This window comes from Medicago truncatula, chromosome 7, assembly GCF_003473485.1.
Source record: "Medicago truncatula cultivar Jemalong A17 chromosome 7, MtrunA17r5.0-ANR, whole genome shotgun sequence".
Taxonomy (NCBI): domain Eukaryota; kingdom Viridiplantae; phylum Streptophyta; class Magnoliopsida; order Fabales; family Fabaceae; genus Medicago; species Medicago truncatula.
Window position 1 is genome coordinate 53,240,352 of NC_053048.1, and position 121,896 is coordinate 53,362,247.

At 33.0% G+C, this 121,896-nt stretch overlaps 13 protein-coding genes and 1 non-coding gene across 21 annotated transcripts; 11 read left to right on the forward strand and 3 right to left on the reverse strand.

Moving 5' to 3' along the window:
- The first annotated feature begins 5,721 nt into the window (after positions 1–5,721).
- Positions 5,722–12,858, forward strand: LOC11431299 (kinesin-like protein KIN-14G). Its single transcript, XM_013595017.3, has 18 exons — positions 5,722–6,124; positions 6,556–6,722; positions 6,805–6,948; positions 7,264–7,491; positions 7,588–7,659; positions 7,903–7,971; positions 8,068–8,145; positions 8,262–8,405; positions 8,493–8,670; positions 8,775–8,957; positions 9,045–9,151; positions 9,486–9,664; positions 9,768–9,929; positions 10,023–10,276; positions 10,367–10,530; positions 10,718–10,897; positions 11,238–11,716; positions 12,119–12,858. The coding sequence occupies exons 1-18, from the start codon at positions 6,007–6,009 to the stop codon at positions 12,228–12,230; spliced, it is 3,018 nt and encodes a 1,005-aa protein (XP_013450471.2). The 5' UTR covers positions 5,722–6,006; the 3' UTR covers positions 12,231–12,858.
- A 1,900-nt stretch (positions 12,859–14,758) lies between these two features.
- Positions 14,759–18,364, forward strand: LOC11430539 (probable protein phosphatase 2C 5). 2 transcript variants are annotated; one of them, XM_024771221.2, is made up of 8 exons: positions 14,759–14,960; positions 15,157–15,412; positions 15,992–16,163; positions 16,241–16,458; positions 16,544–16,651; positions 16,761–16,886; positions 16,981–17,213; positions 17,413–18,364. In XM_024771221.2, exons 2-8 carry the CDS (start codon positions 15,203–15,205, stop codon positions 17,630–17,632), a joined length of 1,287 nt encoding a protein of 428 aa, XP_024626989.1. In that variant the 5' UTR covers positions 14,759–14,960; positions 15,157–15,202; the 3' UTR covers positions 17,633–18,364. The 2 variants fall into 2 exon arrangements, with proteins under 2 accessions (XP_024626989.1, XP_003626183.1); XM_003626135.4 differs by having other exon boundaries at positions 15,180–15,412.
- Positions 18,365–25,753: 7,389 nt separating this feature from the next.
- Positions 25,754–34,252, reverse strand: LOC11423151 (topless-related protein 3). The gene is made up of 26 exons (XM_003626138.4): positions 34,092–34,252; positions 33,860–33,966; positions 32,791–32,970; positions 32,568–32,681; positions 32,152–32,310; positions 31,593–31,773; positions 31,366–31,495; positions 30,939–31,054; positions 30,706–30,838; positions 30,507–30,616; positions 30,354–30,420; positions 30,210–30,283; positions 30,043–30,138; positions 29,871–29,963; positions 29,536–29,663; positions 29,195–29,429; positions 28,942–29,109; positions 28,773–28,856; positions 28,036–28,188; positions 27,830–27,940; positions 27,536–27,715; positions 27,322–27,450; positions 27,137–27,232; positions 26,645–26,827; positions 26,377–26,552; positions 25,754–26,208 (listed from the first exon to the last, which is right to left on the reverse strand). Exons 2-26 carry the CDS (start codon positions 33,937–33,939, stop codon positions 25,995–25,997), a joined length of 3,390 nt encoding a protein of 1,129 aa, XP_003626186.1. The 5' UTR covers positions 33,940–33,966; positions 34,092–34,252; the 3' UTR covers positions 25,754–25,994.
- A 14,313-nt stretch (positions 34,253–48,565) lies between these two features.
- Positions 48,566–52,452, reverse strand: LOC11429766 (probable protein phosphatase 2C 34). The gene is made up of 6 exons (XM_003626140.4): positions 52,265–52,452; positions 50,997–51,285; positions 50,358–50,690; positions 49,630–49,750; positions 49,322–49,545; positions 48,566–48,867 (listed from the first exon to the last, which is right to left on the reverse strand). Exons 2-6 carry the CDS (start codon positions 51,237–51,239, stop codon positions 48,655–48,657), a joined length of 1,134 nt encoding a protein of 377 aa, XP_003626188.1. The 5' UTR covers positions 51,240–51,285; positions 52,265–52,452; the 3' UTR covers positions 48,566–48,654.
- A 17,608-nt stretch (positions 52,453–70,060) lies between these two features.
- LOC11429767 (CST complex subunit TEN1) lies at positions 70,061–74,434 on the reverse strand. 3 transcript variants are annotated; one of them, XM_003626143.4, is made up of 4 exons: positions 74,303–74,434; positions 73,349–73,489; positions 70,750–70,903; positions 70,061–70,570 (listed from the first exon to the last, which is right to left on the reverse strand). In XM_003626143.4, exons 2-4 carry the CDS (start codon positions 73,450–73,452, stop codon positions 70,451–70,453), a joined length of 378 nt encoding a protein of 125 aa, XP_003626191.1. In that variant the 5' UTR covers positions 73,453–73,489; positions 74,303–74,434; the 3' UTR covers positions 70,061–70,450. The 3 variants fall into 3 exon arrangements, with proteins under 3 accessions (XP_003626191.1, XP_024625685.1, XP_024625686.1); XM_024769917.2 differs by having other exon boundaries at positions 73,349–73,510; positions 74,303–74,421; XM_024769918.2 differs by having other exon boundaries at positions 70,498–70,631.
- A 5,878-nt stretch (positions 74,435–80,312) lies between these two features.
- Positions 80,313–82,650, forward strand: LOC11432808 (F-box protein PP2-B15). The gene is made up of 3 exons (XM_003626145.4): positions 80,313–80,753; positions 80,841–80,959; positions 81,983–82,650. Exons 1-3 carry the CDS (start codon positions 80,478–80,480, stop codon positions 82,443–82,445), a joined length of 858 nt encoding a protein of 285 aa, XP_003626193.1. The 5' UTR covers positions 80,313–80,477; the 3' UTR covers positions 82,446–82,650.
- Positions 82,651–84,811: 2,161 nt separating this feature from the next.
- LOC11434168 (F-box protein PP2-B13) lies at positions 84,812–89,271 on the forward strand. The gene is made up of 3 exons (XM_003626146.4): positions 84,812–85,134; positions 86,080–86,198; positions 88,711–89,271. The coding sequence occupies exons 1-3, from the start codon at positions 84,883–84,885 to the stop codon at positions 89,123–89,125; spliced, it is 786 nt and encodes a 261-aa protein (XP_003626194.2). The 5' UTR covers positions 84,812–84,882; the 3' UTR covers positions 89,126–89,271.
- Positions 89,272–94,060: 4,789 nt separating this feature from the next.
- Positions 94,061–94,154, forward strand: LOC112416875 (small nucleolar RNA snoR69Y). Its single transcript, XR_003007387.1, has one exon. It is a non-coding gene; the product is annotated as a small nucleolar RNA snoR69Y (small nucleolar RNA).
- Positions 94,155–97,681: 3,527 nt separating this feature from the next.
- On the forward strand, positions 97,682–102,677 carry LOC11434617 (F-box/LRR-repeat protein 3). Of its 4 annotated transcripts, XM_039827480.1 has the most exons (8): positions 97,684–98,583; positions 99,434–99,559; positions 99,690–99,794; positions 99,900–100,044; positions 100,141–100,296; positions 100,402–100,531; positions 100,650–100,944; positions 101,988–102,677. In XM_039827480.1, the coding sequence occupies exons 1-8, from the start codon at positions 97,843–97,845 to the stop codon at positions 102,231–102,233; spliced, it is 1,944 nt and encodes a 647-aa protein (XP_039683414.1). In that variant the 5' UTR covers positions 97,684–97,842; the 3' UTR covers positions 102,234–102,677. The 4 variants fall into 4 exon arrangements, with proteins under 4 accessions (XP_024625225.1, XP_039683413.1, XP_039683414.1 ...); XM_024769457.2 differs by having other exon boundaries at positions 97,682–98,583; positions 99,900–100,296; positions 101,911–102,033; XM_039827479.1 differs by having other exon boundaries at positions 97,683–98,583; positions 99,903–100,296.
- An 844-nt stretch (positions 102,678–103,521) lies between these two features.
- Positions 103,522–105,553, forward strand: LOC11424461 (putative pectinesterase/pectinesterase inhibitor 22). The gene is made up of 2 exons (XM_003626150.4): positions 103,522–104,577; positions 104,735–105,553. The coding sequence occupies exons 1-2, from the start codon at positions 103,614–103,616 to the stop codon at positions 105,403–105,405; spliced, it is 1,635 nt and encodes a 544-aa protein (XP_003626198.1). The 5' UTR covers positions 103,522–103,613; the 3' UTR covers positions 105,406–105,553.
- Positions 105,554–106,908: 1,355 nt separating this feature from the next.
- LOC11431300 (probable pectinesterase/pectinesterase inhibitor 21) lies at positions 106,909–109,056 on the forward strand. Its single transcript, XM_024771110.1, has 3 exons — positions 106,909–107,595; positions 107,641–107,962; positions 108,329–109,056. The coding sequence occupies exons 1-3, from the start codon at positions 106,909–106,911 to the stop codon at positions 109,054–109,056; spliced, it is 1,737 nt and encodes a 578-aa protein (XP_024626878.1).
- A 1,679-nt stretch (positions 109,057–110,735) lies between these two features.
- Positions 110,736–112,801, forward strand: LOC11431301 (NF-kappa-B-activating protein). 2 transcript variants are annotated; one of them, XM_003626152.4, is made up of 7 exons: positions 110,736–111,049; positions 111,301–111,379; positions 111,455–111,517; positions 112,010–112,054; positions 112,162–112,218; positions 112,307–112,409; positions 112,491–112,781. In XM_003626152.4, the coding sequence occupies exons 1-6, from the start codon at positions 110,838–110,840 to the stop codon at positions 112,397–112,399; spliced, it is 549 nt and encodes a 182-aa protein (XP_003626200.1). In that variant the 5' UTR covers positions 110,736–110,837; the 3' UTR covers positions 112,400–112,409; positions 112,491–112,781. The 2 variants fall into 2 exon arrangements, with proteins under 2 accessions (XP_003626200.1, XP_024625625.1); XM_024769857.2 differs by having other exon boundaries at positions 110,738–111,049; positions 112,307–112,801.
- Positions 112,802–115,215: 2,414 nt separating this feature from the next.
- LOC25499666 (epoxide hydrolase A) lies at positions 115,216–117,374 on the forward strand. The gene is made up of 4 exons (XM_024769856.2): positions 115,216–115,324; positions 115,416–115,887; positions 116,231–116,475; positions 116,849–117,374. Exons 2-4 carry the CDS (start codon positions 115,420–115,422, stop codon positions 117,093–117,095), a joined length of 960 nt encoding a protein of 319 aa, XP_024625624.1. The 5' UTR covers positions 115,216–115,324; positions 115,416–115,419; the 3' UTR covers positions 117,096–117,374.
- Positions 117,375–119,012: 1,638 nt separating this feature from the next.
- On the forward strand, positions 119,013–121,658 carry LOC11430540 (epoxide hydrolase A). Its single transcript, XM_003626154.4, has 3 exons — positions 119,013–119,591; positions 120,708–120,952; positions 121,280–121,658. Exons 1-3 carry the CDS (start codon positions 119,124–119,126, stop codon positions 121,524–121,526), a joined length of 960 nt encoding a protein of 319 aa, XP_003626202.2. The 5' UTR covers positions 119,013–119,123; the 3' UTR covers positions 121,527–121,658.
- Positions 121,659–121,896: the final 238 nt, after the last annotated feature.

Here is a 121,896-nt window from a genome sequence, read left to right on the forward strand (position 1 = left end):
TGATTCAAAGGTTGTGGTGAATATTTTGATTCAACCAGATTATGCAAAGACTTTTTCGGTTATACTAAAAAGTGAATGTTTGTCATCGTGAAGATAATTCATGTACAAAAGCATCGATTCATTTGAGATTTGATAGTAGTGAGAATTTGGTTATCGCGAATATTTGTTCGAGTCATTAGAATTTCTTTTCTTGTTCATGTTATGGGAGTTGGCCCTCTCCTCATTTGATCTTTATGTAATAGTTTCTCCTTTGGACTTAAGTCCTCTTTTATTAAAAATAATACTCATATTTATATGAAAGGAGATGAATATATATATACACACACATACTATTATATAAGAGTATATCTCGGTCCTCGTGAGCTTAGCTCAGTTGGTATGAACAATGCATAAAATATGCAATGTCCGGGTTCAAACCCCAACCACTACAAAAAAAAAAAAAGAGCATATGTTAGGCCGATTTGCAAAGTAAAGAGACTTATTTAACTCGAAAAATTTTGAGGGATCAAATTATACATGATTTTTTTTTTTTGATATCTTACATGCATGATTTAAATTAGATAGATCAAGACTGTAGTTTGGTAAAAAAAAATCAATTAAATTTAAGTAGATAAATAAAATTGCATCGGGGACTATTGATTAGTTTAAGAAAAATGCTAACGGATGTTATGAGGATACTTGTTAAAAAGTAAAAAAAAATTAAAAATTGACAATGATATATTCAACATTTTAAAATTTTTAAAATTGATTATTTGTTTTATATAGTAAAATTTAGAGTAAAATACACTTCCATCCCTTGAAAGATGTTTGAATTATACTACCCTCCCCTCTTATGTTAACACATATACACTCCCCTCCCTTGGAAAAGTAAAATTTATACTTCTCTCTCCCTATAAGATGCTTGAATTACAACTCTCTCCCTTAATAGTTAAATATGCACTACACTTTAATCTATTTTAACATAAATAAATATTTTTATGATATATACTAACTTTGTACCACTATTTAAGAAAAATAAAATCATTTATTTATAATTTAAATGTCAATGATAATTAAATTTAAATATTTTACTATTAATTTTATAATTTAGAGTATAAAATTAACTTTTTTTTAAAAAAAAAACTTTTAAATAACCATATTTTGTTGTCTTTAGTAATTTTTCACATATTTGAATTATATTTTCGGTTTTTTCATATTTTATAATAGGGTTTAAAACTATATGTTAATAAAATTGTGAATAAAAAATAGATAAAAATATGTATTCAAAATTTTATTATATTAAAATGGAACCGCAATACAATTTTTTTTTTCATGTGTTAGATTACATTTTTTTTGGTAGATTATTAAAAATAAAAAAAATATTGAGGATGTGAAGTGTAGATTTTAACATAAGAGAGAAGATGAGTGTAATTCAAGCATTTTTAGGGGACGAGAGTGTAATTTACTCAAAAATTTATCATTTATTTCTATTTTGACTTCTTAGCAAATGTTCTTATGAGTTATGACTCTCTTTAGCATGATCCTTAGTTTATTTAGGCGAGCATCCACAATGGAGATCCTCAACTTTGAGGTCTTAAATGAGTTCCACATGAAAACATCACTTTTTAATAATTTTTTAATAATAATATTTAATAGGTACCCAACCACTCCAATGGAGATCCTCTAACAAAAGGTCTAATAGGGTCCCACAAATATTATTTAATAGCTATGAAAATTATTATTTTAATAAAAAGTGATGTGGATCCATTTAAGAATGAGGTCTTAAATTAGACCTTGGATCTTTTAAGACCCCTAATTTTTTTTCTTCCACAATAGAGATATCTATTAGATACGAGGTCTTAAATGATTAAAACTTCACCATTGTGGATGCTCTAAGGTAACATCTGAACAGCACGGTGCTTATCCCTTCGCATTGGCTCCATTCGACCTTTTCTCATTAGAACTTGAGACAGCGTTACACAACAAATAACTAAATTGAATGTGGAACTCTTCCTATCCAAATAATTGATAAAAATGATCAAGTAAAAATACACCAACATAATCTTCTCTAGTTCACGAGTATCTCACATAATGATCAAATAAAACACCGCATGAGTAGTTTTAATTAATCAACATTAAAATTTTGAATTGATATTTCCCAAAGATGAATTAACGAGTCTTGTTATAAGTTTCATGCTTTACAAATAATGCACCAAATATTAAGTGATAGTAACCCCTTAGCTAAGGGATCTGCATGACATGTTGGGTATTAGAGGCTTTTGAAGCTTCGAAATTAATTCGTTAAGAGCTGGATAGAAAAACAAAAGGTCCATGCATCGTGACCAAAAATAAAATCATAGCTGATAAAAAGTATTACTTGTGCACTACATCCTTTTCACGACAGAGAAGTTGTGGGCATGCTTGGGGGGCTTTATATATAGTAGTATATAAATGTTGAAGCACAATATAAGAAAAATAAAATCACAGAAAGTGGAGAGTGCCGAAAGAACCCATACACCACCCCTATATATATTAGATTCATTTTGACATGTCAATATGATAAGCATTCACGAATGATCCATACAATTAGATTATGTGGGAAACCAACTTTAATGATTATAAAGTTGTTATTCTAACTATTTATACATTGTTAAGGGAAAATTGTGGGGGAATATGGAAACGATCCATGTGAACAGAAGAATTTTAATCTTTAAAGGTTCATTTAATTTATATTATGGTGCTATAATCATGCATTTGGAGGGGTACTTAATTTGATGTTAGATTTTGTTTACTATGTCCAAATTCTTTGAAGCCTAATGATGATACATGTCCAAGACTTTACATTTACATGTAAAAGGAGCTGGAGTGTTTGTTTGCCAATTAGTGGTATACGTAGTTAGTATGTATTATCCTGTAATAATCACAACAAGGACTAATTAAATTAAGATGTCTAATGATGCTTGAAATATAATAATTTAACCTTGATATCCTATTCAATTAAGATACAAGGATAATCTATTTTACCATGTTAGTCAAGATCGTAGTATTACATGAAATCTATACTGTGACTAGTGATCTCAAAAAAAGTAAAAAATTGTCTGATAAGATGGAATTGGCTTTTGCTCAATTGGCAGAGTAATTAGTGATGGCAAACAGATTAAAGAAAACAAATAAGAAGGCTCGATCATAATATTTACAGCCTAACTTTTTTATTCATCGCAAGTAAATTAAAGAAATGATGATTTTTTGTGTTTTACGACAACAAACTAAAGAAAAACATGTCAATTCGAGGAATTCTCATTTTTTTTTTTTTAAGTTAAGAAAGTGAAAATTATTATTAATTAAATTGATATTAATGACTAACTTTATAACAGTCTCGAGCAAATTTTAACTTTGTCCCTTGTGAAATTATAATTTTAAAGTTTTACAACCAAACTAACATCCAAAATATTTTAATTAAAATCTAAGCTTTCATTAAAATATATAATTAAATTATTTATGATTTTTTAATAAAATAAATTAAAAAATATTAAAGAGAAAAATAAATTATTTACAGCTAGTGAAAAAGGGAAAATAATAATTCCAAGACCCAATTACGAAATATGTTATTTTGACCGAAAATACATTAATTATTGAATTCAAACTTATTTATAATTTTCTTTCAAAACTTTTCTTTTTATGAAAAAAAAAAACTCAAGAATACACACACTTCATACAAAATCAAGAAAACCACAACTTCATTAGAATTTACAATTAAATTTACTTTTATGTTTTAATCTATCAACGTTAGAATTTCAGACTTATATATTTCTTCAAGTTTTATATATTGAGTACTAATACCCAGCGGCGAAGCTCGCAAAAAATTTATGCAGGGATCAACTATAAAGAAGATTTTTTTTTTTTAAAACAAACATATTAAATTTAAGGATAAAATATATTTTTAGTCCTATAAATTATAATTTAGGGTTAAAAAAATTATTCAATTTTTGTCTTTGTTTTTTAAGTTTTTTTAGTCTTGAATTTAATCTCTAACAAAAAATTAAGGACTAAAATTAACAAATCTTAGGAACATAAAAATCACTAATCCGCAGACTACAATTAATAAGGATGTTTTAGTAAATGATAGTACTAGTTTTACCATCAAAATCAACACAATTAATCATTTCCTTAATAATTGTGCATAAACCTTAAACGACTATTATTTAAAGACGGAGGGAGTATTTAGAAACGTTGGCAAAATACGTTTCAAGAACCGAATTTCATCAATAATTGTTTGTTTAATAATAGATTAATAATGTCTTTTCAAATGTAAATAAATAGGTTATTTGCAAGAAACTCATTGTACATTTAATTTGTCTATGACTATTGTCTTGATCATTTTTATTGTTGAAAAAGGTTTCTTTATCGTTGTTATTGAGACGGAAAGTATCAAACCAAACAAACAAAGCTATAAAGTGTGTGGTGCTGGTGGGCTGAGAGTGTGTGGGCCTACAATTGTATTACTTTATTTGTTAAATAAATCAAATATTGTTATTATTTATTATTTATCTCTTTTGGGTGTTAATCTTTCGGTTCCTATACGACATTATCAAATAATTTGAAGTTCGACCGGAAGTTAAATAAAGAAAGAAAAAATTATTTCACTTAAAATTAAATTTGGGGTAGCTAAATATATATTATTAGAAGTAGCTAAATATAAAAATATACCTACTCGCTCAGAAAAATATTTTTTTTGGGGTAGCAAGGGCTACCCCTCCCTTGCACTACCATCCGCCCCCGCTAATACCTCAAAAAAAAAAAAAACTGAGTAAGTTATAACAAACCTCTTATACGCAGGTGACATTAGAAGGAAAACAAGAATCCATAATTAAAAGTTAAAACTATATTTGTTGTTGTTGAGAACTAATATATGTTTTTATCATAGAAAAATACAAGTAGTATATTTGTTTTCAGCAGTAAATTATCTGTGAAAATAGAAAAAAAATGAAAATTGTTATTTCTATAAATAGTCGTTGGTTTGTCATTCAAAAAGAAAATAGCATTAATTAATAATTTCAAGGAAAATATCATTTATGGAGTATTTGACAAAATTATTCAATGTATTTAAAAAATGAGTTTAATTAATGAGATTAATTGAGTCAAACCAACAAATTAATGAGATTTAAAAAATTCTTTTAAAATTCTATCAAATCACATCACATCTATATATTTGTGGTAGATTTAAAAAAAAAAAAAACTAAACACATCATTTGCATGCAATTGCGAAGATCAATTACTTCGAGTAACTTAAATTTAAGATTCACGATTGATTTTTTCCAACAAATATTGTTTCATATGCACAAGTTATAGTGATAGAACCGTAGATGAAATGATTAAGAGACTCTTGAGAATTTGTGGTTAATTTAATTTATGTATAAAAAGTTTTACATTGGTATATGTGAATGAAATCTTTAATCAATATAAATAATTTTACAAATGTATCTAGTCACATCATATTTTTTGGAAAATTATTAAGAACTAACAATAATATAATAAAAGTATTTTATTTTTATAAAAAAATTGACATAATAATTGGTTGTATCTGCAAAAGTTTTGTATATTAATAATTCAAAGAAATTAAATCCTAAAAGAATATTAATTAAATATTTTTGATTAAAACTAACTAAATATAAACCATGATTAAGTGATGACATAGCGAGAGGGTCGGAAGCAGGTTCGGGTGAAACACCAATATAGAACACGACATTGAACCAAAGGAAAGCGAGGGAAAGAAAAGAACCATATCATTTTTCAAAGCCTTTCTCTTTCTCTTTCATTCTTCTTCTTCTTCTTCTTCAAGCTATTCTTCCTTCATTCTCCTCTCTCTCTCTCTATATATCATTTTCTCTTTTAAATTCCTTCAGTATTCAGCTATACATCTTTTTTTCATTGTTATAGCTAAGAATTCTATGCCACCCATTTTGTAATATATTATAATATAGAATATATAATTTGGGTCTTTTGTTCATTCTTAAGGCCTAATTAATCATGTCAACCGATCAAGTTTCACCATTCTCTGTTGTTTCTGTCGTTGAAGATGTTCTTCAACAACAAGGTCTCCGCTCTAGCGATTTCAAATTTGCTTCCAGGAAAGCCGAAGAAGCTTGTATATATCCTTTTTCTCTTCTTCTTCTTCTTCTTTTATTTTTCCTTCAAGATTTTTATTTTTATTTTCATTATATTTATGATCATTTATGTGATTAATTCAACTTTTTGTGAAATTTATATTTTTATTGGGATTTCTCTAAGGCTTTCTTTGAATAAACAACTTAATTATATTTATGCTTTTATTGCATATTAAATGTTTATATCATATAAGTGCTTATGTAAAAGCTATTTCTATAACAAAATATAAAATAAAGTCGAAACCTTTTCATATGATTCATAATATTTTCATAGGCTATCTCACAAGTAATTATATTAGTAGATAAGTTCAAATAAGCCAATTCAAAGAGATCCTAAATCAAATGGTTCGCACCATGCAGCGGCCTTAGAAGACCTTAAAATAACTGAGATAGAATCTGTCTCTTATTGCAGCTCTGAGAAGGTATGAAGCAGCTGGTTGGTTGCGAAAAACGGTTGGAGTAGTTGGAGGGAAAGACTTGCCAGCTGAACCTTCTGAAGAAGATTTTAGAATCGGTTTGCGCAGTGGAATTGTCCTCTGTAATGCTCTCAACAAAATTCAACCTGGAGCAGTACTCAAGGTATATTGTTTCTCATTTCACAAAAATATGATTCTACATATATATGATCTATGCCAATAATTGAATTTGTATATATCTTTAGGTGGTTGAAGGCCCTTGTGATTCTGTTATTATTCCTGATGGAGCAGCATTATCTGCTTTTCAATACTTTGAAAATGTAAGGAACTTTCTTGTAGCTGTTGAAGAAATGGGACTTCCTACCTTTGAAGCTTCTGATTTGGAACAGGTTTTTATTATAACCAAAAATATTTTGCATATTAGTACTTTTATTTCATAGGATGGACTCAGTTGATTAAAATCAATATACACTGTTGGTGTTAATTTTTTTTACACAATCGTAATAGTCAGATCATAAAAAACGTTTGACTTTAATCATTATGACTTCTAAAGTCATGTGTATGATTGCTTGTGATTTTGTTGACAATATTAGACTTTTACACTGACATTATATCAAATTTAACCGCATATTATTAATAATTTATTACGACCAATTGTCATTTTGTTTTAGCATTTTTCTTTTTTCCCCTTGCTGTGTATATAGGGAGGAAAATCTTCAAGGGTAGTGAACTGTGTTTTGGCACTGAAATCCTACGCTGAAGGGAAACTTGTAGGAAGAAGTGGGTCAGGGTCATTGAAATACGGTCAAAAACCACCTACATCTGGGAAACCAATTTTGAGGAAAAACTCAGAACCATTCATGAAGTCTCTATGGAGTATGACAGTAGGTGACAAAGATGGATACACGAGTGATCCAGATCGACATGAAGGGGTTAGAGAGAACTTTATCGTCTACAAATATTTTACTATTTTTTTTGTCTAAATGGTAAAAATAATCTGTCTAAGCTTCATGAATTTGTATGTGCAGGGTTCATTTTCTTCCTTAAACTCGCTAGTTCGCCAATATTTGTCTGACAAGAAGCCGGAGGAAATTCCCATTGTAAGGCCTATTTCTTCTTTAATCGGTTCAGACGAAATCACTTATCATTTTGTAAATTCTTTTGAGTGATTTTTTCCTTGCTCTCCAAGTAACATTGCCACATCTAGCTATTGTGTATAACAAAGTAACATAAAGCAGTTGAAAACTAGTGTTGTTTGTGGCTTTGTACTTATTTTAGGCTTTTCATATTTCTTTGGTCTTGTATCTCCTATATTAAGTATATAACATCTTTTGCTGCATTAGGCAGTGGAGTCTCTTCTTAACAAAGTCATGGAAGAGTTTGAACGTCGCACGCAAATTCAACAAGAAACGGCATGCATCTCTCTCTCTCTCTCTCTCTCTCTCTCTCTCAATTCTGTTGAATCTTATAGCTTTCTGAATCTAATGATAAAATTTTAATAATTTCAGTTCAAAACAACTCAAGAAGATAAGGCATTGTCTGAAACAGACCAATCAATTTCAAAAGTTGATTCTGTTGATGAAGAGGTAAAATTCACATTCCAGAAAATATTTATCTTTCAAGCGCAGATGAAAATGTTTAGATTGGTCATTATCACAATCTCAACTGGTTAACCTTTATTTTTGTCTGAAAAATTATAAAGATGGAAGAAAATGAAGATGTAGAACAATTGGAAGACAAACAAGAGGAATGCTATGATGAGAAATACAACAGTGATGCTGAAGAATCAAGCAGCCTGAATTTGAAGCAACAAAGTTTAGTCCAAGAGCAGCATAGAAGTATCCAGGTAACTTGTAATACTATATATGGAACTCCATATTTGAAAATTGAATTGGTCTGCTAAAGTGACAAGTTCAATATTAATATTCTTTAGGAAGTGAAAAACATTGTGCATCAAACGAAATCGGGAATGCAGTTTCTGCAAAAGGAATACCAGAAGGATATGATCAATCTAAGTAAGCACTTGCATAGTCTAGCTGCTTCTGCTTCTGGATATCATAAAGTTCTTGAAGAAAACCGCAAGTTATACAATCAAGTGCAGGATCTGAAAGGTAAACTCTCACGTTGAAGACTCAGTCATCTAGGTATACTTATGCTCTTAAGTTGTCTATGTTTTGAATGAGAGTGATTGGACAAACTTTTTGCTTGTTGGCAGGAAATATTAGGGTGTATTGTCGAGTTCGACCGTTCTTGGGTGGCCAACCGAGTCAAAATAGCGTTGTCAGCAGCGTCGAGGAAGGAAGTATGTCACTCATGATACCTCCCAATTCCAAACTTGGCAAAGAGGGAAAGAAGATGTTTAACTTCAATAAAGTGTTTGGTTCTTCTTCAACACAAGGTTGGTTTTATTATATACATTTTCACTGAAATTGTTTTGTTAATAGGTATGTTTCCATCGTCACTGTTGTTTGTGGTATTCTTGCAGGGGAAGTTTTCTCTGATACGCAGCCTTTGATTCGTTCTGTTCTTGATGGTTACAATGTTTGTATATTTGCATATGGCCAGACAGGATCAGGAAAAACATACACTATGGTAAGAGGTTCAGAATTTAACAGTGTTTGATATTTGAAGGTCTCAACAATGTCACACCACAAAGAGTCACGTGGAACTTGCCCCGTGGACTTTTGTTAGACAAATGTCATTATAGTTAAAAAGCGAGGACTAAAATTGGTAAGAAAAAATATGCGGGGAACGAAAATTTGAAGGAAATTTTTACAGGGTCTAAAAACGAAAAACTGGTATATTTGTACAGAGGAAAAACATATTTAGCCCTAGATTAATTATGTAATCAACACCTTGTTGATTCTCTGTGTTGGGTTGTGAAAACAAAAATAACTCCATTGATACTTGATATGCATTGACGCAGGCAGGACCAGATAATCTTGATGAGGAAACCATAGGTGTTAACTATCGCGCATTGAGAGATCTTTTCTTTCTCTCAGATCAGAGGAAAGACACCATTACCTATGAAATATCTGTTCAGATGCTTGAGATTTACAATGAGCAAGTTAGAGACCTACTAGCTCCAGAGGGTTCTAACAAAAGATATCCTTCTTTGATCTATCAATCTATACTATAATATATGTGGTTTCCATGCTCAATTATTGATTCATTTTTCTCCTTGATGTAATCCTTAACACATACACACATTAGAAATTCGCAACAGTTCAAATAATGGCATCAACGTGCCAGATGCAAGCCTTGTTCCAGTTTCAACCACTTCCGATGTCATAACTTTGATGAACTTGGGACATAAAAATCGAGCTGTTGGTTCTACTGCCATGAACGACCGTAGCAGTCGTTCTCACAGGTAATAGCAATGACATTATTAGGTTTGTTGGTAAGTACTAGTTTCCCTTGGCCAACACACATGACCCTTATAATGGTTGGTATATAATTGCAGCTGTTTGACAGTTCATGTTCATGGAAAAAACTTGGTATCAGGAAGCATTATTCGAGGTTGTATGCATCTTGTTGACCTTGCAGGAAGTGAAAGGGCTGATAAAACTGAGGCCACAGGAGATAGACTTAAGGAGGCTCAACATATCAATAAGTCACTTTCCGCATTAGGAGATGTAATCGCTTCCCTTGCTCACAAGAATGCACATGTTCCATATAGGAATAGTAAACTTACTCAGCTACTTCAGGATGCACTTGGTATGATTTTCATATCAATACTTCTTTGACTACATGAGAATTTGAATCTTTTGTTAGTTATTAAGGAACTTCTTTCTTTATATATATTAGGAGGGCAGGCCAAGACTCTCATGTTTGTTCATATTAGTCCGGAACCTGATGCTCTCGGAGAAACACTTAGTACACTCAAGTTCGCCGAACGAGTCTCCACTGTTGAACTTGGAACCGCGCGGGTGAATAAAGATAACACGGAAGTGAAAGAGCTTAAAGAACAGGTTCTTACATTGTTTTTTGTTCTCTACTAGTTTAATAACTATACTATACTTGACATTTCTAATCTTATTTGACTATTTTAAAATGTTACCAAGTGAAAATACAGTAGAGTATGATTGGAACTCTTTAGATCTTTAAATTGTGAAATTTTTGTGTTGAGTTTTTATTTGGTCCTATTTGCCTTGTCAGATTGCTATGCTGAAGGCAGCCTTAGCTAGGAAGGATGGAGAAGCAGAACACATTCAACAACCTTCCAATAGTGGACATGTAACACCAAAGTTGAAATCCCATGCATCGTCACCTCCACAACGTAATTGGCCATCTTCTGGAGGCCGTAAGGTGCCAAAAGATGATTCCAGTAGCATAATGGTAACATGCTATTCTTAATTCCATGAAATTACTTCAGTGACATATCAAAAGCATGAAATTATGTGATCATATGAGTTAAGCGATGAAAAATTATAGTAATGACTAGATTGTATTTTGGCCCCTTGAGTTATTTTTAGGTTTCACTTTGGTCCATTATGTTTTTTTCATTCCATTTTGTTCTCGTAAGTTACAAATGCTAGACACTTTGGTCTATTAGATTTTTTTCTTTTCATTTTGGTTCCGTAATTTGCAAACCTTAGATACTTTGGTCATCTCTGTCAGATTTCCTTTTCATACATGGTAACTGATGATTGCAAGTGTTGTGAATAATTGCATGCAGAGCCAAAAAAAGAGTGCACCAAAGCTGAAAAGAAGAAGCCTAGATATTCATGACATGTACAGGCATTCACAATCACCACCATGGCCACATGTTAACAGTCACCGTGTGGCAAATGGAAAAGACGATGATAAGGAATCCGTTTCAGGCGAATGGAATGATAAGATTATGAATAGAAATGATAGCTTAACTAGTGATGATAGCTTAGTGGGACAATGGGAAGCAGAAAGTAAACAGTTCTCTCCATTGCTAAGTCCAAGTTCTCTTTCAGAACATTCAAAGTTGTGTTTGGAACCTGAGTTTGAGATGACAACTATGACCACTGATGAATCTGATGAACTTGAAATTGCAACAAGTGATTCTTCAGAATCAGACATGAATTGGTTAATACAAGCACCTAAACCAACCGCAATTTCAAATGGATTAGGCTCTAATGCAAAGAAATCTATTAATCAAAGACCAACAAAGATTCCAGAAATCAGGTAATTATTTCATATTTTCATGTTAACTCCACAAGGGTTTAAGAACTTCGCACCGACTTGTAATTTTTTTTACCGAGTCATCTAATCATATCTCACTATGATGTCACCTTGTTGTATTCCCTCGGTCTACAATATAAGCAAAAAGTCAAATGTATAAAATACATTTGATTTTTTGTTTATTTTAAAAAAGACTAGATGGAGTATAACTTTTTAATACCTCATCAAACATCTATTTGTCAACATATATATGATGTTGAGACGAGATTGGATGATTGTGTAAAAAGTTTAACAATGTAAATGTATAAATTTTAAGCTCATTGCACAATGAAATTTTATGCTGCATACATATATGTATGTGCTTTTCAAAGGTATTAACAATGTTCCCTGTATGCATGAAAATAGGAGTATGATCCCATCATTAATACCTTCTCCAGCAAAGAAACAACCAACACAAGTTGTTCAAGCAAGAAAGCATCCTATTGATGCAAAAAGGAGGGCTGGAAATGCCAAGTGAGAGATATTGTTCAAAGTGGCAAAAGGATTTGTTGTCTTCCTGAGCTTTTAATACAATTTTTTATGGTTTTAATACTACACCTGAACATTAATTTGCTTGGTTGAAGATTTATGACATCAAAATATTTTATGTCATGAATTTTTCAAAAGGACAAATGGATGTAAAGTGTGATGCCGGAAGGACAAAATCAAGAGTTGGATAATGGTTTTAGAGTTGTATGTATAATAGTATAATTTTGTGGATTAAGATTGACAAAGAGATTTTTGTGCAATTTGGCTAGTGTGGGGACAATAAACCCAATTGAGTGGTTTCATCATCATGTATTTATTTATTTAACTAGGTGTCAATGTGGCCAAGAATACACAATTGAATTCTCAATTGTATGAGTCTATGAGGGTAGTTGAGTGATATTGCTTGCAGTTTTTTTATATGTAGTGATAATTCTCTGTATTGGACCTTGTTGGCCGTCCAGACTCCAGGCGTGCATAGGTTGGACCTCTGTTAGTTGTCCCTATGTGCTCACCATTTTTCTATTTTTTGTTTGTTTTGGATATTCTATTGTAAAGGTTAAAAGCAGAATCAAATTATATCATACACACTTTGAGGTTGTGTGGGAGAAATATTATTATTCTCATGTTCCTTTGATTGAATCAATCCACATGGATTTTCAATCTATATTTTATGCAATTGTTTTGTTTTTCTTACACAATATTTATGCAATTGTTGAGAACTATGTTACTTTACCAAAGAATAAACAAATTCAATAACAATCAGTTTAACTAAATATATATCTCATATCAATCATGATAACATTTTTTTTTTTACTAAGAAAAACTCGTTAATTTCCAGCCGGCAGTGGGGGCGGCGATGAGAGAGTAAGGGGAGATGAAGATGAATGAGGGAGGAGAGATTTCATTTTTTTAAATTAAACAAATACTTATTTTTTAATTTTAAATCTGAACCCTTAATTATTTTTTTTGACACAAATGTTAATCTTGAAAAGAAGAAAAAAATTAAATTTTAAAAAAAAATATAGTCGATTACCCCCTGCCACGTGGCAGTTAACGGCCATGTCAACATATTGGAGGGAGGAAACTAGCGGAGGGGGTATTTGATTGACGTTTGATAATTTCAGGATTTTCTTGAAGTTTTGCAAAATTCAAGGGATTTTTGACGAAAACTGCAATTTCAGAAGGATAATTGATTATTTACTCCATCTAAAATTAATCGAGAAAATAAACTTCAAGCTTAACAAGCTGAAAAGGTTTTTTTGGGAACACTAACAAATTTTAAAACTACCTTTTTTTTTGGCGGTGTCAGGGTTTGAACCCCCGACCTTACATATTTATGCATTGTCCATACCAACTGAGTTAAGCTCACGAAGACAAACTACCTTTTTTTTTACTCAAATTGAAAACTACCTTAAAAAAATAGAAAATTAGTACTCCATCCGTTTTAAAATATTAGCAAATTTTACTTTTTAAGTTCATTCAATTAATGATGTATGTGGTTTATAATATGGACCACATACATCATTAATTAAATGAACCTAAAAAATAAAATTTGCTTATATTTTAAAATATTTTGAAACGGAGGGGAGGGAGTATGAAATATCTCTAATGTCACAAAAGAATGGTATATGAAATAAAAACAATCGCTCGATTGAGTCTAGAGAAATGAGTATAAAGAAAATTCAAATCCTAAACGTGAAAGGTACCATGTTTAGTGTTTGATAGTCTCAAATAAAATTAGAGAAAACTTATTATATTAAAAGAAAAACACTCATTCATACATGCTTAATTTTTGGTAAAAACAGGGCCATTCCCGTGTAATAGGATGCTCGGCTCCCTTTTTAAAATAGGTTCCTACCTAGTAAAATAAAATGTAATTTTTTTGCGTAGCTAAATTTCATTAAAAAAAAAAATCAGAATTAGAAGAACTTCTAAACATGAAAGAAATTAAAAAAAAATTAAGTGAAAGAGGTAAAATTTATCTAACGATATCATTTGGATTTGTCATTCTTCTGTTGTGGAAAATGGTAAAACGAATGGTTTATGCGAATAAAAAAATGATTGTTGTGATTCTTTCAATGAAATAGCTTTCCAAATTGACTGATTAAGTGATTCTACAAATTAGGGGTAGTTTGATAGGATTCGATTTATGTACAAAAAAGAGAACTAGAGTCTAGAAAAAAACTCAAACGTATACTAAAGAAAGAAAATGATATAACATATATATTTTTTATTTAAGTAGGGGTGGGTATTAGATTTAATTTTTCGTTAGAGGTCCGTAGCATTTGGAGGCCCGGCCTAGTTGAGCACCTTGCACACCCTCAAGGTGGGGCATGGGTAGAAACATGCTTCATTTGATAAAGTGATCAAAATAAAATGAAAATGCGAAATATTTTGATTCTTATTTTTTTTTTTTTAAATTGAAAATGGAATTTTTTTTTATTGTTTCTTTTACAAATTTAAAAAATAAACAAAAAAACATGTTAAATATTTTGATGTTTATTTGCAAAGTAACATTACCAAGATTCTGTTTACCCAAAAACCAAAAAGACAACCTTTTTGTTATTGTTTTCTTTCCTCTCATAGTCTTTTTGTACCAATCAAATTACATAAAAAGCTTTGTTCACTTCTTCCCTGTAATTATCACTGAATCCCATTCTCAATCTCATCCTCCGTTTCTAGGGTTTATCGTCTTCTCGATCTACTGCATTTTCCACATGTCAGTACATAATTACTTCATACTTTACCTCTTAATTACATTTCCTGCTACTAATTTTACTTCACCAGATTATAATGCACCTTATTAATCAAGCTTCCACGATCAGTTGTAGATCTAAATTTTGAAAATTAATTCATTATTATTGTTATGTAGAATGAATTTTTTAATTTATGTTGGAATTTGTTTGGTTGATTAGGTATGTTTTTTTTCTTCTTCTAGAGAATGTTGAATTGTGAAGTAAGATGAGTAAACGTGAATTGTCAAGGATGAAGCCATCACCAGTTCCATTGGCCACTTTGATTGGTCGTGAGATTCGAAATGAGAAAGTTGAAAAACCTTTTGTCAAGTTTGGACAAGCTGGATTGGCCAAGAAAGGAGAAGATTACTTTTTAATCAAAACAGATTGCCACAGGGTTCCCGGGGATCCATCAACGGCGTTTTCCGTCTTTGCGGTATTACTTTATTCTTTGGTTTGTTTGTTCCTTGAGTTACTTTGTTTTAGTGTTTAGTTTAATGTGTGAAGAGAGAAATATTTGAGTTTTAAGAAATTGAATGTAGCGTGTTAGTTGAGAGTTGAGTCTGAGTTGGAAGTTGTTTCTGCATAGTGGAGATACATTTGTCTTTCTTCGGTTTTAGCATCTGTTTAGATTTGCTTATTTACCGGCATAAACACTTGTGAGACTGTTTGAGGCATTTTATGGAAACAGCTTGCGACATGTCCATAAGCTGTTTTCAGCTTAATACGACAAACTCTCCAAGATAGATTATGAAAACAGCTCTTAGTTTATATGAAATAGTTCGACTTTAATTTATCTTTTGTTATGGAAATAGCTTATACATAAACACTTATAATATAGGCCCTAAATGCTATAAGCACGTTATCAAGTTGTTTATCCAAACAGGACTTAGTAGATGTCAAACAAGGATTGAAGCATATTATTTTTCTTTTCTTCACATTTATAAGTAGCAAGTGGGGCATCAATTAATTCCTGCAATGGTTATGATGTTGATAAGGAATTCTTAATTGGCAGATTTTTGACGGGCACAACGGTATATCAGCTGCTATTTATACAAAAGAAAACTTGCTTAATAATGTTTTGAGTGCGATACCGCAAGATATCAGCAGGGATGCATGGCTACAGGCCCTTCCTCGCGCTCTAGTTGTTGGTTTTGTGAAGACTGACACAGAGTTTCAGAAGAAGGGTACATACAAAACCTTGTTTGCTTGCTTCATGGATCTTCTGTGATCACTGTTTCTGACATCTTAATTTCAAACGTAGGGGAAACTTCTGGAACAACAGCTACATTTGTTATAGTTGATGGATGGACCGTCACTGTTGCATCTGTTGGGGATTCCCGTTGCATATTAGATACTCAGGGAGGTGTAGTTTCTCTCCTGACAGTTGATCATAGACTGGAAGAGAATGTAGAAGAGAGGGAGCGTGTTACTGCGAGTGGTGGTGAAGTAGGACGACTCAATATATTTGGGGGCAATGAGGTATGATGTAACCACTTTTGTCCTTCTAGTAACTAGTAACGGTTACTTAAACTCAACTGATTTTGGTTGGCAAATATGTCTGTAGGTAGGTCCTCTTCGCTGCTGGCCCGGTGGATTGTGCCTATCTAGATCAATTGGAGACACAGATGTGGGGGAATATATCGTACCAATACCACATGTTAAGCAAGTGAAAGTGAGCCGGTTTCATTATTACGTTCATTTCTTTGGTGTCTCTTATATGTGGAAGCATTCATGTCCAAGTTAGATTTCTCACAATCATTATTTGTCTGTTGTTTCCTCAGCTTTCAAGTGCTGGTGGAAGGCTTATTATAGCCTCTGATGGTATTTGGGACACTTTATCTAATGATATAGCCGCCATGTCATGTCGGGGTCTACCTGCAGAGCTTGCTGCAAAGCTGGTGGTTAAGGTAATGATTAATTATGGCATTCTTCTCACATTTTCTGGAATGGATGTCTGGTTATCTTATTTAGTAAATCCTTTTTTCTTTTCTTTTCTCCCAGGAAGCTCTAAGATCTAGAGGCCTGAAGGATGATACAACCTGCCTTGTCGTAGATATTATTCCTTCTGACCACCCTGTATTACTACCTACTCCAAAAAAGAAGCATAATATGCTAACCACGCTTTTCTTTGGAAAGAAATCTGAGAACTCCACAAACAAAGCTACTAGCAAGCTTTCTGCAGTTGGTGTTGTGGAAGAACTATTTGAAGAGGGTTCTGCAATGCTTATAGAAAGGTATGTCATGGAGCCCAACTAAATTCATATTTTCATTTTATATCTTGAAGTGTAATGGGAAATTGTCTTTTATTTATTTATTTACTGAATATCAATTTATCTCAACCAACTAGTGATTGGAATGAAATTATCCTTTTTTCCTATTTGGGTGTATATGTTTGTGCAATTCATAAGTCTTCCATTTTTCTTAAAACTACAGGCTTGGTAAGGATTTTCCATTTGATAAGAATTCTGAGATTTTCCGCTGTGCTATTTGCCAAGTGGATCAACCCCCTGGTAATGGTCTATCAGTGAACTCTGGACCTTTCTTTTCTCCAGCATCTAAACCATGGGAAGGCCCATTTCTCTGCACAAACTGCCGGAACAAAAAAGATGCCATGGAAGGAAAGAGGCCAAGCAGACCTACCGTTACAGCATAGTAATTATCTAATATTATGGTTTCATAGTAAATATTTGTATAATTTTATCCGACAGTGAGCATGCTTGATTTTGCATTTTCGTTGGTGATTGTCTTAGATGTGCAAGAAATGAGGTTAAGTAAGATAGGTCTAGTAAGTGTTTTGGAAGTTGTTACAAATTTGATTCTGGCTTGTGCTCAGCTGTTGGACTGACTGATAGGACAAACATGGTGTCTAGTAGATAGGTGGTTTGTGCCAAGCTAACAGTTTGTATTTGTAAGTAAACTGAAGCTATGGTTACATCTCCCATTTGAGACCTTCAATGGTACAGTCCCTTTTGAGACTAGAGGAATTCTCTAATGTTTCCGAAGATCAGGATTCTGTGATCTCTGTTGACCCCCCACCCCCAACACAAAATTGTCCATGAATGCGAAAATTGTTGATCAAGATAGTTCTTTTGTTACTCATTGTCGTCAAGAAGGTTAGTGAACACATAGATGCCGCCTGCCAGAGCAGTGACACCAAAATGATAAAAAAATAGAGGGCTCCCAGATTTTCCTTTGTGCCATTCTTCTTCAACCTTTGTTCCGGATGTTTACGATCGCAAAGTGTAGAGCATCTCTTATATGAACTATTGGATGCGGTTGTGTAACAAAATTTTATATCAACTATATCTATTACACTTTAAAAGTGTAAAAATTTATAACCAAAATACAATTCTATTGATTAGTATTAAAAAAGTCTTGCCTATAATTCCTCTTTATTAGATCCAATTAGTCGATATATAGCGAGTTACTGCTATTTTACTGTTACGTTGCTATTCATTTTTTTTTTAAGACCAAGGAGGTATCTTGTGTGCAACTGCGGAGATAATCCGTTGAGGTGATTGATGTTCATTTAAGGCGTTGATAATTTTCATATGGATTGGCTATAGATCAAACTTTGGACCAAATGTACCCAAACATCTACCACGTATGTCTTACCATGTTGTTGGTGCATACTCATTTTGCACCTTTTCTTGAATAAACAATTATTAAATTAATATTATTTTGTTGTCTTTTTTCCTAGTTTCTTAGTGGTATCTCTTATGGTTCGCATACATTACATTACATTACATGTCTTTCATGTTCAAATAAAAACTCCAACCAGGGTTTTCCCTTTATATCTTTGTATTTTCAAGGTGTTGAGTGTTCTCTTTATTGAAATTTGCAGATTAAGATTTATGATGGATGATTATTCACTGAAATGCGTGTAACAGTGTCAATGTAACAGCGGTTTATGTTATACAAAACAATAGTAGGATAAAGTCTATCCCTTATTCATATAAGAACAAAAATACACACAATTGAGATACAAAACCAAACTAAATAACATGGTAAGACAACCTTAGCACAACAAAAGTGATGCCCAAATTGACTGGAACGCAACACGCTCACATTATTTTTCACATTTTCTCTCGATAAAAAGACAATATAACTATACCAGAAAAAAAGAAATACTTCACCCATAGATGTTAAAGACAGAAATAAAATTCATCTCTGATTCCGCGATAGAAGTTAGAGGTGAATTTCATTTTTTAGTAACTCATAACATAACAGAGTTGTTTCGTTGCGAAATATAACATTGACACGATGAACATGCATGCAATTTAGTTAATTAGGAGGCTTCCATTGCAACTCAATCCCATAGTTCCATTTTTTAAAAGGTTCATCAGGCTTGAAATCCACCAAACAAGTGTAAGCAGTACAACTCCCAACCCTGAGTCTGATCTTATGAGAATTCATGACTGAATCTTTTAAGTAATGACAACAAAGGGTGTTCATACACCCATTTCCCTCCTCCACTTTTTCCTCAAACTGTCTACAAATGCTGTTTGAAGAACAGTTTAGAGGAGATTGAAGGATATTATCAGAGCAATTTAGAAGCATGACAGTGTTGAGGGTAGAAATATTGAAGGGTAAGCTTTCATCAAGTACTAAGCCTCCACCAATGAGATCAGAAGAATAACAAGTATGTTTAAATATATTGGGTGGTTTGATTACAAGCTTGTTAGCACTTGTATCAATTTTAAGGATCTTATAGTATGTCCCTGTTGCTGACAAGAACTCTAAGCTATCATTATTGCAGTAAATTTTGTACCTTTTGTCACCACAGTCATCATTAGTGCTAAGTGGGTATGGAACTTCAAAGTCACCACAATTTGAACAAGGAGATGCATTGATCACTGAACCAAGACCGGTGATTAGTAGAAAGAGTAGAAGGATTACCATCTTTAAACTATTCCAAATACAAGGATACATGGAATCTGTCTCTTGATTAGGCAATGAGGTTTAATTGCACAGACCCAAGAATGTGGCCTATTTATAATATACCGAATGACAATTTTCTATTTTAGTTTTTAAAATAAGGTTTTATAAATGTGACTATGACATTTACTTTTGCAACAAACGTAGTTAAGTAGAAATATTTTTGCAAGGTCAAGACCAAATGTACATGCACACATACAAAAAGACATTTTTTTTCTTAATAATTAAAAAGAAAATGAACTTACATTTTAGGATATGTGTCTCTGCGTGTGTCTATGTCTAAACATTAGTATATATTTGGTCTTGTGACCATAAAAGACTTGCTTAATTAATTATTGTAGTGATAAAAAAGAAGAAGTAATGTAGACAAAATTTAGTGAGAGTTTGGATCCGAGGTTGAAGAGTGCAGACTCATTCCAATGCATGTGACCGTTGGAAGCTACAATTATCAACTTCAACATCATTGTGTGTCTATGTTTGTTGTTTGTTGATGTGATTCCAAATACATTATTAGTCCTCAACTACATCGTTTTATTTTGGTCAATCAACTTATAAATATTTGAATGCTTTGGTCCTAAAGTGTTTTTCGCTTTGTTCTGTCTTTAAATTACAAACATTAACATTTTGGTCATTTCTATCGATCATGCGCCTAATCATCAAAACATAATGTAATTTAAAGGATCAAGTATTTGTGGTTATTTTTGGATTGATATTAGTGGTTAATACGTGTGTAATTTGTGTTGAATATGTAATGAACTTGATTAATCAAGTATTTACATGTCGCTAACCAACATTTTAGTGGGTTGTAAAAAATAATAGTTTCGTAAGAAGAAAAAGATGACCTATTAACAATAATGGGACTGCTCTTTAAGTTTTTAAGCGCTTAACAATTGTTCACATACACCTAAAACATCGTATCTTTTGTTAAATACCGTTTACCGTTCAAAGTGTTTTTTTAGATGCACATGAACAATTGTTAGTTGCCTAAACAACAATCCCTTAGCAATAATCAAATATTTGCATGTCAATAACTATATCAATTATTACATAAACAGTAACATACGATGTCTATACGCGTGTTGTCCAAATATTGGCATATCATTTTTCTTAATTCTTGTAGTGGCTACCCAAAACAAAATATAATGACAGTCTATTTTCATCACACGCACTTGATACGGTCATCAATCTGTTTGGTTACTGTAATTTATTTAAAAATGTACTAGTCAGTATAATTATATACTGATTGAACCTTGCAAAGATGACAGTTGTCCAACAAGTTATACATAAATTTGGTAATTGAACTTTTGTACTGTAATCACCTGCTTAGTTGAATTGTTAAACATATAATACTGTCAATCATGATTGCTAGTTTTTTTTTTTTTAGCAAAATGACACACTAGACCCACTATATAAGGGGTGCCACTTGCTTCTTTGAGTTGCTCTCCTTTCCAGAAGTGGTATCCTATAATAACCTTTCTTTTATATATTCATGGCCACCATCATAACAGTAAAGTACTAAATGATAAACTCCTCAAATTTCTAAAGCTTTAGTGTTTTGGCTCACAAAGTTAATGTGGACATAACTAAGAGCTTGGTGCATAACCAACAACGTCAAATAGACCACCTGTCAATCTGTAATCCACTTAACAATCTACAACATGGCATAAAAATCAAGTTTAATGGTGGTTCACTGAAAATTATTTTACAGAGTTAGCCAATCAAATTTCATTCTTCTACTACATCACTATGTCAATTAAAGAACAAATTAATTGAACTTAATACAAAAAATAAAATAATTAATGGCCTATGTGAAATGGTTTTCTCAAAGAAAAAATTTGATGTAGGGGTAGCATGCTTAAATATACAAATATAATAACAACATCAATAACAGAATACTATTTTTATTTATTTTAAGTAGGTCCTGTTAGGTGGCCTTAAAAGGTTTTTTTACTGGCACATCATCCGACTTTGTTTAGTTAAATAGACTTTTAAAAAAATATTGATTTTGTCTAGTTAAAAAAACAATTTGGTTGTCTATGAATTTACTTCATTTGGCAAGGACAATGCATATTATATCTTTAAGTCGGGGTTCCAACCTCGGACGCTTCACTTATTCACTCACTTTAGAGGATGAATTTTACTAGAGTAAATAGTCAATTTCCCCCCCCCCCCCGAAATTGTAAGTTTCATCAATTACCCCCCTGAAATTTTACAACGTTAGTCAATTTACCCCTCCGTCAAATTTTTCTGTTAGTGAACATGACGTTTTGCAAATACCCCCCTGAAGTTTTGCACTTATGTGCAAGTGCAAAATGCCCCCCAAACTTAAAAATTTATATTATTTTTTTTCTTAAAAACAAACAATTAATAGTTAAATATTAAAACTAACTATTAATTTTGGAATTTGGGAAAACTACATGCATATATACATCAAAATAGGCTTCAAAATGGGGAAAAATATGTATTTTTTAAAGTGACAATAATGGGATGATTTGTGGATTAATATTGGGGGTTGTGTAGTTTAAATGATTTGAGGAAATTGTTGAAGGAGTTGGAGGAGTTAAAAGACTAAGATGGTGAAGGAGAAAATATAAATTTAAATCTGATTATTAATTTGTTTATAAACATCTAAAAATAATAATTTGTCTATTATAAATAACCATTATTATCACTTTAAAAATACACATTTTTCCCTATTTTGATGTATATATGTATGTAGTTTTTCCAAACTCCAAAATTAATAGTTAGCTTTAATATTTAACTATTAATTGTTTGTTTTTAAGAAAAAAATAATATAAATTTTTAAGTTTGGGGGCATTTTGCACATAAGTGCAAAACTTCAGGGGGTATTTGCAAAACGTCATGTTCACTAACAGAAAAAAGAAAAATTTGACGGAGGGGGTAAATTGACTGACATTTGTGAAATTTCAGAGGGGTAATTGATGAAACTTACAATTTCAGGGGGGAAATTGACTATTTACTCAATTTTACTAACTACTAGACTACTTGACTAAAAAAATCTAACATAGGGTTGACACAAGGTAGGCCATAGACCTTTATTGATCGGTTCGACTTATTTTTGCTCCTAATAGAGTGTCAAACTTTGGCAATGAGTTGATTATCTTGCAAATTTTTGTCATAATAAGATTCTTAAATTTGTAGGAATGCTCCTTTATAGCTCAAGAAATGAAGTTTTGATCATGAAAAATAATTTATCTGTATATGAAGTACCTTTGGGTCGGTCGATAAATTTGCAAAAATATAAGATATATTGCCGCCGTAACGTGCAACAAAATTGATAATACTTGTGGAGTTCAACAAGTGTTGGGTACTTGAAAGTACCTCGACTTACCGTTTATGAAGTGGGAAATCTATTTTTAAATTCATTAAGGAATCTGGAAGAAAATAATTTGTGGAGTAGCAAGGGCTTATCTCAAGCCGGTATGAGAAGTTCTCATCAAATCGGTGATGCAATTTATTCCTCCGTATGTTATGAGCATTTTTTTTTTTTATTAAACGTTGTCCTCTCTTAGTGATGAAATTGATAAGATGTTGAATTCTTTCTGGTGGGGTTATAATAGAGAATAATCTAAAGGTATTCTCGGCTTTCCTGGGATTGTTTAACCATGCACAAAAATAATGTTGAATTCTTTTCCAGGAAGAGTTTGAGTGGTTTTAACTACGCAATGTTTGGTAAACAAGCTTGAAATTTTATGACTAATTCAGAAAGTTTGGTCACTAGACTCTTCAAAGCTAGATATTTTTCATAAAGCAACTTTCTTGAATGCAACATTGGTCATAATCCAAGCTATGTTTGGCCAAGCATATGGAGTGCAAAATTTGTTGTTTGCAAAGGACATAAATGGTGTATTGACACGGGTCATGATGGGAGCATAATTGGTTATATGATGGTACCAGCTCCTGACAATCTCGGATCTGGTGCAAGTTGACAGAAAAGTGTGGGACTTTAATCTGATTCAAGATCTAGTTGGTAATATAAATGAAGCATCGGGGAAGATATCACAAACACCTCTTATTGAATCTATCCAAGAGGATAAAATCAATTGGAAATATGAGAAGAATGGTCACTATTTGGTAAAGAGTGTGTACCGATTTTTTTATAGACGAGACTCTGGATACAAGTCCTTTTCAAGTAGATGGAAATTGGAATCTCATTTGGCGCGCCAAAAGTTAATCATTTCCGATGACGTATTTGTAGAAATTGTTTACCTACTCGAATCCGACTCCAAAACCGTGGAGTGATCATTGTCCTAATAGTTGCGCTCTATGCGATGTTGGTATTGAGGACGATGTGGTGTTTTTTTACTGCAGGAACAACTCACAATGTTGGCAAACACTGGGGAATGTGGACTGCAGTGCAGCAGGAACTGCTACCAGGCAGGTTCGTAGCAGAAATCGTGTTCTGCATTATGCAGAATTTTAGCGCAGAGCAGATTGGTATATTTGCAATCACTTTGTGGAGTATTTGGAAGCAAAGGAATAATAACATTTGGAACAACGACTCAGAATCTAGAGCAGTGGTATGTGACTGGCTGGGAAAATGCCCAAGAATTCAGAATTTCTGCCACTGTACAACAGCATTTGAAACCATCACTTTGGTCAAAACCTCAATTAGGAAGATACATATCCAATGGTGAGGCCTCGTTCTCTCATGATCATAACAAGGTGGATATTGGTGTTTGTATTCGTGATGATCAAGGGGGCACTCTGTTCCTGCTAAAACAGAATGGATTGACCCTCTTATGGAAGTTGATATTGGTGATTTTATCCACAGTTGCTGCTCTTTTTTGGATGTTGTGAAAGCAAATAGTTCAACTATTTTAAAGTATAAAACATTCATTCTAATTGTTCTTAGATCTTATCTTTCTTATTTTGAAAATATTGAACGATGCTCCTATTTTTCAAAATTATATACAACCATGCGATTTCATAAGTTCTTCAAACCATTGAGTTGCTGACGGGGGGACAGATGTTGTTCTATGTGTAGGTCTATGCCCACACAAAATTTTAGAAACTTTTTTTTTAGTAGTATGTACTAATAGTTGACATTTTGACTACATGACCCACACTTATCACAAATCATTTCTCTCTTTGCTGTGGTAGATAACTCCAAAACCAAATACACAAAAGGAAGCATACACAATAGATATTTTGGTTTCCCTAAGCATCATAACAAGATCACTAATCCTAAGTTCCTTGGGTTGTTTGAACTGGGACTGTGCTCAGTCTCAAGCGCTGCTTGTACCTTCCGAAGCAAAAGAGCTTCACTTTCAAAGAATGCACCACGTTCTTCTTAACTCACTTAAGTCTTCAAAAGTCCTCCGTTAGACTTACTAGAACCTATTCCCTTCACGTATTGTTTTCCTCTGAACAATGATAAAGTTAGCTGGTTTATTTTTTTACACTTGATGTGTTGGCTCGGTAGTAAGTGATTTACATTGTAACCTCAAGGTTCGGAGTTAAAATCCCCTTAAATAATCATTAGTGCCATTTTAATAAAAAAAATGGTTGTTTTTTTATTTGAAAGGAAAATGTTCGCAAATTATTAAATATTAGTTGAGAGTGAGATATAAAACTTGCTCCGTTATGATTTTCAACCCCTATGTCTCACCCGCAACCACCCAACCATCATTATAACCCCTAATATTAACCGGTTTCTAACTGTGCATGGTGTTCTTCCATGCTTCATTTCAGGCTAAATAGCAATACTCACTCAGTAGAAATGGGAGGGGATTATTTCCAACATTCCCTAGGTTGCGATATATAATCACAATTTGACCAAAATCTCATATAAAGAAATTTGAGAATGCATAAATTCAGATTGTCATCGAGAAACAGAAACACTGCACCTTAATAAAGTACAACAAATGTAATTGAGTTGTGACTGGAACAAATGTACAAGAGCTTACAACTAAACTTTTACTGCTTTATGTCAAAGCTAACCTTTACCAGATTTTGGTGACGAACAAGCAGGAAGGAGGAATCAAAACTAAAAATCTAAGCTGCGAAAATTACAGATGGAAAGAATATTCTATAGTATAATCCAATGAATGTTCTTATCTTTGTGTACCCTGATCGGGTGTGTGGTTGCTTGTAGATGATGCTGCCCTACCATTCATCATTCCATTATCCATAGGTGGACTGGATCCCCACTTTCCCTCTGATTCAATGGGCTCTATCACTTTCACTGACCCATCAGTCAATCCAAGGGCAAATTGGTTGGGCTCGAGTGGATGAGCTGCCACAACAAAAGGATACACAGCTTGGCTTCTGCAATATATACAACACCTCAAATGAGTCAAGTTCCAACACATGAATATTGCCAAATCATGAATCACGAAATAAAACTAAAATTTCAGGACAAATCTTGATCAAATGTTCAATATTCAATAGAATAAAAACTAAAAATTGGATCCAGTCTGTTACACTGAAACCTACCCGCTTAAAGTCGTTGCTGTGAAGTATGTTGATGGTGCAATGCGACATCTTAGTCTCAAGCTGTCAGCATCAAAAACCCCAGTGTTGCCATCGCAAAATGTAGCAAAAATTAACTGACTGTTGCAAGAATAAGCTGCATATGATATAGGAGCAGACAGAACATCTTGTGGAACCCACTGCAACAATTGATGTACAAAGATAGATCAATTTTAGTTTTATAAGCAACCAGTAGCCACATCAGCAACACTAGATAAAAGTACAATTTTACCTGTCTAATGCGTTCCATCTTTGAGGCATCATATATTGCCAACTGAGTCTCATGGGATACCAATAATCGGAGTTGGTCTGAATGGAACTGTACACGAGTTTCACCAACAGGAGCCTTCCCCACAGGTAGTTGTATAGGAACTGATTTTCTTTTCTCCCATGTATCAATGCTCCACACGCAAAGCTGCCCAGAAATCATTTCAGTCGAGTAAATGGTTTTCAAAATGCACACTATACGCTTGGAAACTAAAAAAGAAAATAGTACCGAGCAACACACCAAGTATTGGCACCTTTAAAAATCATTTCTATAAAGTATGGTTATTAAATTTCATAAATCACCCCAGTCCAGAAAATATAAGCAAATCCAATGACAGATAACTAACAAAGAGATCTCCAAAATTAATTATTAGTGTTGTTGGGCACTAAATGATATGCATAAGAGGTTTCCCATGTCATTCTGAATGTAACATGAAAGAATTGCTAAAAGACATACATGAGCATCAGCACCAGATGAAACCAAGATGCCAAGATTGGTTGAAAAAGCTAAACCAGAAATTCGCTTTTGGTGACCCTTTAATTTTGATTTCACCTAGAAGATATCCCCAGAAAAGACATGAGATTATTAAGAAATAATAAATCTTAAAATGAAGGAAGTAAGCAATTGAAGGTAGTAATCACCTCATCCACTCTAACATTATAAATATGAATAGTTGAATCCTCCATCCCAATGGCTATGATGTTGTTATCTTGAGGGTGGAAAGCCAGAAACGTAGAGGCGGGAGGTGGTGCCATGAATGTTGTCATTACCTATAAGAAAGTACACTGTAAGTTACCAGTAAAGCTAGCAACTGAATGAAATATGAATATCCCAGCAGTGTCCTTCCATACATACCTTGAATGTCATCATGTTAAATAAAGAAACCTTTCCACCACATGCAGACATAACATATGAATCATTCTTTGAGAGTGCAATGCAAGGAACTGCTTCTTCAAGGTTGACACCAGAAACATCATTGGTCATAAGAAGACCACTGTTGGGTTGCCAATGTTGCGGAACAACACTAGCAGTCGCCTAAAATAATATACAAGTCAGAATTTTGTTATCTATTGAAAGGGGAAAAAGTAATAAAAAAAGAGCTTCAAAGAAAAACGACTAGAGAGAGATGCAAGTAAATATTTAATTTACCTTCCCACTAGGATTCTGATCATTCCGAGACCACTTCCACAGCTTCTGAACACCATTTGACCCAAGTGCCAAAAGACCAGCACCAGAATTTGTATATAAAAGTCGAACAACCTATATATACTCCAGTGTTACAGAAGTTCACAGAACACAGTTTATATATAATAGAATATAGCTTGCTCATTGTCACATAATCAACAGTCACAAACCTTGCTCGAAGTATCTGTGCTGTCAGGCATGGTAACTAATCGACAGTGGGCAGGATCCACAATTTCGAAGAGCTGCCATGATTTAGTTCTATCCATTACATCTTCCACAGTCCTAGGTTTCTCCGCATTTCTACCCGCAGGATCAACTCCATTCTTCATTGAAAATAGCAAAACCAATCAACGTGTTGTAAAAAAAGTTAACTGTATTGTTCAAGAAGTCAGCAATATGGAAACTATTAAGTATATTCTAGAAGGAAGGTGGGGCCAGAGGAGATTTATTGAGTTACTAGTAGTATCATATCATGGGAAAACGGGATTATGTTAGAGAGGAGAATTTAGGAGAAGGGAAGGAGAGAGGAGATCATGCAGTTTGGTACTGAGTGTTAGACAGATAAGTTCTCTCTGAAGTTTGAGAGAGCTCAAATACCTCTTTTCTATTGAATTAAGAAATATTACTTGGTTCCCTATAATCCACAAAGAAATGCAGGCATCAAATAAAAAAATATCCGAAAGAATCCATAGTAAAAAAAATGGCATCGCATAGTGGAATGAAGCATGCCAGAAGAATAAAAATATCAGGCAAGTTCGAGAAGTTCAACATGCTTGTGTGCAATTAGAGGGGGAAAAGTGAAACATTTCTCATAGACTCATAGCACTTAAATATGACTTTGCAATTGTGAAGTTATAACTAGTATATGATACTCATGATCACTAAATTTAAAGGAACAGGTTCATACAAGAATTTGAGAAGGCCTTGCAGGGGAGCTCCTTTCCACTTTACAGCTCACAGGACTAACATTAACAGCAGAAGAGCCAGATACCTAACCAACACACATGACAGACTATTAACTCATGTTTTGATCCAAATATCAAGAACCAAGGGAAAGTAAACAACTATATCAAAACCTTGTTTGCGGCAGATTCAATAGGAGACCTCAATGCTTCAAATGCTGGAGTTTCAACCGTTCTTAGGGATCTAAGACCACCAGCATTAGCAAGAATTTTGAATCCATTATCTGCGGTAGTAACAGCGAGAAGGTTTCCTTCCTTATTGAATCTCAAGTGTGGAAGTCCCTGAATAAATTCAAACAATCATATGAGGGATGTCTCGTGAAGTGTAAGTTATGTTCCAGAAGGGACTTAAAACAGTCGAGCCCACCTGTAATCCACCCTCTGCTTCAGTGCTTGTTAGAGGATTAACATTGTCCATGTCCCAAAACTTTATTTGGCTGTCTTCACCTGCAGCCAAAAATCGATTTTGGGTTGTGTCAAACTGCACAACACCAGCAGATTTCTTTCTGAACCCATTGTACGTTCTCTTGATGGCTCCTTCACTTTCATTCCATTCAACAAGGAATGAATCTCCATCTTTACTCGTCCCACAAGAGAATAATCTAAACAAAAAATAGGGTAAGACAAAAAAAAGGAAGGTACATCGATACAGTTTTCCATTTAATACATCACAATTATCTGATAATTATCCCCAATAAAATATATTACCTAGTTCCATCAGCACTGTAAAGCATTGTAGTACACCAGTGACCGGGTGCATCATAGTCAACCCTAGAACCCATATTATCATATAGCCAGGCTTTTATTTTTCCATCAACGGCAGTTGAAAATATGAACTGTGAAGTTTCAATAACAGCATTTAGTAAAATTGAAGCGGTGTTGCAATAATAATACAAGTGTAGACAATATGCATAAAAAACTCAAGTAAACACGGAATACTTGATTTTCCTAGAACCAAATTATTAATGAACGAATTGGAAGTGTGGAATGAAAGATGGTGCTAGTAAGATGGGAAAGCAAATTAACATTCCGGAGCCTCATACCTGAATGTTCTCCTTGTGATGAGGACAGATAGAATATACTGGAGCCTCATGCCCTTCAAAGTTAAATAGTCTTCGTCCCGTTAAATCCCACACCTGTTAAAAGTTTCCTCTTCAGAAAAAATAGACAACTTATTTGCGTAATCCAAAACGGAAATTAGTAGATCTTGTGCACCTTTATCAACTTATCATCTCCACAAGTGACAACACAAAGTTGTTTATTTGGATGAGCAAATGCCAAGTCATTCACACCACCAATATGGGCATCAATCTGCACAAAGAAAGAAATTTAAATCAAACTGCAATTACAACTTCAGTTACCCTTATAAGAATAACTCTCACCTCCACACGCTGGGCAAGCTCATTTGATCCATTGTAGGCGTATATGTGAATCAAATGTTTAGTAAATGCAACACCTACAGCAAAGCAACCCAGTTAGATATTGAGTCTGAAAACTACAAAATATATTTTAAAAACATCACATACCCACAAAACTTCCATCAAGGCTCCATGTGACACGACTAACAGAAGGTGTATCTTTGACAACAGCTGCCTGTGAAATTAAATTCTCAACTATAAGACTCCAATGGTTTCGAACATTGCACAGTATGAGAACTCATTAACAAATGAAATTCAAACCTGAAATGGTAATGAGCATGCTGATATGTCCCATATCTTGAATGGTTTTGACACCAACCTTTCTCGCATCCCAAGTTCCCAAAGTGAAATTTCACCATTATTTGAACCAACTGCTCAATGGGAAAATGCATTCATATAATACTTGTCAGGATTTTAGTAATGAAGCATTATACATGTGTATAAAAATTATAGGAAATACCAAGGAGTAAGGTTTGGTGAGAAGGATGAAAATCCATGCTTGTCACAGAGGACCCTTGATGCAAAGACATAGCTACTGTTCGCGGAAGATCATCCAGCGACCAAGAGGCTTGTCGAGCTGAAGGATAAGAAACCTAAGATAACAAAAATGAACATTAGTGATGAGTCGAACAATTTACTTACATAAAGAAATCCAATCTAATGATATCCTAAACAGAAGATTATTGATATTACCTCCTCCACAGAAGGAGCAGGCCGGAGTCTTTTCATTAGCTGTTCATGATCAGCACTCTGATACTCAACCATGCCAGGAGTTGTTGAAGGTGTTATCGGGCGCTTCAAGATCGACACTGTTAAACAAATAGGCAAATGGCAGGAGCACAAATCATGACACCCTCTTACATTGTGAGGTTAATGAATACGTGAAATACTAAGCAAAACTTCAGAACATGTCATCCTGCTCACAAAGCCTGATAAATGCAATTTCAACTGCTAGGGCACTAGTTATAATAATTTTGTTCAACTGAAGCTAGACAAGTGAAAAATCTAGGATGTGTAGAATAAGATATAATGTGACTTATGATGTGAGTTATTGGCAAAATTAATGTGCACATTTTTTCAAGATAAAATAAAAGGACAATAAGAGAAACAAAATGTTAACCTTGATTATGAGGGACAGGTATGGTTGATGCTGTGACAACAGCTGCTTGGACAGATGATGAAACTGAGGCATTGGCCATCCAACCGGCCAAAGCATTCGCATTAGCAGTTGCTGCCGCAGGTGGAAAGGGCTGTAGAAAATAAATGGAAACAAAATATTCATTAAACAACATGATAAATAATTTTTAAGTGTAAGGAACCAAGTTTTTAAAATGCAAGGTATCATACACCATGAGCTCCCACTCCAAGTGAAGTATAAGCAGCAGGCTTTGCAACAGCAGCAACTGGAAGATTGACAGGTGTTGGTGCTAGAGGACCATTAGAAGGTGTACACGAGTGATCAATAAATAAAGTTTTTATATCTGGGTTTGGCCTTGGGTTTTTGCATAGCTGGTGTTGCCAGTTCAAACTGTATTAACAAAGAGTGGATAAGGATCAATGGTAGAAAAGGCAAGGAATAACACACTAGAAATCCAAAAATATAAATTAAATTAATGAAAAATGTGGCCAGCTTCCAAATTCTTATCATTAATCAAGTAGTTTAATCAACAATCGATTTTATGTGAGGAGTTAAAATCTGATGTAAAAGTCAAAGAGATATAGTATTTGTATGTATTGGAAAGGTAAAAGCCACACAAATTTCTTTCAATTTCCATCCAAAAAGAACCCAACTAACTACAAGCAGTTAATTAGAAAACACGGTAAATTCTAATGAATTTTGTGGGCGGGGAGAGAGTAGGTTGAAAACTTTAACCTGCGTATTTATCTACTATTATAGCATTTATACCTTTGATTGATTAATGTCCGCAATCTTGACGACTTCAGAGTAGGGAAGACAAGCTTATCACGAAACAGAGGATTTGCCTCTATGAGCTTTTTTAACTCTAACAGCATAATCCCTCGAGCAGTTTTGGTGTCACCATACTTAGACAGCTGCTCATTCTCCCTGGCATATGAAATGAAAAGGAAAAACTTTTCAGATTTGCAGCTTAATAAATTGGCAAGTCTACTGGTCATAAAAGGCATATAACACAATTAAATAAACATAGTATTTCACAATCTCTGCCCTGTTATCGTTATATGAGTCTTGAAATAATATTCAAGAATATAAACTGACTTCGTTTTTCTCATCAATGTAATAGACAATATACGACACGGCATCCAAACAATATTGTACGCTGGACTATGTATTCAACATATTACCTGAAATTAGTAAGAGTTAACAGCTGGGTTATTTCTTTGTATAGTTCCTCATTGAAGGTCGAGAATACTTTCAAATCACCCACCAATATCTCAACAGCCTTTGGCTTGTCTTGCCTAAAATTTAAAAACATCAAACACAAAGCAACATGTCAAGTACTTAAATAAACACAGTTACAATAGAAAAATCCAAAAATGATTAAGGATCGTAAGTAATAATATATACCTATCAAGTGCTTCTAGGTATTTCTGCTTCCTGATTTCAAAGAATATTTTCATGGAGTATCTATTATCATCAACTTTGGTAAACCCTGATAAATACTTCTCAACTTCCTCCCATTCACCGGCCTGTACTTTTTCCTCAAAGTATTTCATATTGAAGAAAAACCCGGATTCTTTCTCAAGCCTACACGGTAAACAAGCATTATAAAGAAAGAAATAAGAAGTAACGATGAAGTACAAAATGATAAACACTAGAGTTTTCAGTTAATTTTACCATCATCTAGATTCTAATTTCTAATTGATGGGATTGTAAATCTCAGCCTTTTGGAACAGAACGAAATGGCTTGTTACCATTAAAATATTTACAAGAGTTGCACTCGACAAGTACATTTTTCATATTCAAAAGCAGTTAATTTCTTTCCATATTTCACCAGAAACCAAATGGAACAACGGCCAACGAAGCAATGCAAATTATGTTTCATGACACCGAAAATCTATGGTTGAATCTTAATACAGAATTCAATAATCAATAGACCTTTTGTAAAAATAAAAATTAAAAAATAATCAATAGACCAATGCGCAGAAAGTAATTATATATTGATGTACAGTCTAGATTATGATTTTCACAACACACACATAGTCAATTAGATAACTGTCACTCAATGAACCATATACAAATAAATCATCTTTAAATTAACACAAAAATTTGTACAATTCACAATCATAATCCAGAACATTAAATTAACACAAAAATTTGAAGGAAAAAAATCATTCCCCTCATATCCCTATTATTAAGCCCATTTCCAATACAATTCTCAATCACAATCCAGAACATAGCTAAAGATCAAAACTACCACACAGATAAATTAATCAATTACCAATGACCCCTTTCAATATCTATAAAAATGTTCATCTATAAAACAACAATAATAATAACAATTAATTAATTAATAATAAAAAATATGATAGTAAATTTAAAAAACAATATTTTTGCTCAAAAAATTGAAAATTTGTACGGAAAAAATTCAACAGCAATATCAAAACAACAAAAAAAGGACAAGGATGATAATTACTTGTGCACAGATTCTTTGAACTTCTCCTCCTCCAGAAATTGGAGTATGAGAAACACCAATTCTCTGCTCAAAGAAGTCATAGCGGATCCTCAAATCTGAACACCGATCTTCAATTTCAAACACCAAAAAAAATATAATTAAACAAGAATTAAATTTGAAACCAAAATGAAAACAGTGTAATAATTCAATTCCATCTACAAAAAACAAATTAAAGATAAACCATGCAACTTACAGAGTTCACAATCTGAAAATCTTACAGGATTAGTACACAAGCTCTGAATTTGAGAAATTCTAGGGTTTGTTTCAAAGACTGCGGATAAGAAAGAGGAGAGAGAAAGAGAGAGAAGAGAGAGACTCTGTTTCTCGCTATCTTCGATGCATTTATACACACTGAGATAAGGGTCTTTCATTTTCTACTGACCTATCAGATATAAGTACAATTGCTTATTTGATAAGTGGGTTCAATTATCAATATAAGCTATCGTTTTGTAAGAGATACGTGATAAGCAAAGCTGCGGAGAGTTTTGCGGATTTGAAACTAGTTATTAAAATCTAGTGAATATTCGGGCACACGTCCACTCTAAAAACCCTATCTTTTCTCTACCATCGCTTTCGTTCTTGAAACGATATAATGAGATTTTGATCTATATATCGCTGTCTTCTCGTTAATTTTAGATTTTATCGCGAGAAATTGGGTTTTGATATCTACGAGGATATGTGAGGAGCACGCGCTTGTTGTAGTATTGAATGTGGGGACCACGTTAAATTTTGTCGTGTTGTTTCCTTTTTTGTTGGTTTTTTGTTTTTGCACTTTAGTTATGTGTTGTTGTCCTTCTCTTTAGGTTATTTATGTGCCATCTCTTTCGGATCAATGTAGTTAACCAATAGTTGAACTCAGAACCCGTCTCATGAGAGCTAAGCCCGTTTACGAAACTCATCACTAAGTACAACACATGTGTAAAACAAACAAATCACGGACTAAAATCAACAAGTATAGTACTTGTAAGACTGAAAAATAAAATACTCCTTATATCCTACTTGACACAGTTGACCTTATTACGCATGATAATGCATAACTTTGAGCTTAAATATCTTAAATAATATATCAGAAAAAATTATGAAAATTTGATATTTTGAAAATACTCATCGAGACGAATCTAACGACATTTTATATGATATTATTTATCTTTGTATATTAGTAAAAAAAAATATGGTCAAAGTAAGTTAGGTCAAAATTGCACATTTTCAAATGAGTCAAATATTGCAGGACGAAGGGAGTATATTTTTATGGGTCTTGTTAACCAGTGCTCCGGTGAATTGATTAAGGAATTCATAAATAGAAATTTTATCTAAAAATTATAAGGTGTTATTTTTGATCAAATAATTATTTTAAACTTTCTTTTTAACCAATGTCTTTGAATGCACCGTTTAGCATTCCCTATTTTTAAAAGGAAAAATGATAAATTGGTAGGTATTCAAAACATATTTATGCCATTAATTTAATAACATTTATTAAAATTTTATAAAAAACCGGTGTTAAAATTGATTTTCAATTTTTTTGTTAGAGTCAAGTCAATGAGTAATTGTTTCTTACAAAAAAGTCAATTAGTAATTGTGATATTTTTTTTTAAAGGACCATATATAAATACATTTCTAATTCATTTGTTCCACCATGAATCACCATTTTATTTTATTTTTGGTAAGAGAATGACCATTTTAATGGAATCACCATTTTAATCGTTGACTTTTTTGAATAATTTTTTTCTTAAAGGAATCACTCATTATAAGACAACGTGAGTTTTTTTTTTTACAAGGTTGAGTACATACTCCTATACGTATACTATCATATAGTAATAATAAAAAAATTGTTAAAAACTAATACATGTATTTCAAAATAACTAAATAAAATCACTACCAAAAAAAAATCTTTAAAAATAAATAAAAATGTACATAGATGAGACATGCTCATAGTCGTATTTTTTTACAGACCGTTTTTCTTTTTAATAATTAGAGGAAGGCGTCCCTGTGAGCTTAGCTCATTTGGTAAGGGATAATGCATATTATATATAGGGATCGGAGTTCGAACTCCGAACACCCCACTTATTCACCTTTAAGGTGAATTTCTCTAACCGCTAGAATACTTAAAAAAAAAAAATAGAGGAAGGCAAGGTTATTGTTGATTAACGTCTGATGTTCTAAACTAAACTCAAGATTGGAGAACCAAACTCCAGACTAAAAGGATCATATTTTCTTAAAAATTGAATGGTTGACGACAAAAATAATCCAACTATAAATTGAAAATTGACATTAACATTTTACTTTGGCCTTGTATAGTTTAGCTTTAACATTGAATTTTGGGTCAAAAAACAACTTTTTTATTTTATTTTGACAAAAACTTCTTTTTTTTATAGAAAGTCAAAAAATCAACTATGACATTGAATATAATTAAATTCTTGTGTTAGAACTGCATTGCTAAACTATGTACTCTCCCTCCCTATTTTATTACGAGTCATTTTAGAAAAATATTTTGGTTTTATCGTAAATTATTTTACAATACCAATGGATAATTAATGTTTTTTTTCTATCATACCCTTGATGATTATTACTTTATCTTTTTTCAATTATTTTATCTTTTTTTCTGTGTCATTAATAATGGATAATCTTGTAAAATTACTCATAATTTCTTTTTTCAATACAAAATTATTTACATTTCTTAATATGTATGAAAATGTCAAAACGACTCGTAATAAAATACAAAAGGAGTAACATTTCTTTTTTACAAAAACAAAACGATATTCATTCAAAATTAATAGAGTACATCATTTAATATCGCTAAAAACGTAAATAATGAATCTGCAAACAAACTCATAAGTCACAACATCCGAGTTAATAACATACAATGACAAAATGCCTACAAATAATATGATAAAATTAAAGTGACCAAAATATCAATGTCTTCGAACCTGCAACGTTGACGCTCAAATCATTGATGAATAACCGATTTTTCAATAGGAACCAAATGAACACCACAACAAGATGATGGATCAAACAACGTCGCATAAGATGACAAACAACACATCTTTGCATTTAGACAACGAAGTCATGGAGAAAAAAAAAAAACTAAACTATGTGAAAATCACTTATTTATATTTTAATTTAGAGAAAAAGAAGAAGAGGAGGTAATTTCTGATCCAAAATCATCGCTCAATGAAGACAATAGAAGAGAGAGCCTAAAGAGAGAAAACTAGTTCCGACTTGTTAGAGAAAATTAATGTCATAAATAGTAATATTTCGCTGTAAAAAATGAATAGTAATAGTTCGTTAATCTTTCATCAATAGAGAAAAAGATGAAGATGGGTAATTTTTGATTAAAAATTGATCTAAAATCACCCCTCAGTAAAGACAATAAATAAAGAGAATATAAAGAGAGAAAACCAATGTCGACTTGTTAGTGAAAACCGCTTGATTACGAGCGTGCCAAATACTATAAGTGATAGCTGCTCCTTGAATAACTATATTGCTATCTTGGTTTAAAATTATGTTAGATATCCCGTCATTAAAGTGTTGATTTGGGTTGCTAGGCATATGAACAGTTAGCTGCGATCCAAACCAAACCCTTTCAGATTGAGAACATCTCATGAAAATGTGGGAAATAGTTTCCTCCTTGATATTACATCTGGGACAAAGAATGGGGCATTGAACTCCTCTTTTGTTTAGATTGGCCCTAACAGGGAGGGAATTGTTAAGGATTCTCCATAAAAGGGTCTTGTGTCTAGGGATAGTATTGATGCTCCAGAGCTTCTGCCAAACCTTGAGGTTAATAGAACTAGTCGAAGGATCACTATTATTAGAAAATTGGCTTAAATATGTAAAAGGTCCCTGTAAGTTCGCGTGTTTTTGGTTTTCGTCCCCGTATCTTTTTTTGTTCTAAAACAACCCCTGTAAGTTAATAACTTTTTGATTTTCGTCCCTCCCGTCAACTTCCGTTACAAAAACGCCTCGCTGTCTAACGGCGGCTGACGTGGCAAAGGATGATGTGGCAAAAAACGCTTATGTGTCGTGACAGATGATCCCTGACTATATTACAGGGACCAAAACCAAAAACGAAAAGGTACATAGGGACGAAATTAAAAACACCTAAATAACAAAATTTGAAATTTAAAACCCTTGTTGTTTCCATATTCTTCATCTCTCTCTGTGTTTTAGGGACCAATTTCAAAAACGAAAATTACAAGAGGGATTAAACGGGGAAAAAACGACTTATAATTTTCACAGATTTTATTCATCTCTTCTCATCTTCTTCCATCTTAACCCAGAAAAACCATCATTCTTCAATCCCAACTCATAAAATTTCTTCCTTCTCGAATCTTCATCTTCAAAACTAAATTCATCATTCACCAAAAAATAATCAAACCCACATTTACTTTAATCCCTCTCTATTCTTTTCAATCCTAAACAACACATCCACACCACATTAATAAATTCCACTAGAGTGAAACACAACTTGTAACTCCATAACCCTCAAATTACTTCAATTCCAATTTTCCAATTCTTCTCAAAAATTGAAGTAGAAATTTTGTATACATCAACCTATTACATTAGTCAGCAACTGAGTTTCACTTTCTAACTGACAATTCATTCTTGTGTTACTTGCCACACCTAGTTTCACATCTTCCTTGATTTTGATTCTCTCCACTGTTTCATATGGTTTTTGTTTTACTTGTTGCCAATTTTATCTTCGATTGAAATTTTGACAAATTTGACTCATAATTTGTTTGAAGTACCATTGCTACTACTTTTTCCCCTGAGCTATCATTTTCTTTACAAACAAAAGCACACACAGAACAACAAACCAGTAAAAATAAATTATTAGAGTTTGAAGAACACTAATAATTGGTGTAATTTGAGAAGAATTGGAAAATTGGTGTAATTTTGTAAGGACAAAGTTGATTTGGTGTAATATGGGAAGAGTCTGAAGGACAAAGCTGACATGGTGTAATTTGGGAAGAATTGGAAAATTGGAGAGGATAAGAGACAAAGAGAGGAAGAAGATGGAGAAATGGGTTTTAATTTTCAAATTTTGTAAGTTCACGTTTTTTATTTTCATCCCTCTATTCTTTTTCAATTTTGAATTTGGTCCCTGTAATATAGTATGGATCACCTGGAAGGCCACCTACGCAACTAATGCCATGTCAACGATTGCCACGTCATGCGCCGTTAGACACTTTGACATTTTTTTAACAGAAGTTGACGGTAGGGACGAAATTCAAAAAGTTATCAACTTACAGGGTTTGTTTTAGAACAAAAAAAGATACAGGGACGAAAACCAAAAACACGCGAACTTACAGGGACCTTTTACATATTTAAGCCTAGAAAATTTCCAATTCTGGATAGCATAGTAACCACTCTTGACAATGTAGCAGCCACTAGAGTCATACATCCACATAAGGGCATCAACTTTATTAGAGTGTATGATGGGAAGCTGGACAATTTGAGAGATGTCCATAGGTAGGAAGGTCTCTTGTATGAGATTGTAATTCCAATCAAAGGGAGACTCATTGAATAAATTTTTGACAAGGGGGAGACTAGTAGGTTTGGAGTAGATAGGTTTAAAACTATTGTTTTGAGGCAGTCAATTATCAGAATTGATATGGACCTGAGCTCCATTGCCAATCCTCCAACAACACCCTTTATTTAGAATCCAAATAGAGTTGTGCAAACTTCTCCAAGCATAACTAGGATTATATCCTATTTGAGCTTTAAACACATCACAATTAGGAAAGTACTTAGCTTTGAAACATTTAGCCAAAAGAGAAGTAGGATGAATGTGCATTCTCCATATCTGCTTGGTAAGCATTGCTAGGTTGAAATCCCTAAGACTTTTGAAACCCATACCTCCCTCCTTCTTGTGCTTGAACAAATTCTGTTTAGAAATCCAATGAATTTTCCTTGTGTGCTCAGTTCCTCCCCACCAAAAGTTATAAACTGCCCTTTCAATATCTTCAAATAGAGACATAGGAAGGAGAAAACAGCTCATAACATACACTGGAATTGCCTGAGCTACAACACGAATAAGGACCCCTCTACCTTTAAAAGATAAATTTTTTTTCTTTCCATAATTTAATTAAGGCCCTTCAACTTTTTCCAAATTCTATCCATAATAAACTTAAAATCTTGAGTTTTAGATCTTCCAAACTGAGTAGGAAGCCCCAAATACTTAGGAATATTATCCTTGATGTTGATAGGGAGATTAGCTCTGAATAGATCTTGAGTACTAGAACTGGTATTTGGGCTAAAGACCATATTTGACTTATTAAGATTAACTTTCTGGCCAGAAATAGCTTGGTATTGAGAAAGAATGTTGGATATAGTAGTGGCCTCATCAGGGTTAACCTTACAAAAGAGAAGATTGCCATCTGCATAAAGAAGGTGAGTAATGCAGGGGGCATTAGTAGCAATTTGGATACCATGAATGTGACCCTAATCCCTACTTTTCTGAATTAAACCAGATAGCACTTCAGCACATAAAATGAATAAATAAGGAGAAAGAGTGTCCCCTTGTCTGATGCCTCTGGGGAATAAATTGATCAGTAGGATTGCCATTGATAAGAATAGAGAAAGAGACTGATCTAATACATTTCATAATAGTAGATACCATGGAAGTAGGAAAACCCATAGTAGTTAGAGTGCTTTCAATAAAATCCCATTCTAAGCTATCATATGCTTTGGAAATATCCAATTTGATCCCAACAAAACCATTATTGCCATGTTTTTTCTTTTTGATGTAATTGAAAGCCTCTACTGCCAGTAAAACATTATCAATGATGAGTCTATCTGGTAAGAAGGCATTTTGAGCTTCATTCACAATATTAGGTAGAATAGCCTTAATTCTATTGGCTATGGTTTTAGTGATGATCTTCATGATGACATTACAAAGACTAATAGGTCTGAATCAGAGGTGGTGGAAGGGTGAGTGATTTTGGGAATAAGGCTAATATAGGTAAAATTGACCATATCAGGGTTACCATTGTTATTTAGAACATTGAGGGTGGATAATAAAATATCCTTCCCTACTATATTCCAATAATTATGGTAAAAAAGAGATGTTAAACCATCTGGACCAGGAGCAGAGGCCCCCTTAAGTTGAAAAATAGCAGCCATAACCTCTTTCTCAGTGAATTCAGTTGCAAGGTGACTAAACATATCATGATTAATTCTGTTACTAACCACCTCCATAGCATCAGGGGGAATAATAGGTCTAGTACTAGTAAACATCTCCTTAAAATAGGTAGTAAAGATCTCATGAATGTGATTGTTATCTCTCCAAACTTTTTCATATGGGTCAGTTATAGAGTGAATACAATTCTTCCTTTTTCTTTGGCTGGCCTTATAATGAAAGTACTTTGTATTTAAATCCCCATGTTTAAGCCATTGTACCTTAGCTCTTTGTGCCCACCAAAGCTCTTCCTTGACCAACAAACCATCCAAAATATTTTCTTCCTCCTTGATCCGTCTAAGCTTTTCTTCAGAAGGAACACTATTTTTAAGATGAGAGAGGGCCTCTTGAGAATCTTTCACATTCTTAGGAATGTCCCCATATTTTTGTTGACCTCAGCTATCCAATTGACTAAGAGTTATTTTAAGCTTCTCAGTGCAGTTACCATTGTTTTGACCCCAACTAGCTTCAACCACTTGATAATTGTCTTTGTCTTCTGCCCATATATGTTCAAACCTTTTGACTGTAAGTAGACTTACTATCTTCCATGTTAAAAAATTCTAGCATGATAGGAGCATGATCAGAGGAATATCTTAATAAATGCTTGTTATTAAACCTGGGAAACTGAGTAAACCAAGAGGAGTTAGCACAAAAGCGATCAAGACGTTCCTGGATATGATGTTGATTAGGTTGATTGTTAGCCCAAGTGTGCTTGTAGCCAACATAACCTAAATCAGTTAACCCACATTGGCTTAGAGTATCATTAAAAAGATTAGAAATAGAGGAATAGAAGGATTTCCTCCTAACTTTTCAGAACTATATAATATCATGTTAAAATCCCCAAAAATAAGCCAACTATCATGTTTTCTAGAATTATATAACATATCAATAGTATCACAGGTTTTGTGTTTGAGGTTATGGTAAGGGGAACCATAGAAACCTGTAGCATACCAATGATTATCAGAGTTAGAGGCAGAGATATAAGTATCAATTATCATATTATTCGCATTAAGAATCTCAATTTTTACATTGTCATTCCACATCGGGGCAAGACCACCTGATCTATTGCTATTACTAATAGTACAATCAACAACAAAAGAATTAGAGAGAGGACCATAGAAAAAACATGACTTAGATTTTTTATCAACTTTATTAAGTTTGGTTTCTGAGAGAAAAACCACATCAGGATAGGTAGTTTGAAGAAGCTTCTTCAGAGCACGAACTGCAGCAGGGTTACCTAGCCCTCTGCAGTTCCAGGAGAGAAATCTCATGTTGCCTGGCTGGCCTTATTCATAAGGTCTGCCAATGAGTGTTCAGGAATTTGCTGAGCAGTTGAGCTAGTGCTGCCATTCCCATTTCCCAGACATTTCCTTTTGTTGTTTTTAGGATCTTCCATCATTTGAGTCTGCATTGCCTCTGTTGGTTGAAACATAGTAACCCCCTTGATACTTCTAACCTGATTCTCTTGTTGGTAAGTCCTTGGTGAACAATTATGTGGTGAACTTCTAGGAGGGACAGCTGTTTGAGACTGATTCATATTTATTTTAGCCATTTTATTCAGAAGACTCTTAGGGATAGGACTGAATTGGCTTCCACTAACAGATTTGAGTGGATTGCTGCTAAAGATCTTGTCCTTTTTTTCAATCATCCTACGACCAAAGACTTTAGATCTTAACTAGGCACCTCTTGGATTAGTACTTCCCTCCATTGCAGTAAACTTGAAAGAGGTTGGGGATTGACAATTATCTTCATTGTGTCCCACTAAACCACAGCAAAAGCAAAACATTGGCAAATTTTCATACCTGAAGTCTACCCAATTCACACCATCCTCATCATTTCCAATATATAGGCCTGCTCTAATAAGTGAAGTAATATCAAAAGACACCTTGGCCTTCAGAATTCTTGCATTATCAGGGTACTCATACAAACCAACATCCAAAACTTCTCCTAATTTTAATCCTATTTGTTCTCCCATAGTGATAGATTTACAATGAAGGGGAAGACCCCAAATTTGAATCCATAGAGGGATCTTAGAGAAATTCAGATCAGCAGGATTAATCTTCCTATCCCAAAGATGAACAACCAACCAGCAATTACGGATAATCCAAGAATTTCCCTTGATGATCCTACTAACATCTTGTTCCTTATCCATAGAAATCTCAACTAGCTTGCCTTCAATTTCAGAAATTTTGAGCCCTTGAGGATTACACCAAATTCTAGCTAGAGAACTATAGAGAATATGTGCAGGATATGTTTTTCAGATAGAATTTTACCAATTAAGTTGTTCTTGCAAATATTAACACTCTCTTGAACGTGAGATTCCTTATAATAGCAGTAAGGCTCCTCTTCTTCCTTGATGCAAGTCTTGGTGTCCAGGCTGATTGTATGGAGAAGTTCTGGGGTTTTGAGTTTCACTATCAAAACCCTGATCGTCAGAATGCCCAAAGAATTGTTCTTGAGTAGATGAATATTCTTCAAATTGACCTTGAAAGTTTGTGATAATTGGTGTGATGACTGCAATTTTCTGGATTTTTGCAGGCCACTCAGAAGGAGTGATACTGGAGCCAGGTTGAGGAGAAGAAAAAAGACTGTTTGTAGTAGCATCTGGAGGGGTTGGTTCAGTCATGATGAATTGAAGAGAGAAAACAAGAAATATGGGAAAAGAAGGAGGATCAAGAAAGTCTGGAATAAACTAGTAGAGAAGTGAAAACGCAGGGAAAAAGAAACAGGGGATAAACAGAAGGGAAATAGAAAAACAAAACAAAGAGAAAGCCAAGGCAAACACCAATATATGGGAAGCTACGGATCAACTATCATCAAATCAAAGGATTGATGAAGGAAAACGAGATTACGATAGAAAAAGAAAGAGAGATTTTAGCAAGAGAGAATCTTGGAGCCCTTATTTTGGGCTTCAGTCCCTTTTGATCACAGAACAAAACTTTCCCACCATGGGAAAGTTGATTTTAGCCATTAGATTAATTAAAGAGCACAATATTATCATACACTCTCACCACTAGATTATCTCTTTTACACTTTCCACCAATCTTCTCCCTTTTCTCTCCACCACCAGGCACCCAACAACATCAAACGCCTCCACACTCTTAGCATTTCCGTAACTCATTCTTTCTCTAAACACCACATTCAAAAATCTCTACTTTATACCAATTACTTTGATTTCCTTTGTTAATTGTATCTTATCTTATATCTTATATATTTAATTTGATATATATATATATTTTTTTAATCGATATTCATTTATTTAATTTGATATGATTCTTGTCACTTTAATCGCACAATAAAAGAAGGTAAATCTGAAAAACAAAATCATTAGCTGCAACATCAGATTGGCTACCTTTCTCCTTTCAAATTCCCCAAATTGCTACATCCCTCAATCTGTATCAAAATTGAAATCTATGAAAATGAGAGAGTAACCATGTTGTTATGGGAATTGAAGATATTGAAGGTGTGAGAAAATTGGAGTGATGGGTTTCAAAGAATTGTTGAATATGTGATGACCAATGTTGTTGTTGTGTTAAGATTGAAATAATATTTGTTCTCTAATCTATTTTTGAGATCAAATTTCTTTTTCATTTTGTAGACATATTTTCTTTTTCAAGACCTGATTATGTTAGTTTCTGGAATCATTGAGTTTTTATTTTTTGGATTCAATGATGAATGTGACATTCAAGAAGAGAGTTGATGGTGTGTATGATAAAATCAATAATCTAGTGTTAGGAGTGTATGATAAAATTATGTTATTCAATTAATTCAATGGCTAAAATCAACTTTCCTATGGTGAAAAAGTTTTCCCCTTTCCTATCTGAAATGCCACCATATTCTCAAGCCAAACCAGTAGGTTACAAGGAGCACAAATCAAACTTTACGATTGTTAAACTCTTCAAAGATATTTAACCATTTTCAAATTAACACAGACCTTGTAAAATACTATTATAATTAATTAAAATTTTATCTACATACCAGAATCTACTATGTTTATATAGTGATATTTTTTTTTATACAAATAAAGAATCGTACCAGGTACCAAATATTTTTAAAAAAAAAAAAACTTGATTATGTTGTAAACTATATATATAAATGTTACTCAATGGTGGAGCTAGGGATTACATGAAGTGGGGGCAATATTCTCTATATATATGTAATATGAAAAATATTCCCTCAAAAAAAAATATAATATGAAAAATATAATTTTTAAGAGTATACATATACATCATAATATTCTCTACAACATCTAAATTATGAAAATATATGAACGTTTTATAAAAATGAAGAATAACAATTATTTCTAATACGTTATATATTGATTGTTGAAATAAATTAAAATTGCAATTATAAAAGTATTAAGATACAAAATATGCAATATAAATTTAAGTATACTTGTTCTTAAAAAATAAATGGAATTATACTTGTCATCAAGTTATGGTGAGGTACAAAAATGAATGAGGTTGAAATTTTTCTCATGTTCTGGACTACCAGTAAGAAAACCAATTAAAATTTCAACTACTTGTACTCCAAAGTTCCCTTGAAAATATAGCACCCCAAAATGACTAGTATATACATTGGTTTTAAAATAAGTACCGCAGGCGTGAGCCCCCACAATGATGTGAGTGGCTCCTCCCCTACTAACAAAGGTATCTTTGTTTTCGTGGAGGTTATTAAATGATCATCTTCAAACGGAAGAAAAATAACCTTCACGAAATGAAAGAAAAATAACCTTTCGTGGAGGTTACACTGTCTGTGTGGGAGGTTGCAAAATGGAAGAAAAATTACAGCATTCATTTTTTGAATGCCCTTTCTTTAGTAAGGCGTGGTTAGAAATTTTGGTTTGGTTGGGTGTTAGTTTTGTATTGTCTAACAAGTAACAATAGCTTTTCACATGTCGTTCATTTTAATGGATTGGTGTGTCATGGTAAAATATAACGTGCATGCACTCACTCTATACAAGTAGCATACATTTGATCGATCTGAAAATATCGTAACAATTTAGTTTTTGTTCAGCATGACCGTAACAAAGGTGTATTTATTGATATGGTAAATATTTTGGCGTGGTCATCGAATAAAGCAAATGGTCAAGGTTTTTTCTTTTGATTTCTATCATTGGAGTGCTAAACCTCTTCAATATATAGGCATTGATGTTCATCGACTTTTAATCATAATTTTGATGAAGACACTAGGAATGGTACTTGGACCAAATCGGTTGGGCACCCGCAAAAACATCCAAGTAGATAAGGTGAATACATGCGTTTATGGATTCAAATTTGAGCTCAGATAATTACCCACAAATTTGAATGAGTATAAATATGGATACGAGCGCTCTAATTAATGCCCAACCCGCCCCTAGTCTGCACATATATATTATTATATATAATTTAAATTTATATACCATTAAAGTTAATTAATTCTATTTTTTTACAATTAGTTAAATCTAAACCTAGACAATCGTTGTTGCTCTTCTTTCTCACAAGCTATGGATCGACGTTTCATCTTCTTTTGCGTATCCATTTTTTGTTCTTGTCTTATTTTTATCATTAGTCAACTATGGAGACATATGGTTTCAAATACAAATTGTTGAATCATCTCTAAATTATTTGTTAATTGTTACTTTTTTTTGTTGTTTTATTGTCTTTTTGTTGTTAAAGTGCAGATACGAACATTTTATTTTATAAATGTGGGTTTGAGAACGGAACTACAGTACCCTACCCATTAGGGACTCATTGCCATCCCTATAGGCACCTTGATTAATTGTTTTGACGCGTTATTTCAATCCTATGAATTCTACATGATTGTCTATTCAGAGTATGTCTCGTGCTGTGATTAGTTTTTGTAATATATTTTATCTTTTTTTTTTAAGTATCTCTCAACTCAACCGAATAAAAGAACCCTAAACTTCCATCTCCTTAACCCTTGTAACCTTTTTCCGTATAATTTTGTTGTACTTCGTTTTGTTTTTAGACTTTGGCCCCATTGAATTAAAAAGAAGAAGATATTTGAACAAAAAAAGTTATGAAAATAGGATGAGTGAAATAATAATGAAATAAAAAGAAATTGCAATTGCTTTCATCATTGACTATTACTTTTCCCACCCTGCTGCCTCCTCGCGCGCCCTGCAAAATTTACTAAAATACCCCTGGTCCGGATTACATAATCCGGATCAGATTGTTAGTGATTTCCGGAAACAGAAATCTGGACCAGATGTTATGTAATTTTCCGTGTCTTTCTTTGATGTCAAGGGTCTTTGTTGACCGTTATAAGAACCCCACACAAGCTGCAATGCATTGCAATTGCAGGGTTCCTATGAACGTTCAACAATGACCATGACACCATCGACATCCCTAAAAAACTAAAAACATTTGAAGAAAATGTAAGAAAAGAGGTGAAGTGAAGAATGAAGGTATTTGTTGAAGATGGAAGCCTATTTATAGCCTAAAACAAGTCCTAGGTCATTAATACAGTCAATGAAAACGTGTTAGTGGTTGTTGTAACCGTCCAAACCCACATTAATGGCTCTGAATCTTTCTGGATTTTACATTCCGGAACGCCCTTAGCCCTACATGAAGTGTCAACTTTTCTCTCGTTCACCATTATCGCATTAATCCGGAAAATATATTCCGGAAAACAGATGTGCATTCCGAATTTTATATTCCGGAATGCATCAGTCATGGTCGGTGGTCTGCACCACACATTTTTGTCGGTGGTCAAGTAAAAAAACGTGGTAAAACGCGTTTTTTGACTGCATTTATGGCCTCCCAACCGTTTTTGACCCACCCCTCCCTATAAATAACCTTCCAAACCCCACCATTTCTCACACCATCCTCTCCCACCCTCTCCTCATCTTCTTCCTTCTACAACCATGGTTTTCCATCGTTGGCCTTTCATAGATAAGGGTCTCGTTGAAAACTTTCAGGGTTTGTATGAACGGTTAATGAGGATGGAACCACGCTTCAACGAAGCGCGGTTCATCTGAGGGTCAGTGTGGTTCTTAGCTTGGCCTGCCTGGGCGTAAGTTTGAGCACCCCCCACCTCCCTCAGGAGCATTGTTCTCTTATTCCCGCCCTCCTCTTCCTTGCTCCTCCGGTTTTCCTCCAAGAGGCAAACTACTGGTATGTCCCATCACATACCAGTGGTTAGGCTCTTAGGAGATTAGAATTAGGCTCATAGGAGATTAGAAATAGATTTAGGATCTTATGTAATAAGCTTAAAAAACTTGAAAATTATTGTAATGTATTGTTCATATATTAATAAAATGAGTTGATTTTATGTTTGTGTCATTTTATTTCTGTTTTTTATTTTATTTGTATTTTATTTTACGAATTTTGAAGATTAAAATTGCAAAAGTTATGCTAAAACATTATTCCGGATTTTCAAATCCGGAAACATGTGCAAAATTCTAACAATGCAATCCGGAAAACGAAATCCGGACCAGGGGTAAAATTGGAGAAAAAAAAATAGGGCGCGCGAGGAAAGACATAGGGTGGAAAAAATAATAGTCTTCATCATTCTACCCTAACTGGACCAAAGGTTACATGAACCCAACATCATGAAGTTGGGCTTACATGATAGTCTATTTAACAGTATCAATTGGGCTATCTTGCTCAGAGGAAATGGGAGAGTGCAAAAAGAGACAAATAGCAGAAATATCATCAATGGCAATACCCCTTCTCTTGCGCTTCCATGCATGTACTGCACATTCTACCAAACGTTTAGCTGATTTTGCTTTGTCTGGTGTTGAAGATACAATGTCTACTGCTTCTTGATTGGAGATCACATCCCAAACCTGTATCACAAAACAAACCGTAAGTACTTAATGTAACTCCACATTTTAGCAATAAATTTAAAAGTTAATTATGTTTTTAGTTTGGCTCAACCAGTCGGATCAGGAACCGGTCAATTCGGCAGTTGGTTTGGTTCTAATTGTACTAGAACCAAACCAACGGCCGAGTTGTAGTATGACCGGTGATTATTTATTTATTTGTTTATTTATTTATTCTTTTACTTTTTTTAATGATATTTCTATGATTTATCTATTTATTTGTTATCTGGTTCAATCATAACTAATCCAATCATAATCTAAATGTCTCACTAATTTAGTTTTTACAACATTGTTTTTAACTAAAACAACATATTTCATTTCTATAAGAGATTGAATTTAACTACTAAGATTTGTTTTGTAGCAAGATTTTGCAATCAATTTCAATCATGGTAACTAGTTTATAGGACAAGATACTTACCCCATCAGTGGCAAGCACAATAAACTGGTCTTTACTACTTATATTCCTCTGAGTCACCTCAGGCACTGAAATAAGACCATAATCTTTAATACAATAATCTCCAAAAGCCCTTGACATGGCAAGTCCAGGAGACTCTACATCTGGTAACCACACCCTATGCGTTCCTGGTTCATCGTGTAAACAGAACACACGCCCTTGACACTGAATTATTCTCTCTTCCTCTTCTGCAATTATGCAATTATAATACAGTGAGAAGCCAATTTATATAATTATATATGAAAAAGACTGAAAGAAACAGAAGTACTAACGAGGTAAATTTGGCTTGAAATCAACTGTTAATTGCACTGCTACCAAACTTCCATCATCATCAGATGTTGTAGCTAATACTGCACGAGAGTCACCAACATTTGCTATGAAAACCGTTTCCCCCTGCAAACCATTATAGAATAAATTAACTATGATTAAGTTTCAAAGCAAGAACTTCACTACTAATATATTGGTTGGTCTATTACAATCACTGTCCTGTCGCGATTTTTCATATTATACAAAATTGTGATCAAACATGGATCTGGATTCCATGTCGTCAATTTGTTCATGTTACAAGTTTGGTAAATGTAGGTATTATTATATGAGTTGTATGAACAAGATCAACAATTGAGATTGTTAAAAACATAAATTTGTGAATGCATGGAACCTAATTTCATCAAATACGACAGATGTCATTGTTATCACGACACTTATTTTAAAGATATCAAAAACCCTAACATCGCAACTATATTGTTATTTAAAAGTCTGCTAACTAGTATATATATTAGTGATGGATAATCGATGATCAAAGCGAAACCACAAGAATTTGCACAATAGGTTCACAAATCTTTGTTTTAGTATGTGGTTTACTGCTAGACGCCATTGCTGTTCAATAGTTGAACACAATAAATTATAAATGGTAAGTAATATATATATATATATATATATATTTTAGGAATTTCTCCCTATATGTCGCACGGATTCTCAAAAGTTGTTTCTATGTATTTACCTGTCTAACAACTGAGAGGGCAGTTGTTCCACTGTAAAACGAGTCAAACTTTCGACAATGCTCAAGTTCTTGATCTATGGAAGCACAAGTCTTCAAGTAAGAGTGCTTCCATATATTGAATCTTTGTTGCTTGTTGTCTGCAGCTGTCTTAACATGATCAGTATCCTTTACATGATCATCAAGTGATGAAGATTGTGCAGCAAGCGTCTCTTGCCAATTGCATAGCAAAGACCTTGGCATTGACTCTCTTACTCTTTTGGCTACAAAGTGACCCCATGGCCCATGTCCATCAAATATACCGCAAAATATCATGTCCTCTTGGCATCCAAATTCCTATAATTTAATACAATAGATAGGACCACAATGATGCAGATGGTTAACCACCAGAATTGAATTTTATATCAAAGACAAATAAAATGGTTGATTATAAATAGGACCAAAAATGTAACAAGTACATGTTTGTATACATGTTGCGTTTGACAGAATCACTGTCATGATTTTGACAAAAGCTACACTTTGAAGGTTAAACAAACTCACGGTGTCACCTTGATTTCGTCAAAACTCCCGGAATTCGAAACAAGCTCTTAAAACAATAACAAAAAAAGCTTTTTGATTATAGTATTAAATTTTTGTGCATACCTCCCACACTATGCAACAATCTTGATTGGTTCCTTTCTGACCTCTTTTGGAGAAAATTGAGGCAAAGTTGTTTGAACCATCAACATTAACAGTGCCAGAGCTACACAAAATCAAGTCATTTTTCTTAGCTTCTTTTGCCATTGCTTCAACAGCTTCTCTCCTTTCACATCTCACAGAATTTCTTCCTTTCTTCAGTGAAAATGATCTTGCCAAACCATTGAACATAGAGGATAAATGCCCCATCAATTCCTTAATTTTGTGATATACTCTCCTCTTATATTGTCTTAATCTGTGCATATTGAAAATAGATTAAGGTTAGTACAAACTTATATAGAAGAAAAAAAGGAGCAGGTAAGAAATTCTTCAATAGCACATAGAAAGGAACTATATTAATAATTTTTATTCGTGTCTTTCTTATGAAATAATTATGACATGTTAAGCAAGTTGAGAATGCCGTGACTTAACATGAAGACAATTTCTGACTCACAAGACTCAGAATCTCAGAATTTAATAATTAGAAATCTTAAAATTAAATTGTGACCATGAAAAATTTAAAACTGAGGAGAATTTCAGGACTTCACTGTGTAGAGGAATGAATATTAAAATTGAATATACTATATGCAAATGGATCAAACTGAATATGGATATAGAAATCAGAAAAGGCTGGTGAAAAAAACAGTAGCCAAGCGTGGCCATTACTGAACTACTGTGTTATGCAATAAAGCACTAATTGTTTAAATCAACTTGAGAGAAAAAAATTAACAGTTTAAGCTTTCTTAATAGTATATATATTAAGTTCCATAAGAGGATTCCATTCCACCACACAAAATGAAACGGTGTATATGTTTCTGAATTGGAATATAAAATATTGATTTATTTCTGCTTTGTTTTCTCCTATGATTCAGTATCATCTAAAAGAGAAACTTATTGTTTATTGCATATAAGAGCCTGAGAAAATCAAAAATCATATAATTCAGATATGTTAAATATCATTTTTCTTATCCTTAAAAAAAAAAATGTGACATAATTGACTTCAATTCTACACAAACTAACATAATGATGAAAGAAGAAAAAACAGTTGAATTCCTCTTAAATTCATCGAAGTCAGAACAAAACATAAACATCTAAAGAACAAAAAAAGTAAAAAAGAAAACATGTTTGTGACAAACTCCAAATAAAAATAGGAAAAATACCATTATCTTATTTTTGATGTTTTTTCAAAATAAAAAAAATAAAATAAAGAATGGATAAGCAATTATGTAAGAGACCTTAGAGAAGGTGAATCTGAGAGAGTGGATGAACAGGAATGTATGTCGACAAGGTGAGCTGAGAATTCGAGAAAGAAAAGATGTAAAAGGATTATGAGAATCCATTTATGAAGACTTTATTTTTGTCTGGTTTCTACTATTTTCTTCCTATTTATCTATGGCCTACGGAGAAGGAAACAAAGACATAATTGTTTCTAATTTTTCTTTATTTGGATCTTATAATAATTACAAGCAAACAAATATATACCAGCTCACTTCAATATAATTTTGTATTTTATTGTATTAGCTTATATGACTAATAAAAAATAGAGTAGTGTTATTTCAAGATCTATGCTTGAGAATCAAATAGATAACCATGTTTTTACAAAGAAAAATATGTATTGGTACGAAAACCAAAGTAATAGAAAGAGAAAGTAAAAATATAATATAAATATGAGAGATAAAGTTGTCACAAAAGTTGTTTTAAAATGGTTGTATAAATATCATTTCTCTAAAAAAAATATAAATATCTTTCATAACGATCTCTATCAAATCTCTTTCAGCTACACCATCTTGTCGTAGTCAAGTTTCTAGGCTCAAAAAGGTTTACGTGGCCTTCTTTTGTTTTTACTAAAACAGGAAACTAACACTGTTAAAAATGTCGATCTCACCTTACAAGTTAAAAGTAAAATGTTGCCCTATTTTCTTAAATTTTGCCCAAAACATACAATGAATGTGCCTAGTTGAACTGTTAACCTCAATAGTCAATTGAATTGTTCCTATTTATATTGTGTTTGCTGCTTTTTTTTTAAGCTTATATTCACAATTCGTCTATTGACTTTTTACCGTGAAACCAAACATATATTTGACATTTGTTTTAAAACTACGGTAGGGTTGTCATTTTTTACAACCAAAGAACATTGTAAATGTTGTGCGATCACAAGTTTCAACACTCTTTTCATGTGTTTGATTTAGCGTTAAAGCTTGCATACAACAATGTTTATCTAATGATTCCACGGAAGTTAAAAAACTATACTCCATGAAAGTAAAAAATTTGTATTAATTTTGAGTTAAAGTGAAAAATTCGTCGTGAGTTAGACACTGTTGTAGTATCACAATTAATGAATAATCTTGTGCAAAATCAAGGCGCAAAATTATTTTGTCCATAATTTTTTGGGTCTTTTTAATTAAGTTTTATTATACTTGATTTATTTATTTATCAAAGTTATGAAAATGTTTTTTTTTTTTACTAAGTAGTTATGAAAATGTTATTCATAACAAAATTTAGTGTGTATGTTTTTTTTTTTTTTTAGCTTAATACGTATATTATATGTAGGGAATTTTTGAGCTAGCATGTGCTTTTTTCCCCACCTATAGGAAGTTAGGCAATTCGCGTTTTTTTTTTAGAATAAAACTCCAAACTTCTTTAAAAAAAAATAATAGAATTCCAAACTAACATTCTTCATTTAAATATGGCTCGAATATATGGCTACCGAATAATAGGAATCTTTTTTATTTTTTGATGCAAATTTGACCCATTTTTGTAACGTTGTATATTTATTATTGGCACTTGCTCAACCTACATATCCTAATGATTCGGACATTATTGTGTCTAATGAGTCAAAATCCTTTAAAAAACTCTTCAAAAAAATATCTTTTATGAAAAGATCAAACAGGAAAATGAAGCACATTTCCTCGCAATTATTATAGGTGTATAATTGCCACCAATCAAATAACAAATTAATAGGAGGGTGTTTCGTTTTATATAAAGAAAATATGATTATTCTTATAAAGTTATTATAATATCAATGATTAACATAACATTATAGGGAACTATCCCTAAAAAAAACATTATAGGAAACGAAATATGATGATTCTCCTATAGCTCCATATATATCATTTCAAAAAACTCCATGTATATAATATAAATTCTTCTTTTTTAATCTTTTTATAGATTTCCTTAAAAAAAATAGTTTTTAAGATAAATCATAAATAATACTCTCTCTGTTTTAAAATATAAGCAAAATTCAATTTTTAGGTTCGTTCATTTAATTATGTATGTGGTCCATATTATGAATCACATACATCATTAAATGAATGAATTTTGCTTATATTTTGAAACGGAGAAAGTATGTAATTATGTATAACTTACTTCTTTCAAAAAATTATACATGACTAATTTTTTATTTTTTTAAATGGCAAATTATATTATATATATATATATATATATATATATATATATATATATATATATATATATATGGGATTAAAACCCAAGTAGGCAAGTATTACACCAATAAGAAAAATAAAAGCTCCCAAAACACCCAGTGAAAAATAAAAAACACAACAATTTTCCGACACCACAAACAAAGATCAATAAAGTAGCCGACAATGATTAGTTGCTTCAAACGATCAGACGCGGCCACCACTCAAATTCCGGTAAGATGGAGGAGCCACCAACAAAGCCTAAAAGAACCAGAGTCAAGAAACTAGCTCCCGATCTCGAATCAAAAGTGATCGGCCCACCAGACTCCCAACACCAATCAAAAAGGCACCCCTCAACTCACGAATCACCGGAGAAGACACCATAAACTATCCAAAAACTCGGCCCACCAAAACCCAGATGCCAAATTGATAAGACAGAAACGGTGGAACAGTAGCTCAAATCGATCCAGCTCAAACAAAAACAAACCAAAACAACCACATAATCAACCACCACAAGCACCGCCATGAACACCGGTTCAACGCCACCTCTAGACCATTGTTCCTTCTTATGTCGCGGAGGAGAAAACCTCCACCCACCAGGAACTGGATCCACCACAATTGCACGACCCTTTGCAGACCTATAGAACGTCGCCAACTAAACACCGACGACGAAGGGGAGGTTAGGAAAGCGCACAGAGGCTTGGACGACTAAGAAGAAGGAACATTAACCAAAAAGCAACGTGAAACCAGCACAAGCCCCTCTCGACGAAAGAAAATGGAAAAAAAATCACAGACCCAAGCAAAAGAACAACACCATAATGGCGACCAACCCCCACAAAAATCTGAAGGTACATAAATGACTGCTAACTTGCTTAAATAAACAATTTATCTATACGTTCCTGTATGGTCGTCATTTTTTGTTGTCGATAAATATATACACTATAAGAACCGTTAATTAGAAGAAAGAAAAAAACATACTGTAACAAGAATATGTCGACGATGATTAAATAAAAACTTATATAACCAGAGTATGTCGGCGATAACTTAATCAATTAAGTTTGGTAAATTTTTCCTACTCGTCGTTGAATGGCCTCTTAGATGGACCAATACCGCCCAAAACTTTTATTTAGGATTATCTTTTTATTAATTAACAAAAATCAACTTATAAAAACAGTATACTAGTATATAAAAAGTCTCCTTAAAAAAAATAGTATATAAAAAATAGTAGTTGGTAGAAGGAATAAAAAAAAAGATGTCTACGTAGTTTTGAAAGAAAAAGAAGAAGAAGAAGAAGATGTCTATGTAATAAAAAATATTAATATCTACGAAACCAATTCATCATTGCAGAATGGAATAAATGAGTTCAAATTACTACAAAAGGAATAATTTTATTAGTTTGAGTCGTATTCATGATAACAAGGCAATAGAAAAATCTCCTTCAACATATATAGTGTAGACTGCATGTTTTTCCCTAAATATAATCCGAAAATAATAAAAATGGAGACGCATTATGGGTTATAGCTTTTGATGCTGAGCTGTATAATCCTCATATGCGTTCTCTAATATGGGGATTAGATTAGTTTTTGTTGGTTGTGTGAACCATGTATCACAACGGTAGAAACTAATATTTTAAGCGGGATAAAACTATAATGAGTGTAAAAGAAAACTATACATTTAACCCGTGCAACGCACGCGTCTTCTCGACTATAATAGAGACCAATAAATAATTTTTAATCCGTAAGATCACGGGTCGATCAATAAACACATATTAAATTATTAGAGATATAATATTACAATCAAATGATGATAATAAAAATTATAAAGATAAGAGATAAAAATAATACAAAATTATATTGTTGCACGGGTCAATTTTATTTATTACTTTTATAGTTAAACATTAAAAATTAATGCAGTTCATGGTTCCTAACAAATTATTTAAGGTAGCCAAGTTTGCATGAAACTTAGGGTATTTTGTTTGTAAACGTATTAAATAAGTGTACAACAACTTATCAAAAAAAAATCTACAGAAACAATAGGTTAAGTTGTTGCAGACCTAATAAAATTAATAAATAATAAGTATAAGGATTAAGATATCTATTAAATTTTTATTTTGAAAAATATTCACGGTTATTAGAGAGAGAAATGAAAAACATATATGATGCAAATTTAGAGAGCCAAAATTTTAGGATAGAGTTGTTGCAAACCTAATAAGGGATTAGTGGAGGGAAAAAATTAGGTTGAGTTGCTACAGATTTAACAAAATTAATAAATAAGGAAAAGTATAAAAAAATAAAAATAAATTTGACCAAATAAAATAGTATAAAATAGAAGGATCATACGTGATCATTGATATGGTAGAAAATATTTTCTTCAAAAAAAAAAAAGCAAGAGGATAGGAATAAAATTGGTGTGCAATGCATTTTTTAGATAGAATTTGTTAGGTTAAATAATTGCAAACCTAATAAAGCAAATGAGGGGGAAAAAAATTAGGTTGAGTTGTTGCAGACGTAACAAAATTAATAAATAAGGATTTTCGTAAGAGATTTAACACTGTATTCTCGAACTTGGATTTGAATCAAGATATTTGATTAAGTTAAAAGAGATTCCTTACCATCTCATTCAAGCACTTTTGAATTAGATTGGTTTTGAAAAAAAGTTATTAGTTCAACTTTTTTTGGTACACGAGAGGCTGGTTTAGTGGTGAAAGATTGAGGCCCAGGAGTGTGCTTCTTTCTAAGTCCTAAGTTCTAGATCTTTCGTATGGATATCAAATTAAAGGGGGTACGGATCTATTTTATTATAATTAAAATTTGAATACATATGTTCATCAAATCTTAGCTCAATTAGTTGGAACATTGTTTTACATAGGGGTGTAACAGTTTACTTTGGATTGGTTTTCAGTAAAAAAAATATCCAAACCAATGAAATCTTCAGCGGTTCAGTTTTTAGTCTTTTTTAAAATAGAAACCGAACCAAACAAATCGGTTTAGATCGGTTAGGTTGATTGGTTTATTTAAAAATACAATTAAAAAAATTCACATTCTCACAAATTTGTATTTCATGCATAAAACATACTTCATACTAAAATATTTCATGGAACTTTGTATTTCGTATTTTGTTTTTTCATATTGTATATTTTTCAAACAACTTTTTATAACTAACCTTACTCAATATTTCAAAGGCATAGAAAATGATAAATTTTCAAAAGTTTGAAGGCATAAATATGATAAAACTAACCAATAGATGAATGTTCTCAATAGTGATGAGGAACGTTGGGCTAGGGATCCTATTTTAGTAGAAATGAAATAGAGTTTGAGTGATGAGATGAGATGATAATAGAAAGTAAACTGATTAAGTAGTATTTTATGTATGGCATTAATTTTGGGCATAATCATAAGTGTGTGAGGAAGGACAATAATAGTAAAATGAGGAGTGGAGTTAACATTGATTTGGTTCATCGGTTTCTTGGATCTCAAAATGACAAACTGAAAACCAAACCAAACAAGATCGGTTTAGATTGATTCGGTTCGGTTTTGAACCGAACCCGACAAGGTCGGATACATTTTTGGTTTGGTTCGGTTTGGACTTTCGGTTTTGTCCAAATCGCTTACACCCCTAGTTTTATATACATGGACCATAGTTTGAACCCCAGATACCCCATTTATTAACCTTAAGAGGTGAATTTCTAACAATTAGGTTGCTTGACCCAAAAAAAAAAATTTAAATACATATTTTTCTCTATTTTTTATTCATCATACCATTAACATATAATTTTAAAGCTTATTATAAAAATGTGAAACAACACCAAAAAAAATCCAAATAATTACTAAACTAATTAAATACGAGTATTTAAAAATGTATTTTATATTTAAAATCACCAAGCTACTATAAGATAATCAAATTTATTTATCATTGACATTTGAAATTAAAAAGAAATGATAATATGGATTAAATTGTAATACATAAATAATTCATAAGAGATATGATCGTATATTATAACATGGTTTAATAGCAGTTTTAACCCCTTAAGTTTTAAGAAGTTGGGATTTTGGCCCCCTAAGAAAAAAACTACAAAACCGCCTCCTAAGTTTTGACCCTATGACAGTTTTGGTCCTGTGGACCAATTTTGACTCGGTCAACGCACACGTGGACACCATGTGTGTATTTTTTTATTTTTTTAAAAATAATTAAAAAAATATCTTTTATTTTTATTTTTTTAGTAACAAAAATAAAAAAATTATTTTTAATTAATTACTACCTCTGTCCCTATATATAAGACCCTTTTGTCAAAATCATGGGAATTAAGATAGTGAATATTTGTATTAAAGATGTTTGCAATCACTATTGTTTTTACAATTTAATCCTTTATATATAGAGAGTTAGTTTATGTTTTCAACATGATATTTATAGCTGATTGAAGAAGAAGTATAATAAATAGGGGCTTGTATGTAAAAAAATAATTAATGTAGTTGAAAATAACAAAGGGGTCTTATAAAGAGGGACAAAAATAATTCTGAAAAGGGTCTTATAATTAGGGACAGGGGAGTAAAAAAAATATACATGTGTGCGTTGACTGAGTCATAATTGGCCTAGGGGGTCAAAACTGTCACAAGGGCAAAACTTATGGGGGTTTTGTAGTTTTTTTTCTTAGGGGGGCAAAATTGCAACTTCTTGAAACTTAGGGAGCTAAAACTGCTATTAAGCCTTATAACATATACATTTTTTCTTGAATGGTGGAACAAGAGATATCATAGTATTTTTATTCATCTTAAAATAGATTAAAATATAGTTCATGAATGTCCCCATGAGCTTAACTCATTTGGTAAGGGATAATGCACAATTTGTGCGGGGGACGGGGTTCGAACCTTGAACATCCCACTTATTCATCTTAAAGGTGAATTTATCTAACCACTAGACTACTTGACAAAAAAAAAATATAGTACATAAATAATTTTCAAGGAAGTGGATTATATATTATTATAACAAAACAAGAGAGTGGCGTGTAATTTAAGGAAGATGAATGTATATCACAACATAAAAGGAGAATAGAGTGTTGTTTAAACTTCTTTTAAGGAGGAGGATGTAGTTTACTCTTTAAAAAAATTAAACATTATGTTCGATTTTCAATTTTTAAACTAGGGTCGGGTACGACTCAAATTATAAAGGAATACAAAGATATTCGTTATGTTAGATGTGGATTCAAATTTACAATTTTTTAAATTCAAACGATAAAATACTATTAAGATATTTGATATGTTAGAGCGCACGATTAAACCAACACTTTTAAAATCAAATGATAATTTTTTTTAAAGACATTACTAAAGCACGGTTTCGAATTCACACTCTTTATGTGTTAATTTTGTCTCTAAGAGGAAAAAAGTAAGGCTTAAACACACTTTTGGCCCTTTATGTTTGCCATCGTAGCAATTTTGACCCCTAACAAAAACAATGCAATTTTGGCCCCCTAATTTTCCCAACTATGCTTAGAAGCCGCCACATGTCCCAAAAAAGGGGCCATAATCGCAACTTTTTTGTAAAGATAATAGGTCAAATGAGCATATTTTCCTAAACAAGGTAAAATTAGGGGTAAAAATTGTATTTTTTTGTTAGGGGGTCAAAATAGCTACGACAACAAACATAAGGGATCAAAAGTGCATTTAAGCAAAAAAAAAAAAAAAAAAAAAAGTAATCTATAGATGTGGTGGGACTACTGGTAAAATCTATATCCGCCCACGGATTAGGCACTTTAATCTGAAAAAAGGAAAGTTGATGAGTGAGGTTTTACAAAAGGCAAACAAAGACAACAATAAAAGTTAGTATCCTTTCCTTATTAAATTAATATTGAAAACTACCCTTTGCTTCAAATCGTAATTCCAAATCCAACTCCTTTCCTTAGGTGAAACAAAAATCAGCCAGGAGCTCTGTATCTGCTCTGCTTCTACTCAATAATGCGTTGGATTTGACCCTCAATCCAGCAATTTATTGACAAGTTACATTTGTCTGGTTGATGAGGTTTCAATCAAGTTTCATAAAGATTTTAGTTTGAATTCCATTGTAGATATAAGATTTTTTTTCTATGATGCTCTCTCTAGTTTTTTGTATATAAAAATTTTGAAAGCCTTCCCATCGAAAAAGTAGAAGTTGGTTTTTATAGTTTTTACATAAAAATGGTTGGTTTTTCTTCGTTGTGGTTTTTTTTTTTATCATTCATCCAAATAAGAATGAATTCTCTCATATAATAAGATGATCCGTTTAAATTTTCACCATCAATTTTTTGGTAAACCGAATATTCTCTGTGAGCGTAACTGCGGAAACTAATTCTTAAAACTTTGTGAAACTCAAATAAATGGTAAATTTTTTCTACGAGTTTTAATGTTGTTGTATACCCAATGTTGAATTCGAACCCGACCTTGAATATGGAGCAAATTTTAAAACACTTAGAAAATTTAATAAGAAAGAGAAAGAAAAGTTGGTAAAAAAAATGAGTTTTCACGGTGGAGAGAATCCATTTTCCCTCCAAACACATACTAAAAACTTCACAAATCCAACAATATGCATTTACTCACGTGTTCCGTCTTGAATTTACTTTTGCTTTTTGGCTGGATCGCACATATCAGGGGCACCTTTTTTTGAAAAACTTTCCTAACCTAGCTAGTTACTATGGTTACTGTTACTTTCCTCGTGCAACAGAAATACCACCAATGTCAAAGTTCCGTGACTCCTTGTGGTTTACCTTCTATTATTAGAGTATGTTTTATTAGGTAAGAAAAAAATGACAAACCAGGAATTCCAAGTAGAAAGTAGAAACATATTTATTTAAATTAATACAATAACAACAACAAAATAACGAGACAATGTATAATGTAGGGCAGGTCTGAGTATGTGAATCCTAGGCAGCAATTTAAGTATCTTTAAGCAGGAATTTTCAAGTAATATGAATTTGCAATTTATAGTTAGTTAGCACCTAATAATAGAAGTGACCCCACTAACTCATTTATTGGATTGGACCGAATAATATGTGGTGGTGCTAGATACGTAGTTGTTTTTAATATTATTACCCCTCAAAAAGGGTTAAGTGGCCAGTAATAGGGCCACATGTGTTAATGTTGTGGAAAGTTCAGTGACTCAGTGGCCGGTTTGATCAGAGGTCCCATCGATCATGGTCCTACATCAATATTCCATTCAGAAATGATAAACAAACACAAATTTAAACACAAATACAACACCATGGACAACTTTGTAATTTCCATTTTAAGTGTAAGGACAAAAATGAATTTTCAACTGAAGATGAAGGGAAATTCTGTAAACTCGCTCTTCTCTGTTTCCCCTACGCAGCTCACTTTCCTCTTCTCTTCCAATCTTCTTTCTTCGGGGTCAGTGCTACAACCTCCCCCTTCGCCGCCGATTTATCTATCCCTACCTCATGTCATCTTTCTAGCTTTCATGTCATCTTTCTAGCTTTCTTATCCATCTGTCTCTATTGGATTCTGTTTATCTTTCTTTGATTTGCGTTCAGGTTAACGACGACGATTTTAACGACGGCAGCAGAGAAAGGAGGTGTGAGATCCAATCAGTATGAGAGCTACGAGACAGAGTAGTTTAACGACGGTAATGGCAGCGACAGAGAAAGTAAAGGGATGATGGTGGTGGTGTGAGAGATCATAGTTGATCGGAGAAGGAGATGTATGGTGGTGGTGGCGCGAACTGAGAAGAAGGCTAATGGTAGTGGTCGTCGGTGGTCGGAGGGAGGGAGGAGCAGTGGTTGCTTGGTGGGTAAGAGATGAGAGAGAAAGAAGCAGTGGGTGAGGGAGAGAAGAGAGAGAAAGAAAAAAAAAATTAAAATATTATTGTATAAAATATGGTGTCTGTATTGTGTTTCAACTTTTGTGTCCAATTATCATAATTGTATTCTATTTACGAGTAGCTCAGCTGAAGTAATAAGAATAAGAATTTGAGTGTTACTTTTTCCACCCTATGCCTTTTCTCGCGCGCCCTATTTTTTTCCCAAAATACCCCTAGTCCGGATTATATAATCCGAAACTATTCCGGAATATATAATCTGGAATGTTATGTGGTTTTTGGCACTTCATCATGCTGATAGATGAAGATGTAAGTTATGAATAGATGGATCCGGATTATACATCCGAACAATTTAGAGAATTTCCGGATTATAAAATCTGAAAGGTGTAAATCACCCAGTTGAAAGTCAACAAAAGGGGGTGGTGAATGATGGTTCCGAATTATATAATCCGGAATCTCATAAATCTGTCCGGAATTTATAATCTGGAATGCATCAGTACAAAGGCAGAAGTCATCTGTTTTGGCTGAGCCTCTATTTTGGCGCATTTTGCTTGCTTCCAAACAGACATATCATGCCGCTGACATGTTCTAACAGTAAATCGAAGTTATAATCATCAACAAAATATAATTTTGCAAACATAACATAATCAAATATAATTAAAAATGAATAATAAGATTACATAACATTCAAAATTATCCAAGTGTTACATAATTCAAAAGCATCCAAAATATTCAAACATTAGAAGTAAATAAAATACAATCAATCCCTAATAACTACACCCCCATCACCTCTGCCACCACCTCTACGACCCTCAGTAGCTTCCCGACGACGGTAAACTTTCCCATCATGCACCTCTTTCAAAGCATCCTCCAAATGCTGTCATTCCTCAGTCCCTTTCGGCACGAGACCACTTCTCATCACAACATAGATGTGGTCTCTAATGCGGCTCATCCTTTCGCTAAGCTGTAGGTACGCAAGGTCTCCATCCTCCTGAGCAGCTCGCGCATCAAGGATCTCACGCTCCGGTGGCCTCGGCACCGGTACCGACATGTCATGAAGAATCATGCGTGGATGGGAATGTCGATAAAACCATTCGATATATCCATCTTCTGCCTCCACACCATGAACTGCAGACTCTCCCAACTGCTGAGCTGTCAGCGCATAATCAAGTGCACGGTGAAAGCGGTTTGTGATCTCCGCCAAATTAACATCAACAGCTGCACTCTCAATCGGATGTCTTGGTATGGTCTGAACTCACCCAAACTGACGAAGTACCCTCTCCGGCAGATATCTCACCATGCGCTCTCCGAATCTCAGCCATCTAGAGTAAAGGCTGACCCGCTCAAACTAACGTGTCTGACGGTCCATATGGGGTCATGACAACCCTTGTCAAATCCAACGCATCGAGATAGTTTCTATAGTGGTCCACTGTGCCTAAACCAGACAATGGTAAAAAAAGCATCGCCCGTGGATATTGATTCTCTATATATTTTTCCCAGACATTCTTGCTTCCCATACCTGGGAAGTGGTGAAACACCCAAGCCTGCACCAAAGACAATCACATATAAATATACAAACCATATACACTTACATTTTAAAAAATAAAACATAGTTTTTAATTTATACCTGCAACAAAGTCAGGTATCCTGCCATCTGACTGCAGTTCCAACGTGCAGCATTGTTGAGCTCCTTATACAAGTGAGCTAGTGCCGCAGCTCCCCATGAAAAACCAGAAACAAGATCGAGGTCTCTAAAGTACTTCAGGTACACAACATCCATAGCCCACTGACTCTTGTCAGTGAAGATCGTGATCCCCACCAAGTACAACAAATATATGCGGACAGCATGGTCCCGGAACCTCTCCACCTCCTCCGTCACACCATACTCCGCCGCCAAATCCCTCTGCTCCTTCAAACACTACTTGAAGATCTCCTCCAAGTAGCCAAATCGGCAATGTGCATCTTTGGTCATTTTGACCTCTCTACGAGCATCAAACGTACTAGACCCCAAGTACGTCTCCATAAATTCCACCGCCTCGCCCCGTGATATGGACCCGTGGGACAGGAGCATGCCGTCAATGGGGATATGCAGCAAAGAGGCTACATCGTCAAGTGTGACTGTCATCTTCCCATACGAAAGGTGGAAGCTGGAAGGCTCTTCGTGCCACCTCTCTACAAAGGCACAAATCAGACCATGGTCAATCAGGTTGTAGCTGGTGTCCTGAGCCAACCAAGGCTGGTGCCCTGCAATTTCTTCTCCCACCATCGTGCAACCATGATAGGTCTGGTGTCATTATTATGCATCGCTTCTATCTTCTTTTCGTTGTTGATGCATTTTAATTTTTCACGCCAATGCAAATAATTAAAATTAATAAAGTGAATTTAAACTCATGGCTTCACAAACAGATTTAACATTACATAAACACGCAGTTTCACAAATATGAACATCATTTTCACACAGATTAACATTAAATAAGTGAGTTTAACATTAATAAATACCTCGCCATCACCCGCCTTCCTGGCCACGTGCACATGGTACTTCCAAAGCAGGTTAGTCTCGTGTGGGCCACCAGGATAGTCATCGTGTGGCTCAGGGTCCACCACCTTCTCCTTCTTCTTTCGCCTTTGTCGTGGCTCAGCATCTTCCATTTCCTCGTCCGTAGCATGCAACTCCTCCTTAAGCTCCTGCTCCTCCATGTGCTGCAACTGCAAGCCCACATCAATCTGCTCTTGCTGCAAGTTCATATACTCTTGCTGCTCCGGCTGATGCTCGACATCAGGCTCGATATCAGCACGGCGTCCTCTAGCACCCCGACGCCTCGGAGGAACACCACCTTCATCCTCTGGCCGTTGGCTACGCTCTCTCCTACGGGAAGCATGCCCTGCCTCCCCTTATGCGTCGAGTATTAGATGTTGAACCTTATGTAACATTCAAATTAGGGTAATCAATCATCACAATCAAACTGCACATAACATAAGCAAAAAAAAAAAAAAACATTATGGGTTTGTCTGGATTCTAAATTCCGGACATCAGCAATCCAGTCCGGAAAAACAAATCCGGATTGCGACCAACTAGAATTCCAAAAAAAAACTACCAAATTAACCATGCAAATGTTTAGAAATCAAACTTACCTTCCATGTTGGTTGACAAGGGTTGAAATGTGGTGCTTTGGAGCAACAAAACTCCAAATTTGGACAAGATTTATGGTGTTCGGAATTTGGGATAATGTAGAGAGAGAGAGTGAATGGTGAAAGTGAAACTGTAAAACTGTAAAAATGGGGGGTGAAGTTCCTTTTATACTTCGCAGTTGTCCGGATTTTATATTCTGGAACACACATTTATATTCTGAATTTTATAATCCGAAATGCATTTTCGTAATTTGCATAGGGCGTGCGAGAAGGCCATAGGGTGGGAAAAGTAATAGTCTTAAAAATTTTGCTCTTCCCCCTACACAAAACACTCGCACCCTGCAACATAGCCCAAATTACCCTTGCGCGACTTAACGTGCACAGTTGTATCCTTTGTGTGACTTAAATAGCGCAACGTAAGTTAACTTGCGCAGCGTTACTTAAGTCATATATCAACATAACAGAAACACATTTCCCTCATTTCCTAAACTTCCCAACTTCGATTTTTTCCCCCATATCCGATCTTCATCATTCTTGCGCCATTCAAAGCCAATTTCTCCCACAAAGAAGGATTGAAAAATTAGGGAAAATAAAGGTTTCAGCCTCTTCTGGTTTTATGCACAGAGTGTGCGTGAGTTAACTCACGCATGTGCTAATGGTTGCGTGAGTTAACTCAGTGCTTTACACATGTGTTACTTAATTAGCGCAGCGTTAGTTAACTAACACATTAATTTACACTTGCGTTAGTTAACTAACGCATGGGTATTTTGAACAAGACTGCAAGACGCGAGCGAAAAGTGCAGGGCAAAGAGCAAAATTCTAAGAGTAATAACGTTCCATTTATGGATCTTGCAACTTAGGCAGTACGAGACTACGATGTATATCATTGAATTGGTTATATCGTAACAAATTTGAAACATATATATATATATATATATATATATATATATATATATATATATATATATAATATTTTTAATTCTTAATCTAATCAATTATGGAACCAATATTCAGAATGGTCATAATCAATAAAAAAAATTATATTTTTGCTAAGAGTTTATGCAGAAAATTATTACGGATATATATATATATATATATATATATATATATATATATATATATATATATATATATATATATATATATATATATATATATATATATATATATATATATATATATATGATGAGTCAATAATTAGCATTTTTATTATAATATTTGAGTATGTTTTATTTATATTTGAGTTTATTTTATTTAAGTTTATTTCCTTTTTATGACTCTTTTACTTGTAAGTTATTTAATTTCATGAACAAATATTCAAAAGATTTAGTCTTGGAGCAAAAGAAAGGAGAATTGGAGTTGATTTCTGCCAAAAATATAAAAGATCTTACACAAAAATATCTGGTGCAAGAATAAGTTCTTTCTTTTATTTTCTTGTTATTTTATTTATGTTCTTCTTCTTCTTCTTCTCTATGTCTACGATGAACATGAGTGAGTAGACTCTTCTTGTCTTGGGATTGTTGGATAAGTCTAATCCTAATCAAAACCAAGCCTTAAACCCTAATTTTATGTAACCCTAATTTCTAATCTATTTCACCGTTCTTATAATCCATAACAAATATTAATCGATGGATCGAAAGATGAAGTTTAATAGTTGTTATTGATTCATCACAAATATTAAGCGATCGATCGAAAGATGAAATTTTAATATTGGAACAAGTGAATATAGACAAGGATTGCGAAACATGAAAATAGTCTAGCAAACTTTGAGACAATAAAGTTTCGAACTTCAAGGATTTCAATAGCAATCAACCATGAAAATAGGCGTGATTGCTAGAGAAACACACTCAGTGAGACCGAAAAGGAGATGTGATAGGCTAAAGATAAATTTCTCTTTAGAAAGAAAGTATAACATAAAGTTCTAGGTTTAAAGTTTGATTTGTGAAGGATTTGTCACCACGACGGACCAATGATCCCAACGCTCTTTTATTATTATTATTTTCAACCGTTTGAACACTCCAACTTTGCAATCTAAACTCTTTCTAATCATCAACCAAAGTTAATTGAACTAAACAACTCCCTGTTGGAACGATACTATCATTTTACTACTTCGGTAGAACCGTGCACTTGCGGTTTTACTCATCAATATACTTATGCGAGCTAATGATTTTTCTGTTAACTTAACGATATTTTTATGCCTTATCCATAAGTTCTAGCTCAACCGGTAAAAATGCCGAAATTGTTAGGTCGGATGCCATGACCGGGGTTCGAATCCCGGTACCTCCACTTGTGTGTGCGTGAGTTTATAATGGCTTTGCCATTTCGTCTATCTAAAAAAAAACGATATTTTTTTTGGTAGAAAGTAGTATAGCTTAACTATTTATACTAATAAATTGTCTCTATTCTAAATTTTATTATTATGATTGGGCACTAGAGCTGTCAAAATGGTACCGGGTTAATGTGCCGACCATTAGCCCATATTTTAGGCCGGGTCAGGTCTGAACAAATTAGTCCAAAATGCCTTGGGCTGGCTCGTTGTGTTTCTGTCCGGCCATTATCAATATTTTTATTTGATTTTTGTTAAAAGAACACTATATCTTTTAAAAAAAAAATATCAACTAATTTAAAATTTATTAATATAAAATATTTAAATAAATAAATTAAATAAAAATGAATGAATTAACTCAGAGTTAAAAAATTTTAAACTTTATCAATTATTAATTTGATTCAATTGAAGGGATAATCTAAGTTTAATTAATATTCAATGTTAACATAAAAATTATTTCCATTTTACGTCTATCCAATCATATTTTAGCAAAAAGATGGCTGCGAGTAAATATATTAAAAAATACATAAAAAAAGTGAATAAATTAAAAAAAAAACTATAACAGGTCATGTCAGGCTGGCCCATGGCCCGCATAGGCCGAGTTAGACTCTAGAATATGGGCTCAATTATAAATGGGCTGGACCAATCTGACTTATTTATGTCGTCGAACCTCTTGAGCCGGATCGGACTGGCGGGACAGTACATTTGACATCTCTATTAGTGTATTCACATATAGTATTATATTTTTCCAGTGTTCACACATATATGCGTAGGTATATCATCCACATATACACGGGTAGATATGGTGAATCTTGGTCAATCAAGACCTTCCCTGTCGGTAGGAGTGTTCGGATCTCTATGCACGGGATTTGAAAGAAACAAGATTTCTTTACAATGCCATTAATATTTTATTTTGTTTAAAAAGGTTATTTTTTACAACCAAAAAATCGCAAGACTCTAAATAACGTCAATTTTGTGGTTGAGGGGTGTATGTAACAGTCATGAGTCATAAATCAGTAATTAGATGAGCTATCCAATGCCAATCACCCTGTAATTTCAGCTCGAGTGATCTGCACGAAAGTTTCTTCTTATCGTTTTAATCATAAGTTTCTAATTGAGTGCAATGTTTGGATTGCCGAAGACGTTTACAAAAATTACACTTTGGAGGTTCAAAAAATTATATAAATGCTGCCGAAATTTTACAAATTTCACAATTAATCCAAACATACATTGAATTCTAAATACAATTTCTCAACTCTTCAAAATAAAAGTCAAACCAGATAAAACCATGCAAGAAGAAAACCTCTTTCAAGTTTTAATGACTTTTATTTTCTCACTTATATCAACAGTGTAGCGGGAAGTTATACAGCATGAAATAGTGAGAACCAACATTCACGTTTGGGGCGGTGCCGCAGTGCATAACAATCGAAATGCATGCAGTTCCACTTTTTTTCCCATTGGTATAGCAGGTGATTGTGACATGTTAATTGTGATTGAGACTAATGTCAAAAGTTGATGTTTTAATTTCCTTTGTTAGCTGCTTTTCCATAACAAAAAATGTCCGTTTTGTCGTCATTTACTTGGTTCAGTGGTTGCAATACCCCCATTATATATGTCCAATACCATGCTCAAAATTTCCAATGAATTATATAACCCAATAAGAACCATACAAAAGATTCTTGGACCATTAATTAACGCTAACCTGTGGAAAGGAGGGCTCTACATAATTTGACTAGGATACTGACTTTAGTTTTATGTTTAGAGGAGTGGAGTATTCATTAAAATCCATTAGTACACTAATGATATATGTACACTTTGTCAACAGCGTGCTTAGTGAAGATCAAAATCAAATAAATATGGGTCATGTTAACTTTTGGCTTTACTAAAAATGGAATTAAAAAATAACTTTTGTATTGAAAAGACAAAATTTCAAACTTTTAATATATTAAATGTACAATTTCCAAAAAAAAGTTTATGTTTAGTTTCTAAACTTGTGCCCCAAGAGCACAAATTAACATTTCCCAAGTATGTATAAGTATATGGAGTCATATGCGGGTCATGAAAACCAACAAATATCCCATCATTACAATCTAGATGATTCATTGCGTGTCAACAAAAATGATACTTCTGAGTGAGTGGTGGACAAAATGTGAGAATTTTTGTACGTTTTAGTAGTTGCACTGTACCTTTTCAGGCACTGCAGCTACCACATAAATCACGAGACCTACCAAGTCAATAACAGGCTCCGATAATTCTTCCAAACAAATGGAAATATGCTATTATGTGGACGTCATAGCATCCAAATTCAAAAAAGATTTTGAAAAAATGTGATGAACCACCAAAGAGAAAGAGACTGCTAAAGCATATTAAAATTCATCACATTGCACAATCAGGGTGACCTTAAGTTTGTCGCAGAGCCTCACATTTACAAATAAATGTCCCCGTGAAACATGCACAGCTTAATCCAACTCAAATAAAAGCCACACTCTTTGATGTCATCATGTCCTATTTGTAGCCAAAAGAAAGAATATAATAAAATGAAATGTCACCATGAAGGTTGTAACTTGTAAATATTCTGTTTACATGACAAACACTAGAGTTTGAGTGCAACATCACGCCCTTGTCCAAGAAGCATATAAATATGCTTATGCTTTCGGTGTCTCTATGTGACAACATACTTCTATGAAAATATTAAGGGAGCAACCTTCTATCTTTTTATATTATGAGACAAATATAATCCTACAAAGTTAAGTTGCTGAATTATTCAAATGATTGGCTTGAAACTGTTTCAAAAGCAGCAAGGACTGATGATAAAGATTGAGATCAATCCCGTCGACATTTCTACCAACATGTGCCTGCAAAACTCCCTAACAAAAAACAAAGAACATTGTGCTCAATTATCTTCTCATTCGCATGAACCACACCTTTCTGCATGCACCGGATGTGGGTGAATGTGTATTTATTAAAGTATATCATGAATCCAAGTGAGTTTGCAATAGAAAATCTGGTAGGCTAAGGCTTTAGCTAAACCTTGACAAGCACGTACCTCATTATCAGTTCGGATAAGAAGCTCACCAATGAATTGGTAGACAGATCCAACTTGAAACTTAAGGTCCTTCAGATGCTCAGTACTAACTTTTAGAATGTCATTACCATCGATTACTGTTGCTAGTCCTGTCTCTGAAGAGTATTCGTGTAACCTGTGGGACGCATGACACAAGTTATTCCATGATACTTCACAATCATAATTCGCAACAACATCAAAAGATATAAAACAAAGCAGTATTGTCTTCTAAATGCAATCATACAGTGGCTTGTACCAATCAAATGGAAATAGATAATTAGATATAGAGTTGTGTTATTATGATCCAAAATTTAACACAAATTTCGACAACAAATGTGATAGTTAACACAGTTCAAATGTATGGTTAATTACATTCATTGGATGGTTAATGAAGATAACAAGGTATTGCAACCCATTAACCATTCACTGAACACAGTTGAATTAATTGTGTTCATTTAACCATGATTTTGAACATCATTAACCACGATTTTTAGGTGTTCAAATATACATAATATTCATTATAACCATTGAAATTGTGCTCAAATATACATGATATCTTTTTTTTTTTTGACAAAAAATATACATGATATCTATTAGCCACAATTTGTGTTAAAATATACACCTAAAAACGTTGTTAATGACATTCAATATTGTGATTAATTGTGTTTTGTGAATGGTTAATAAGTTGAGATACCTTGATACATTCATCATTTAATAAACATAACTAACCATGTATTTGAATTGCGTTAACCATCTAAATTGTTGTCGAATCTGGATGTAAAATTTGTGCGTCAAAATACCATTTATCTTATTAACTTTCAAAAATTTGTCGAATCTGGATATATATATATATATATATATATATATATATATATATATATATATATATATATATATATATATATATATATATATATATATATATATAACTTTCAAAAACCTCTTGGGATGACCTGGTGGAGTTGACTTTGGACCTTGGAGTGTGCTCCTCTCAAGGTCTCCGGTTTGATTCTCCCCATTCCCAATTTCGGTAGGTTAGTTTGGCTTTTCAGAAATCACTAGAATTTGCATGAACCGTTTCAATTACCAGTAAATGTCTTCTACGGTTAATTATCCTCAGCCTCCTAGTTTTATCAAATTCAGTTTGGGACCCCTATTGTTTCAGTTGAAGATATTTCTCAAATTGATGCAGTTCCCCAGGTGTTCTATTCAAGCCAAATCAGCAATATATAGTGTCACATGCAGTTTAGTGCTTAAAGAAAGACTAAAATTTGACTAAAGTCAACAAGAAAACTAACAAGCGATCTTAAGTGAATCCATTTAAAATCTACAGGGGCAATGTTATAGTAATAAGAACTAGAAGGACCAAAACTGAAGTTTGGTGATTCTAGAAAAATAAGAAATGTAACCAGAACTATCTTCAGTACTTTGTAACCACAGAGAGTTAGAATTCTCAGGTTGATCCATCAATACCATCCATGAATGGAAAGATCACATGATGCAATTTCACACAATAGTTAGAGTAATACATAAAATAAACTCAACGACAGAACTTGTAGTGAAATACAATAAAGACCTTGTGTTCAGATTTGATAGCTGAAAACTAATACAGGTATTACTTAATGAGCTGGATAAAACCTCCAGCGAGGTCTGGATAATAACTGGAATGCTTTTTATGGTAGATTGTAGATGTGTCAAATAATATTCCTTAGAATTAAAACAGACTAGATGAAAATAAAAGGAGACCTGCATTCCATCAAAATGAATTAGCAAGAAAACATTGTTATCTTCCGGTAGAGAACAAATATTTTTGGGAAATGAGTCAATATATTGATATCTTTAGTAACTTTGGAACCTCTAAGATTGAGGGGTTTATTAATCTGAGATATACAAAGTATGCCAACTTTCTCCTAGCTGGTGAAAATCTATACCTGTTTAGCATTTGTCAAAATTCCTATCTGCATGACTGGCACTACATCATATTCAAACTGCCGTAAATATCATATTTGTTCCCGCAGTCCCGCTACAAATCCATGACAACACCAAAAGCCAATCGGCAACCCCACCAGACATAAAATAACTACTACTGGTATCCACAAAACCTTTGTTACTAGAAGTTCTCTGAAGCCTAAGCTTATTTGAGTTTATCTGCTGACATATGTTTTGTGAGACTGTTTGGGAGAACTTATTATGAAAACAGCTTATCAAGCTTTTTTCAGCCTATTTTCATAAGTTCTCCAATATAGCTTATAAAAACAGCTTATAGCATATACAAAAACAATTTAAATTTATACATAAATAGATTATGTAAGCTTATGCATGAGTGCTTATCATGATAAACGCTTGTGCTATAAGCTATAAATAAACTGTTTATCCAAACAGGTTCTAAATGCATAACAAGACCTGAGGATGGAATTACCTAAATATCTCAAGCATTAAAAATCACACTCATTCATCATCAGCAGCAACAAAACCCAAATGCAGAACATAATTTCACATATCTCAATGTTACTATAAGGGTGAAACTTCCAAACAAAAGAAAAAGTCACAAATACATCAAAATTAGAATGGGAGCACTCACTTTCCAATTATTCTGACTGATGTTCCTTGCTTGAAAAAAGGAGACGATGGGCGCATGTCTTGTAAAGAAACTAACGCACCGGATTTTCCTTCGAAAAATGCCATCAGGCTTCACTTGCTACTAAAAAATTCCAATTCCAGCCTGCAATTCGGGAAAATATAACTAATATTCTAACATTAGAAAATATCTTATCTTTTATATTAATCTAACAATAACATATGCAGTGACATTTCACAATGCGCGAATTCATGTTAATGCTCAGTTGTTATGCTACTCAAACTTTTGGAGCACACCATATGACCTCATCTCATAAAGATTTTAATAAACAATTTCCTTCACAAATAAATGTATGGTAATTGTCCATACTCCATAGTTTCAACAATCTGCCAGTCAATTATGGTTTGTTTGGATTGGCTTATTTGAACTTATCTACTAACATAAACACTTTTGAGTGTTTGAAAGAGTTTACGGAAACAACTTATGCCATGTCTATAAATTGTTTTCAGCTTATTTATATAAGCCCTCCAGAATAGCTTATAAAAACAGCTTATAGCCTATATTTGACTTTATTTTATTTTTTGTTATAGAAATAACTTACATAAGTAACGTGAGACATTAGGTGGTTTGGGGTGCTAACATTGTCTATTTCAAAAACAAAAAAGAAACATATGCATAAGCACTTATATGAAAAGCGGTTATGCTATAAGCAGTTAATTGAGTTGTTTATCCAAAAAGGCTGTATTCTCCATGTAATACACATATACATACATTCCTGTTATATAATTGCAATTATGCGTTATTCAAATAAATATAGCCAAAAGTAAGATAAATCACTACTAGACAATCAAAGTGAAAAAACGGGGAGAATATATAGTGCTGTTGAAGAAGTAGAGAAATTGAATTGGTAAGCATGTTAAAAGAGTGTGCATGTGTTGATAAGTAAAAGAAGAAAACCTGAAGAATGGACAGAGGGCTTGACGTAGAAGCCAATGTGCACGACCACCGCGAGAGCAGACGGCGGTGGAGGCAGAGCAGAGGTCTCTGAGCTTTTCTTTCCGTTTTACTAACATATACTCCCGAAAAAAAATAATGCTTAAATGCAATTTTGACCCCTAATTTTGCCATGTTGCTGAGAAGCCGCCATGCATTCCAAAAAAGGGTTATAATTGCAACTTTTTTGTAAAGATAACCGGTCAAAAGAACATATTTCCTCAACATGGCAAAATTAGAGGGTCAAAATTTTTTTTTTTTTTTTTTGTTAAGGTCCTAAATTGCTATGATAACAAATATAGGGGGTTAAAAGTACGTTTAAGCCAAAAATTTAACTTATATGAAATTTTAGTCCTCATTTCTAAAATCACTATTTTATTTCTAAAACTACTGATTTAGTTCTCATTAGAGCATCCACAATGAAAACAATCATCTTAGAGTATTTAAATGAGTTATGTCTACACATCGTTAATTTATAATTTTTTAATAGCGATACCTAATAAACACTAGATCCCTCCAACCAGCATCTCATTCAAATTTCTTAAATGAGACCCACTAATCAACTATCAATAATTTTATATCATTATGTTTTAATTTTTGAATATTAAAAAAATATGGGTCCCAATTATTATTAAAAAAGCGTGTGTAAGAATAATTAATTTAATGAAAATATTGTGGGTCCCACTTAAGAATGAGACGCTTGCTTGAGACATTGGGTCCTATAGGACCTTCAAAAGAATTCTCCAATGAAGTACCTAATAGGTATCGGGTCTTAAATGTTTCAGGCCCTCCTATTGTGGTTTTGTTTTTGGTCCCTGCTGGTTTTGTTTTTTAGCATGCACTTTGTTTGGTGGTGCAGCTGCAGCGCTGTTTTTTCTGTTCCGGCTCCTGGCCCTAGTTTCGCTTGGGGATAGTGAGGTGTGTGTATTCGTTTTGGTTCATTCTTTACGTATACTTTGGCCTCATTGTTTTTGGGAGGTGTAAGGGTTTTGTGTTGTGGTGGTGTTCTGTATATATGCAGCGTCGCTTGTATTTTTTTTCTTTTCCGCGAGTTTTTTATGTGTCTTGCATTTACTCGACGAGAATAAATTTGTCATTTCAAAAAAAAAAAAACTTCTATTGTGGATGCTCTTAGTAGTTTTTTTTGTCTCCATCAATTTTAATGTTGGGCCACTCTCGTTAACGATATAGAGCAAATGTGACATATGTGAATTTAGGTGGTAGCACTTGAGTGACATTGTAGTTGGTGACATTGGCCAACCACAATATCACAAGTGGTTTTTCTTCTTTCTCTTTCACAAGAATTTTTTTGTTTTTTGTACAACTATTACATTGTGGTTGGTCAATGTCACTAATGTCACCTAAATATTATCCATGAATTTATTACATGTTTGCAGTGTCATTGTTTTTAGTTATTACTATATTAGGTACCATTAAAAAATAATTAAAAATCTTAATCGTCAAAAAGATCCATCATTATCATTTATCACTCTTCATCTTCATCTTTCAAAACAAATAAAAATAACATTAATTCCCCTCGGGTTGCCTCCTCCTCCTGTATATCTGATTCATAGTGGTCATAATCATCATATCCCTCATCCTTGTGACGATGTCACTGACTTCTGACTATCACGTGACATCTCAGTCAACATGTTGAGACAGTCTTGTATGATACTCAGTATGAAGGGATGGTTTATGGCAAGACCATGTTCAATGATGACCTCCTAATTAGTCTGTCTAGTCGGTGGTGCCTGAAGCACCTCCACAAGTGGCAACATGAGGGTGACAAACCTTACAGAACCAGGTAATGCATCCTGGTGGATGCTGCCATGGATCCACTGCCACATGACTCCGTTGTGCCTCAAGTATGATGTGAATATGAAATTTTAGGTGGTTTGTTATGCTTTCTGTTTTAGCAATATGACAAAAAATATCTTAATGCATCTAGTATCACATGATGCCTTTATTTAGTTTGCACTTATTATTGTTATGGTATGCAATATTTAAAATATTGAATCAAATTCTCGAAGGTGTTTCCCAACCCAAAAGACACCAAAACTTAGCCCGTTTCATAGGAGTCTCCTATCTTGGTTCCCATTTTCTACAAATCAAGTGAAAATTGTTTAAGTAATGCTCTATAATCACGTCACCTGCCTTGCCCATATCATGGGCACCTAAAGCTCCAGTTTACAAGAGTTGTTTGAATTGCGGGTTAGGCAGCGCAAAACACCTGAAAACATCAATTGACACCCATCTCACCTCCCCATCGGGAGTCTCGCAAATAGGGCAGTAGCCAACTAAAAAATTAGTTTTTCCAATCTACATTCGATTTACGAGCATAATCTCAACAATTATTCACATTGGCTTCAAATTGGCGATGACATTAATTTAACCATTAACCCCATTACTGCTCTCTCCATCATAACCTTGATTTAGGCACCAACCTCAAGTTGAATCCAACTACCTTCAATAGTCTCAGAAGCTTCCAAGTCTCAATCTTCTCCTTACATCCAACTACAATATGGAGTTCCACAAGATTAACCATTGTGTCTTCAATCCTCGGAATGCATTTCACTCTCTTGTAGAACTTCTATCCAACTACTCTATTATTTTTAGGCAACTTCTCATGTTTCACCATTGCTTCTCCGACCTCTAAGTTCGCTCCTCCATTCGCTTGAAGATCCCACTGCCTCAAATTACCCTTGACTTTTTAGTTAATCCCAAAAAGCATACAAGACCTTCTTCTATCCTCGAAATATCTTCTGCAGTCTGCACTCTTGAAGTTTTCTTTGTGTCCATCTACCTTTGGATTTTTGAGTAGTCTCACAAGTTTCAAAGTCTTATTTTTTCTTACTCACAATTGCTTTACTGAAGGACCTTGATTCCGAGTCTTTGCACTCATTCCGCCTTAACTAGAGCATAACACACAAGGTATCCATAGTTGTACTGTTTTAATGACATTGTTGGTTAGGTTAACTTCCATACACGTGCATAAAACTCATCAAATTGCTCTGAAACAAAGTCTAGGCCATTATCAATCTTCAATATTTCCAGTTCAAATTGATCACCTAGCAAACCTTATTCAGTTAGCCTAAACTAAGCCCATGCCACTAACGTGCATCTACAAAGAGAAATCATATACTGAGTGTAAAACACCGGGAAAATGAATTGTCATCCGCCTCACGGACCCTACTGATTTCAAAGCATTATCAAATGTGGCAGGAGCTATTAAACTGCCGCGTGATAGTTTGGCCAGTTAATTTGGGTTGCATTTAAGGAACCACATGCAGCGTTGACAAAATGTTTATAATCCGTTCAACATACACAAAATATAGAACGTTCATAATTAGTAAATTACTAGTAGTTCAAAATACACAAACAAGCATAGAATAGATCGACATCAGCCAGCCATCTTATCAATGTTCCATATTTGACTGCAAATAGAATAACACTAGATTCCGTCAAAAAAAAAAATTGAGATAAATAATTGTGTTGATAAGATTGAATTAAAATATAATTAAAAAAATGTCAAAGTTACCTATACAGCAGCAAAGAGTGCTAGCTGTGTGCGCAAACGCAATTTGATTCCACTCGCACGAATTGACCACAGCCAATTGAAAAGTCCCATGACTTTACGTGTTCGTTTGGTTATGCGGTGATAAAAATTGATTTTGATATAATTGATTTTGAATTAATTGATTCTGATTAAAAATGAATTGAGTGAAATTAATTTATGTTTGGATACATTAATATGAAAGTGATTCTTAGCAATATATGATGTTTGGATAGTTTGAATTAAGATTGATTTTGCTTGTATAATTACCAAAATGGGTTTCATTATAATTATAAGTATTTACAAATACAATTAGATTTCATTTCAATTTTATATAATTATTCAAATTTAATTTGTATCATTAAATTTAATATTTTATAATTATAAAAAAATAAGTTATTTATAAAATTATTTTGACAAAATTATTCATAGATTATTAAAATCATATATTAAGGGTTGATATGATAAAAACGTCCATGAAAAATATGAATTTAAATTATTAAGAAATCCATAATATAAATAGGTAGGCTTTTATCATGTACAACGTCAAAATAAATAAGACTGAGTTTAATCTTACAAAATATATCACTAATTTTTTCAAATTAGCAATTTATTGTTCTAGTGCAATTTATCATCTCTGTTTCTGTTTAAGCGTCACTTTTTGACATTTTATACAAACCAAGACACTCAATAAATGTTATTTTTTCTTATACAGTAATTTATACTTTTACTATATTAGCCTTAGTAATTTAATATTTTATTTCATATATTTCTCTCTACGCAATAAATAACTAAGGGTAATGTTGGTAAAACAATATTTATTCTTGCATTGAACTTTGAAAGTGACAGTTAAATAAGAACAAAAAATTTCTCCAAAAGTGACAGTTAAAAAAGAACGGAGGAAGTATGATCTAACGAAAAAACAATATTGCAGCTCCTAGATAATTCGTTGAGTGAAACAGTATGAAAGAAAGGATAAATATATAAAACTGAGAGCATCCAATCATAAAATAATAAATAAACTCCAATCAATTCCCACCGTGTTCCCAAAAGCTACAAATATCAGCTTTGACTGAAATTGCTTTTACATGTCAGACTCAATTTTATAAATAGTTACTCAAACACCAATTTTTTAACAAACTCACTTTTAAGATTTCTAAACTCACGTTTACGGCTCCCCACCACGCAATCAAATGAGTGCATTACACTTATTGAATTGAATAGTAGTACATCATAATGCCAAATTCTTAATAAAATAAAATAAAAAAAGAATCATAGTGCCAACACTCAAATATTTGGGAACAAATAGTCACTTTAGTCCCTGACTCTTCATCTCGCTGTTAGAAAGGTCCCTGACTCAGGATTAAATACAAATAAGTCTCTGACTCTGCACTTCTGTTATCACTTTAATCTCTACCGTTAAAAAAATATGTTAAGTGATGATATGGCGCATATCTTATACTCACAAGAAGTATGATGTGTTACATTGACCAAAATGAAAGTAGAAAATAGTCACTTTGATCCTTGAACCAAAAATCAATATTCCCAAATTAAATTTCAAATCCCTAAATAATTTAAATCGAATAAAAAATCAATATTCCCTAAATTAAAAGTAGGAAATGTGTTCGTCTTTAATTTTGGAAAGCTTATGGCTGGTATTATATCTGATTTGATTAATTTAAATTGCATCTAATTAGTTATCCCATTAATAAGTTGTATGAAATCGGTTAATTGTATATTAGATATCTCATCAATCTATTATATCCATACGAGCTGATTTTTAGCATAAACCAGACATTAATTTGGGGAAAAAATAAGTGCACAATGGTCATGTAAGAGGTTGAAGAAGAAGATATATGAAAAGCCACCAACTTTTTTATTTAGCTCTGTGTGAAAATTTAAATTAATCACGACGTCGTTAATGGATTGAAGAGAGCTATAAATAAATGTTAGAGCATCAACTTGAAATCACGAAGTTGCAAATGACAATTTGATAAAAAGATTGCAAACGAAGAATAAAAAAGAGAATTAGATGACATTTAAGATTTGAGATTTAAGGATTTAGGGATTTGATTCAATTTAGGAATATTGATTTTTGATTTAGGGACTAAAGTGACTATTTCTACTTTCACTTTGGTCCCTGGGACACCTTCTAATCCTTGTCAGCATAACACATGCACCATATCATCATTTAACAAATTTTTTTAACGCCAAAGACTAAAGTGATAACGGAAATGCAGAGTTAATGATCTATTTATATTTAATAGGACCTTTGTAATAGCGAGATGGAGAATAAGGGACCTATTTGTTCAATATTTAACCATCCAACGTTAAAGATGGCTATTATTATTATAAATCAAATTACCAATTTAATATAGTTGGCTGGAATGTGCAAATTACCCTGGCTACTTGCCAACATAGATGTCATGTCATGACTACATATAAAGATAATAAAAATTCAACCCCAAATTTAATAGTTCCAGTTTTGGAAAACCCACAACCTCTCAAATAGTTTTCTTCTCCCTAATTTTTCTTTCACCGATGTTACCCTAAGACATAAATATCATCGTACAACCAAGAAACAAAATGAATTCCACTACATCAATAGTTTCCTTGCCGGAGGATTGTGTTTCTGCAATATTATCACATACATCACCACAAGATGCATGTAGATTTTTATTGGTTTCCAACACTTTTGTCAAAGTTGCAGATTCTGACTTGGTTTGGAAGACCTTTTTACCCTCTGATTACGAGGACATTGTCTCAAGAGCTGTGAATCAATTCTCTTTCAAATTCATCTCTTCATACAAGCAACTCTTTCGTTCATTTTGTCGTCCCCTTCTTCTTGACGGTGGCAATAAGGTAATTTATCAGATATTACTATGTTATTTGCTTCTAATTTAGTTCCTGTTAATTTTACTATGTTCTGTCATGTAATGATGAATACAGAGTTTCAAATTGGAGAAATTTTCGGGTAAAAAATGTTATATGTTATCAGCAAGGGAGTTGTCAATAGCGTGGAGCATCGACCCAATGTTCTGGAGTTGGAAATCATCCCCTCAATCAAGGTAATTCTATTATTAGCTTCAAGTCAACTCAACTTTATCTTACAATGCCAATTAACCAACTATTTTTGTTTTACAAGTAACTACCTAAAACTTAAATGTGTAACAAGGAAAGTACTATTTTTTTCAAATGTAATTAACAGTTTAATATATTTATTTTAGTTTTGATTTATGGTTCATTGATTTAGTATTAATGCATTCTCGACTATCATTAATGCAAAGTGGAATATATTGAATTGAAAGTTATGAAAGTAGTATTAATTAGAGTTATAAAGGGAAAAAATTAATTAATATTATATTGAAAAGTGAAATGGCTCAGTTATTTTGGGACATTTTTTTTTACAAATGACTCGGTTATTGTGGAACGGAGGGAGCACTATTTTATAATTTCGCTACATTCTTGTGGTTACTTGTTACACATTCGAGGACGAAAAATGATTTTTTTTAAAATAAAAAATTGTGCAAGTTATTTTACATAATTCCACAATCACATGTCATTTAATGTTGATTTTAAAAGTATGAGTTTTGCTGACCAGTGCTCTAAAGGCAATCGTTAAAAAATTTATTAGTAGAAATTTTGTCTTAAAAATGCAAGTTTTTGTTTTTGTCTTAGCAATAATTACATAATTTTTTATTGCAAAATTGCTTATTTTGGTACGTTGATCAATGCCTCAAGGGGTCTCTTCAAAAAAAAAAAATCAATGCCTCAGGGGTACTTATTAGCTCATAAAAGTATTTATGATTAAAGTTATTATTTTTGCCGATACATACTTGATCACTTTCTCATAATTTTATGACTCTAGTTGATTAAATGTTTTAAAAAATCTTGCATTATCATCAAATGTATAGCAATCAAATCCAGTTTAATTAAATAGCGCACAAAGATTTTAATTTATTAGGAGAGGTGGTGGTAATCTAGAGGATACGAAGTTATTGTGTAAAATGAGTATGTTGATTTGTACTCCCTGATAGTAAACAAAAATTAAATTAAATTCATTCAATTCTAATTTCTATCAATATTTGCAGGTTCCCAGAGGTGGCAGAACTGAGAACAGTGAACTGGTTAGAAATAGAAGGCAGAATTAGAACGAAGATTCTAACGCCAAACACATCATATGCAGCATATCTCGTAATGAAAAGTTCTCATAGAGCGTACGGACTTGACTCTACTCCTACAGAAGTTTCAATTGTGATAGGAAACAAAGTGAACAGAGGGAAAGCATATTTGTGCATTAAAGATGAGAACAAACGCAATATGGAGACACTGTTTTACGGGAACAGAAGAAACAGAGTGATTCAAGAACAAGAAGATGGAGGTAATATTCAAGTACCATCTAAGAGAGAAGATGGGTGGATGGAGATTGAGATTGGGGAATTTTTCAGTGGTGAAGGTGACGAGGAGATTAAAATGAGTCTCATGGAAATTGGTCATCAGTTGAAGGGAGGACTTGTTCTTGAAGGCATTGAAGTGAGGCCCAAACATACATAATGTTGAGTGTGTATAGTTTAGAGAGGAAAATAACCATATTGCATATTCTTAATTTGATCCTTGATGCATACATTATTTTTACAGTTTTTCTAACATTAGTACGTATATTGTAAACCAGTACACGATAGCCACCATGATCTGTTGGTAGAGTTGCCAAGCCCATTTTGACTTTACTTTCTTCTAAAAAAACGAGTTTGACTCTTTAGATCATTCTAGTTCAAACTTTTTTTATAAAATAAGATATTTTAGGAATGGGTTTGTCTAACATGTGCAAAATTGCACATGTTAAGGTAACTAAAAGTAGCAAGTTTTTATTGAAACCAACAATTATTTAACAAAAAGTTATATATTTAATACAAAATGTTCAAGTTCCAATGCAAAGTTACTATTTTAAATTTCTTAACATGTGCAAATTTGCACATGATAGAAAAACCCTTTAGGAATAGGGATATCTTAGGACGTCTACTCGAGGATATTTTAAAGCGTCTACTCGATGTCAAGATTCTAATCATGATTGGTTGGAAAAAAAAAAAGTTGTATATGAAAAATATAATTTTTCATTTAATTTCATAAAAATATAATGTGATATATTTTCACTATTAAATTAGTTGTACATACTTAATCAACGAGATTAAGTTATATTTTAATATTTAACACGAAATTTTAGGGTCTGTTTGGTGTAGAAGAGAAGTTGTGAAGAGAGAAATAGGTAAGAGAGAGTTTGAGAAGAGAGAAAGAGATGAGAAATATGGTAGATTTGATGGATTGTTTGGTACAAGAGAAGAAAGAGAGAAATAGAGAAGAAAAAAGTATGTTTAATTTTTGAAAATACCAAAATATCCTTATATTAAAAAAACTATTACAATTATTATCTTAGTAATTTAATTTCATATATAATTTTTTTCAAGAGGATCTCATATATAAATTAATGTAGTTTTTATTCTAATTTAATTAAAAAAATTAAATTGATTATTTTTACAAAGGAATTAGATTACTTTTTAATTAATTTTTAAAAATATTTTAACATAGTCAGTTAATTAAATCAATTCATTACACTAGTTTTATTTTTAAAAAAAAATATGACTAGATTATCACACTATTTAATTTTACTAGTTCTATCGTTGTTATTTAGTTATAAAAAAAATATTGTTCAAAAACAAATAAGATGCCTATGTTACTCATATGATGTAAGCAAGGGTATAATTGAGAAATGTCCAAGATACCAATGGCTCCTCCCGTTTCTTCACATCCATGAAGAGAAAAAATATTGATGTGCGGCCCATACGTTTTTAATCTCTCTCCCCTATTTCTTTGCTCACCAAATAGCTTTGATGGGACATTTCTCTCCTATGTCTCTCTCTTCAACTTCTCTCTTCTCATCTTCTCCTCAACCAAACAGTCTGTTAGATATGACAATTCTGATTTGGAATACTAAGTTTAAATATTCAAAAAGTATTTTTATAGAACATCATTTCATAATAAAAAACATCATTTCATTGTTTATAAGAATCATAGTAATTTTTTTACATATTATCGTAAAAAATAATCAATTTTCTCAATTATGAGTGATAAAAATTCAAAAAAATAAATAAATTTTATTTCTCTGACACTTTTGATTAATAAGATTTCGTTATTATAATTATAAATGATAAAAAAATAATATTTTTTTAAAAACAATTCATTTAACTATTAATTTAAAGAGTGCGTGTACCGGTACACTCAAATATATTGGGTGTACCATATAATTTTTATTTTTATAAACTCGGTATCTAATTAATACAAAGATCAAATATTTAAAAAATTAATGTGTGATGCTTAAATTAATAAAAAAAATGTTAAAGATATTGTGTTAGAATTCAAGTTTTTTCCAACGAATACTATCATATTTGAACTAAATCAAACTTCATATCAAATTTAATCCCTATCCGTTTTTAACCATTGTCATTTTTTTTAATATCTATTTTTAACCATTATATTTTTTTTTAGAAGCTTAACCATTATCTTTTGTTTTGACAATCTTAATATATACATCATCCTACACAATTAGTACGATGGAAATATTTCTCATGCATTAATCTGAATCAATGATTTATAATTCTTTATCAGCATCATAACAAAAATGACTTCATTTACTTGTTATAGTTTGACAGAAGGTGTAGACTTTTTTTGGGTGAGTGGCAATCTAGTTCATTGATTCGGTTCTAAATTAGGGAAAATGGCAATCTGATTTTGGATGTGCACATGATTTGGCTCCATGTTGACATCCTCCTGCATATTAAAAACAATATGTCGTCATACTATCGATATGCATGGACCCCGTCACACAAAGAATTTATTGTAATATATAAAAGCATAACCAGTTGAGTTGCCAATATAGAAATCAAAGCACCTTGAATTCTTTTCAAAGTTTTCAACATTAGTGAAAAAATAATATAGTATGGAACTTCTGCCTGAAGATTGTTTTGCACACATTTTATCATTTACATCACCTCTTGATGTGTGTAGGGTTTCTCTACTCTCCTCGGTTGTGCAATCCATGGCTGATTCAGATTTTCTGTGGGAGAAATTTTTGCCACATAAATATCAAGAAATTATTTCTAGGCTGGTGGATCCCCCATTGCCATGTTCCTCAAAGAAAGAACTATTTGCCAGGTTATGTAAACCGTCACTAATTGACGACGGTAACAAGGTAATTTTCAACAACGAATGTTCATTTGATAATACCTTGTTTTTGCTTTTAATGACAATGTTAGTATACTATTGATAGATGTTACTGTGCTATGTTATGTTGGTGTTTTTTAACCACTAATAATAAGTGCATTAAGAATATTCGTTACTCATAAAAAAATAATTTGGACAAAATATCGTATACTTGTCTTGCATGTATAATGCCTAACTGTGACTATTCAAAATACACGATTTGTGTTGAATTTGTAAGTAAAGGAGGTTAGGTTGAGAAATGATATCTCTACAATTATTTTGTAACAATGTTTTAGATAATATTTTTATTTTCTGACAAAAACAGCCGAGAAAGAGAGTGTATAAATATACAATAAGAGTCTAATAAAAGGGACTAGACTTCCATAATATGACGAATTAATATTTAAATTTCGACTAAAATATGTATATATATTCAATGTCTTACACACCGGGAATACCTCCAATAGAGGGAACACATGATAAAAAAATTGCAATATAAATGCAATCATTGTTAACTTAAGGTTGCTTGTGTGTGCTCAGGCGGGGGAGCAAATATGAATATAATTAATTCATATATGCAGGATTGTACTACTATGAATCTAAATTCATATTTGCTTTACTGCCTGTGGATACACAAATCACCAGTTAAGAATTTTTGTTTTATGTAACAATATCATGAGTTTTCATTAGATATTTGTGCAAAATAAAACTTCGCTTGTTTCACGATTTATATACAACAATATTAAGCGTTTAGTTGCTATGTACTAAGAACAAAAATTCTACACATGCATTCTAATCAAATCACATATTTGTTGAGATATTTTAGGAACTAATCTTTAAAAGTGACACAATGAAATGGGAAAGCAAAAGAACATTTGATTTTGTAGCAATCTATATTTATTTTTATTTTAATGATATCTTGTCAATGAAACAGATGTTCTCAATTGAGAAAACAACAGGAAAAATATGTTACTTGTTGAGTGCAAGACAACTTTCAATTACATTTGGAAACACCTCTTTGTATTGGTCTTGGAAACAAGTTCAAGGCTCAAGGTTTGTTGATATTGTCCTACTTCTCCAATTAACAAGTGTTCATTTTTCTTTGGCTTAAATGTGTGTTTAGTCCCTGCACTTTCGCCCAGTTTTGGCATTGATCCCTACGCTTTTTTTTGTTTGGCATTGGTCCCTGCACTTTCTAAAACTTTTGGCTTTAGTCCTTCCGTTAACTTTCCGTTAAAAAAAAAAAACCAAAACTAACGGTGTGCCACGTGGCCCAATCATGACACGCCACGTGGCACACTAAAAAACAAAAAAAAAAATTAATTATTATTTTATTCATTATTTTTTTACTTAAAAATATCATTAGTCCCTGCACTTTCAGTATTTTTTGATATTAGTCCCTGCACTTTGGTATTAGTCCTTAAACTTCTTCTTTTTTTTTTAAATACTTTCAATGAAATTATTATGTTTTAATTATTGTTTTGTTCATTATTTTTATTGAGAATAATCGTAAAAAAATAAAATCAAAAAATCTTTGTTAAAAAAAATTAAGTAATAATTGTATAACATTGCAAATGGAAATTGTATCGTATTAACACCGTAACAAAAAATCCAAAGTGCAATTTAATTTCCATCTTCTTTGTTGATTTTTATCTATTGTTACGGTGTTAATACGATACAATTTCCATTTGCAATGTAATACAATTACTACTTAATTTTTTTTAACAAAGATTTTTTGATTTTATTTTTTTATGATTATTCTCAATAAAAATAATGAACAAAACAATAATTAAAACATAATAATTTGATTGAAAGTATTTATTTATTTTTTTTTTAAAAAAAGTTCAAGGATTAATACCAAAGTGCAGGGACTAATATCAAAAAATGCTGAAAGTGCAGGGACTAATGATATTTTTAAGTAAAAAAATAATGAATTAAATAATAATTAAAAATTGATTTTTTTTTTGTTTTTAGTGTGCCACGTGGCGTGTCATGATTGGGCCACGTGGCACACCGTTAGTTTTGGTTTTTTTTTTTTAATGGAAGGACTAAAGCCAAAAGTTTTAGAAAGTGCAGGGACTAATGCCAAACAAAAAAAAGCGTAGGGACCAATGCCAAAACTGGGCGAAAGTGCAGGGACTAAACACACATTTAAACCTTTTTCTTTTTATATTCTATGGCTGAGGAGTGCATCTTTGCTCCATTTGCAAAGGCTCCATTTATCCCTTTTTACTTCATAGATGTGTGACATATGACAATAATAAAATCAAGGGTTAGGATTAAAAGTTTTACAAAAAGCTGAAAAACAAAACACACAAACACACACGCCCCTTGTTCTTCCTCACGTCTTCATCATCACCGCGACCCCACTCAATATCAGAACACACAAACAGAGAAATATATTACCCATTACATCTCTTTTCAAACTCTAAACCATAGAAAGAGTGAGACTCCAAGACAACAATTTATCAGGAAAATTGTCATTGGAAATCACTCAATTACCTTGGATATACTTGTTGGATATCTCTGGAAACAAACTTTCTGGAAGAATCGATGATAGAAAATGGAATATGCCATCAGTTCAAATGCTTAATTTGGCTAACAACAACTTCTCAAGTGATTTACCAAACTCTTTTGATAGTAACAAAGTTGAAGGATTAGACTTATCACAAAATCAATTTTCTGGTTACATTCAAATTGGTTTCAGAAATTTACTAGAGCTTGTTCAATTAAAACTCAACAACAACAACCTCTTTGGTAAATTCCCAGAAGAACTTTTTCAATGCTACAAACTTGTTTCATTAGATTTAAGCCATAATCAATTATTCGGCGAGATTCCAGATTCCCGCAAAACTCGTTGAAATGTCGGTTCTAGGTCTACTTGACATATCAGAGAATCAATTTTCCGGTGAATTTGCAAAGAATTTAGGAAGCATTGAATCGCTTGTTGAAATTAACATCTCACATAACCATTTTCATGGCGTGTTACCAAAGACCCTCAAATGAACTAAAATAAAGATGTTCCGTCGCCATAAGTGGTAGCGGTGTCGCCGGAAGAGGCGGCGGTGGAGAGATGAGGTTGGTGTTGCGGCAGGAGGTGGAAGGGGGAAGAACAGAGAAGTTGAGTTGTGTGAGGTGTGTGGAACAGAATGGGGAGAACATTTTAATGGTAACCTTTGATTTTGTTTTAGCCACATGTCACACATCTATAAAATGAAAAGGGATAAATGGAGCATTGATAAATGGAGCAAAGATTCACTCATGGCTGAGATAACAACCTCAACTCACACCAAAAATAATCAAATTTGTCCCCTTACTTGCACATATGTAGTCTTAAAATACTTATATTAGTTGCTGAATTATTATTATTTTTTTACAATTAAATATGTTTTTAGCCTCTATGGTTATTTTAAGTCCTCTTAATTTTATAAATTATATGACATTATAAAAAGAAAAAACATATTTAACCATTTTATTATATGGGGAAGATGGGTACAATTTGTGATTGAAAATTCGTAAACAATTTGTAACAAATTCCGACCCCTTATTTGGGTTTTGTGTACAGGTTTGCAGAAGCTGCTGAACTCAGAACCATTTGCTGGCTAGAAATCAAGGGTAGTATAAACAGTGAAATGTTATCTCCAAAGACAATGTATGGAGCATATCTAAAAGTGAAAATTGCGGATCGTGCTTATGGTTTAGACTCGTTACCTTCAGAGGTGTCAATTGAGGTTGGTAATTACAAATCACAAGAAAATGTCTACATTCGTTCACAATCCAAAAGAAATGGGAAAGCTTATTGTCATTGCAATTGTGAGCACAATGATGAATGGTTGGAGATTAAATTAGGGAGTTTCTACACTGAAAAAGTTCAAGTTCAAGAAGTGAGAATGTGTCTCAAAGAAGTCAAAGGTGTGCACTTGAAAGGTGGGCTAATTGTTGATGGAATTGAACTAAGGCCTAAAACTTACGAGCAGTAAAAAATCTTACATGATTTTTTATTTTTTTTGGATAAACAAGTGTATGAAAGTTGGCAGTAATGTTACTTACAGAGTTCATCTTTGAATTTATTAATTTTAAAACTTTTTTAGTGCTCTTTAATTCATCGATCGAACTATGAACAATATTCTTTATCGAGTGATTTTTTATAAATCATCAAGTTGTTCACTATAACCTCACAATTACGTGAAAGTTTCAAATTACCATTTCTCTCTTTAAATATTTTTTGTGGAAAACTCGATTTTTTTTTTTGTTTTTAAAATAGCAAATAAGTTTTAAGTTGTTTGAATAAACTATGTTATGGAAAACTCAAATTTTGAATTTTGTGAGAAAAAAATTTGAAATTTCCAAAAGAGTTATTTGTATGTATGTTCTATTTTCCCGAGGAAAAAAAATCTTCCATACCATTCATTTTTGTGTGTGAAAACTCAAAAATAGATAGTTTTCCTTTTTCTATCTCATCTTGGGGTTCTTGAACAGCTTCATGCTCTCTCTTCGATGCTTGTTGTGCTGTTAAATTATCCTGATAAGGATCTACTATCTTATTTCCCTTATCAAACAAGGACTTTCTTGCCTCTAGATTGAGTGTAGAAGAAGCAACGTTCCTAACCACGGCGTCATGCACTTCGTAGAGTATTTTTTTTCTTAGAATTCTCCTCTAAAATGTCCCTTTCTTTTCTAAACTCTTCATATACTTTAGGTTTTCCCCATTGCGGCCTTCGTGAGGATAACTGTCTTATCTCTCTTCTTTTTCCGCTTTAGTCTATAATAATGTTTCCACCGCGTTAGCTACGGTAGGCGACCTTAATAGATCTCTTATCGTAGGAGACTTAATTTATTTATTTATTTTTGTTGTTGAAAATTGATTGTTAGCATTTAGATATAGTAAGTAGCTATTGAATGACATGGATCTCTTGGCAAATTTACCCATTAAAATTGTATATTTTAATCATTAAAGTTGTTCTTTTAAAAAGTTACTGATTTTAGAATGAATTGTACTAAAGGGTGTTTTTGTCAAAGATGGTATAACTGTAAAAATCCCAGCAACAATTTATTCAGCTTATGTTCCTCTACATTTAATATTTTCCGTCATTAACCAACTCAACGAGCTTGTAAATTCTTACAAGAGCATTACTATTTATCTAGAGAGTTTTTATCAAGAATTTATCAAGAAAATGTCTCAGCCATTTTAATTTGTTATTTGTCGAAAATCAAGGGAGTTAATGGTGTGTAATTAAGGAAATGTGTTAGCAAATAACCTTCTGTTCTATGAGAAACTCTAAAGACTAATTTCCGTTCTATGAGAGACTTTCAAAGACTAACTTATGTTCTATGAGAAACTTCTAAAGACTAACTTCCGTTCTATGAGAATCTTTCAAAGACTAACTTCTGTTTTATGATAAACTTCGAAAGACTAACATCTGTTCTATGAGAAACTTTCAAAGACTAACTTTTATCTTTTGAAAATCTTCTAAAGACTAATTTCTGTTATCCAAGAATCTTCCAAAGACTAACTATCATTATATGAGAATTTTCCAAGGACTGAAATGTTTGTATGATTTTTTTTTTAATTAAAATTTAGCTGTAAACGTTTATAATTTTTTGGGTTAAATATGTTTTTGGTCTCCATAAATATATTAACTTTTCATTTTAGTCCCCATACAAAATTTCTTCAACTTTTAATTAGTCTCTCAAAAAAATTTCATATTCACTTTTGGTCCCTTCTTTAAAGTGAACTCATATGTAGATTCATATTTTTGAATAAAATTTTGCAGAAAAATTCATAATATAACAAGAATCTCTCCTAAAAGTTAGAATTTTTTAACAAAACATGATTTTAGTATGAATTTTTATATGTTTTAAGGTTAAAAATTCATATTTAATTTGTGTTTTGTTAAAAAATTCTAGCTTTTTTTTTTTAGAATATTTAACACATTTTTGCACAATTTTATTAAAAAATACAAAAATTAAATTATAAATAGGGACCAAAAGTAGTGATTTAAAATTTTATAGGACTAAAAATTGTAGAGGGACTAAAACAAAAAATTGGTATGTTTATAGGACAAAAAACATATTTAACCATAATTTTTTTTATCAGAAATCATGTGTTCAATTATTGTACTGTTTTCCATATGTTATTCTATCGTAATAATTTATTAAGATTGATGGTGTTAAATGATTAATGTCGCGTCATTTTTCGGAGATCAAGGCTATTTAATTAATGTCGCGTCATTTTTCACTAATTTATTTCACGACTGAACATTTAATTTTTAAGAAAAAGGAAAAAAAGTTCAAAACACCCCATATTGAAAGATTTAGGGTTCGGGGGTTGGTTACATAAAGGGAAGGTATTAACACCCTTTATGTTCGTAGTACTCTACGAGAACCTCTTGATTTTAATTAACTTTTTGTGCTTAAACTTGTTTGCTTTTTAAAGAAAAGAAATTAGTATGGTGATTAAATAAAAGAAAAAGAAAGTTTTTTATTTACATTTTTTATTGATTTGGAAGGACGTGGTCCTTTACCTACGTATCCGTGAGGGATCAAAACCTCGTAGTTCGTGGTAGAAATTGACGTTTGATTGATTTTGTGATTTTTATTAGTTTTGAAAAAGGTTTTAAAAGAAAAGGCAAGTGGCAAATAAGATTTGATTTGTATTTTTTAAATTAAAAGAAAATGGACTGAAAGTATGATTAAAATGATTTAAAGTTTGATTAAGAAAGATAACTTGATTTTGGAATCAAAATTTATTATGAAAATATTTTTGTGATTTTGATTCTAACCTAATATTTTTTGCATTTTTTTAATATATTAAAGCAGAATAAATAAATAAAATAAAAGAAAGAGACAAAATTCCGAAAGGACAAAATTATCGAAGGGACAAAATTCCAAAGGGACTTTTTCGAAGGGACGGAAAAAAGAAGGAGAAGAAAAGAATAGCTCGTCAACACAAGCTAAATGAGGGAGAAGTGAGAAAAGTTCTTTGACAACCCAAGAGAACTTTTGGTGTGTGAAATTGTGAGGGATGAGAGCTCTATTTATAGGTGAGGAGGTTGATGAAAATGGAAAATTGGTTTAATGGAAATGATGGACAATTATGGTGAATTTTGAAAAAGAAATGTTAAAGTTGACACTTGACTTGATTTTTTTTTGGACCTTGGACATTTATTTTTGGACCTATTGACACTTTGTTTTTTTGACATTTTTTGCTATATAAAAAAAAGAAAATAAGACCTAAAAATAAAAGACAAAGATAAGAGTAAAAGATGGAAAATTAAAAAAAGTAAAATAAAAACTAAAAGACTAATAAATAAAAAAGTGAGAAGAGAGTCCGAAATCGGAACAAAAATTAGGTATTTTAAAATACCTCTCTGCCGATTTTTTTTTCTTCTGAAAAGTAAGAGAATATTCCGAATTAGTGGATGTATGAATGAAAGTCTTAGGTCAAAAATTGAGATATGACAATTAATAATCAAATAAATATAATAAAATAAAAATGGAGGGATTAACTTTTTAAAATAAACAATGTTAATTAAGGCGTGTATTAAACTGGGAGGAATGTGTATTCTCTTGTTTCAGGGTGAAGGCCAATAAAAGAGAGGAAAGGTAGTGAATTTGAAGTACCTTAAATGCCCTTTTGCCTTCAATTTGATAATATAATTCTTAAAATTAAAATTACACACAAAAGTAGGTAACTGACGGTAGATTTACCTACAGGCTACAGTTACACGTTATAGCACCAACGTTAAAATTTTTTTTTAGTAAAAAGGCATCTCCCATTAATGTCTCGCACGTTAAACGGCGCCATGTTCCCACAATCTAAGTAACGAAAAGTAGCATAATACTTTGTTTGAGTGTCAATTGTAAACAATTTGGCCATCAATCAATAAAAAATAAATCTTAACAACAAATAACTCGAGATATATAAATGCAAAAGTAAAAATATTATTCCCGGGAAGACTTGCATGATAAATTATTGATTGTGTTTTGTTCCAATTATTACTTCTACTTAATCAGATTAAAAACTGCAAAAATCATGCATATACCATGATTTGTCCTATGAAAAATCTAAAGGAACTCAACCAGCATTTTAAGTTGATTAATGATTAGTACTTTTTAACTGTGATATTGAAGGAACTTCCTTTAGATAGCAAGACTCAGCATCTAAGCCATGTTTGTAGTACATGGCTAAAAACTTCTTCAGTCATATATATGCAAGTTAAAAACAACTAAAACAAGTAAGGTTTTTATAAAAAGTGATGTAATTATTACATGATAAAAAGTCAAAACATATATTTTCAAGACAAAAAATTTATTTATAGATTCTAAAATATATTAAAAAAAAAAAATATAGTGAGAATTTGTGATTGAAAAGTGAACAAATAAATTGCAAAACATTCCCATCCCTCTAAAAATAAAAATAAAAATTGTATAGAATCTAAATACTACCTTTTTAAAAATCTTAAAGTTTTGAGATTTTCTGTAATTAATATAGGAGCAGCAAGAGAACATATTTTTTCTTCTGAAAAAATTAATTTTTTTAACAAAATGAAAATGAAAATAGTAGGAGTAAAATGGGGTTTGTGAAAAACATGAAGTTTGGGCCTTATATATTTGAAATTGAAAGCGATCTGGGCCTAGAAAAGAATAGAACGGGTTTCGTTGTCACAAGATTCATCCCATGTAACCCTAGCAATACAAATCTCTTTAAATACCCCACTGCCCGGCCTCTCTCTTGCCTCATAGCTAGTTAGGGTTTTCGTTGCTGTCTCGTGTTTTCTTTTGATCCATTCAATTTTTTTAATCTAGGAAAATACGGTGGAGAGGGTTTTTCTTTTTATTGTTTGAGATTGATATCTCTCGTCTTCTCTACCGGATTTCCTTGATTAAAGAAATTTACTGGTTCATTATTATTTTTTAGCTATGATGACAATGTGTATCCCAGCTCATTATGAGGCCTTTTTGTAAGGTCTGGGAATTTAACCTTCCACACATTTATCTGAGCTTTTCTTCACACTTGTTTTTTTATTTTCGCTTCATTTTTTTTTTTAAACTATTTTTATTCTGATATAATTCCATGCTCCTTTTCAGTCCCTTATTAGGGAGGGTTTTTAGATTTCAGTTTTTTTATACAAATCTAATTGTATTATTTGGTTATGCAATTATGATCATATGAAATATAGTTGTGTTGTCGAATTGTTGTTGGGTTTTTGTATAGATAGAGCATAGATGGATACTGCAAATTAGATGATCAATCACTACAACTAAGCTTCTCGACATTTAACATCTATCTTTTCAATTTGGATTTGACATATCTCCACACCAAAACCAAAACAATTTTCGAAGATTATTCACCAAACATATTCAACAACAATTTCAATTTTTTTTATTTTTTTTATAGATTTCAAACGCATAAAATTGAATTTTTTAAATGAAAATAATTCTGTTACTCTCATGAAGGGAATATAATTGTAAAAATGATTTATGCAAAATATTTTCAAATTTGTGTTCACTTCAGTTGTTTATGAATCTGAAATTTGGTTTTAGTAGTGTTTTAATGTTGTGAAAAGTTGAAAATTTTGTAGTTGCATAATATGTTTATAGTGAATAATAGAACCATCAATGGAATTTTGGTTGGAGAGGTTTACCCTTAGCGATTCAAATTGGGTTCAATAGCCTGATGATTGAAAACCAAGATAGCTAAATTCTTGGAATTCTGCTCATTACTCAAGCAGGATCGCTCATTGTAAAAGTAAATGTCCAAAATACTCTTGTGCATGTTAACATGCGCAGCGTGATTTAAGTTGCGCTAGTTATAAGAGGAACGTAACTTAAGTCACGCTGGAACGCAACTTAAGTCACGCAGCGTGACTTAAGTTGTGCTAGTGTATTTTTTAACCTAAGTTAAGTCACGTAGCGTGACTTAAGTTGCGCTAATGTATTCTGAGCGTGAGTTAACTCACGCTAGTTGTTAATGTGGAGGGGCTTGTGGTGTGTTTTATGTTCCACAACTTTGTTTCGTTTATAATGTTTTTTATCTTAATATTTTTAGGAGAATGTTAACCATTGCCCTTATGACATTGGTTAAAATACTAAAATTAGTAAGTTTGCATTGAAAACTGATGCAATTATTGCCAACAGGAATATTATTTAATTATATTTAGAAATAATATAGTTCAAAATCCCCCGAACCTCTGATCCGATAGCAGCTATAATATGCATCTACGACTAGCTACAGGAACTAGATGAAAACTTCTACAAAAGGGTATCGAAGAATGCATTCTGACATCGAGTCCTCAATCAATGTAGATGATTCAACAAGGTAGACCGAAGCAACTCGTCGATCAGCTATCACCACATCGTTGCCGAGAATGGCATGGCGATCAAACTAGTGCTAGTGACTGTCTACGGCTACGGCTTATGCCTTCACTCGAGGACAAAAATAAAGACTTGTATTTCCAAGACAATATTTCTATTAATGGAATCCTTAACCATTACCCTTAAAACACCGGTTAACAAAACCCATATTTTTAATACTCATTGCCTTCCTCTCAAAGCACTGTTCTTTTCCACATGATATTGTTCGTGTATCGTGATTCTCCAACATATCAAAGCAATTTGACATTATAACTAGTTTAACCATGACAATTCTTCCTTAAACTCTTAATTGTCAAAGTATATTATGGACATATCGTAGTGGATGGGAAGAGAGGGGGAGGGTTTAAAAAAATAAAAATAAAATAAAGAGTAAGTGGGAGATATAGAGGACATTGAGATCAATGACTTTGGGGGGTTTATTTTTCTTCAAAATATAAAACCTTTGAGAAACTAAAAAATTTGTATTGGATGAGACTTTTGGAGGGTTTAAAGGGGTTTATCAAATTTAATATATGTTGTTATAATATTCTAAAAACTAAAAATATATTAATCATAAAATTTATCATTCTTTAAAAAAACACTCTTTCAAAAAATATGAAAGATTTCTTAATTAGTATACTCTAATTAGATGGTGAGTAACTCGATAGCGAGTGTGGAGTCATTAGTTATACATTTGCATTGTACAAGCACATGGTTCCCTATAAAAAAATCACAAGGTACAATCTCACTATCATTTGCAGTTTTGGTCCTATATTTTCATTTTTTTGTAGAATTGGTCCCCCTGTTTTATAATTCGACAGTTTGGTCCTTCCATCATATTTTTGAACTACAAAAATGTGATGTGATAAATTTTAAATGTCGTGGAATATGATATGAAGATAGAAAAAGATCAACATCGATGAAACTGTAACAAAATTATCTTAAAACTTCATTTAAAACATATCACATCACAATATTTTAGATAAAACATATGATAGAGGGACCAAAATTGTCGAATTTTAAAATAGGAGGACCAGTCTCACAGCTCTTAAAAAAAAAAAGGTGGCCAAGTTTAGAAAAATTGGCGCAGAACTAAAGTTACATCAAAAGAGGCAAAGGATTGAAGGCTCGAATAAGATGTTACAAAATTAATGCTAGCTAGCAAAATGGCATCTAAGTTAATGACACACAGATTTATATATAAGTAGTGGACATCAAAATTTTGTGTCAAAAATTTATTTATTATTTCAATGTTAGATATATAAAATAAAGAAGGCTAAAATATGATTTTAGTTCCTGCAAATATGCCTCGTTTTGGTTTTAGTCCTTATAAAAAAAAAAAATTTGGTTTTTGCAAGGACCTTTTTTAAAAACAAAATATTTTGTAGAGACCAAAAACTACAAAATTGGTTCAGTTATAATGTGCCACGTATGCAAATCATCACAAAAGTGGGGTCAGAGACTATTTTCAAAAACAAAAAATTTTGCAGGGACAAAAAACAAATTTTTTTTTTTTACAGGGACTAAAACCAAAACGAAACATATTTGCAGGGACTAAAACTATATTTTAGCCAATAAAAAAAATGCTAACCATTTCCTTCATTAATATAACATAGTTAGATATATTCCTTTCTTATGATTTAATACTTCAGAATTCAGATCTATTTAAATATTTTCAAATAGTTTCGAGAACTATAGATTAATTAAACCCTAAAATATGTATTTTATAATTACTTATAAGAGACCCCAACAATATTTTTTTTAGAGTCAATACACAATTTTTTGTATTCTATTTTTGCATTATATGTTACTATTGTCTTGCTATTTAATTTTAACCTTGTTATTAGGAAAATGAGCACTGATAATCTGAAGTTAATTGTGAGATAAGTATAACATAACCATGAATCGTTTCAACTAAAAATCGAACTCGAATTCTATCAAACGATTCGTCATTTTATCAAATTCATTAACCACTTAAATCCATTCCTTAGTTTTTGTATTTTATTATCAAGAATCCATTGCTTATATTTTATCAGAATGGTCTTTTCTTGTTCAACTTGAAATCGAACTTGAAATAAAAAGATTAGTTAATGTTTACTACTACTTTACTGTTTCAAAACAAAACAGTACTACTACTATATAAACAAGACAAATAACGGGTACAGAAAAAAAGGACATTACCGTACCCGTACATGATGAAAGTGAGAGTGAAACAACAACGAAACTTACACAAACACAACCACTCTTCTAAATTCTGTTTCATTCATTCATATTTCTAATTTTATATTCATTCTTTATAGTACTCTTCTCTTGACCCAGTTTCACGCTAAAAACAAAAACAATGAAACCAACGAAACCTCGTCGCAATTCTCCATCACCATTTTCCTCCCTTTCCCACCTAAATCAAACCAAACTCAAAAACCTTAATATTCTGTCTTTTTTGTGTTGTTTTAATTTAATGTTGTCTGAATCTGTATTCTGTCACTTGACAGAGGATTTACTTATCAGAGTTTTGGATAAACTCGATTCAGATCGGAAATCTTTTCGGTTAGTATGCAAGGAATTTCTCCGGGTCGAATCAACCACCCGGAAAACCATTCGGATTCTCCGGATTGAATTCTTACTCAATTTGCTTCAAAAGTATCAAAACATTGAATCACTTGATCTTTCAGTTTGTCCATGGATCGAGGATGGAGCAGTATCGACTTTACTGAACCATTGGTCATCGAGTTGGACACTGGGAATCAAGAGATTGATACTGAGTCGAGTTACCGGGTTAGGGTACGTTGGGTTGGAGATGTTGATTAAGGCTTGTCCGTTGTTGGAAGCGGTTGATGTTTCGCATTGTTGGGGTTTTGGTGATAGAGAGGCAGCTGCGTTATCTTGCGGTGGGAAGTTGAAGGAGATTAATATGGATAAGTGTTTAGGAGTAACTGATATTGGATTGGCCAAGATTGCTGTTGGGTGTAGTAAGTTGGAGAAGTTGAGTTTGAAATGGTGTTTGGAGATTTCTGATCTTGGTATTGATCTTCTTTCTAAGAAGTGCTTCGATTTGAATTTTCTTGATGTTTCCTATCTCAAGGTTTGTTACTCATTTCATTTGTACTCACTATCCTTGTAAAGTTATTTTACACATTGTCATATCCATTTAAAGATGTGGCAAGACATGATTGAATTCTGCTTAAACTCTAATGGATATATTTGCAAACATAATTGTCTAAAAAAAATGTCACCTTTAGTTTTTGTTTCCAGTGTAATTTTGTTTATTTAGTAAGATTAGTGTTGTCCTTTCTTCATTTATAATTTCTTGTTCATTTGTGTGACATGACGTAATATGACAACTTTTGTGGGATTTGGCTCCTCTAAAGCAAGTCACTAAGTGAGTAGTGTGTGTGAACCATTGATTAATAAACTGGAAACTCACCATTCCAGTTAGGATAATTGGCCTGTGGTGAGGTTTTGAATCATTAGTCTTGAAGCTTGGAAAATTAAGCGTATGTTTGGTTTCATTGTGTGAATTATCAAAATTTATTTGTTTTTTTCTCTATTATTAAACATGATTTCAGAAAACACACATGTTTGGTTACTATTAGGCAAAAAATTGCCTTCAAACCCCGGTTTGACTAGAAGTGATGAAAAGTAGTTTTTGCATTTCGGACAAAAAAACATTTGCCCAAGTACACTGTAATACTATCATTTGAATGACATTCTCTTGTTATTTCATGCTTAAGGTAATCGTAAAGAAATATATGTGTTAATAATGCTTATGGCGATTTACTGTTCTAATCGCTTGCCAACAGGAGCCTATTTCAATGACAATACACTTTTCTGTTTTACATTATCACCTTGCTCGGTAATAAACATGCTTGATTAAGTTTGAGTTATTGTTTTTTCAAATAATATTTTAAATTATTGACATCTTACATCATTAGGTTACCAACGAATCTTTACGATCAATAGCTTCTTTGTTAAAGCTTGAAGTTTTCATTATGGTGGGATGCTATTTAGTGGATGATGCGGGGTTGCAGTTTCTTGAAAAAGGATGTCCACTACTCAAGGTACTTTTCTATTCAAATGTTATAAACTGTGACATGACTTCAAAATTAATAAAGTTTGACCAAGGAGGTTTTGTGGAGTTTGAGCATAAACACAAATTTCTTTAGCAGCTGTTCTTTTAATGTGTTGCAGGCAATTGATGTATCAAGGTGTAACTGCGTTAGCCCATCCGGCTTATTATCAGTAATTAGTGGACATGAGGGTCTTGAGCAGATCAATGCAGGACACTGTCTCTCAGTGAGTTTTTATCTAAAATTTTGGTGTATATATTTGATTCCGCACCTTATTTTACTGTTATAAGTATGATATAGACTAATACTGTTCCTCGGGCATTTTCTGAAGGAGCTTTCAGCACCTCTCACTAACGGCTTGAAGAATTTAAAGCACTTGAGCGTAATTAGAATTGACGGTGTACGAGTTTCGGACTTTATCCTCCAGATCATCGGCTCCAATTGCAAATCTTTAGTCGAACTTGGTTTAAGCAAATGTATTGGGGTGACCAACATGGGGATTATGCAGGTAGTAGGTTGTTGCAATTTGACGACACTTGATTTGACTTGTTGTCGTTTTGTCACTGATGCAGCCATCTCTACTATAGCAAACTCTTGTCCAAACCTTGCATGTCTGAAGTTAGAGTCCTGTGATATGGTTACTGAGATTGGTCTGTATCAGATTGGATCAAGTTGCTTGATGCTTGAAGAGCTTGACCTTACTGACTGTTCTGGCGTAAATGACATAGGTAAAATATTGATGTTTTATCCATAAGTATATCAGATACCAGTCTTGTATAAATTTGATGATGGTTCCGATTTTATTTTATCTCCAACATTCTGTCTTCGTGCAGCACTGAAATATTTATCAAGATGTTCAAAACTTGTAAGATTGAAGTTAGGATTATGCACAAACATATCAGACATAGGATTGGCGCACATTGCTTGTAACTGCCCAAAATTGACCGAACTTGACCTCTATCGGTAATTGAACTTTAGTCAACGTGGTTAAATGTTTATGATTCATTAAAATTGTAGACAAAGTGGCGAACCTGTTTTGTTCATTCTGTTTTTTTTTTTTTTTTTTTTTTTTAAATTGCAGTTGTGTACGTATAGGAGATGATGGGCTAGCAGCACTGACAACCGGATGCAACAAGTTGGCCATGCTCAACCTAGCATATTGCAATAGGATTACAGACGCAGGGTTGAAGTGTATCAGCAATCTCGGTGAACTCTCTGATTTTGAGTTGCGTGGGCTTTCAAACATCACGAGCATTGGTATAAAAGCAGTTGCAGTCAGTTGCAAGAGATTGGCTAATTTAGATTTGAAGCATTGCGAAAAACTTGATGATACGGGTTTTCGGGCACTTGCTTTTTATTCACAAAACCTACTGCAGGTCAGTGGTATCAGCTTTACTCGATTACACCTTCTAAAAGAAAAGTATGTCCAACAATCATCATCCTATAAAAATTGAATATAATTGACACTACCTTGGATTTGTTACTTTCTAAGGTGTATATTGTTTTATAGTTCAACCTGATTGAAAAATTTATAGCTATGGTCTTCCAAAGGCGAAGAACCCTAGTTTGTGTCTTGTTTGGGTTCACTGCTCTTCTTTCCTCGTCTCTATGCATGGGTTTGAATATTTGCACGTTTAATTTGTGTGTTTTATAATTTTCTTGTCCTTTGCGGTCACAAGTTTAACTTATCTTCTGCGCTTGACCTGAAGACAAATAAAAGCACAGTAGTTTCTTTATTCTAGCACATCTATCTTGCTCTTATGCTGCTTCATTTTGAAATAACATGTAAAGCTGGATGTTGAAGATAATGTCTTTTGCATAAAAAGATTTTATCCAAAAGAAAAACGAAAGAAAGAACATTTGTTGAAAAAAAAAATCACATTTGCACAACTATTGACTGGATACCAATATCATATCATTTTGTCCTTTATAAATCGGAGATACATGCAATAAATCATATTCCGTTCTTTATTAATCTGTTGTCTAAATCCATTTCTCATATTATGATATTACAATTTCCAACTGTTATTCTTGCATTCTCATAGAAGGTGGTGCTTCTTACTTGCTTCATCGCATAATCTTTTAAAACTTTTCAAAATTGATATACTGATATACACTCTTGATAAACCAAACTGGAAACGGCTTTTATACTGGCGTCTCATATTTGTTATATACTTGAAAAAGTGAGTGTCTATTTATATTTTGTAGGAGCACATATGTTAATTTTCGTTCAAATAGGTTATTCATTTGCATTTATTACATAGAGACATCTTATAATGATGCAATCAATGTTATGCATTAGGAGTTCAAGTTCTAACTCAACGTAGTTATGATGATTGCAGATAAATATGAGCTACTGTAATCAATGTTATGTATTAGGAGTTCAAGTTCTAACTCAACGTAGTTATGATGATTGCAGATAAATATGAGCTACTGTAACGTGTCAGATCATGTGTTGTGGCTGCTTATGAGTAACCTGAAGCGCCTCCAGGATGCAAAACTTGTGTATCTTGTTAATGTCACCATACAAGGATTGGAGCTTGCCCTTATATCTTGTTGTGGTCGAATTAAAAAGGTCAAACTGCAACGTTCTCTCGAATTTTCAATATCCTCAGAAATACTCGAAACAATCCATGAACGAGGGTGCAAGGTCAGATGGGATTAGCTATGCTGTTTGTGAATTAGGAAGTGAGAGGGTCACTTAGCTGTCAATCAAGTTAGTTAAGTTAGTTGCATAGTTAGATGGGGTATTATTGTTTTCGAGCTCTATATATAAAACCAACAAGATTAAGTTGAAACTTGACAAAATTGAAGGTTGTTACTGATTATGACTTAACAAACTTAGCTCACTTATATATAGAGTCGAAAACAACAATAAGTGACTCCTACTAACTTGGCATTAATGCAACTAACTTAATTGAGAACTATAATTTGATGTATTATACTTGCTTTTCATTGAAGTGATGTTGCTTCATTGGTGATTTAAGATATCTTCCATTCATAATTTTAATGTTTTTCCCCCTTGAATTCTAGTATATCCTATAAGATGTATACAGATACTAATACGAGACACTGATTTTTTTAGATTTCCCCTTGAATTATCTTTTTATATATTTTTTACTGTATTTATCATGTTTTTCCTTCTCTCCTTTTCACTTCTTTGCGTTTTTCTATCGCTTTCTTATAGGATTCTAACATGTCCTATTCAATCAACAATGAAATTATTTAGATTGAGAACCTAAAGGAAATGAAAAACAATGAAATTGGCCGAACTAAATATTGAGAACCTAAAGACAATAAACCCAGATAAATTATTTAGATATCCACGTGTAATTTTTTTCTTGATTCTCCGATTCTTAGGAGAAGGAAGCTTTGGAAATCCGAAGTTTGACCGAAAAGTAAGTAAAGTCTGGTCAATGATTCATCCTTAATTGAAGTTCATTAGCCACATGTAATTGAAGTTGAATTTCACCAGTAAAAAGAACTAGTTAAATTATTTGACAAACATATGCTAAATATGCAAAAGCAACTTGGAACCTGATCCAACTCAGTTTTATGCTACTACGAAGTAAAGAATACTAGTAGGGTAGGTTTGGGATTCATAGGCCTTAAGTTGTCTATTTTGCTTAATGATCAAGGGAAAAATAAAGGATTAAGTCTGGTCAGGACCTTTATAGGGAAAACACTATGTTTTAAGGCTAATTTAAAAGTTTGACTTATGGTTATGTTTGATAGGAGAAACCGCAGTCTTATTTATACATTGCAATCAAAGTGGGAATCATCGTTGAGCCTTGATGAAACCAAGAAGCTCATCAAAGCATGGAATATCATGCCAAGCCTACAACAAAAGAAAGCATTAGAATAACGTGAAGCTTTTGTCTATAAAAAAAAGTTTAGAGGAATGTGAATATTTAAACTCAGAAGAAAAGCCTTTAATTAACTTTGTAAGGAAAAATCCTTATCTGCACCTTTATAAATAATTAAAAGGTTTCTTCGAAAGACCATAAGCTGAATTTTTTGTCTGTCTTTCTGTCACAACCAAAAGATGGCCTTGCTTGTGAATTTCCTTTTCATTCTCATCCTTTTACCATCATTTGATCAAGTTCTCTCATTCCCAGATGAAATTCCCTCAGATATCCAAACTCAAGATATGCAAGCTTTGATTGCACAAGCCTGCATGGATATTGAAAACCAAAACTCATGCCTCACTAACATTCATAATGAGCTAACCAGAACAGGCCCTCCAAGTCCAACTTCTGTCATCAATGCTGCACTTAGAACCACAATCAATGAAGCCATAGGTGCCATCAACAACATGACAAAGATCAGTACATTCTCTGTTAATAACCGCGAGCAACTTGCCATAGAAGATTGCAAGGAGCTCCTTGATTTCTCTGTGTCAGAGCTTGCATGGTCGTTAGGGGAGATGAGGAGAATTCGAGCCGGCGACAGAACCGCGCAATACGAAGGAAACCTCGAAGCATGGCTAAGTGCGGCGCTTAGCAACCAAGACACATGTATTGAAGGGTTTGAAGGCACTGATAGACGTCTTGAGAGTTACATTAGTGGAAGCGTAACACAAGTAACACAGCTTATCAGTAATGTTCTGTCTTTGTACACTCAGCTTAATCGCTTACCCTTCAGGCCTCCAAGGAACACTACCTTGCATGAAACTAGTACTGATGAAAGTTTGGAGTTTCCTGAATGGATGACCGAGGCTGATCAAGAGCTACTTAAATCTAAGCCACACGGTAAGATTGCAGATGCGGTTGTTGCGTTGGATGGGAGCGGTCAGTACCGTACAATCAACGAAGCTGTTAATGCAGCTCCTAGTCATAGCAATAGGAGGCATGTTATCTATGTGAAAAAGGGACTATACAAGGAGAATATTGATATGAAGAAGAAGATGACCAACATCATGATGGTTGGTGATGGTATTGGTCAAACCATTGTTACAAGCAATCGCAATTTCATGCAAGGATGGACCACTTTTCGAACTGCCACATTTGGTAAGTAAAGTTCTTATTTAACAGTATATCCTCTCTAGCGTAAGGAAATGAAATCCACGTGTTTTTTTGTACTATCACCTACATATTGAAAAGAGTGTGTTAGAGAATGAATTGGTATATACTCAATTGGTTGATAATTTGAAATGTTAATGTGTAGCTGTATCTGGGAAGGGTTTCATTGCAAAGGACATGACATTCCGGAACACTGCTGGACCGGTAAACCATCAAGCCGTGGCATTGCGTGTCGATTCAGACCAATCTGCATTCTTTAGGTGTAGCATAGAAGGAAACCAAGACACACTTTACGCACATTCACTGAGACAGTTCTACCGTGAATGCGAAATCTATGGAACCATAGACTTCATTTTTGGCAATGGAGCTGCTGTGCTACAAAACTGCAAGATATACACAAGAGTTCCACTTCCATTACAAAAGGTTACAATCACAGCTCAAGGTAGGAAAAGTCCACATCAAAGCACAGGGTTTACAATCCAAGATAGTTATGTTTTGGCCTCACAACCTACATATTTGGGGAGGCCTTGGAAGGAATATTCTAGAACAGTTTACATTAACACATACATGAGTAGTATGGTTCAACCTCGAGGGTGGCTCGAGTGGCTCGGTAACTTTGCATTAGACACTTTGTGGTACGGCGAATACAGGAATTATGGACCTGGTTCATCACTCGCTGGTAGGGTCAAATGGCCTGGTTATCATGTCATTAAAGACGCTTCTGCCGCCGGTTATTTTACGGTTCAGCGGTTCCTTAACGGTGGTTCATGGTTGCCTAGAACAGGTGTTAAGTTCACAGCAGGGCTAAGCAATTGAGTTTCCAAGCCAATTGATGAATGCTATTTGTTATTTACTGATCCTAGTTATTAATGTAAACTAGAAGCGAATAAGTTTACTACTTCAGTTTTTAGATGAATAATTTGTACCATTTTCTTTGATTAATGATGGAATATTTAATAGATTATTTTTTAGCGAGTAGATGTTTAGGAATAACTGTGTTTGTCTAACTTTTTTTTGAAGGAAAACTGTGTTTGTGTATTTTGTAGAATGTAATTAAGTTGTGGGTGCAGATATAGTGTATGGACCGGGATGATGGTGTCTTGCACCCCCTCTTTATTGTAAAATTTCTACAATTTTTCGCAATACGTAATTCATTGATTACTTTCCTCAACTATTTAAGTGTTTTTAAAAAAATCTCTAAACTAAAAATTTATTATAGATCAACCAAGCAATTGAGATCAAGTTATTAATGAGCTTCACCAAAGCCAATCATTGTTCGGAAGAACCCTAGTTCGATTCCTAGGTGGAACAAGTCTTGGCCGGTATCATTACCTCATGGTCGAACTCCGGATTACCAGGGCCCCTTTCCCCGGAAACTGGAGGGTTAATGCCAAAAGTTTTTTTTTTTTATTTTTTATTATCAGACCATTTAATCTGTTAATAACTTGTTATTAGTTTGGTTAGTCTGTTAAAAAAAACTTGTTATTAGTTTCTGAACTAAAAATCACCTGTCAACTATTTGATACTACCTTTAATTATGGTCTCTCTATTGTTTTGATTATGAGGTATATATCATATATATGTGTGTTCATGAAATAAGTTGAACAAGGTCCTTAATAAGCGTCAAACAAGGCCTTAATTAGCTAAACCCAAATAATCAAATTATCAAGAACAAATTGAGAGTATTGCTATACATAGGTTGGCTTTTCCGTGTCCCTTCTTTTTATAGAAAAAAATTATAACCTCCTCTTAGCTAGCTCTCAACTCCAAGCCTCACATTTTTTCAACTGATTTAACCAACTTTGAAATCCTTCATCATTCTTTCATCTAAATATAAATAAATATATTTACACATATATTTCACAATATAATTGCATAGATAGAAAAACAGACTTTGAAGGACTTTGAAGGGCTTTGAAGGAGGATTATACAGCCTGAACAAGTCCTTCATTTCATCATATTGTTACTCACGCAGCAGTCCCTTTTTTCACCAAGTACGTATCTCCCTTAAGGACATTCTTATATACATTCCCTCCCCCGTTACAGCAAATGATTTTATGTGTAAAAAAATGCAATGATATGCTGTTCTAATTAATAATTTTATCCTTCATTGTTATATGTGATTATAACATATATTATTACAATGAGAAAACGTAAATAAAATGGAGATTGTATTAATAATAATGATGTTTTAGAATGAGACTTATAATATAGGGAATTAGAACAACTAAGTTCTATCAAGCGTAATGAATTTGTAACTAACTTTTACGTATCTAATATAGATTGAAGGTGTTGATAGGGAGCTGCTAAATATTATAAATGTCTGGGGGAGGAGATGCTAAGAGGAATAAGAGACTCGCCATAATTGGTGTCTCTACCTTCTTATTAGTTGCTATGGTTGTCGCCGTCACAGTTAACGTAGGCTTTAACAACAAAAAGGAACCTGGAGAAGAAACTTCAAAAGAGTCACACGTATCTCAATCGGTAAAAGCCGTCAAAACACTTTGCGCGCCAACGGATTACAAAAAGGAATGTGAGGACAGTCTCATAGCACATGCTGGCAATATAACTGAGCCAAAAGAACTCATCAAGATCGCTTTCAACATAACCATTGCAAAAATCAGTGAAGGACTTAAAAAAACTCATCTCCTTCAAGAGGCTGAAAAAGATGAAAGAACTAAACAAGCACTTGATACATGTAAACAAGTCATGCAGCTTTCCATTGACGAATTCCAAAGGTCACTAGAAAGGTTCAGTAACTTTGACCTTAATAGCCTCGACAGAGTCCTCACGAGTTTGAAAGTATGGTTAAGCGGTGCCATCACATACCAAGAAACATGTTTGGATGCTTTTGAGAATACTACAACCGATGCTGGTAAAAAAATGAAAGAGGTTTTGCAAACTTCTATGCATATGAGTAGCAATGGTCTTTCCATTATTAACCAACTTTCCAAAACATTCGAAGAGATGAAACAACCTGCTGGTCGTCGTCTTTTGAAGGAAAGTGTTGATGGAGAAGAGGATGTTTTAGGTCATGGTGGTGATTTTGAGCTTCCTGAGTGGGTTGATGACCGTGCCGGTGTTAGGAAACTTCTTAATAAAATGACTGGAAGGAAACTTCAGGCTCATGTTGTTGTTGCTAAGGATGGAAGTGGAAATTTCACCACAATCACTGAGGCTCTTAAGCATGTTCCCAAGAAAAACTTGAAGCCATTTGTTATTTACATCAAGGAGGGTGTTTATAAAGAGTATGTTGAAGTTACTAAAACCATGACTCACGTTGTTTTCATCGGTGATGGTGGTAGAAAGACACGCATTACGGGCAATAAAAACTTCATTGATGGAGTTGGTACCTTCAAAACCGCTAGCGTTGGTAGGTGTTTTTCATGCTTAAATTATGTGTATGGATCTTCTAAATACACAACACTTTGCAGAGACATATAGAACCATCAGATTGTAAGATAAAGTCTGTAAATCTGTTGGTTCTACATGTCGCTGCATTGTGCAAGTCCCCTATATATTTTTTACACTTAAATCATCTACAACCAGCTGTATGGTGTAGCCAACTGTAGACTTCTAGATCAAGAGAATAATTTTTTTCTATTTTAATCTAACAGTCTACATCCAACCGTAGAGGATCCAACTTAGCAAATCATTGGGATGGATGATCTTAATTTCATTTTGCCATTTTCCCCCAACTCGTTATATGTACTTATTGTATGTTTGCATTGAATTGCAGCTATTACTGGAGATTTCTTTGTTGGCATTGGTATTGGTTTTGAAAACTCTGCTGGACCAGAAAAGCATCAAGCAGTTGCCTTGAGAGTCCAATCTGACAGATCAATTTTTTACAAATGCAGAATGGATGGTTACCAAGACACACTTTACGCTCACACCATGCGTCAATTCTACCGTGATTGTATTATCTCAGGTACCATTGACTTCGTCTTTGGTGATTCCATTGCTGTTCTCCAAAATTGCACTTTTGTCGTCCGAAAGCCATTGGAAAACCAACAATGCATTGTGACTGCACAAGGTAGGAAGGAAAAAAACCAACCAACAGGATTAATCATCCAAGGAGGTTCAATTGTGGCAGATCCCAAATACTATCCAGTTAGACTCAAGAACAAAGCTTACTTGGCTCGTCCATGGAAGGATTTCTCAAGAACTATCTTTTTGGATACATATATTGGTGATATGATCACACCTGAAGGTTATATGCCATGGCAAACACCAGCAGGTATCACAGGAACTGACACTTGTTACTATGGTGAGTACAATAACCGTGGTCCTGGTTCCGATGTTAAACAGCGTGTAAAATGGCAAGGTGTTAAGACTATTACTTCAGAAGGAGCAGCTAGTTTTGTGCCAATTAGGTTCTTCCATGGAGATGATTGGATTAGGGTAACTAGAGTTCCTTATTCTCCAGGAGCGACTAAAACTCCTCCTTCAAGACCAACTCATTGAAATTAAATTGTTTTCAAGAGAGTGAAAATGAGTGTGTACGTGCATGTTGCAAAAGGTGCTAAATATCAATATTTGTGTTGCAGTGCATGTTCTGTCTATGTTTTGTATTGCATTTACATTTTACTCATTGGTTTTTGAAAGTTTGTGTATATGTAAAGTCATTTTTCAGACAATTCACAAGCTGCAGGTGATTTTGCTTATATGATCTTGCAGATTGTTGTATAGATTAACAATTACGTCACTAAGGTTTCTTCTTTAGTGATTTTCTTTTTCAACGACTAGTTCTTTGGCCTTGTATATTTTTTTCCGTATACTGTAATATACACATCTATTTATTATGTAATTAGGCCTTGTTGGAAGATATGTACTTGAATGCTAAGCAACAAAAGACACAATACTTTTGTGGTTTTGAGCTAAGACAAGATACTTCATATAGTAATTTTGCTCACTCTAGTCTATACGTGTATTTTATCTGGCTATATCTATATGCACCTCAAACTAATTCACTTTTATTAACCATACTACAAATATAAATTGCTGCTAATTTTTTTACCGGCAATTACTTAACGGCCTGTTTAGCGGCAATATAAATGCTGGCAAAGACACATTTAATTGCTGCTAAAAACTAAAACATTTTCGCGCCAATTGTAGTGGGCACTAAAAATGGATATTTCTTTACAAGAAAGGCCTAGCTAGTTTGTAGTTAATCTATAGTGAAAAATTATTTAAATTTATCTTTCCTAGCAACGTAAGGTTGAAGTAATTTTGTGAAGCCAATTTCCAACAATACAATATAGCTAGGCTTGAGATACTGCTATAAATCAGAAATTAATCCTAAACTGCATGTAGTATTACCAGTTGCTACATACTGTAGTTTATTTCAGCATGTTTCAACTCATTCTCAACTTGATTTGTTGCATTAATATTTCATGTTCTTCCCTAATCGGAAACCTTAGAACATCAAGATTATAATAGTACAGCATTCTAAAACACCAGGTCAGAATGTGCATAGACTTTCAAGACAAGTTTAAGGGAAGTTTTCTATTGATCTCTAGACTATATCCTAGAAATAGTATGCACAAGGTCTTCCTTTGGTCCAAAATACTACCATGAAAAGCCACACACAATATCAAATAAGTACTACAAAATATTTAAGATTTATCTGTTAGTGAAAATCATATACGTACGTGTATAATTGGGTTGATTTGAATGTCGTTCGTTAAACTACAAGATATGATAGGGAAAACCAGAAAACTCTAGAAGAAAATGACTAAAAAAACTTAGTTTTACATTATATTAAAAGATGAAGCTTGAGTAAACAAGAAAGAAAAAAAATTATGTGTGGGTATATACAAGTAGTGAAATATCTCACCAGTCCTAAGTCCTAACTTAAAAGAACTCCTAATGGTTTTTATTTTAGAAGCTGAAGACGAGAAGTTTCTTCAAGTTGAAATAAAGTTGATTGCTTGGGTTGGTGCATAGATTAGTTGTTGTACCAAGGCAACCATGAAAATGACATAAGTAGATTTCTATAGTATGGTATACATACATGTTAGGAGCACAATGCATATTGTCCTAAAAAAACAAAAGAAGCTATTGACCCCACGCGCTTGACTTAATACAGAAGATAGTTGTATTATTTATTTTCTTCCAAAAAAATAAAATAAAAAAAATAGTTGTATTATTTATCAAAAAAGAAAAAAGAAGAAGATATTGGTGGGTAGGGGTGACCGATTTCCCCAATCGAAGGCAAACCCTTGTTCCCAAATCGCTTCTCTCATATGGCGGCCTCATCGTCCTCTCTCTCTTCTGATTCTTCCTCTCACCGTCGCAAGCGCCACCACCGCAGCCGCCGAGACCGCGACAACAAGGACTCCCTTAAGATCCGAAAGAAATCTAAGTCTCACTCTCACGCAAAACGACGTCGCAAGCATCACCGCTACTCCTCCGATTCCGATTTTTATTCTTCTTCCTCCCTCTCTGATTCATCCAGGTAGGTTCCATTTCAATTTGATTCCATCACAGATTTAATTTAATTCAATTCAATTTACGATCCATGAATTTTATGTAAATAGCTCTCAATCAGACATAGTTTATTCGTGCTTTTTGTCTCTGTGTTTAGGTTACGTTTAGTAAGCATAAATGCTTTTGTTTAGGAATTGGAATATGTTAATAATTTAATCAATCAATTGATTAATCTGGTTCATATCATATAACACAATATTTATTATATTATTACTACAGAAGTGAGAGTTCTTCTAATAGTGAGCATGAAACATCTCATCGGTCAAAGAAGCATAAAAAGAGTGATAAACCAAAGAAGGTGATATGCTGCTACTAGAATATTTTACTAGCTATAAACTTTTCCATATATCTTACATCTTTCTTTCTTTGCTAGAATAAGGAAAAGGAGCGAAGTAAAAGTCATCGCCATAAGCGGCACAAGCACAGCCTAAAAGAGGTAGGTCACTTTTTTTCGTACATTGCCTACCACACTGGCTTGTTTAAATTGTTTGTATTCTTCGTGTTGTTCAAAGTTCTAACGTGACTGAAATATCTACCCTATGTGGGATACTTGATTTCATCTACATCATTGTTTTGTTCGTAAATTTGAGCTAATTGCTCGAAGTTTTTCTGCATGCACATTCATACATAAAAAGATTCATCAACTTATGATATACACCTCTATAAATGTACCGCGTCTTGAAAATATTGGTCTAATAAAAATAAAAACTAATTTTGCTGCGAGTTTGCACCCGCTCCCCATCTTCATGTATGTTACTGTGTTTGGTAGATTCCAGTCTTAGATGCTTATGATACTTCCTTCTCTATTTTATTATGTCTTGGCTCTTTGAAATTGGAGCTGGTTCTGTGGCATGTCTTGGCGCTTGATTGACTTGCTTGGATGTTGTTTCTTGGTCGGGTTTTTCCTGGAAATGGGAGTTTTATATAGAAGCCGAATGGTGAAAGGAGCAGCAGCCCTGTGCAGCTTTCCAAGGTTATTATTATTTTTTATTTTTTTTTATGATCTGTCTCAGAAAGTCAATGCAAGTACTTGCTTATATGATTCTTCATTTTGATAGTAGTTTTTTTGTGCTTGATCAGTTTTTAGGGCGCAACAAAGATGATGGTGTCCGTCGCAGTGCCGTATCGGGCAAGAAGGTATTAATGTAGTATTTGACAGTTATCTGTTTCTTGGGTGTTGTTATTTGCAGTAGCAATATTGATTATTCTTTTTGTGTCGTTGTAGATTCTTCTCAAACTTGATAAAACAAAGGAAGATAAGGAGGCAGAGAGCAAGAGAAATGAACTGCTGAACTTTTTAAATGCTAGTTTTGATTAGCACTGAGAAGGTATGGATTTGTTAAGAGGGTACATCAAAGTCAAAAACGAACCAATTTTACTTGGGTGCATAATTATTTTGTTATTATCAGAATCAAGCAATCTACAATTTAGACGGGTGGGGTGCGGTAAAATTGTGCTTACAATTGAAAGACTGCAACCAAGTTTGTTCAACATGTGTGGTTTACAGTCAATGGTTTCCTCTATTGTGGATTTTGTTATGAGCTTTTGTAAGATGACAACCTTTTGACCTTGCCAGATTCATTGAGTTTAGTCGGTCATTGTTTTATGTGCCGTTTTTTTCAATAGTTTTCCCCTCTATTGTTATTCTGGGCTCATGTGACTGAATTGTCAAATTTGCATTTGAATTACATATTCTGATACATATGGGTTTTAGTTTTGATTTGTTGTTCTTTATCATTACATCATTTGTTTGCACCAAGTACCAACTCTAGGATCCTTGTTGAAACATATGGTATGCCTATGCCTTGTTGGAATGGAGCAACCTCTCCTCTATATGTCTGCTTACGTCGAAACGTTTTTGGGAAATGTTAACGAGTGTCCTAAAGACACTTTTAACAACCTTAGCTCATGCATTCAATGCTTGGAAATTGAAGTATGACTTTTCCGATAGGTATTTTCTTAATTTGGAATTATTAAAGAGCTCTTGGGGCACTCATTAGCAAAGACCCAAATTTTTTTAAGAGATGGTTGTAAATACAATTGATTAGGTTTTTTCAGGGTGGGGTTGGGAGCTATGCTTCTAAAGATTTGGCAAAATTAGAAGAGATCGATGGGGGGGCTTTGATGCTCATGGTGTCTTGTATGTATCAACTGGTGAATTAAAACATATTTTATTCTTGTTGCAGGCATCCAGCCTTCATTGATTTTTTTTTTTATTCACGGGTTAACTTGAACTAATCATGTGTTTTTTTTTTTTACCATGAATGCTTATTCCTTCTTGTTGAAATTGTGCGGTAACACAATCTAGAAATTTTGATAAACAAATAGTTGGTCGGGTGTTAGAGCATCCTCTAATGGTCTATTTTTAAGGAACCTACTTTGAGTTTCATATACTACTATTTTTAAGAGTAATGATATTTGAGCATCAAAATTCTCTCAAGTTGGATAACATCAAAAAGTGGTAAATGAGTTTTATTAAATGGCAAATCTTTCAGAGAATTCGAGTTTGATTTTTCATGAAGTGTTAAAACAAGGATCTTCATCTTTGAATTTATACAATTTTGCCACTATAATTCTTTTTATATCAAATTTTTATCACTTTTTTTTTTTTTTTTTTTGTCAAAAAAAATATTCTTTTAGTGGAGTATCTTTACCATTAATCATTTTATTCCTCAAATCTTGTTGCAAATAATCAATTTAATTCTTTGGTTTTCTTTGATCATTGTAAAATTGATAACAATACATATGATTACTCAAATACTCCCTCTGTTTCAAAATACATGTCCAAATCAACCACTTTACATATGCTAATGCACAATTTTGACCGTTAATATCTTTAATTATCTAAAGTAAAAAATTATAAAAATTTAATATTTTGAAAATATTTATCAAGACAAATCAAATAACATCTTACATGCTAATATTTGTAGAGTTTTTCTATTTACCCCCCATGTTTTTCTGGTTACACACAAATTTTCTTAATTTTTTTATAATACCAAAATTGCCCTTTTATATAAATTTTCTTAAAACCCTAATTTTATTCATTGTCAGTGAGTTTCACCCTCTTTCACCCCACAAAGCGATCGATCAAACAATTTGATGTTCAATATCAATCTCCATAAAAATTAAAGAGTGAATCAAAATATTTTTCATCCATACTCAATTGGATATAAGTAAGTGAATTTCTTCTTCTATTTGCTAGTTTCAATTTTTTTCCTTCAACTGCAATGATGCACTGTACGATTACGGTTTTAATTTACATTGGCAAGGTTAACTTAAATTCAGTTTAAGTAGGTTCATGTAAACTTAAATTGAGTTTACATGAACCTACTTAAACTGAGTTAACATGAACCTACTTAAACTGAGTTTACATGAACCTACTTAAACTGATTTTTTACAAAATCGCAGAACTGTGAATCGCAGAACAAGGAAAACACAAAATCAGAACTGAGAACCCATAACAAGAAAAACACAATCGATTCAAGAACAACACTTGCTAACCTGATTTGCTTCGAATTTTCTTTGAAATCATGAATGGACGTGAGAAAGTATGGTTTTGAAAATCTTCGCAGAACACAATCGATCGATTGGAGAATTATGGTTTTGGAAGAAGGGTTTTGGGGTGTAACCAAAAAAGAAGGAATAGGCTTTTTGAAAATCAAATTTTATGAAAGGGTAATCTTGTCATTTTGGGGTGCAACCATGATTAACTAGGGTGCAAGTAGAAAAACTCATATTTGTATTGATACATTAGTTAAAAAGTATGGTCAAAGTAAGTCAAGTGAATAATGCACATTGCAAAAATTGGACATGTATTTTGAAATGGAGGGAGTAGAAAGCAATTTTCATACATTTTTTTTTTCCGACAGAATCAATTTCCATATATTTAATAACTCATTCTATTCCAAAATACATGTCGTATTTTTATTTATTCATATAAATTACTTTGACCTTATTTTTTAATCAAAATATAAATATAAATGTTAATATGTAAAATGTCGTTTTGACAAAAAAATTCATAATATTAAATTTTTAATTAAGTGTATTAATAATTAATTAAGTTTTTTTGAAGGAATTAAATTGTATATTGACATCTGGTAAAGTGGTTCGGTGCGATATTTATTTTGAACATAGGGTGCAAAATAACAATAGCCTGTGGCATGGCACGTTTATTTCGAGGAAATCGAATGGATATTATCCCAATCCGTGTGATGTGAGGCTGTGTTTTTTCTACCACCGTAAAGTACGTCTCTTGAAACATCGTTTTCATATTGGAAACATATTCTGTAAATTTCCATTTCAAAACGACCTTCTAACATTGTGAGAATCGACAGAGAGATGGAAGGAATAGAGCACAGAAGAGTGGAAGTGAATGGAATCAAAATGCATATTGCTGAGAAAGGTAAAGAAGGACCTGTTGTTTTGTTCCTTCACGGCTTTCCTGAACTCTGGTACTCTTGGCGCCACCAGATTGCGGCTCTCGGCTCTCTCGGCTACCGCGCCGTAGCTCCGGATCTACGTGGCTATGGTGACACTGAGGCTCCATCTTCAATAAGCAGCTACACAGGTTTTCACATTGTAGGTGATCTGGTTGCACTTATAGATTTGCTTGGCGTTGATCAAGTGTTTCTTGTAGCTCATGATTGGGGTGCCATCATTGGTTGGTACCTTTGCATGTTTCGCCCTGAAAGAATCAAAGCCTATGTTTGTCTCAGTGTTCCATTTACGCGTAGAAACCCTAAAATCAGAACTGTTGATGGCATGCGTGCTGCTTATGGAGATGATTATTATATCTCTAGATTTCAGGTTCTTCCTTTTCTGTATTATCTTAAAATATCAAGATTTACTGTGTATAGCCTATATGTTAATACTATAGTTGAGACTACAATATCACCCTTGAACTATATCTATGAGTCATACTCAATGGTTCGTAAGTTGTTTTGAGTAACTTAATAGAGCCTAAATCAAAATCGGAACATTTATGGTTGCTCAGTTAATTCTAAAACCCAGCATGACTCAATCAAGAATGAATTATTGTTCATTCTAAGGAGTAATATTAAACATGTTAGGGTCTACCTGTCATATTGCAGGTATAAATAAAGAAATTATAAGTTGTTTTCAGAAATTGTTTTTTTATCCGTTATCACAGGAACCGGGCAAAATGGAAGCTCAGATGGCTGAAGTTGGCACTGCATATGTGATGAAAAGTACCCTCACAACTCGGAAAACTGGTCCTCCAATATTTCCCAAGGGAGAGTTTGGAACTGGATTCAACCCGGACACCCCTGACAAATTGCCTTCTTGGCTCACAGAAGATGATCTTGCTTATTTTGTTTCCAAATTTGAGAAAACGGGCTTTGTTGGAGGATTGAACTACTATAGAAACTTGAACTTGTAATCTTTTGATTCTCTGTGGTGCCTCTGATTGTTTGCCACAAATCTATATTTACATTTCTTTTGGGAAAACATTTTAACAGTGTGACAATAATCTAATCTCTAATCTATGTAACATTGACATTTCAGATTGAAGATGTGTCCAATGTCCGACATGTGTTGATATTTGACATTGACACCGCCTTTTTTTTTGGGAGGACATTGACGCCACAATCACATGTTACATTTAGTCACTTCCATTTTAAATTATTATCAATGTTTATGTGTTAGTGTCGTGTTTTATATTTGTGTCAGGTGTTGTGTCCAATGTCTCCGTGGTTCATAAAGAGTGATCTCAATTCTAATGACACAAACATTATTACTTGTATTGCAGAAATTGGGAGCTGATGGCACCATGGAATGGAGTGAAAATCAAGGTGCCTGTGAAATTCATTACAGGTGACTTAGACATTGTATACACCTCACCAAAGGTGAAGGAGTATATCCATGGTGGAGGATTCAAGGAAGATGTGCCGAATTTGGAAGAAGTGATTGTCCAAAAAGGAGTGGCTCACTTCAACAATCAAGAAGCAGCAGAGGAAATCAGTAATCACATTTATGAATTCATCAAGAAGTTCTGAGCTGACCTGATGATGAAATAACGATGCCGCTAAGTCTATTACACGATTCTTAGTAGTTGCATGTGTTGTATATTTACAACAGTTGTTCACTTCTACTCTATCCACTTAATGCTAGATATGGATCTATCTGTTTGGTTCGAAGTAGCTCTCCACCAGGATCTCCAAAAAGATATTGTACCTAATAATGAACAACATTCATAATCCCGTTGTAGTAGAGTCTTTTGAATAAACAGGGCCAGTGAAAATTGACGCATTAACCATGCTCACAAATTCATAGTAGTGACGTGTTTAACAATGAATCTTTAGAATTCTCACTTATAAGGAAAGCAATTGGTAAGGTTTGAGTATGATAGTAATGTACCTATAATTGTTATAAACGGAGCGAAGTAAAAGTCATGACCATAAGCGGCAGAGGCATAGCTTAAAAGAGGCAGGTCACTTTTTTTAGTACATTGTCGTTGGAATATCTACACTGTGTGGGATACATAATTTCATCATAATAAGGTTCATCAACTTTAGATACACCTCTGTAATTGTATTATCCCATCATCTTCTACACCTTGAAAATATTGGTCTAATTTCGTTGTTCCTTTTATCATACCAAAACTTGAACGAACACATGGGGAAAAAATATTAATTTTGCCGAAAATTTGCACCCCGTACGGCCGTACCCAACTTCGTATGTTACTGTGTTTAGTAGATTCCAGGCTGACATGCTTTTGATACTTCCTTCTTATTTTATTATGCTTTGGCTCTTTGAAATTGAAGCTGGATCTGTCACATGTCTGTGTGCTTGGATATTGTTTCTTGCTCTGTGCAGCTTTCCAAGGTTTGTTTTATGATCTTTCTTAGAAAGCTCTCTTAGGGCGCAACAAAGATGATGGTGTCCGTCGCAGTGTTGTATCTGGCAAGAAGGTATTAGTGTGTATATGACAGTTATCTTTTTCTTGGATCCTGTTATTTGCAGTAGCAACAAACAATATTGATTCTTCTCAAACTTGATAGTAAAGAAAAGAACGAAAATAAGGAGGCCTTTTTATATTCTTTTATTTGCACAATAACTTTATTTCAATGCCATCACATTTAATTAAGCTACTTCAACAAAATCTATGCAAATCAGTTTACTTTATTACATCAAATTTCAAAAATTAGGGATAAGGTGTATGTTTGGTTTCACTTCTAGAGAAACCAAATTTAATTTTGGATGTGTAGAATTGATTTTGATATGTATGATCACTTGTCAAATATAATTGGTTATGTTCATTTATAAAACAATTCTTCTCACTGGACAACCAAACACAAAGAAATTCCGTTCATTAATAAAAGCCTCTTGGATACCCAATTGAAAATGATCAAAATCAAACTTCCTTTAAAGAAAAAGAGGGACTAATGGAAAACAAAATAATTAGATAAAATATTATTTTGTTGTACTTTTTTATCATAACATTTCGATCGTAGTGTTTAATATATCATTTCGTTAGCCTTTAAATAAAATTTAAAAAAAAAAAAAAAAAAAGTTTTGCTGTACTAATTTTCTTCTGATGGAATGGAACGGTCTATCAAACAATAGTATCTCTACATAGGAGTATAAAAGACTAGTTTATTAGTAAGAAGGAAAACTTCACAACTCTAAAAAAAAAAAAAAAAAACTTGACAATTAACTATCACATTGATCGCTTACATTTGTGAGATCTAAACATGATCCTTATGAGATGGTTGTGCTTTTCAATACGTCTGTTATAACTTCGTTTCCTAGTTGAATTAGAGGACCCATTTTGGTGTGATTATCGGAAGAAATTGACAAACGATAATTGGTTGGTGCTGACAAAAATAAATGATTCATAGTGGAATACGGCATTTGTGATAACTACTAATTAGGCCACGTTTATATTTGTTCATTTTTCGTATCACACACACCTTCTGGTACAAAATGAACATTATCCATTATTTAAGCATTATCATCACCACATCAAACTTCTTCATATTTGCTATCTTAGAAAGAAAAATAAAAAGGAAATAAACAGAGAGATGGAAAGAATAGAACATAGAACAGTGGAAGTGAATGGAATCAAAATGCATATTGCTGAGAAAGGTAAAGAAGGACCTGTTGTTTTGTTCCTTCACGGCTTTCCTGAACTCTGGTACTCTTGGCGCCACCAGATTGCGGCTCTCGGATCCCTCGGTTACCGTGCTGTTGCTCCCGATCTCCGTGGCTATGGTGACACAGATGTTCCGTCTTCCATTAGCAGCTACACATGTTTTCACGTAGTTGGTGACATTGTTTCTCTCATCGACTTGCTTGGTGTGGAACAAGTTTTCCTTGTTGGTCATGATATGGGTGCCATCATTGGTTGGTATCTTTGTATGTTTCGCCCTGAAAGAATCAAAGCCTATGTGTGCCTCAGTGTTCCATTTCTCCATCGAAACCCTAAAATCAGAACCGTTGATGGCATGCGTGCGGTTTATGGAGATGATTATTATATCTGTAGATTTCAGGTTCTTCCATTTCTTTACTACTTTTCTACTTTTTTTTATATACAACACGCAGGAGAGAGTACTTTATCATTTTAGTTTGATTCCTGTTTGATGGTGGGATATTGACTATGATACCGGCTAGATATGTAGGATTACTACACATCTATTGAGATTGACTTATTTGAACTTATTTACTAGTATAGACACTTGAGTTTAAGAGAATTTATGGAGACCATTTATACCACGTTTACGTGAAAACAACAACCTGCTCCATAAGAGAAAAGAAACAATAGATTAAATGCAAACAATGAGCATACATTTTTGCTAATGAAGTTCGGCTAATATTGTCTACGTTATAAACCACACAATAATTGCAATTCCTTTGGCTTAACATCAAAATATAACATTTATGATATACAATTTATGTTTAAATACTATGATACTCTAAAATACGGACAATTCTTTATGATTGCATCACAAATCCAACTCATTTACATACAAAATTACATATTAACCAATATTTTCAACAATAATAACAAAAAAATGATTTTTTTTTCCTTTCTATTTCAACTTTTTTTTTTCATTTTTGAGTGTGCTTAAACCATTTAAATTTATGATTGCTCTTGAATACTCAAGGGTTCATAAGTTATTTTTAGCTTATTTTCAAAAATTCTTCAGGATAGCATATGTAAACATATTATAACGTATACACATAATAAGAAATTGACTGCATTTTATCTTTAGCTTTCATTGGGTTGTTTATGTATATAGAGCCTAAATCAAAATAGGAACTTTAATGGTGGCTTAGGTAATTCTACAAGCAAGCATGACTCGATCAACTTAATATAGAATGAATACTGTGCATTCTCTTTAGAGAGTAATGCTGAATGTATTAGGGTCTAGTTGTTTTATTGCAAGTCTGCACTGGTTTTAATTATATACTCGTCATATGATATCATAATGGGTATAAATTAAGAAGTTAGTCTATTTTCCTTTCTTTTAGCTGTATCTTCCCTCTCTAAAATTTGGAATGCAACGATACTCGAATTGGACCCTATCATTCCTCATATTTTGAATCATAATTGTTGTAATTATAAATCTCTATATCATAATAGTTTTTTTATATCTTTATCACAGGAACCGGGCGAAATGGAAGCTCAGATGGCTGAAGTTGGCACTACATATGTGATGAAAAATATCCTCACAACTCGGAAAACTGGTCCTCCAATTTTTCCCAAGGGAGAGTATGGAACTGGGTTCAACCCGGATACCCCTGATAACTTGCCCTCTTGGCTCACAGAAGATGATCTTGCTTATTTTGTTTCTAAATTTGAGAAAACAGGCTTTACTGGAGGATTGAACTACTATAGAAACTTTAACTTGTAATTTTTTATTCTATGATGCCTCAGTTTGTTTTCCACAAATCTATATTAACCTTTCTTTTTAGAAAAGTATTTTTAAGAGCATGATAGTAAACTTTGTAGCTCTGAAATTTTAGATTAAAGACGTGTCAAGTGTAGGATATTATTGACACAAGATCAACACATATTATTACATTCAATCACTTTCATTTTTTTTAAAATATTACCGGTTTCTCTATGTGAGTCAACTTTGTGTCTGATGCATGTGTGAAGTGTCTTGTCTCATGCAGTGGTTCATAGACAGTGATCCTATTTGTAATGATAGATAAATTGTTACTTGTATTGCAGAAATTGGGAGCTAACGGCACCATGGACTGGAGTGAAAATCAAGGTGCCTGTGAAATTCATAACGGGTGAGTTAGACATGGTGTACACCTCGTTTAACTTGAAAGAGTATATCCATGGAGGAGGGTTCAAGGAAGATGTGCCGAATTTGGAAGAAGTGATTATTCAAAAAGGAGTTGCTCACTTCAACAATCAAGAAGCTGAAGAGGAAATCAGTAATTACATTTACGAATTCATCATGAAGTTCTGAGCTGATGATCGGGAAATGAAATAGTTATGCAGCTAAATCCATTTCCTGATTCTTAGTAGTTTCATAATTTGTAATTTACAACAATTGTTCACTTATAATCTATCCAACTGGATCTATATTTCTGGTTCAAAATAGCCCTCGCCATGGTCACTAAAAGATATTGTAGCTTTAAGAAAGTACTAATTAATAGACAACATACACAGTGTCGTTGTATTATGAACTATGGTCTTTTGAATTGAACAGGGTCGGGGGAAATAGTGTATTAATAATGCTTATAAGTTACATAATTGTTGCGTGTTCAACACTAAATTATCGTGGCATGATTAGAATCACAGGTGCAAATTTCATACAACCCAAAACCTTAATTGTC

Bases quoted from the DNA above. Each gene is read 5' to 3' on its own strand.
- LOC11431299 (XM_013595017.3), top strand. From the start codon at position 6,007: ATGTCAACCGATCAAGTTTCACCATTCTCTGTTGTTTCTGTCGTTGAA. The intron at 6,723-6,804 runs GTATATTGTTTC...ATATATCTTTAG, and splicing joins AACCTGGAGCAGTACTCAAG to GTGGTTGAAGGCCCTTGTGA. The intron at 8,406-8,492 runs GTAACTTGTAAT...AATATTCTTTAG, and splicing joins AGCAGCATAGAAGTATCCAG to GAAGTGAAAAACATTGTGCA.
- LOC11430539 (XM_024771221.2), top strand. From the start codon at position 15,203: ATGAGTAAACGTGAATTGTCAAGGATGAAGCCATCACCAGTTCCATTG. The intron at 16,652-16,760 runs GTGAGCCGGTTT...TTGTTTCCTCAG, and splicing joins CACATGTTAAGCAAGTGAAA to CTTTCAAGTGCTGGTGGAAG. The intron at 17,214-17,412 runs GTATGTCATGGA...TTAAAACTACAG, and splicing joins TCTGCAATGCTTATAGAAAG to GCTTGGTAAGGATTTTCCAT.
- LOC11423151 (XM_003626138.4), bottom strand. From the start codon at position 33,939: ATGACTTCTTTGAGCAGAGAATTGGTGTTTCTCATACTCCAATTTCTG. The intron at 32,682-32,790 runs GTATATATTATT...TTTAAATTTTAG, and splicing joins TACCTAGAAGCACTTGATAG to GCAAGACAAGCCAAAGGCTG. The intron at 31,496-31,592 runs GTATGATACCTT...TATTTTCTACAG, and splicing joins TTGGAGTGGGAGCTCATGGT to CCCTTTCCACCTGCGGCAGC.
- LOC11429766 (XM_003626140.4), bottom strand. From the start codon at position 51,239: ATGGGGCATTTATCCTCTATGTTCAATGGTTTGGCAAGATCATTTTCA. The intron at 49,751-50,357 runs GTAAATACATAG...AATGGTTTGCAG, and splicing joins CCCTCTCAGTTGTTAGACAG to GGGGAAACGGTTTTCATAGC. The intron at 48,868-49,321 runs GTAAGTATCTTG...TTTGTGATACAG, and splicing joins TTGTGCTTGCCACTGATGGG to GTTTGGGATGTGATCTCCAA.
- LOC11429767 (XM_003626143.4), bottom strand. From the start codon at position 73,452: ATGGCATTTTTCGAAGGAAAATCCGGTGCGTTAGTTTCTTTACAAGAC. The intron at 70,904-73,348 runs GTGAGTGCTCCC...TGCGTCCCACAG, and splicing joins TCAGTCAGAATAATTGGAAA to GTTACACGAATACTCTTCAG. The intron at 70,571-70,749 runs GTACGTGCTTGT...GTTTTTTGTTAG, and splicing joins TTATCCGAACTGATAATGAG to GGAGTTTTGCAGGCACATGT.
- LOC11432808 (XM_003626145.4), top strand. From the start codon at position 80,478: ATGAATTCCACTACATCAATAGTTTCCTTGCCGGAGGATTGTGTTTCT. The intron at 80,754-80,840 runs GTAATTTATCAG...TGATGAATACAG, and splicing joins TTCTTGACGGTGGCAATAAG to AGTTTCAAATTGGAGAAATT. The intron at 80,960-81,982 runs GTAATTCTATTA...CAATATTTGCAG, and splicing joins AAATCATCCCCTCAATCAAG to GTTCCCAGAGGTGGCAGAAC.
- LOC11434168 (XM_003626146.4), top strand. From the start codon at position 84,883: ATGGAACTTCTGCCTGAAGATTGTTTTGCACACATTTTATCATTTACA. The intron at 85,135-86,079 runs GTAATTTTCAAC...TCAATGAAACAG, and splicing joins TAATTGACGACGGTAACAAG to ATGTTCTCAATTGAGAAAAC. The intron at 86,199-88,710 runs GTTTGTTGATAT...TTTTGTGTACAG, and splicing joins AAACAAGTTCAAGGCTCAAG to GTTTGCAGAAGCTGCTGAAC.
- LOC11434617 (XM_003626147.4), top strand. From the start codon at position 97,843: ATGAAACCAACGAAACCTCGTCGCAATTCTCCATCACCATTTTCCTCC. The intron at 99,795-99,899 runs GTGAGTTTTTAT...CATTTTCTGAAG, and splicing joins ATGCAGGACACTGTCTCTCA to GAGCTTTCAGCACCTCTCAC. The intron at 100,532-100,649 runs GTAATTGAACTT...TTTAAATTGCAG, and splicing joins ACCGAACTTGACCTCTATCG to TTGTGTACGTATAGGAGATG.
- LOC11424461 (XM_003626150.4), top strand. From the start codon at position 103,614: ATGGCCTTGCTTGTGAATTTCCTTTTCATTCTCATCCTTTTACCATCA. The intron at 104,578-104,734 runs GTAAGTAAAGTT...GTTAATGTGTAG, and splicing joins TTTTCGAACTGCCACATTTG to CTGTATCTGGGAAGGGTTTC.
- LOC11431300 (XM_024771110.1), top strand. From the start codon at position 106,909: ATGTCTGGGGGAGGAGATGCTAAGAGGAATAAGAGACTCGCCATAATT. The intron at 107,596-107,640 runs GTTGATGGAGAA...GGTGATTTTGAG, and splicing joins GTCGTCTTTTGAAGGAAAGT to CTTCCTGAGTGGGTTGATGA. The intron at 107,963-108,328 runs GTAGGTGTTTTT...ATTGAATTGCAG, and splicing joins CTTCAAAACCGCTAGCGTTG to CTATTACTGGAGATTTCTTT.
- LOC11431301 (XM_003626152.4), top strand. From the start codon at position 110,838: ATGGCGGCCTCATCGTCCTCTCTCTCTTCTGATTCTTCCTCTCACCGT. The intron at 111,518-112,009 runs GTAGGTCACTTT...AGTTTTATATAG, and splicing joins ACAAGCACAGCCTAAAAGAG to AAGCCGAATGGTGAAAGGAG. The intron at 112,055-112,161 runs GTTATTATTATT...GTGCTTGATCAG, and splicing joins GCCCTGTGCAGCTTTCCAAG to TTTTTAGGGCGCAACAAAGA.
- LOC25499666 (XM_024769856.2), top strand. From the start codon at position 115,420: ATGGAAGGAATAGAGCACAGAAGAGTGGAAGTGAATGGAATCAAAATG. The intron at 115,888-116,230 runs GTTCTTCCTTTT...CCGTTATCACAG, and splicing joins ATTATATCTCTAGATTTCAG to GAACCGGGCAAAATGGAAGC. The intron at 116,476-116,848 runs GTAATCTTTTGA...CTTGTATTGCAG, and splicing joins TACTATAGAAACTTGAACTT to AAATTGGGAGCTGATGGCAC.
- LOC11430540 (XM_003626154.4), top strand. From the start codon at position 119,124: ATGGAAAGAATAGAACATAGAACAGTGGAAGTGAATGGAATCAAAATG. The intron at 119,592-120,707 runs GTTCTTCCATTT...TCTTTATCACAG, and splicing joins ATTATATCTGTAGATTTCAG to GAACCGGGCGAAATGGAAGC. The intron at 120,953-121,279 runs GTAATTTTTTAT...CTTGTATTGCAG, and splicing joins TACTATAGAAACTTTAACTT to AAATTGGGAGCTAACGGCAC.